This window comes from Chionomys nivalis, chromosome 1, assembly GCF_950005125.1.
Source record: "Chionomys nivalis chromosome 1, mChiNiv1.1, whole genome shotgun sequence".
In the NCBI taxonomy this organism is placed as follows: Eukaryota; Metazoa; Chordata; class Mammalia; order Rodentia; family Cricetidae; genus Chionomys; species Chionomys nivalis.
The window spans coordinates 187,793,769-187,937,947 of NC_080086.1; the positions used below are offsets into that span (position 1 = coordinate 187,793,769).

General features: G+C 36.6%; 1 protein-coding gene across 1 annotated transcript; it reads left to right on the forward strand.

Annotated features, from left to right (window-relative positions):
- The first annotated feature begins 1,744 nt into the window (after positions 1–1,744).
- Ppp1r3a (protein phosphatase 1 regulatory subunit 3A) lies at positions 1,745–60,393 on the forward strand. The gene is made up of 4 exons (XM_057790696.1): positions 1,745–2,537; positions 51,970–52,031; positions 52,121–52,245; positions 54,128–60,393. The coding sequence occupies exons 1-4, from the start codon at positions 1,753–1,755 to the stop codon at positions 56,462–56,464; spliced, it is 3,309 nt and encodes a 1,102-aa protein (XP_057646679.1). The 5' UTR covers positions 1,745–1,752; the 3' UTR covers positions 56,465–60,393.
- Positions 60,394–144,179: the final 83,786 nt, after the last annotated feature.

Consider the following 144,179-nt stretch of genomic DNA (forward strand, 5'->3'; position numbering starts at 1 on the left):
GAACAACAAGCAAACTACACACTGAGCCATGTATTCAGGTCTCTGGGTGTTTGTGTGTATGTTTGCCTCTTTGTCTTTTTTCTTTTTCATATAGCTAAGGCTGGCCTCTGAATAAGTATGTAACAAAGGATGGTCTTGAATTTTCATTTTTGGCTTTTGACTCCTAAATAAGAGTATTACATGTATGTTTCACCAAACATTGACTAGTTTCTTTGTGATTGACTGGTAAAAATAAAGATTTAGACATTATTGTTTCAAAAAAAAGTTAAGCAGAAAAATTTGGAAAATTTTATTAAGAGCTATAAGCACAATATGAACCCAAGGTCTTGACCTCTATAAGTCAATGGATGAATTACATTAGAATAAAATTACATGGCTACTTCCCATACTCAATTATTTTCATGCTTGTTTGGTGCTTTCCATTTATAAAATCTTGTTGCCAATTCCTTTCACTACCTAATGATGTACTTTATGTACCTTGAAAAATAGCTATTCCTAATCCCCCGATTTGCAGTAACATCTGTTTGCCAGTCTGAAAAGATTCCTATGTCCCATAATCACCCTAGCTATGTAGATGAGGAATAGCCCAAATAGTTTCATGTTATTATTTTCCTAGGTACCATCCATTTCCAACTTTGGAGAGTAAATTTTCAGTTACAGAATTGGTGCAATTAAAGTTATACAGTAAATTGCAATATTTACAAAGTTGTCATTTGAAAAACAGGATGCTATTTGCACCTTTTGACTTTGAAAATATGAGTTTCCTCTTTTACTTTATATTTTATATTTCAGTTGAGTTGAAATTACAGATATTTTTAAAATCCCATGTTCAACATTTCAAAAATGACTTCAGTCTCCATCACTATTGCTAAAACCACTAAAATTTCTTTTGAAACTTTCCAGGAATTAATTATACAGACAACTGTGCACATTTATTTTCCTTTTTCCTTTTATACTTAGCTGTTTAATTTTTGTATTGACTGTAAGGATTCTATCTTTGTAGAATTATTTATTTTTTTCCTGCATGACAGCCTTTCAATATTATTTGGAGATTTTTAAAAATAAACTTTTAGGTTATGAGCACACAGTGACATTGACTTGTGCACATGTTTCCATCATATTAATAAGATTTCTTGCTGGTGGATTTTTGTGTTAAGGCATATGAGTATTTTAAATTTTTTCTAGCTTATTTTTTCACTTATTTCTTTTGCACCTGTCTTTGACCCCTTGACAGTCAATATTTGACACTGTAAGTCTCAGAATATTCTAGTTATCAGTTTTAGCAAGTTATAGATCTCTCTAAGTTACAAATATTTATATATTCCCTGTCTAATATTTCCTGCTTCAAGAGTGGCTTGACTTCACAGTACATAGTCATTATTTCACTGCTTTTATTTCTCTTATACATTTAAAATTTCATAGCAACTAATTAAAGAAGCATTTTTGCCTTTATTTTTAATACTTTTAGTGACAAAAAGTATTTTTATGTGTCTGGAACTGTGCTCATTAAACAAATACGACTTGTAACATCAAGAGTTAAATCTGGAGGACACCAGCCAGAGCAGCATGGACGCTATCATATAAAAGGCCTTGGAGGCAGGCTAGCATAGTTTACAAGCCATTGGACCTATTTATAGAGCTGACTTCTTTTGCAATGTCAACTGTAATCTTACACTTATTTTAAGCCACAGTTTCTCAAATATCAGCCTCAACTAGCTGTACAGTTTTCTCTTATTGATATCAGACAGCCCAATGGAGCCCACTGAAGAACCTTGTCAGATTCGCAGAGATAAGTTTTTAGAAGTTCCTAATCTGTCAGAATCTGTGTGTGAAGATGAAGAAGTTAAAGGGACCTTCAAACCTAGCTACTCCCCTCAGCCAAGCAGACGAGGGTCGGGATCTTCTGAAGACACATACCTGGACACCCCAACTTCAGCGTCCAGGAGGGTTTCCTTTGCTGACAGTCTTGGATTCAGTCTTGTGTCCGTTAAAGAATTTGATTGCTGGGATTTACCAAGTTCAACTGATTTTGACTTAAGTAGGAACATCTTCCACACAGAAGAATATGTTTTGTCTCCACTGTTTGAACTGCCCTCATCTAAAGAAGAGCTTATGGAACAGCTTCAAGTCCAGAAAGCAGTGCTGGAGTCAACTGAATACCTTCCCGGGTCGACAAGTGTGAAGGGCATTATTCGAGTTCTGAACATTTCTTTTCAGAAGTTAGTATATGTGCGCATGTCCTTGGATGACTGGCAGTCGCATTATGACATTTTAGCAGAATATGTTCCTAATTCATGTGATGGTGAGACTGACCAGTTTTCTTTTAAGATTTCATTGGTTCCTCCGTATCAAAAAGATGGCAGTAAAGTTGAGTTTTGTATACGCTATGAAACTTCTGTTGGTACCTTTTGGTCAAATAATAATGGCACCAATTATGTACTGGTTTGTCAAAAGAAAAGGAAAGAGCCGGAGCCAGTAAAACCATTGGAAGAAGCTTCGAGTAGACAAATAAAAGGCTGCTTAAAGGTAAAATCAAGGTGAGGAGATGTTTTACATTCTGGAAAGTTTCTAAAATGTCATGATTTTGCATGTTACATAAAAATAACAAACAAAAATCTCTTGCTCATAAAAATTAATGTTAGATTTAGCAAGTCAATGCTGTTTAAATACTAGCATTGTAGTATTCTAAATTAAGGAAAATAAGTGGGTTGGTTGATGTGTAAACTATTTGCTTGATCTCAAATCTTGAATTATAGAGGATTTGTTTATGAAATTATTTTATTTAGAGTATATTTATTTCCAATGATTCTTAAATGCCCATCCTTCACTTTGAAACATATTTAACTAACATAAAATTGTATTTCAGTATGTACTGGGTGCTCAAAAAATAAAATGTGTATATTTTCTTTCCAAAGCTAGAATGATGATTTTAATGACTGAGTGGGTTATATAAAGATGTTTTGGACAATGTATACTAGGTTAAATCATGAGAGAAATAGATTTAATAATAAACTAACAAAAAGATAATTGTAGTGATGTATAAATTGCATATAACATTTTAAAATTATAGTAAGTGTAACATTATGGAACACAAATTAGAGCAATTTAGTAAAAGTAAATGGAGCAGAATAAAAAAATGACCCAGATAGAAACAAGGATATTCAGCTCTACAGATTTGAGTTTGGGGATATGACCCCTCATTAGTAACCCTGCTTCTCTGTTAATGTTGAAAAATAGAAGTAGCCCTCAGCTCACTCTGTAGTATAGCGCTGGCTAATTTCCATGACACTAGGTTAGCAGATAAAACATTCAGGAGCAGGGAGATCACTGTCTGTTCCTCACTGTATCCCAAAGGAAAAATCCCCGCTGCTCTGCTAGAAACAGGCAAATGTTTGATTATTCTCCAGGTGATTCATCATAACTATTCCCCAAACAAATAATTCCGTGACTTCACCAGGAATAGTTTAACATGACGAAGAGGGAACTCAGACTCCAAGAACTAAACAGAAACTTTTAAAAAGTTACTTCGAGAAGATATTAACAATTTTGTGTTTTAATGAATAAAGCATTAAGTAGTAACTACTAAAATTGTTGATCTATTGGATTAGTGAATTAAGCAATATAGGTTAAAGCAATTCAAATATATGAGAGAATGGAGTTTCAATTTTATGTTCAAGTAACTTGAAAGAATCTCACTCTACTGTGTGAACTTGGCCGACTTTCTCACTCCAAATGAGACTTTCTTAGTTTTTAATTTATATTATTGAAAGAGATAATATAATCATAAATTTTACATATGCTAAAATAAAAACCTGGTTGTTTGTAATAATACTCAGCCACATTATCTATACATAAAATGTATTTCAGTGAATTGGTACTACTTCTGCACAAAAACGTATACATTTTTAATTATTGAATACTTTTAAACATTCAGCCAGTCATTGGCTGAGCCTGTTAGAGCAAACAGAATTTAAGGAAGGTAAGAACATTTGGCAAAAGGAAGCAGTACTTAACTCAGTTTTTTTTTTCTCTGTGAGTTAAAAATGCAACTTCACAATGTCAAGTAGTACATTCTGAACTGAGTTCAGGTCTTCATGTGATAGACCATTTTTCATATGATACCAAGAGTAAACAAAGGGCAGCTGACAGACCTAGGCCCAATTATGCACTCTAGCCATGGTATCTTTGGGAGATATATATGTATATATCCCCACACACATTTCTATTCAGAATGGTGATCATCAGCTCATAGCAGACACCACTCAGTTTTTAATATTGCTTTGGAGAAAAAGGACTGAGAAAAACTAAACCACAAAATGGTCTAAAGGCCTGTAAAGTTTCCTAATGAGTTATGAAAATGGAAAAACCTCTTTCCTTCAAAACCACAAATACATTTTCTGTACTTCTATAACTTAAAAACGACCAGCATAATTCAAACCACATTTTGAAGAAAGCATTCGCCTCTGGAGGAGGCTTTCTGTGCTGAGTTTCAGTCCAACATGAATTTTTACACCTGATTTATATACCACTCAAGATGGAGTGTATAAAGGAAATCCTGACAGATCCTCAGAACAGCATGTGCCATAATAGAATATTTATACAGCTTTTCCATGATATAATTTATATGCGATGGGCTTTCAAATATTCCTAGAACTCACACAAAAAAACATTATCAAATTTCTAAATGAATAGTGCAGTTGAATTTAATTGGGATGAATTTGGTTAAGAAAGAAAAGGGTTGCCCCATTAGTATTATTTTATAAAATATACCCATGGTTAAAATAAACTTGTACTCATTTGATAAAAGATTATAGCTCCAAAATACTCTCCCTACACCCAAAATAGTTGTAAGATTGGAAAGGAATTTTGCAAAGCATTTTATTCTCTCTACTCTGTTTGATTTAGAGGACATTTCTTTTATGAGACAAAAATTGAATAGAAATATACATGAATTTGTGATTCTTATGTAGATTAAGAATAGTGTGTGAAATAACTCAGAGTTAAATGAAAATTAGGCTATCCTAGTGCACCGAGCAACAACTAATTTCAATTTCTTTTCATACCAAAGTTAATTTGCTATTGGTTTCCCTGAGACTGTATTTTCTGAAAGTGTCAATAATCCCTTCTAATAAGTACAGAAGAAACTGTAGGCACATATGCAGCAAGGCAAATTCTGTTATGCACATCACCCACACAGGAGTGATGTTTTCTAATAAGTATAGAACAAACTGCAGGCACACATGCAACAAGACAGGTTCTTATGCCCGTCACCCACACAGGTGTGATGCTCTCTTTGTGGAAACTTTTCTCAGGTTGGAGTTTGTAAATGTATTCTCTGGTGCGGGTTGTCTACTTTCGTTTGAGGCTTATTACTCCATGTGATTTGAAATATATAGAAAGAAAGAATATCAGAGTCACCAAAGACATGTGACTGCATGTGACCGACAGTATCTAATGTAAGTGAAGGACACACATCATACATCATGGGGTATTTATTAGGTGTTGCCACACAGGCAGCAATGCAGAAGATGCTAGTTAACAAACTAAGCAAATGTTTTAGTGAGAAATGCCATTGATGCAAGTCATATTCAATGTGCAGATCTAAATAAGCTAAAAAGAGAATGAATATACAGTACAGTAACTAAAAGATTGAAAATTAAGCATATCTAAGGTAAGTTCCAGATCTCCCATAGACTAGACATGTAGACTTGGGCAAGTAGGATTGATTTTCTCCTTGGTTTATTGTGAGTAGCAATGGTCTATTGGGGGATATTCTTTACGCTTCCATATATATATATATATATATATACATGCATATATATAATGGATATTATATATATGATTTTGATATAGTTTCCAGTTTTTTGGAATTTACTAGTAAATTATTAAAAGTCCTATTTAACTGCTTTAAACAGGCCAAGACTAGCTTCAGCTTTTGAAATTTGTAAAACACACACTAAGGCTCAGGCTGCCCCAAATTGCAGCCCTTTAATTTCATGGCTCCTAGATGTTCAGGTGGAGAGCATTCCTTTGCCTCTTGTAAGATTTTATTCTTTAGGAAAACTTAAAGTATCAATTTTCTTGAGATGTGTTTCACCTTATATTTTTGAGTGACTTAAAGCAGGACAAAAACTTAATAGTAACTGCTAAAATTCTATCATTTAATAGATGAAAATTAAAGGTTTATTTCTTTTTTGTTAAAACCATTTTGGGGTGAAGGCTGCCAAATATCACAGCATACATGTGAAAGTCAAAGAATTGCTTGTGGAGTCAGTTCTCTCCATCCTCCAGGTGAGTTCCAGGCATTGGACTCGGGTCATCCGATTCAGCAACACATTTTCTAAGTCATTTAGTCATCTCTCCAGCCCTGGAAAACCATTCTTGAAAGAGTAAAAGAGGCATTTGGAGCATTGAACAAACACACATTTTAATTAGAGAGAAAAAATTATGCGATAGATAGTTGTGTGGTTGGAGATGTCTTTTCTTTAAGAAGTCATGTTAGTCTAGTAGGGACATTATGATGTTTGGTTTGAAAACCAAATGCTATTGCACCCTTAACGGTTCCAAATGAATGCTGAATACATTCAAGTTAAGCATCCACAGCTCTAGAATTGTCACCATCAAAATCATCATCAAGTCTTCATCTGATAACTAACTTCCCGAGCCTTGACTGACATTGCTTTCCTTGACATCACGGATTTCCTTGTCCAGATTCCCAAAGAATTAAGTTACAGTACACTCAGGGCCAGTGTGTTAAGCTCGATGTTACTAAGCAGCAGTAACAAACTGGTAAATGAGGCAAAAACTTGGGGCTATGAAGATATGGAGAGATTCTGAGAGAAAATAGCTCATGGGCAGAGAGGAATGTGGGAGAGAAAAACCAGCAAAGTCAATCCCATATTCTGTGAGTATATAGTTGAAGCCATAGATTAACAAATAAATATTTCTGACTGGGGATTTTTAGACTTCAAGATTAGAGGAATGACCTTCCTGTAACTTGCTCTTCTCCCACACACCTGTCTAATGCGTGTTCCCCACTATACACAAGATGAACTCACCTGGCTTTTTATTTTATTAACTGAAATCAATTTATTATTCTAACTAAAGAAACCATTTTTATAGGAGATGAATGGCATTTACGACTTGGCCAGGTGAATGCAAATAAAAGTCCCATGTGGCTTTAATGCCAAGAAAAGAATGATTAGTCTTCCCTTTTCTTCATGCTTGAGGAATAGAACTAGGCACATGGAGGAAAGGGAAAGAAAGAAATTCTTTCTAAAGTGTGGTTTTAAAAATACAGAACGCTTGTCTTTCAGAACAATAAAATTGTGAAAATGAAGCCAAGAAAAGCAATAGAAAATGGGCATGAGCTAAAGCCACGGTGTATGTTCCAGTTACAGTCATTGCTCTGCGAGACTTCCTTAATTTACACATCCCACGTAGTCTGCGATCCTGGAAAGAGTCCAAAGCAGTGTAAATAGCTCCATGAGGCCTCTGGGACCTAATGGGTTCCGTACCTAGCTCATTTGGAATACACACTAATTGTGGAAGCTGGACCTGTTTAAGGGGAGGGACCTCTGGCAAGGCTACATGGAAACATAAACCACAGCTGCACAGGCCCCTCAAGAGGGTGCAGAGCGCTGCCAGCTGCTTGACAGTGAGAGGCCAATCTGCTGATTGTCCTTGGAGACCCACCAAAGCTCCATGGCTTCCTGGTGTTATAGAAGGCTGTGCCCTTATAAGCCTAGATTACTATTAGATGAGTGTGATTTTTTTTTTCTGCAAGAAGAAAGGAGAAGGAGGTCATCCTCCAGTGTTATTTAACCTCTACTAGAAGGAATCCCTGCTGCAACTGTATTTCAAACTGTTCTGAGTGTCTGGGTCCATCTTCTCTACTGGAGCTCATCTTCAACCTGTAACGTTAGAGAGAGCCCCAGCTACCCCATCATACCGTGGCACATCATGAAGTATAAGAAGGTAATTTTTCACTTTCTTTTAAATCTGTTCCTTTATTTTACCCCAACCACCAATAAGACTAATATTGGCAGAAGGACTTCAGAGCAAACTTCAGGTGGTTTGACTGTCCAGTCTTTTGTTGGACTTGAACAGATATGCTACAATTTGACCCTTCACGGTAGTCATGTTGCCTGCAGTGTATGTAAACATACACTCACACCCACCCACCTACTCACCCACCCACACCTGCACAAACCCATCTTCTCCCTCCGTTAATTATAGACATGTTTAATAAAGGTTCTAATATACTCACCAAGATCAGTTACACAGAGATCTCTGAGTTTGAATAAGATAATGCAAATGGATAATTTTAGAGTCCAGAATGCTGTTTGGTGCAAGGCAAATTTACATGGATAATTGTGGCAAAAGGTTAGGTCTGAAGCAGTCCTGTGTATTTGGCTTCTAAAAACAGTAAAGGACAATAGAAGTCAACTTCTAATCAACTTCCTCTCTAATTAGTTACTGTTTGAACTTCATGAAACCGTATCTTGCCTTTATTACTTTATTAAGATGTAAAAATGAGATTATAATACTATTTTCATAGCTGCAAATAGAAGCATATTAACTCACACACAACTCACCAAACCAAGTTACTGACAGTTGGAGATATTCCCAAATGTAATCTCAATGACTGGTGATAAATTCCAGTTTACCCTCTTGAATGTGGCCTAACTCTGTGCCTAGGGTTAATGGCGAAATACTTCCCCTCATTTTCATTCCTTTTGCCACCACCAAGGGAATATAAATAGTTTCTAACTTTGTCACATTCAATAAGCATTTGACACTAACCTGGAAACCTCAGATTATGCTTCTGTGGAAAAAATGACTTTTAGAATCAGCCACTTGTAGATCTATCTATCTATCTATCTATCTATCTATCTATCTATCTATCTATCTATATCTATCTATCTATCTATCTATCTATCTCTACATACACAGTTAATATATATACATACACAGTTAATATATACACACATAGTTAATATATCTCTATATATGCATACATAGTTAACATGTATACACACATAGTTAATATATCTATATCTACCTAAATACATAGTTAATATCTATATCTATCTACATACATAGTTAATATATATATGTGTGTGTGTATGTGTATAGGATGGGGATATTAATCTTTTGGGAAGTTGAAGTTTAGGTCATTTTAAAATGAGTTATAACAAAAAGATGCTCTTTAGAAAAAAAAACACTAGCTATACAACCTTGCTTTCTATTTATATGTATGACCAGAGGAGTAAATTTTAAATTAATATAATTCCTTTATTCATAGAAAATATATTATTCATCTTTGCATCTATGTTACCTCTGTGCTTAAAGGAACAAACATTTTTTTTTAGGCATAGAGTTCAAATCTGTCCAGGTTCTCTTCTGAATCCTTAATTAACATGTTCCTATCTGTGATTTGTTTTGAAGGGTTAATCATATATCTCTGTGTTTAAAGACCAAATGGAAGTTATGCAAAAAATTAATGATTTGGTGTAATATTCTGCACTATTTACTTACAAAGACCAAATGTGCGTTCAACACGTCTATCTTCAGAAGGTTTGATACTCTCTCTCTCCATGCTCCTGTGCATGTTCAGTGTTTGCTGTGAGTGGCATTCAGACTGCAACTACACACAAAATTCTAATACTATAAGAAAAAAATTGTTTTATGTTCAAGTGAAGAGCTGGAATCTTGTGGTGGCGCAAATGAATGTAGACAGATTATATAGATATATACAGCTTTAATAAGGAAATAAACTTACAGGACCACAGGTTCCCGCGGTGTACCGGAAAAGCGGAGCAAAAGAAAAAGGGCTGCTGGGCTCACACCCGGCAGATTTATCCGTAAACATTAGCCCGAGGCGAACACGCCCCCAATGGGTGGGGCTATGTCCCTACATCTCCCCCTTTTGTCTAAATAAGATAGAACCAAACCAAATACAACTATATACAATAATAACAAATAATAAATATAACAAACAATATTGAGAACAAAACTTTTGCTAAACATTCTATCTCAAGGAGTCTAAATAACATAGAGAGTAACTACAATTATATAATCTTTAACTCCGTCAAAGATCTGAGAAGGGAATAAATATTACTTAACAATCGAGAGATATCCAAAATGTGCAACAATTGACAGAGACAACTGACTACCTGGGCAATCACCCAAAGTCTCGTTTGCAATGTTGAGTCAACCAACTTTGGCTAAGGCCTAACATAACTGGCATACCATTATTAAAGGCAAGGAACTTTCTTAGGACTATCCTACCCTGTCTTGGCAAGATAAGACAATCCTGTTTCATCCACTTAGGGATATTCTGTATCTTTGTCAGAAGTTGAGGTATGGGCTTTTCTTAACCCAAAGGCCAGTTCTGCCAAGAAGACAAGCTCCCAGTGGAGTGTCTTTGGTGCTCAACGTTCTCTCGGGAGTAGAGTGGTGTTGCCAGGAGTAATTGTGTCTCTTTGGCATAGAAATTTTAGGTTAGATTAAAGGCCATTTTCTACAGCTCTTCGAAGAGGCTGAAGATCATACTATCTATACTAAATATAATCTCTATGTAACTAAAAGACCTGATAAACTTAAAAATAAATATGACAAACATATAATTCTCAATACCTATCTAACTTTGAAGACTAAAAGAATAAACAACTGTGCAATATATGAAGACAATGATCTTCAACTGTAAACAATGTCATAGTATCAGAGGTAGAAATGTACAATGTAATATGGTAGATGTATCAATACAATATGGACAAAGTTATAAGCATACTCATACAAAAATAGAGGTAGGAACACTCATATTCAATATTTAACATATCAATATACAAGAAACAGTACCAGTACAATTTTCTATAGACAGTAATTCACAAATACCAATCATCCCAAAAAACCAGTTACCCCCTTCTTCTTCCTCTTCTTCTTCTTCTTCTTTTTTTTTTTTTTCAAAAAAAAAATATCACCCGATCCCCTCAACCCTAAACCAACCATTAAAAGATGTCCCCAACCCTGAGGGCAAACTCTGTTGGGAGAGGGGATGCCGTCCTCTAAGATTGCTTCTAGCTGACATGGGGGCGACGTTCTTCTTAGGGGGTCCTGTGAAAGCAAATGATGGTAAAATTTCCAAATTAACCTTTGACCTAAGAAAATTGTAACTAGTCTCAGAGCGTTTTGAGAAGGTCCGACCAGAGTGTTGTCAAAAATGTGCACCATTCGAAATTGTCTCTTGTAGTTGGTACCAAAAAACAGGTCTAATATTAGCGCTTTAAAAAAAAATCATGACGTCATAAAAAACAGATGGAGTTGATGTTGTGGGGCCCCATCTTCATCCTGGAAACTTCAAAGATTACTGTAGGAAAATTTGTTGCTTGTTATGGGAAATTTAAACATTAACAACAAGGACATATACTGACATATAAAGAAAGACACAGATATGAGGAAAAACAAAGAAAGTTTAAGACATATATATATATATATATATATATATATATATATATATATATATATAAATTAATACTTACAGAACAAGTCCCTCCATCAGTAATTAAATATTAGGGGTACCTTAAATTCTTTGAAGATGGATATTTTCCTGTGGAGATAAGAAGAGAACCCTACCCCCAACCTATCTGTATTACTTACCATCAGTATGATTGCCATCCATGTGATTGAATTGTTATTTATCTTTCCCAACTGGCTTCTCTTCATCAAAACGAACCTTTATCAATTTTGTTGGAATCCACAATTTTTCCTCACCTGTGGAGACAAGAGCAAATCCCCTTCCCCAACGCAGCACATCTCCTGGCTTCCATTGTGAGGTCAACACATCCTTGAAATAAACTGGTTGATTTAGTTCAGTAGACTTTTCCATTATCCAATGTCTTTCTGCAGCCGATGTTCCCTTCTCATTAGCGTTGAGGAAATTCAAGGTTAACAAAGCATTATGTAACCTATTTCTGGGGGTGTTTTCCACCCCTTTCTGTTTGTTCAACATATCCTTTATAGTTCGATTTGATCTTTATATGACTGCTTGACCTGTAGGATTGTATGGTATACCTGTAACATGCTTGATATTGTAATAATCAAAAAACCGTTTCATTTTCCTAGAGACATAAGCAGGACCATTATCTGTCTTTATTTGTGTAGGTATACCCATGATAGCCATGACTTCTAATAAATGAGTGATAACTGAATCAGCTTTTTCTGAACTTAAAGCCGTTGCCCACTGAAAGCCTGAATACGTGTCAATGGTGTGATGAACATATTTTAATTTGCCAAATTCTGCAAAGTGGAACACATCCATCTGCCAGATTTCATTCCTTTGGGTGCCCTTTGGATTAGCCCCTGCAGGCAGTGGCGTTTGGTTATAGAAAGAGCAAGTAGGGCATTTCTTTACAATCTCCCTAGCTTGTTGCCATGTAATAGAAAACTCTTTCTTCAAACCTTTGCTATTAACATGATGTTTTTTATGAAATTCAGAGGCTTGTAGCACACTACCAATCAATAATTGATCAATTTCTGCATTACCTTGTGCTAGAGGACCTGGCAGACCCGTATGGGATCGGATGTGTGTTATGTACATAGGGCAAAGCCTGTTCCTAATCAAATCTTGCACCTGGATAAACAAAGAGGTTAGTTCTGTATCATCAGGTATAAATTCAGCAGTTTCAATATGTAAAATAACTCTTTCTGCATATTGTGAATCAGTAACTATATTAATAGGTTCTTTAAAATCCCTTAGCACCATAAGAATGGCATATAATTCTGCCTTCTGGACAGAATCATAAGGACTTTGTTCCACCTTACCCAAGTCTTCTGATTTGTAACCTGCCTTCCCTGATTTATTGGCATCAGTATAGAACGTACGGGCTCCAGTTATTGGAGTATCACGGACGATTCGAGGAAGGATCCAAGAAGTTCTCTTTATGAAGTTAAGCCTCTTGCTTTTTGGATAGTTGTTATTAATGTCTCCCAAGAAATTAGCACAAGCTCTTTGCCATGGTTCATTATCTTCCCATAATTTCTTTAGTTCATCAGCAGTGAAAGGCACTATAATTTCTGCTGGGTCTATGCCTGCTAGTTGACGAAGTCTCAACTTGCCTTTTATAATTAACTCAGAGACTTTTTCTACATAAGTTTTCAGTTTCTTACTTGGTTTATGTGGTAAAAAGATCCATTCCAAGATAATATCATCTCTCTGCATTAAAATTCCTGTAGGGGAAATTTTTGACGGTAGTATGACGAGAATACAATCGAGCTCTGGATTTACCCTATCCACATGTGCCTGTTGTAATTTTTCCTCAATCATCGTCAGTTCCTTTTCTGCTTCAGCTGTTAATTCTCTGGGACTGTTTAAATCTTTGTCACCATCCAAGGTTTTGTTCAAATGAATTATTAGATCAGGTGTTATCCCAATAGCTGGCCGTAGACTGGAAATGTCCCCTAATAGTCTTTGAAAGTCATTAAGAGTCCGTAGGCGATCTCTCCGAATTTGTGCCTTTTGTGTCTTAATTTTTTGTAAACCTATTTTATAACCTAAATAATTAACAGAATCTCCCTTCTGAATCTTTTCAGGAGCAATTTGCAATCCCCATTTTGGTAAAAGTATTTTTATTTCTTCAAACAGTCTGTTCAAGGTATCCATGTTTGAATCGGATAACAAAATGTCGTCCATGTAATGATATACTATCGATTTGGGAAATTTCTTGCGTATTATTTGCAATGGTTGATTCACAAAATATTGGCACAGGGAGGGGCTATTTAACATACCCTGGGGGAGGACGGCCCAGTGGTACCTCCTCGAAGGTTGAGAATTATTATAAGTAGGCACTGTGAAGGCAAATTTTTCTCTATCTTCTTTTTGTAAAGGTATAGTGAAAAAACAATCCTTTAAATCAATAACTATGAGAGGCCATCCTTTTGGCAATAAAGAGGGCAAAGGAATTCCAGATTGCAGAGGGCCCATAGGTTGAATAACCTTGTTGATAGCCCTGAGATCTGTCACCATTCTCCATTTACCTGATTTTTTCTTAACCACAAATACAGGAGAATTCCAAGGGCTGGTAGATTCTTCTATATGTCCAGCATCTAATTGCTCTTGTACCAACTGTTCTAAAGCCTGTAACTTTTCCTCAGCTAAAGGCCATTGCTTTGTCCATATTGGTTTCTCAGTCAACCATTTTAAAGGCAAGGCTGTTGGTATCTCTGAAGGGACATCAATTGCTTGTTCTTGTACAGCCCGAATGGCCGGTTTTCTCCGTTTGTAATATCTTTTAATATTATCCCCAGAAATATAGGCTCTAGAAGTAGCAGGAATGTTAATTTGGGTATTCCATTGTTGTAATAGGTCACGACCCCATAAATTCATTGCAATATTGGCTACATATGGCCGTAATTTTCCTATTTGTCCCTCTGGTCCTATACATTCAACCCATCTCGTGCTCTGCCTTACTCGAGATAGGGTTCCAATTCCCAGGAGCTGAACATTTACATTCTAAAGAGGCCAATATGGATGCCAAGATTCTGGGGTAATGATACTTACATCCGCACCTGTGTCCAGCAGGCCAGTAATAAAAATGCCATTTACACACACTCTCAGCTTTGGTCTTTGGTCATTTATAGAAGTTTGCCAAAACACACGGAACTCATCTTTCTGATCATTATTGCTTGTAACAGTAGGCATGGGGCTTTCTAATTGTCCTGATGAGTCACGTTCTCTGTAGTAACTGGAAATGACTGAACCATGTTTGCCATGGGGGCCTGTGAGGCCCCCCCTCTCACGTTTCCCGTCTGTATCAGGTTGCCTTGTCTATCTCTTGTAGACCTGCACTCATTCGTCCAGTGTCTGCCCTTTCCACATCTTCTACATAAACCTGAAGGCTGAGTCCTCCTATTTCTGTTATTTCTAGAAGATGCATTATTATTATTTCTGAAAATCCGTTGTCTACAATTCCTTTTCATATGACCCATTTTGCCACAATTAAAACATTTGGTATTCTGATGTCTCCTTTTACCATTGGAAATTGTTTCTTCTACCCATGCTTCAGTGCCATAGTCAAATGTATCAACATCTAGTGTATGCAAGACCCATTCTTCTAATGGCGCTGATCTGAGCTTTAAAGGTCCCAAAATCCTTTTGCATTCCACATTTGCATTTTCATAAGCCAAAGTCTCGATCATTATACGTCTTGCTTCTGGGTCAGATATCCCTATTTGTACAGCTTTAGTTATTCTTTGTAAAAAGTCACTAACGGGTTCTCTTTGACCCTGTTTAACTCTGACAAATGATTCCATCCTCTGTCCTGGGTCTTGCACCCTGTCCCAAGCCCTTAAGGCTGCTGTAGTACACACAGAGAGTATGTTTTCATCCAAATTAGCTTGTTCCTGAGGCTCAGAAAATAGCCCCTCTCCCAAAATTTGATCTATGGAAATCTCAATTCCCTTTGCTCTTTCTTGCTGTTCTAAAAGTCTAGCCTCTTGCCTGAATAAGCATTTCCATTTCAATTGCGTTCCACTCTCAAGGACAGCAGAGCTCAGTTGAAACCAGTCATTGGGCGTGACCTTATTCGTGGTAGCCCAAGATCTTAGCATCTCTTTAACAAAAGAGGCATTCATTCCAAAAGTCATTACAGCCTGTTTAATTTCTTTGAGATCATTCATACGGACAGGTTCCCATGTATCTTCCTTGATGACTCTAGGGTTTCTGGAACCAACTACTTTCTCAGTTGTTACAACTGGAAAGGCAGGTAGAACTGTAGGTAAAGCTTTGTGGGAATTGTCCCGGAGGGATTTACCCACAGATTTAGTTAAAATATGCCTTTCTACCTCCTGCTCTTCTTCCTCAGAATTTAGAAATTCCTCAATCTTTTCAATTCTATTCACCATTGCCTTCTTTAATGTCTGAATCTCCTGTCCAGAATTATGTTCTAAAGCCTTCATTGAGGATTCTAAAGTATGAAGTTTGTCCATTAGAGATAACGTCTCATCTTTGGACATAAGTTTTATAGCATATACCGTGCCTTCTTGTATAGATAATCTTTCTGTCAATCTGTCATAAGCTTTAGACAAAATCCGATTGTCACATTCAGCAGTTTTGATTCTCTCAGTTAATGTTTCTGTTCCTACTGAAAGGGACTGAAGCTTACGATCCAAATCAGCTGTTCCTTCTTCCATAGTAATAAATTTCTCCTTAATATCAGCCGTTAATATTTCAGTTCCTACTGAAAGGGACTGAAGCTTACGATCCAAATCAGCTGTTCCCTCTTCCATAGTAATGAATTTCTCCTTAACATCAGCCTGTACCTCTTCTAAATTTTTTTCAGTTTGTCGAGTTGTGTTAAACAAAGATCTGTTCTCTGCCTGGAGAACTTCAAACTGATTTTTGAGAAGATTGTTGTCATTCTCAATTGTTTTTAAGCGTTCAACCTCGTCTCGTAAAGACTTTATCATATTTCTATTATCAAACCATACAGTACCAAGGAAAACTACGAATCCCAGAAAGATCCATATCTGTGGGCTGACAGACACTTCTTGTAAAATCTCCCACATGGTACAACTGAAAAGGCTGTTAAAGTCTTGAATGGTAATGTTTTCAGACATTTTTCTTATTTATAAAAGAAAATTATGTACCTGTAATGAAGTTTTCCTGCCAGTGGTGGCTAAAGAAATGCACCTGAGTCCACGTGGTCTAAGCCAGAGCCGGTCTGAAACAATTAACTCAAAACAAAAATTATTGTACTGCCTGTTAAGGGAAGGGGTTGGTGGCTTTTACTTCAAAACCGCGGGTGCTTCACTTAAATCAGGCAGTGAGGGTTTGGAAGAAGCAGGGAGCTATTAACTGCTCTGTGGGGGGTCGCTGCTCTGCGACTGTAGTGGCCTGGAGTGGGGGAAGGGAAAGCGAGCAGGGAGCGCGCTGTAAATCGCCTTCCTGAGCTCAGGCAACTAGCCGGGAAAGGTGGAGCTTGCGCCCCCCCTGTGCCGGGTCGGGGGCAAAATAGCCCGACGTTGGGACGCCAAATGTGGTGGCGCAAATGAATGTAGACAGATTATATAGATATATACAGCTTTAATAAGGAAATAAACTTACAGGACCAAAGGTTCCCGCGGTGTACCGGAAAAGCGGAGCAAAAGAAAAAGCGCTGCTGGGCTCACGCCCGGCAGATTTATCCGTAAACATTAGCCTGAGGCGAACACGCCCCCAATGGGTGGGGCTATGTCCCTACAGAATCTTATTCTTTTTGAAGTTGTTATAGCAATAATTAAATCAAAATAGTTTACTCTCAAATTGATGTTTGTAAATTGTTAAATGATGAAAGACACAGACATCCATTTGCCCTCTAACAGCAACAGAATCCCAATACTACAGTGGAATTCTGACTTATTTCACATACTTCAACCACTATGAAACTTACTCATTTACTGTAGCCTAGGATGAAAACACCGGACTCCCATTCAAAGACTTCAGAAAATGTCTTTGCTGATTACAGTGCCATGTGGTTACATAGCGTTGCTCAGGGAAGAAGCTGACAGTGACAGAGCATACTGCTGCATCTGATCTTGGAGATTAAGATTTATAGTTTTATAAGGTATTGACACAACTTAGGTATTTAAAGTAACCAACAGAAAAATCATATCCAGGCACAACAGAAAAACTGCTACATTCTTTAGCAAGACAGAATAATTACTCTGTTTGGTGGAAATAAAGTTAGAATCATATTTTGTAATATTAATACAACACTGGACAAGATATTTACATTATTTTTTCCTCTTGTTTTGTCAAGGTGCTCAGACAGCATCTCATGCCTGGTTGACTAATGTTCTATCCCTAGCAGCATATCCAGTGTGAAAAACATGATTTATGAATGGTTTTCATTGAATCAAATTGTAGAAGAATATTTCAAATCCTACCCTTTACTTTCAGACAGAGTAATTCTGAAAGTTGCCAATTCTCTATGGTTTCTTCTTAATTCTTTTCTGGGAATAGAGGGTTATTCAGCAATATATCTGATAAGGAAGTTATGTGATTGTAATATGTCCATTCATAGCACTGTAGATTTTAGTCATTTAGTTTTCCCCAGATTTTAGTTGAATGAAATACTGGAGTCTCTAAGATTACAATTTTAATTTAAACAGGTATGTTTTTTATCATTGTTCTCCATTTTCCACATTAAGTGTCTCAATAATTTTAGATGTTTTTCTTTAGGTCTGGGCTAATAAATAGGTATATCGTTTGCAGTGGCTTAATTTAATGTCAGAGAAGAATGACCCCATTAACTAATTAACTGGGTAAGCTGTGAACGGCATTACCTTTACCAGGAACTGATGTTGCCAGGTCCAAAGATTCGGTGGCACTGAGTGAGTCAGTCTCAGCTGGCTAAAGAGGTACACAGTCCTTCAGTCTATCTCTGACTGTAGAGTTCTGTAGAGCAGATGGAATTTATAATGACTAAGTATATCCTTCTGTGGGTAAGTTAATATTTCATCTTCAAGCAGAAATATTTTGAATATATATAAAATTTCCTGACTCCACCAGTCCATGTGTTTACGTGCATGTGCGTGTACATGTGTTTGACCACATATACATAATGCCCCCTTCAAATTGCTAATGATTTGTCTAGAATTTATGCTGTCTGTATTATAACATCCTGTTCAAAGCAGATGTTGGTTAAATGGCAGACCATTATAATAATACAAAAATTTAAGATTATGTTTACAGGTCTTGTAAATATATTTCCACATGAATCTTGAGGCTACTTTTGACTTAGCAACATTCTAAGGTTTTTTTTTTTACTTCTCCTTACTTTCTATATGTTCTTTACCCTGGCCTATGGAGCAACTGCTCAGAGGATACAAAATACAATAGCTTTCTTTAACTAAAAGGCTTTGTATTGGGGATAATATATTATACAATTTGTCTTTAAAAATAAATAAAAATTAGTACGAACCTGTTCAGTTTATTATTTCTGAATCTGACTGCAAAAGCCCCTGTCAGAATCAGAATGCTTACTATTGGTCATTTGTCGACAGTCCCTATACAAATGATTTTACTTTTCAAAATTTCTCATGTATTTTATGGATTATTGAAAAAAAAAAAAAACAGTTACCACGCTGTTATGGACCACAAGCAGACAAAGGAACGGGAACAAATTTTTTTTAGGCTTACATAGCTAAATTACAAAAATACATTCATTCATTTAAACTTGTGAGCAGATTTCTATAGATATAGATGAAGGAACTGCAACTCGGGGTTTTCGATGTAATCCTTCGCATAGTTGGGGTTGCCGCCAGTTCTAATTGCTGAATTACTAATTATTCTCTCCTCTGAGGTGACCACTGTCTTAGTACCTAGCCAAACATGTATTAAGATTATTACATCTCAATTATGTAATAGGTTATCATTGTTCTAAAATATAAATATTTAGAAAGGTAGTCAGCATTTATGAATACAAAACAGTGACTCTGTTGTAGATTCAGGGATATCAGAGAGTGATGGTGCCATATCAGTTCATTCTGAGTTCAGCGTCATCTCCTGTTAAGACATCCCATTTCTCTTGGTAACACAGACATGTATGTATGTATGAGGCCTCTAGGTCTTCCATTTTTCTTTACTGTTTATATAACATAAACAACATAAAATGTCAATTTCATCCTGTAAAAACTAAGTACTTATTTAAATTGAATGAAAATTAAAAATAGGTTTCAATATATTTATTGTTTTACTATTTATATACAGTCTGCACGTAGATAATTTTTTTAGGCTTATAAGGTATAAATACATTAGCAAATTGAGGAACAAATTACCTTAAAAATAATATTTTTTTTGTGCCTTTGGAAGAATCACTCCATTGAATTACCCCAATTTTACTTTCCAGCAATATCATACTTATACTAGAGACTTATCCATTGGTCGGTCTTTAGGATCTAAAAAAATGAAAGAGAAGCAGAACAGCCCAAGACTGAACAAGGAAAGACCAAGGAAGATCCTGTGTGGCTGATGACTGGGAAATTCCTTCCTTCCTTCCTTCCTTCCTTCCTTCCTTCCTTCCTTCCTTCCTTCCTTCCTTCCTTCCTTCGTTCCTTTCTTCTTTCTAATGACATTGGTCCATGTTAGTGCTCTCCAGATGCCCATGTGGTCTTGAACTCACTAGGAATCTTAGTCTGTCCTTACATGAAATCAATAAAGTATGAAAATCAGAAATGATGAAAAGTGAGGTAATGTGGCAAGGTTTAAATGTTAAGTCTTATGAAAAGTAATCTGATATATTCCTTACATGATATTCACTATTGAAACATTAATTTTTAAACCTACTGTAGCTTCAGACATATAAATGTATATAAATATACATTTTTAGGTCTTTGTATCTCGAAATTACTTAAAATTATAGCCAAGGAGTCTAGTCAAAGTTATTATATGCAAAGGTTTTACTTTAATTTTCTTTTACTGTTTCTAAATTTTAAGTAATTAATTAATTAAGAAAACAGTCTTTTTTGTTGACATACCAATCTCAGTTCCCACTCCTTCCCATCCTCCTATTCTCTCTACCTCCCCCCACACCCACTCCTCAAAGAGGGTATGGCTTCCTGTGGGGAGCCAACAATTCTAGCACATCGCTTTGAGGCAGGACCAAGGCCCTCCCCCACTATATCTAGGCTGAGCAAGGTATCCCTCCAATCAGAATGGGCTCCAAAAAGCCAGTTCAAACTCTAGGGATAGAACCTGGTCCCACAGTCAGTGGCCCCACAGACTATCTCAGCCATACAACTGTCACCCACATTTAGAGAGCTTAGTTTGGTCCTATGCTGGTCCCCCTGCTGTCAGGCCAGAGTCCCTGAGCTCCCATTAGCTCAGGTAAGCAGTTTCAGTCGTTATCTCTATCACGGTCTTGACCCCTTTCTTGATATTTTCACTCCTCCCTCTCTTCTACTCGACTTGGGAGCTCAGACCAGTGCTCTGCTTTGGATCTCTGCATCTGATTCCATCAGTTACTGCACGAAGGTTCTATGGTGACAATTAAGGTAGTCATCAATTGAACAACAGGGCAAGGCCAGTTCAGGCACCCTCTCCACTATTGCTTAGAGTCTTAGCTGGGGTCATATTTCTGGATTCCTTGAAATTTCCATAGTGACACGTTTCTGCTTAGCCCCATAATGGCTCCTCTCAGTCAAGATATTGCTTTCCTTGCTCAACCTCTCTGTCCTTCCTTCATCTCAACCATCTCATTCCCTTAGGTTCTTATTCCCCACCCCTTTCTGCTCTCCCCATCCTCTTCCTCACTCCTTTCTCCCCTCATCCCCATACTCCCAGTTTTCTCAGGAGGTCTTGTCTATTTCCCCTTCTCAGGGAGATCCATGTTTGTTTCTCTTAAGGGTCTCCTTGTTACCTAGATTCTCTAGGATTGTAGACTGTGCTTTGTTAGCCTTTGCTTTATGTCTAATATCCAGTTATTACATACCATGTAATCCAGTGATTACACACCATGTTTGCCTTTCTGGGTTGGGTGCTTCATTCATAACGTTTTATTTTTTAATTTCATCCAATTGCATGCAAATTTCAAGATGTCATTATTTTTTACAACTGAGTAGTACTTCAATTTTTAAATATACAATATTTTCTTTATCCATTCTTTGGGGGTCATCTAGGTTGTTTCCACATTCTAGCTATTGCAAATCATACTGCTATGAACATAGTTCAGCACACGTCCTTATAGAATAATTGAGCGTCCTTTAGGTATATGCCCAAGAGTGATATTGCTGGGTCTTGAGGTAGAATGATTCCTAGTGTTCTTAGAGACTGTCACACTGGTTTCCAAGGGGTTGTACAAGTTTGTATTTCAGGAAGCAATGGAGGATTTTTCCCCTTACACTGCATCCTTTCCAGCATAAGCTAAATTGGTGTTTTTGACCTTAGCCATTCTGACAGGTATAAGATGGTATCACAGAGTCATTTTGATTTAGATTTCTCTGATGACTAAGGATGTTGAGCAATTCCTTAAGTGACTTTTGGCCATTTGAAATTCTTCTGTTGAGAACTGTCTGTTTAGATCTGTACCCCATTTTTAATTGGATTATTTTGTATTTTGATATTTAGTTTCTTGAGTTCTTTATATATTTTACAGATCAGGCCTCTGTCTGATGTGGGGTTTGAGAAGATCTTTTCCCATTCAGTAGGCTGCCGTTTTGTCTTATTGACTGTGTGCTTACAGAAGCCTCTTAGTTTCATAAGGTCCTATTTGTTTATTGTTGCTCTCTGTGACTATGCTACTGGTGTTATATTTAGAAAGTCATCTCCCCTGCCCACGCATTGAAGGCTAGTTTCCACTTTCTCTTCTATAATGGGCTCAGTGTGACTGGATTTATATTGAGGTCTTTGATCTATTTGGACTTGCGTTTCTTGCATTGGGATATATATGGATCTAATTGCATTCTTTACATGTTAACTGCGGGTTTCTCCCCTACCTGCAACAGCTTCACTTTTAAAATCTTTACCCAGGCCCAGCAAGGTGATTGAGCAGGTAAAGCACATGAGCTAAATCTCCTTAACCATATGAAGGTGGAAAGAGAGACTTGACCCCACAATTCATCATCTGATCTCCACATGTTTATGTCCCTAAATATATGTCACACACACAAACACGCACACTAATAACTTTCAGTAAAATATAGTTTAAGGAAATGAACTTTATACAGTGACAGTTTTCTAGTGTGCTACCAATTGCTCATTTTGCTCATATAAGATACTTCTAAAATTTCGATAAAAATATTAATATGTGATTCCATTTGTATTCTTAGTACTATTTTGTGAAATTAATGTTTTAAAGCTTTGTATATAATCTGATAAAATTGTATGACAATAAAAATTAGAAACACATATATTGAAGTTCACATGAACTCTAAATCATTGTCTTTTATGAGAAAAATAAATCTGACCTATCTATAACAGTATATCAATTCATTCTTATATTAACATATATGTATAAGTAACCTAAATAACTCTATTATAAAACCCCTGACTTCTTCATACTAAGTCTAAATATATTATTGAAGTAGATAATGTACATCATTCATGAATACATTTTATTTTATCAGAATAAAAGTTCCAGTGATATCAACTCATACCTGAGGGTCTGTGTCATGAGTTTTGTCATTTTTCTATTAACTTTCAACAGAAAATTTGAAGATGTTCCTACTGAAATTATTGTTAAGGTTAGAGTAAGTTTTTTTTTTCCTGAAGATTAGCTGCTAGCCAATCAACAAGTCATAATAAAGCCTATTTTTTTGTGATACATTATAGTGTCTGAAGAAAATAATATTTTGGAATTATCTTCAAAATTATGTTGACATTATTAGAAGAGCTATATTGTGCTTTTTATATCTATCCTCAAATACTGTAGAACTCCTTGACTACTCTTGATGATTTTGAACAAATTCATTTTATTCGTTTAGTTTTTGGCATGTAGATACACTATATTTATTAGAACCTGTTAGACATAAAAGCCATGTGATCTTATTCTCGTGTATGATGAAATATATTCAATGGACTGCAGTTTTTATTTACTCTTACTACATTGGTATATGGACCTGTTCTTCCTCAATTTAGAAATTTCTATTTATATAAGCTTAGGGACTTTATAGTTTATCTTCTTTATATCTCATCCATATATTGTAGTAAGCAGGTCCAGTTCCATTTTGCAAAGGAAGAAATTTTGCTCAGGAAATATATAAGATGAAAAGCTGAGTTTATATCTAGGGAGGGTCTGCATTTCCTCAGATTGGCTTCATATAATACAAAAAAAAAATCATAAAGAGTTTGTGGAGTCCTAATTTTACGCTTAACTACGATCTTCAAATATGTTTCTGTCTTCAAATATGTTTCTAAAAGGATACTATCTGGATGCAATAGAGTTTGACACTGATATGTCTTGTGCCACATTGAATGAGACATATGCTTACAGAAAAATGGGCATTTAGAGAAATAGGGTGGAGGGCTTTTAAAAAGAGTAGAAATGATTAATAAATTTAATAGCAAAAAAAGGCAAATTGTTGTCTTTATTAGCCAGTCAGATCACCCAAAAGAGAGAAATCATAGTAGTCAAATTTGAAAAACAGGTTGAAACCCATTAATTGGGGCATTTCAATATATCTTTTTTTGGTGAATATATGGAAATTGGTAGGGTTGCTTCTATAATAACTTGAAGATTGAGAAGTTTGGGATCTTGGTTAACACAAAATAAGGAAACAAAATACCAGTAAGAAAGCACCGACTTTGCTCCTTTGTGCACTGATAGACAGTTTTAATCAACATCAATTGCAAGAATACATTAATTGGAGGATCTTCATTCAGTTGACAACTACTTTCTGAGCACCTTCTCTGAGTATTGTCTTAAGCACTATAGACATATCAGTGAAAAGACACCAATTTTGTTCTCATGTAGCTCACATTTAATGGACAAGAAAGTGATATAAATAATAAACAAAAGATTAGTCATGTGATTTTCGAAGACAGATGCGTCAATGAAAAGGTGCCTCTCTTCCTCGAGGGAGCCTTCCACCACTGGCACAAGGCCACTGTGAGTCATACCTGACACTGAAGGCACGGGAAGGCCGCCCTGAAGAGTTTTAAGGTAAAGAGTGACAGAGGAGACGCTTCATTTTTTACAGTCTTCTGTTGGTGTCTGTTCGTATTTCTTGCAGTGACAATTCCTACCCAACAGTTTAGAAGGACAAAGGAGGAGGGCGGGAAAGACAGAGATGAATCCATTACTTGACTCCTTGTCTTTAACACCGAACTCTCTTTAAATCCTTTGGTTTAGGTCTTTTGATTTTCCTGAATGCCCTCCTTACTATTTCTCTTCACATGAAGATAGAGTTGCTACAGTTAGTGTGGTCAAAGAAGAGACTTCCCATCTAAGTTTACTTTTCAACGTTCTAAATCACTGTATATCATCTTGCTTTCAAAATGCTTTGTCTTCAATATATGCTATGATTTTTGTATACATTAGACAAGTTTATATAAATTGGCTTTTATGAAAAGAAAATATTTTCTACAAAATCAGAATAATGTGGATAGAAATCAAGCAAGCTACTGAGCAGAAATTCTGAAAGACAGCGAGTGGAATATTGTCAGATTCTTATACTGTATCAGAAAAACAAAGACAAGAATAAACATAGTTACTCATATTTTATGTGAAATATTTCCTTATACATGAGAAAATGCCCACAAATTAAATGATCAGCATTATCTGTGAACTTGCATTCAAGTCATTATACTGCATGTTCTGCCTTTTTAAACAATTGTCACCTCATCTCTATTACTTTCACTTCCAGACACTAATTGTTTCTTTTATGGGATCGAGGCTACTAGTGTCCTTGGCAATATGCTTTATGGTGTTTGCATTTAGAGTAATTGTTTGGCAGTTTGCCATTGAGCTCCACAAAGAGAAAACATTTTGCTGGACCAGATTCAAATCTTTGCAAACATGATCAATTTTACAACAATTAGTAATTGTCAATAAAAAATGATGACTGTCTTTTACAATTACATACGTATACAATGAGGAAACATGTGTATTGTTTTCTCACTGTATAAAAACACAAAATCAAAATATCAATTAGATCAGGTATAGGTGTGTAATTCTTTCTTGCTTGTTACTTTTTTATTTCTTTTTTTACACTTATTTATTTTATATCATAGCACAGTTTCCCCTCCCTCCTCCCCTTTCAGTCCCTCTCCCAAACCTCTACTCTGTTCTCCCCCCAAGTCCTCCTCTTCCTCTGCTACACTTCAGAAAAGGGCAGGCCTCCCATGGATATCAACAAAGCATGGCATATGAAGTCACAGTAAGACTAAGCACCTCCCCTTGTATTAAGACTGGGCAAGGCAACTGAGTATGAGGATAGGATCGCAATAGCTAGCAAAAGTGTCAGGTACATCCCCCGCTCCCACTGCTAGGAGTCCCACAAGAAGACCAAGCTGTATATCTGCCACATATCTCAGGGAGCCCTGTAGACTCCCTGGTTGTCAGTTTAGTCTCTGATGGAGGAGGATCATCTGTCTATGTATTACCTTCATTGGTTAATAAAAAAATTGCCTTGGCCCTTTAATAGGACAGAAAATTAGGCAGATGGAGTAAACAGAACAGGATGCTGGGTAGAAGGCAGTGAGGAAGACACCATGAGCTCTGGCCCAAGATGGACATAGGCTAGAATCTTTTTGGGTAAGCCACCACCTCGTGGTGCTACACACATTATTAGAAATGGGTTAATCAAGATGTGAGAGTTAGCCAATAAGAAGCTACAGATAGCAGGCCCAGCAGTGTTTAAATGAATACAGTTTCTGTGTAATTATTTCGGCTAAGGCTAGTTGGGAGCCGGGCTGCAGCCTGCGGCTCCATTCACTACAAGTCCCTGTGAGATCCTATGAGCCCAGGTTAGTTGACCTCTCTGGCTCCTACAATCCTTCCTCCCTCTGTTCAGCAGAATTCCTTGAGATCTGCCTAATGTTTGGCCATGGGTCTCCATCTGTTTCCATCAGTTGCTGGGTAAAGTTTCTTTGATGAGATTTGAGCTAGGCACCAATCTATGAGTATAGCAGAATATCGTTAGGCATCATTAAATATTGACATTTTTTCCTAGGTCTTTGGGCCTTCCAGCCTCTGGATTCTGGCACTCCAGGAAATATCAGAAGCAGATTTATTCTCATGGCTCTGTGCCATCCTTACTCCAGTGTATCCCATAAACAGTGCAGACTGTAGGTTGAAGTTTATGTGGCTGGGTTGGTATCCTAGTCCCTCTACTGGTCACAGGAGATGGTAAATTTATGCTATGTATTCCCCTCCTTCTAGGAGTTTTAATTAGAGTCATCCTTGTAGATTCAAGTTTCCCTCATACCACTTTCTATTCTGATCCTGAAGTGTATCCCCCTTTCCAACATTCTCTTTCAGTATTCCCCTCCCATCCTCCCACCTGATCCCTCATATTTCCATCCACACCCATCCCCAATCAACCCATAAAATTTATTTTATTTTCCCTTCCCAGGAAAATCTGAGTGTCCCTCATGGAGTCCATCCTGTTAACTAGTCTCTCTAGGTCTGTGATTCTTATGATATATTAAAATTAATGTTTTGTAGATATACTTATAGCAGAAATAGAATATATTGACAATTTGAATCAACCCTAGTGCACATGGTTATGTTTAACCTTCTCCTTCATGCCCACCCCTACAAAAAACCCTCAATAACAAAGGATTTTTTAATGTAGTGTTTAATATCATCCTAGTCACACCTTGATACCATAAAAGCTAGTATAGAGTACTGTTAACCAGTGCTTCTCAAAGCTAGCTAAACCTAGGGAAAAAAAAACATCAAGACACCCATACTTTTATTCTGCTGAAGACTCCGAGTTAATGGGTTTGGGACAAGTTCTAGACACAAAGAAATTTTTAAAGCTTTCCTCATGATTCTGGTATATGCAAGATTGAACAGAGTGTAAACAAAAGATAGAAATACTATTGAGTTCTAGTTTAAAAATACCCTAAATTTGTTATTAGTTGTAGTATCTGAAAATGAATAAGGCCGTTTAACCTTTGACAAATTAGAAATCCAAATGAAATGGAACTTTGGAAAAATGTCACATGAGCAATTTGTGTGCATGAGTAGTAGCAGCATTATGGATCGTGAGACTTAGAAATGCAGAGGACAAACTGTGTTTATCAAAGATGTTTGTCTGTGTGGCAGTTTGGAAAAAGAAAGTAGTTTCTTTTAGGGAAAAAGGAGCATTGCTTAACTTGATAAAGTGAATTTCTATTTAAAAATAAAAGGAAATTCTAGGGAGTGTTCTTTCTTTCTTTCTTTCTTTCTTTCTTTCTTTCTTTCTTTCTTTCTTTGCTTGTGGGCTTGTTTGTTTTAATACACTGAAGCATTAAAGAAGATTTGAATCAGTGAGATACCTTGACAAGAAGGAAAATGCTAGTCGAGTTTAGAGAACGAAATGTTAGGTAGATGCCATAAAGCATCTGAGTACTCAGAAAAATGTGAAGAAGGACGATTAAAAGAAATCCCACAGTAGCTCAGAATTGAGAATAATAGAGGGCTATTTATTTAGGGGTAGATTCACAAGTCAGTATCCTCTGCTGGAATGGAGAACAGCAACTGGATCCCAGAGGCGGAAAAGAGGCCAGACACAAGATTTATATGATTTACATTGGCATAAATAGTATAAGAGGCCACGCCTGAGTGGGCGGGTAACTGAAAGGCTATTGGCTGTATGATTTCCTACAGCAAAAGTGCAAAGTCACCAAGTATCAGCTATGTAAGTTCCAATTAGCTATGTCTTCAACTGACAAGAGTAGATCTGGAATTCTGCCTTTCTCTAGGTTTAGATATCCCCAACTACTTTGAACAATTTTATGTGAAAGGTGAGATCCTTGAGAGTAGGGCTTATAGGGGAAGTGGGATTAACCTGGGCTCTGCCCTTAAGATGTCATATACTGTATTGGTGTTTGTCTTAAGCTAGAAGAGGAGATCCATAAAGTCTTTCCTACCATCTTGTTCCTGGGCTTCCCCGGCATAGCCTACTGCCAGGCTGCCTCATCTGCAGAATCATAGTGACCTTCAGATTTCAGATGAAATGTTTCCTGTAGGAAACCCTTGCCTGGCTATCTTAGTTCCCCAGATGTGCTGCAATTCCATTGTTATTATTGCTGTTTGATCTGTTTCATGATTGCTACCTTAGTCATGCGTGTGTGTGTGTGTGTGTTTCTGTCTTCTGTCTGTCTGCCTGCCTGTGCAGCCATGTACGCATGGGAGGTCTGTGTGTTGTATAGGCACATGTGCATGTGTGGAGTCCCAAGGAGGGCCTCAGATGTCCTAACCTGTCATTCTCTGCCTTGATCCCATGATAGAGTTTTTCACTGAATCTAGAGCTAGTCAGGCCTCCAGGAAGCCCCTGAATCCTTTTGAGTTCACAGTGATAGAGTTGCTATGGTGTGCAGATAAAACCAGAATCTTTTGGTTTCTAAAGACTTGAACTCAGGTCATCAGGTTTGCACAGCAGGTGTTCTGATCTGCTGAGATCTCTCACCCAGCCCTGAAGGAGATTTTGAAGCACTATTGTCTGTTTGTCTTTCATTAGATTGTAAACTTCATGATGACATAGTAGCTTCCCTGTCTGCCTGGTGTTGTGGCTCAGTTTTAAGCACAAGCCAAATTTTCTTGTAACGAATACATGTTGAATTTTATCTAGCATTATTGTGAACTTACGGCAGGAGTATTGAGTTTTTTCAAAACCACTTGCAGAATTAATTACACTGATGACAGTAAATTGTGTACCGCAGTACTAGAAGTGTATAGTTCAGACCTTTGTCAACATAACTCTGTCTCAGGAAAACAAAGCTCTTTTATTAACACAATAATTTCAGTGTATGGTTCAAATTTCATTAGCATTCCAATCTAGTTTCCTGACCATCATATTGTTATTGTGATATTCCAAACTGAGTTCTTGAGCATCATATTGTAATTGTGATATTCCAGTCCCATTCTGCCTCAGCTTTCATTACTGTGATGAAAATTACCCTGTTCAGAGTGGTGACAAAATTTTGAGCTCAGTGACCTATCTTCACACTATGAACTTCTGACCTTCACTAAAGCCACGTGTTGTCAGTGATATGGATAATGTACCAGTGTTTGACCTGGGAGCTCCTTGATTCAGAGTTCTTCCCTTGAATCCACACATCTAGGTACATAAACTCTAAATCTGAACTTGAATACTCCAGTCTGAAACCTTAGCAGGACAAGCAATGTTAAAGTGTTTTCTGGCATTTAGCATTAAAATGAACGCCAGTCAGAATATAAAATATAATTTGCTGCTGGTGATAAATGTTCTAATAAATATTATTTATGTTAAAATAATATTACTTTCTACCTAAACAGCTTTAGTAAAATAAAACTGATATAAAATAGATTCAGGATAGAGAGAACCTAACCAAAAATTTTTATGACTGATTTTATGTTTCATGTTATATTTTATGATAGATTAATATAGATTTCTGTGGATACAGCATAAATGGTTAAGGCATTTATAAATAAAAAAAACTATGGATCTGTCTGTTTTTTCTAAAATTTAACAGAAAATTGTAACAAAGTATATTGCTTCTCTTACACACATTCATGAACCCACATTCTTTTCTAATTTAAAAGATTGTACTATATTTTAAATTAGACTAAAATTGTAAAGTAGCAAGAAAATGAATATGGGCAACATGTAAGGTCTCAGATGAAGAGTATGTAAAAGAACTCCGAAGGACAGCTCAATGCCTTTCCATGGCTTCCATAGACACTGTTATGATAGCACTGTTACTTGGTGCCCATGGTAGATGTCTATTAGTTCAAAGTCTGATCAACTTGTCTACTCTGACATTTTCCATACTGTTTGAATATCCCTAGTAACTGTATTATATTTGCATACATACAAAATGCCAAAAAAATAATATTATTTAGGGTTTGCTTGCTGTGCGCTGGACACCATGTGCTTTATATTGATTCCTTTGTCCGGGGCTGCACCTTAGTGTGGATCCTTACAATTATGTGAGTAGTTTGCATCTTCTTTCTTGCATACTTCCTTGAGCTATTGTCTGCTTTCTTGCTCTTACCATACTCCACTCTATTTCCCCAACCCGCTCCCACTACAAATTATGCAACGGCTGCTTACACTACACAATCCTGAAGCCCATGGCTGTTTAAGAATGCTTTCTTCAGTTTGCTCTGTTGTGAGCAAAAATCCAATTAGACACTGGAGAAAAATATGAAATCATATTTTATACTAAATTTTGACTGATTTAGTCAAAATGCTTCAAGTGGTTTGTACATTTTTAAACCCGGCTTAAATCAAAGAAGCGAGGAGTGAAGGGGAGGAGGTGTTTGAATATGAACTGGAGGGTTCCACTGGAGCACAGAATCGTTTGTGAGGAAATCTGTCACGGAAGATTGAAGGGGGAAACGCAGTTCACAGAAAGGGTGGGTGAGGGGATGGCAGAGAAAATGTGTAACACAAAATATGGACATTTGAGAGGTATGCCTCATTGCTTTGCATCGATGGTTTGCATATTAAGAAGTCAGGAGTCTTCACATTAATGAATCCCTAACTAGTTTCTGACACAATAGACTGATATGTCCCTGGAGGAGTCATTATGGTCTATCATGTCAATGTTCCGCATATTAATGACTCTCTAACAGGCTCATCAACAGGTAGCCTAAATAGGCTCCCATTGAGTTCTTTTTCATTTGCTTTTTAAATGTATCTTCTCTCCCTTTCCTTTTGTAATACTATTGTGAAGAATTGACAAAAAGGCCCATTAAGATAATTTTAATGTGTGACTTAAGTTCACAAAAGCATTAAATTTAGAAATAGTGCCTTAAGACCCTACCAGGGCTGCTAAAAAGTTTGCTAATGCCGTGAAATACAAACCAAGTTTGGGAAATGAGGCTGTCTTTGGATGTTAAGATGAACTGTCTAGGCTAATTCACTGGGTTCCTGGCTTTCTTGTTATATTAATTTCTGATGTTTAGTGCAAGTAGAAGAGCTACTTTGAAAGTATGATCGCAAAATGGAATTACTTAAATAGGGAACTGAATTCCAACAGACTTCATAACATACATTTCACTAAATGCTTATTTAAACTAAAACAGTGGTTGAAAATAGAAATAACTTTAAAATATATAGGAAATACTAGACACAGTTGATTTACTAAGAGGCTGAACATCCCATGCTCTGAAAGGATGACTTCATAACATTGAAATTCAACATTTAATTAAAAGAAAAACAACAATATTCCTAATACCTTAACATTTCTAAGTTGCTTGGGACACTTTATTTTCTGTTAATTCTAACGATTATATTAAGGATACTAGTTGATTCTTTAAAGCAAACACTGTGTCTATGTTGTACCATAAAAGGAATGAAGAATTGGGGCTGGAGAGATTGCTCAGAGGTTAAGAGTAGCAGCTCTTCTTCCAGAAAATCCTGGTTCAATTTGCAACATCATCATAACAGTTCATGAAAGTCCATAACTCCGGGATCGAAACCCTGCTCTAGCTTCTAAGGGCATCAGGAAAACAAATAGTCTGAGGGTGGTGTGTGGGGACACAGGCCAACATAAGGCATATTTCTTAAATGCCCCTACACATGACTTGTTGAGACAGGATCTCTTATACATTTGAGTCATACATATAGGCAAACTTACCTGCAGATGAAACACCCAAAGGAAATAAAAACAAAAACACCAAGCATTGTTCTTCTCGTACTTTTATTGAATAATGAACTATTTCACTTGTCTTCTTCTAGATAAGGGAGGCTTATTGCATTCTCGGGTGTGGGATGGCGAGTTGATGCTCTAGCCTCACACCTGCAGCCTCAGACTGAGATCTATTCTCTGTTCTCAACTTGACGACATCTGAGATAAACTAAAATCCAAGTGGTTGGGTATACCTGTGGGGTACTTTTTCTTAAGCCATTTGAATTTTAACAGACCCACTTTTAATCCAGATCTATGAAGGTGGGATGATACACCTTCTGTTGGCAGCCTATATAAAGGACATGGAAGGAAAAAGCTGTGTTTTTATCCAGCAAATACACTCTTTCACTGGCATTAGACTTATATCTTCAGGATTCCAGAATGCCAGCTGTGATATCCAGTCTAGTGGACTGAGCAATTACTGGATTCTTGGACTTTTCTTTGTTAAACAACCATTGAACTAACTGGACAACAGCCTGTAAGTCACTCTAATAAATCATATATGAATGACTGATTTATTAGAGTGATATATATATATATATATATATATATATATATATATATATGAATGACTGATTTATTAGAGTGGCTTACAGGCTGTTGTCCAGTTAGTTCAATAATGATACATCATATATACACACACACACACATATATATATACATATGCATAAATAGAGAGGATTTAATGAGCATGTATATAGGAGTGGAGGATAATCAACACCAGGTATTTTCCTTAAGTGCTTCTCCATCTTACTTTTTGAGGCAGGGTTTCTCATTTGCCTTGGATCTCACCAATTGAATAAGAGCTATCAATTTCCAGGACAGTTATGTCTCTGCTTCCTCAGGACTGAGAGATCAGGTACCCTTGAGCTGGATTTTGTATTGGAGTGTTAGAGATCTGAACTCATGTACCATGTGAGTACGTTGCCCACTGAGCAATTTTTTCAGTTCCTAAACCTTTGTATTTAAGAAATTAAATAGCTTACATGATGAGTGTGAACACTACAGACCTCACTGGGAAAACAGCATATTTACAGAACTTCATAAAAATGTGTATTGACATGGCTCACTCAGCAAGTTTAACTCTGTTAAAGTTAGTGTTTATATATCAAAATTTGACATAATTTTTAAAAAAAGTAATAGTTGAAATATACTAATTCAGAAAAAAAACAGCAACATTCTGAAAAATTTGAAAGGAATCTCTTAACAATCAGTCTGTGGAGATGTTGAAGATTGGGCAGTCAGACATTGGACACAGTGAGGATTTCAGTTGGACAGTCACGAGTCTCTTGACATCTATCTGCTGCATGTGTGTAATTACGTCTTTTAAGAATTTAGATAAAGTAAGGACCTTAGGGCAGTAAGTTTGAGACACTTTTTTCACAGATAACTTGCTGATATACATTCTTCAGTTGTTCTAGTATCCATCACCTAAAGACATTTACATTCCTCTCCATAAAATATAATTGGCAGGTAGTAGCAGAGAAGTCCCTTAAGCCAGGTTCATCTATAGTCTTCTTCTACTTAAAATTCATGAATTCTGCTTGTAATTACACCACATTCCCAAGCAACCTACAATGTTTTTTTGTCTACATCTCAACTTCCAAGATTCTATTTAATGATGTACTAGACCCTCATCAGTCAGTTCCTTGAAAAGTGCACATCACTTCCATCAGTGTGTGATGCTTGATTCCATGACAGAATAATAAAAGGTAAAATGTCTTTTCTGCTGTGGGGAGCAAATAGGGAAAAAAACAGCACCCACCACACTGACATGACCAAACAGATTCAAACCTGTAATTTTTCTTGGTAGAAAGGAATGAATCTCTGAAAAATAAAATAAAATACCTACCAAGGATTACCTCATGGAAGGGTGACTTTCAGTTGCTTCTTTCTTTGCTATTGAAACTATTCTCCATCAAAAAGATAAAGCATCAATGTTTTTAAATTGAAGAATCATGGTGAAACACAATATTGTAATATATAAAACATATTGATATAAGATATATTTTAGGCTCCAAAGCCACAGAGAAACCCTGTCTCGAAAAACCAAAAAAAAAAAAAAGATATATTTTAGAATACAGTGATTCAATATTCTCTAAATAAAAAATAACTTATTGGGCTCATGAAGCAGAATATCTTAATTTTATTTAAAGGGATTTAAATGGTTGGAAACCAAGAGCAACGACTCAGCAGGTAAGCTGTCTGCCAACAGTCCTGTCAACCTGAATTCAATGCCTAGAAACCACAACTAACTCATGTAGGTTGCCTTTGATGTCTCCGAAGGCACAGTACACACACACACACACACACACACACACACACACACACAAATTAATTAAAGTAATTTAAAGAATGAAAAGCAAGAAAATTCAGCCTGTTGAAAGGAATTAAGTGCTGTTTAGGCCAGCTAGGAATTAGGACAGTAATTCAACTTTCACAAAAATAACTATGACATTGTCTAACAGGTTGTTCTTACTTCTTCCAGTGCCTGAGCAGTTCATATAATTCATTTAACCAGATTGTGATTTTTTTCTTCTCCATGACTTTTGATTGTATACTAAAGTATGACTTTAGTTTCTGTTATCAGTATTCTCTAATACACTTGTTTACGTTGATTGATGGTAAATATAAGCAAACTTCCAATATGTATAAACTAATATGGGATACATTATTCCACTATACAAAGTAGAAAATAAAAAAACTATGTAGGTCATAATTCTGTGATCTGTAGTTTTGCTTGAACTGGTTATATTACAATTTTAAATTAATAGTTGCTTCTATTGTTTTATTTTTTATTTTTTTTTCAAGAGGATTTTTTTTTGACACTGATTTTTTTTTATTCTTTTTTACTTAAAATTTCCAATTGCTCCCCGTTTCCCATTTCCCTCCCCCTCCTCCCACATATTGCCCCCTCCCCCCGCTCACCTCCCCCTATCCCCACTCCACTTCTCCTCCCCCTAGTCCACTCCCCCTCCCTCTCGATACTGAAGAGCAGTCCAAATTCCCTGCTCTACATGAAGACCAAGGTCCTCCCACTTCTATCTAGGTCCAGGAAGGTGAGCATCCAAACAGGCTACGCTCCCACAAAGCCAGTTCATGTATTAGGATCGAAACCTAGTGCCATTGTCCTTGGCTTCTCATCAGCCTTCATTGTCCGCCTTGTTCAGAGAGTCCAGTTTCAACCCATGCTTATTCAGTCCCAGTCCAGCTGGCCTTGGAGAGCTCCCAATAGATCAGTTCCACTGTCACAGTGGGTGGGTGCACCCCTCGTGGTCCTGATTTCCTTGCTCATGTTCTCCCTCCTTCTGCTCCTCATTTGGACCTTAAGAGCTCAGACGGTTGATCCAAATTGGGTCTCTGTCTCTCTCTCGATCCATCGCCAGATGAAAGTTCCTGTGCCATTCTCCTTGGCCTCTCGTCAGCTCTCATTGTCCACCACATTAAGAGAGTCCGGTTTTATCCCATGTTTTTTTCAGTAGCAGTCCAGCTGGCCTTGGTGAGCTCCCAATAGATCGGCCCCCCTGTCTCAGTGGTTGGGTGCACCCCTCATGGTCCTGACTTCCTTGTTCATGTTCTCTCTCCTTCTGCTCCTCATTATAACCTTGGGAGCTCAGTCCGGTGCTCCAGTGTGGGTCTCTGTCTCTATCTCCATCCATCGCTAGATGAAGGTTCTATGGCGATATGCAAGATATTCATCAGTATGATTATAGGATAGGTTCATTTCAGGTTCCCTATCCTCAGGTGCCCCAATGAACTAACTGGGGACATTGCCCTGGGCTTCTGGTAGCCATTCCAGGTTCAAGTCTCTTGCCAACCCTTAGGTGGCTCCCTTAACTAAGGTATGAGTTTCCCTGCTCCCCCATCCAACCTTCCTTTACCCCCAATCACCCCGATTCCCCCAGTTCCCCTCATCCTCTCCTTCAATTTTTCTCTCCCCATCTCCCGTCATCCCCATCCCACCCCACCCCCCAAGATTCCAATTTTTTGCCCATCAATCTTGTCTATTTCCCATAGCTGGGAGGATATCTATATGTTTTTCCTTGGGTTTACCCTCTTGTTTAGCTTCTTTAGGATCACAAATTATAGACTCAGTGGCCCCTATCCATGGCTAGAAACCAATTATGAGTGAGTACATCCCATGTTCCTCTTTTTGGGTCTGGGTTACCTCACTCAGGATCGTATTTTCTATTTCCATCCATTTGCATGCAAAATTCGAGAAGTCATTGTTTTTTACCGCAGAGTAGTACTCTAATGTATATATATTCCACACTTTCTTCATCCATTCTTCTATTGAAGGGCATCTAGGTTGCTTCCAGGTTCTGGCTATTACAAATAATGCTGCTATGAACATAGTTGGACAAATGCTTTTGTCATATGATAGGGCATCTCTTGGGTATATTCCCAAGAGTGCTATTGCTGGGTCCAGGGGTAGGTTGATCCCAATTTTTCTGAGAAACCACCACACTGATTTCCAAAGTGGTTGCACAAGTTTGCAGTCCCACCAGCAATGGATGAGGATACCCCTTTCTCCACAACCTCTCCAGCAAAGGCTATCCTTGGTGTTTTTGATTTTAGCCATTCTGACAGGTGTAAGATGATATCTCAAAGTTGTTTTAATTTGCATTTCTCTGATCGCTAAGGAGGTTGAGCATGACCTTAAGTATCTTTTGGCCATTTTAACTTCTTCTGATGAGAATTCTCTGTTCAGTTCAGTGCCCCATTTTTTAATTGGGTTAATTATCCTTTTAAAGTCTAGTTTCTTGAGTTCTTTATATATTTTGGAGATCAGACCTTTGTCTGTAGCGGGGTTGGTGAAGATCTTCTCCCAGTCAGTAGGCTGCCTTTTTGTCTTAGTGACAGTGTCCTTTGCTTTACAGAAGCTTCTCAGTTTCAGGAGGTCCCATTTATTCAATGTTGCCCTTAATGTCTGTGCTGCTGGGGTTATACATAGGAAGCGATCTCCTGTGCCCATATGTTGTAGGGTACTTCCCATTTTCTCTTCTATCAGGTTCAGTGTGTTCAGATTGATATTGAGGTCTTTGATCCATTTGGACTTGTTTTTGTGCATGGTGATAGATATAGGTCTATTTTCATTCTTCTACAGGTTGACATCCAATTGTGCCAGCACCATTTGTTGAAGATGCTTTCTTTCTTCCATTGTATACTTTTAGCTCCTTTATCGAAAATTAGTTGTTCATAGGTTTGTGGGTTAAAATCCGGGTCTTCTATACGATTCCATTGGTCGACTGCTCTGTTTTTATGCCAGTACCACGCTGTTTTCATTACTGTAGCTCTGTAATAGAGTTTGAAGTCAGGGATGGTAATGCCTCCAGAAGTTCCTTTATTATATAAGATTGTTTTGGCTATCCTGGGTTTTTTGTTTCTCCATATAAAGTTGATTATTGTCCTTTCAAGATCTGTGAAGAATTTTGATGGGATTTTAATGGGGATTGCATTGAATCTATAAATTGCCCTTGGTAGAATTGCCATTTTTACTATGTTGATCCTCCCAATCCAGGAGCAAGGGAGATCCTTCCATTTTCTGGTATCCTCTTCAATTTCTTTCTTCAATGCCTTAAAGTTCTTGTTAAATAGATCTTTCACTTCCTTGGTTAGAGTTACCCCAAGATAGTTTATGCTTTTTGTGGCTATCGTGAAAGGTGATGATTCTCTTATTTCCCTCTCTGCTTCCATATCCTTTGTGTATAAGAGGGCGACTGATTTTTTGGAGTTGATCTTGTATCCTGCCACATTACTAAAGGAGTTTATCAGCTGTAGGAGTTCTTTGGTGGAGTTTTTGGGGTCGCTCATGTACACTATCATATCATCTGCAAATAATGCAAGTTTAACTTCTTCCTTTCCAATTTGAATCCCCTTTATCCCCTTATGTTGTCTTATTGCTATTGCTAAAACTTCGAGAACTATATTGAAGAGGTATGGAGAGAGTGGACAGCCTTGGCGTGTTCCTGATTTTAGTGGGATGGCTTTAAGTTTCTCTCCATTTAATTTGATATTAGCTGTCGGCTTGCTGTATATAGCTTTAATTAAATTTAGGTATGACCCTTGTATCCCTAATCTCTCCAAGACTTTTATCATAAAGGGATGTTGAATTTTGTCAAATGCTTTTTCAGCGTCTAATGAAACGATCATATGGTTTTTTTCTTTCAGTTTATTTATATGATGGATTACATTGATAGATTTGCGTATGTTAAACCAGCCCTGCATCTCTGGGATGAAGCCTACTTGATCATAATGGATAATTTTTCTAATGTGTTCTTGGATTCGGTTTGCCAGAATTTTGTTGAGGATTTTTGCATCGATGTTCATGAGTGAGATTGGCCTGTAATTTTCTTTCTTGGTTGGGTCTTTGTGTGGTTTTGGTATCAGAGTTACTGTAGCTTCATAAAAGGAATTTGGCAATGACTCTTCGGTTTCTATATTGTGAAATACCTTAAGGAGTATAGGTATTGGGTCTTCTTGGAAGTTCTGGTAGAATTCCGCATTGAAACCATCTGGTCCTGGACTTTTTTTTGGAAGGGAGGTTTTTGATAACTGCTTCTAATTCTTCACGACTAACAGGTCTATTTAGGTTGTTCACCTGGTCCTGGTTTAACTTTGGTATATGGTATTTATCTAAAAAAGTGTCCATTTCTTTTACATTTTCCAGTTTTGTGGCATACAGGCTTTTGTAGTAAGATCTAATGATTCTCTGAATTTCCTCTGTGTCTGTGGTTATGTCTCCCTTTTCATTTCTGATCTTATTAATTTGCAAATTCTCTCTCTGCCGTTTGATTAGTTTGGATAGGGGTTTATCAATCTTGTTGATTTTCTCCAGGAACCAGCTTTTTGATTTATTGATTCTTTCAATTGTTTTCTGTGTCTCTATTTTGTTGATTTCAGCCCTCAGTTTGATTATTTCCAGTCTTCTACCCCTTCTAGGTGAGTCTGCTTCTTTTTTTTCTAGAGTTTTCAGGTGGGCTGTTAAGTCTCCAATGTGTGCTTTCTCTGTTTTCTTTAAGTGGGCAGTTAGTGCTATAAACTTTCCTCTCAGGACTGCTTTCATAGTGTCCCATAGGTTTGAGTATGTTGTTTCTTTATTTTCATTGTCTTCAAGGAAGACTTTAATTTCTTTCTTTATTTCTTCCTTAATCCAGGTATGGTTCAGTAGTTGACTATTCAGTTTCCATGAGTTTGTAGGCTTTCTGGGGGTAGCATTGTTGCTGAATTCTAGTTTTAATCCATGGTGATCTGATAAGATACAGGTGGTTATTAATATTTTTTTGTAACTGTGAATGTTTGCTTTGTTACCGAGTATGTGGACGATTTTTGAGAAGGTTCCATGAGCTGCAGAGAAGAAGGTATATTCTTTCCTATTTGGGTGGAATATTCTATAGATGTCTGTTAAGTCCATTTGATTCATTACCTCCATTAATTCTCTTATTTCTCTGTTAGGTTTCTGTCTGATTGACCTGTCCATTGGTGAGAGAGGAGTATTAAAGTCTCCTACTATTAATGTGTGCGGTTTGATGGCTGCCTTGAGTTTTAACAATGTTTCTTTTACGTACGTGGGTGCTTTTATATTAGGGGCATAGGTATTCAGGATTGAGATTTCATCCTGATGAATTGTTCCTGTTATGAGTAGAAAATGTCCCTCTCCATCTCTTCTGATTGATTTAAGTTTGAAGTCAACTTTGTTAGAAATTAGTATGGCCACACCTGCTTGTTTCCTAGGTCCATTTACTTGATAAGCCTTATCCCAGCCCTTTACTCTGAGTAGGTGCCTGTCTTTGTGGTTGAGGTGTGTTTCTTGTAAACAGCAGAATGTTGGATCCTGTTTTCGTATCCAATCTCTTAGTCTGTGCCTTTTTATAGGTGAGTTGAGTCCATTGACATTAAGTGATATTAATGACCAGTGGTTTTTAACTCCGGTCATTTTTTTTTAGTAGTAGATTTTGTGTGTTTCCCTTCTTTGAGATGTGCTGGTAAAGGGTTTCTAGATGTCTGAGTTACTGTGGTCATTGTTGGACTCCTTGATTAGTGATTTTCCTTCTATTACTTTCTGTAAGGCTGGATTTGTGGCTACGGTGTTGTTTAAATTTGTTTTTATCCTGGAAAATTTTGTTTTCTCCATTTATAGTGAACGAAAGCTTGGCTGGGTATAGTAGTCTGGGCTTGCATCCATGGTCTCTTAGTTTCTGCAGTACATCTATCCAGGACCTTCTGGCTTTCATGGTTTCCATAGAGAAGTCAGGTGTAAGTCTGATAGGTTTACCTTTATAAGTAACTTGGCCTTTTTCCTTTGCTGCTCTTAGTATTCTTTCTTTATTCTGTATGCTTTGTGTTTTGATTAGTATATGGCGAGAGGATGTTTTTTTTTTGATCCAGCCTATTCGGTGTTCTGTATGCTTCTTGAACCTTCATAGGTATATCTTTCTTTAGGTTGGGAAAGTTTTCTTCTATAATTTTATTAAATATATTTTCTGGACCATTGATCTGCGCTTCTTCTCCTTCTTCTATTCCTATTATTCTTAGGTTTGGTCTTTTTATTGTGTCCCATATTTCCTGAATGTTTTGTGATGAGAATTTGTTGGCCTTGCTGTTTTCTTTGATCAGCGTGTTTATTTTCTCTATGGTATCTTCAGAATCTGAGATTCTTTCTTCTATCTCTTGTATTCTGTTGGTTATGCTTGCTTCTGTAGTCTCTATTCGTTTACCTAGATTTTCCCTGTCCAGCTGGCCTTCTGTTTGTGTTTTCTTCTTTGCCTCCATTTCAGTTTTTAAGTCTTGAACTGTTTCCATTATTTGTTTGATTGTTTTTCCTTGGTTTCCTAGGGTATCATTCACTGATTTACTCAATTCTTCAAACTTTCTGTTATACTTCTCATCCATTTCTATAAGGGCATTTTTTACATGCTGTTTAAGGGCATCAATCACTTTCATAAAGTCAATTTTATCTACTTCTTCATGATTAAGGTGTTCATGTCCTCCTGTTGTGAGGTCGCTGGGTTCTGGTGGTTTCATATAGTTTTTCAGATTGTTGGGTGAATTCTTGCATTGGCGCCTGCCCATCTCTTTCTCCGAATGCTCCCCTATGGATCTTCTTTTACCGGATCAGGTCTCCTTGCCTACTGATGTACTTTCCCAGTGATGGCACCCTGCAGTGATAGCTCTCCTGGTGCTCCAGTGATGTCTCTCCTGGTACCAATATCAGATCTCCATGCCCAAAGACGGCTCTCCTGGTACCCAGATTAGCTCTCCCACTGATGGCTCTCCTGGTGCCAAGATCAGATCTCCGTGCAGGTTGGGTAGTTCATAAACAAAGGCCTTACCTTGCTTGGTGCAGGCAGGCCAGTGAACCAAAGGAAGTCTCGCCTGCCTACTTGCCCTGAGGATTTGCCCCCAGCGCCAGACAGACTGAGCTGGATGGTGTTATGTGCCCAAAGAGGAAAGGGGCAGAAGGAAGAAGGGTTCTGGATGCAAACTGGGTGGGACAAGAAGAGAGAGGCAGTATGCAGGGTGTAGAGCCCCTGCAGGGAACCCAGGGAGTATAGGGTGGGGGATGAGGAACTTCAGAGTTCCCTGTCCAGGGCTGCTTCCGCTGCCGCCAGTCAGGTCACAAACTCACCCTGCTGATGTCTCTCCTGGTGCCTAGATCAGATCTCCATGCAGGTTGGGTAGTTTGTAAACAAAGGCCTTACCTTGCTTGATGCAGGCAGGCTGGAGAGACAAAGGAAGTCTCGTCTGCCTACTTGCCCTGAGGATTTGCCCCCAGCGCCAGACAGACTGAGCTGGATGATGTTATGTGCCCAAAGAGGAAAGGGGGCAGAAGGAAGAAGGGTTCTGGATGCAAACTGGTTGGGACAAGAAGAGAGAGGCGGTATGCAGGGTGTAGAGCCCCTGCAGGGAGTATTGTTTTATTTTTTAAAAATTACATGTGATATATTTTATCATATTACTGTCCTTCCCCAAATTCCTCCCAGAACCTCCTAACTTCATTATCTACCCAACTTCATGCTCTCTCTCTCTCTCCCCCATCTGTCTTAAAGCCAACAAAAGAAACAAATCAAAACAAGCAAATGAAAAGCCATAAGACCAAAAAATGTACAAAAAGTGCATCATGCTGGATGTTAGTCTGAAGACTTAACAAATAAAGAAGAATACAGAGCTAATTTTAACATTCTAATGTTTTACTCTAGACTAAGCGTTACTCTTCTGAGTGACTGTCAGTAGTGTAGAAGTGTGATTTGTGTTTTGAACTCTGGTGTTATCATCAGAAAACTGATCTTAATTCATCATTCCATCTTAAACGCCCTCTAAAACACCTTGCTCTCTATTCTCTTTAGACAGGTCTGTTTGCTATGAGACATTTATCACAGTTATCTCTTTGAACTAGTATCTCCTCTGTTCTAAGTTTTATACCTGATCAAGAAAAAAAAATGATGATATTATGATACCACAGGAAAACACAGTAGGATGGCTCGTGCACTATGAATGTTATCCCTCTTCAAGCACAGGCTTTGTTCTCTCTCCTTTTCCAATAACAAATGCATATAAAACACCTAAATTCTATAAAGCCTACTACTAGGGATACAGCTTAATAGAAAGAAATATTACCTGATTTTCTTAAAACCAAGTGAATTTTTATCATGTTTGTCCATATCTATGTAAGACTTATGTTGATGTATGTAGTTTTACAATGGGTTTAAAGATATGCTGAAAAAGGTTCATAAAGTTTTTTATTTAAAAGAACACTTATGAACTGTTTGTGGTGCAACCAGTACTAGCAGTCTAAGCACTTTGGGGGGCTGAGGCTGGAGGATCAAGGCTTTGTTTTTTCCTACATAGGAATATCATGTCTTGAAGGAAAAAAAATATTGGGGAAGACATACATAAAGGACATAAATGAAACCACAAGCTTTAAACGTAAGTGGTGATCTAGAGTAATGTAGAAATTACTTTTTAGCATAAAATGAGAAGTGATGAAGAGGGACTATTTTTGTGCACTTTGGAGCAGTGTTAAGGAGCAGCACATTCAACACCCACGGCTCTTTTAATAAATGGTTCTTTGCTTTTATAAACACTTTAATCCCTTTTGAATGATTATTTTTTGTTCCTGCCACTCACCCTGTTACCTCCAACACATCAGATTTTGATTTTGTTGAACAAGTCTTTGAGAAGGTTCTTGAATATGTTAAGGAATGTATATGACATTGTGGCATGTTATAGGAGTTTAGGAAAAACTAGATTATTAACGATCCTAAATCTGCCGTGTTTTGGCATTGATAAAAACAAACCATATGCCCAAGAATGGAAGAAGAGCTGCAGCCAAATCTCTAGAGTTATTAATTTGGTGGTGACTTCCTCAGACCGAGTTCTCAGTAGAGTATTAAAGGAAGGCGGAAACTTATACCCAGGCAGACCATTTTTGGAGAGTTTCATTTAAATAAAAGTTGCTTGTTTAGAATGTCTGGTAAGTTTTTTTAGAATATGGACTAGTGATAAAGAAAGATTATTTTTAAAGTTTAAGAGGGTATACTGCCATGGACTGCAAGTTTTGGTCCTACAAGAAGGTGATGAATTTATGAGAAAATGTACTAGAAAGTAAGAACAGAAAATTTCTAGTAAAAAGGGAACTGGGAGTCAACTGCTAAGCTATAAAATGAGATGAGCATGTGCATGCTCTCATTATTATTAGTAATAATATCAGTGATAATAACTATTAAAAGTCCTTGGGTTGGAAAGTGTATCAAATAATCACTCTGTAAGACACTTAGTGGTCTTGTGAAGGAAAGCTAAATATCTAGATGAATGTGTCTTGTTTGAAGTGACATGGTTAGCAATGACTAAGTACAAGTTTAGTAATGGATAAACACTTGGAATGGTAGCGTTAGTGCTTTTTCCAAATGTGTCAATTCTCTAAGAAGAATCCCTACTTGGAGACCAGGACAGTAGGATCTCTAATTTTGCCAACATTGTAGAATTGAAACTTCATTTCCCTATAAGAAAGTTAGATCATATTACCTTAGTATATGGTTCCTTTCAGATCTAAATCCTATATAAGTTAAATAAACCTTGTTAAGGGATAAAAAATAAACTTATCATGACTGTCTCCCATTTTATACCCCTGGCCAGAGACCACTAGTTAGAAAAAACAAACAAACAGAAAAGAAAACCAAAGAATATCTATGGAATTTATTTAGCCACATTCTGATTATACAGTGATGTTATTTTTAACTAAGTCTTTTTCTATTTTACCCCAGATACTGAGCTAACATCTGCTAGCTTAGACAGGCAGAGAAGGTATCTAACTGCTTCCTCTTTAATCATCCCAGAAAGAGAGCTTTCTCTTATACCTTCTCAAACAAAAGTTCCTCCAAGCAGTTATCCCTCTCTTCTACTTCCTGTGCATCTCTCTCTGTCCTCCTGACCTTCTCCCACTCTCTATGACTATTTCTTATCAACCGGTTGCTTGCTCTGCCTCTAGAGCTATGATTAATTATTAAAATGCTGTTTACAATATTCAAGCAGAAAGCTTTTGGTAAGGGTGTGTGCTAGGGCTGAGCAACACTACAGCTAGAAGCAGATTCCTCCACGAAACAATGCAACCTCTGGACTCAGTGTGAACAAGTATCCTGTAATGTAGTAACATAGAGTAACCCTTTTCAAAGTCTGGCTTAAACTAACTCCAGTTTCATCTTTGACTTTCTGCCTTTAAACCCAATCCAAACTCTCTGAAAGTCTTACTTCTCTTGGATGCATCCTCTTTTGAGCTATTTTTCTTTGACCACTCATTATGCTTTTAATTATTCTTCTGAATTCAGAAACTTCTTATTTCTTAGGAAACTTGAAATGAATCATTGAAAAATTTCCCTACTCTCCTGAATTACTATTTTAACTCTTTCCTCTCAAAGGCAGTAGCTTATGTAGCCCATTATTTATTATAATATTAACAACTCATTGCAACTACTATATTTTGTTGATTTATATATTCCTATCATTTCATTGCTTGCCTGGGATAAGAGTTTAAATATTACTAGTCTTTGATTTCTCAGTGTTTGTTATTGAAAATAACATATTGAAAATATCTGTAGAAGAATGAATGACCCCTCCAGATTAAATAATATGGTTGACTATATCAAATGTCTCAAAATTTACTAAAAATGAACTATTGCTCTGAAGTTTCTAGATTAGCTTCAAACAAATTTTAAAATTAAAAAAAATAAATTAAAACAATTACATTTAATCATGTGACCCTGGAATTCTAAACTTTGGAAGTGGTAATAATTTAATCCTTAGAAGATAAATAGATAAACATATGCTGTTCTTCTCTGAGTAAATTTTGTGTAAAGAAGAAGTGGTGTTATTAAAATGCTGGCAAGAGTTAGAAACTAAAAGGGAAAGTAGAAAGAGGGTTGGGCATTTATTCAACAACACCTCTTGTCATTAGACTGCATCAGGCAGCATGTCAATCACCAGGAATAAAAAAAATAAAAGGAAAAGAAAGAAAGAAAAATCTTTCGATTAAAAAGTTCTCTAGACACAAAAGGGATCTGAGAGTCACCAACAACAACTTTACTTATGTCATGGTCAGACTTACTTGGGTAACAGAGTCCTGCTGTGGGTGGGTCCTGCTGTCAATAACCAACAGAGTCTCCATCCATAAACCTGTTTAATTAAACTACTTATATGGATCTGGTCATATAAATATTATTTCAAATTTAAGAGTGGTGCTTTGTTTACACATATCCTATCATATATGGCTAAAAGAAAGCCATTATCACAAATGAGGATTGAACTGCTTAGACATTTTAAATAATGCATTAACTCTATGCAAAACAATGACAGATTTTGGTCATCACGTGTACTGATTCCTTCGTCATAAATTGCTTTACTTGTAGTCACTATAATCCTGAGAAGCTCAATTTCCTTTGGGTAAAACTATTTGATAGTCTTGTCTTTTTTGATAATTATGTGGAATCATGTTAGTTGTCTTTAGACTTTTAGGGAAAGAAATCTTTTAATCAATAATTTCAGCTTTTTTATTTGAATACATTTTAGGATACTCTGTAATCTATGAATGTGCATTTTTGTCCATTCAAAACTGACAGATGGGCACCAATGTCATTCAAGTATTACTGTAATTATCTCACACGGAACAGAGAGGAGACATGAGTGCACACCAAGGGTGTACTGGGCATACTGGTGCTGGAGTAGACAAATGCTAAATTTTTCAACTGATGTTAAATTGATTTTCAAAATGACTTTCACCAATTATTTTCCCACCAATAATGTGCAAGAAAGCCCGTGTTCCCACACCATCTTCCACTCTCTGGACTGATAAACTTTTACTTTATTGTGTTGAACAGGTATCAATGCTACAACCTTGTTTTAGCTTTCATTTCTGCTCCCTAGTAAAGCTGGCTGTCCCTTTATATGGATATACGTGCTCTGTTTTCTGTGTTCTTCCCCTTTGCTACCAATATAAGTAGCAATTTTATTGATTTGAAGCTGCATTTTTCTCTGTATGCAGATATAGATTATTGGTTATTGATTGCATTAATTTTATGTAATGCATATTCTCCCCAAGTTTAATCATTTTTTAACTCTAAAAAGTCCTTTCAAATTTAGTTTTGTTTATTCTATATGCATGAGTATTTTGTGTGTATATATGTCCCATCATCGCATGTGTGCCTGGTGCCCTCAGAGATCAGAAGATGCTGTTGGATACATTGGAACTGAAGTTTTTGGTTGTTGTGAGCTACAATGTGGCTGCTGAAAATTAAACCTGAGTGCTCTGAAAGAAAGACAAGTGTTCTTAACCAGCAAGTCACCCTTTGGCCCCTTTTGTCTTTCAGTGAATAAAGTATTAAAATTTAATACTGGGGCTGGACAGATAGCTTAACAATTAGGAGGACCTGTGGTTCTTGCAGAGAACCTAGGTCTGGTGCCTTGAAACCCTATAGTGACTCATCATTATCTCTAACTCCAGTTCCCAGGGACCAAATTTTTTTCCTGATTTCCAATGCCCTTGTGGACATGCTGTTCACAGACATACATGTAGCAATGCACAGATTAAAAATAAATAAGTCCTAAAAATTCTTTAAATTTTAATAGAAAAAAACTAAGGGTTTTTTTTCCTGTATGTTGTCTTTTTCCATTATTCAAAAGATACTTCCTACAGTATACACTCATATATATTTTCTCCTAGGAGTTTTGAAGAATTTGACATGCTAAGAATTTAGTCCACCTGGATTTGGCTCATGTTCTATTGTCAGCCTTTTCTCTAAGGATAGTCATTCCCCTGCCTTCATTTCTGAAGATCCTATGTTCCACCTATTTTCGGACATACGTGTGTCTTCTTCTCACTAAAGTTCAAGAACTACTTCTCAATTGAATTGAAACTCTTTTTTTTTTTTTTTTATTCTTTTTTAATTAAAATTTCCAATTGCTCCCCATTTCCCATTTCCCTCCCCTCCTCCCAAATATTGCCCTCCCCCCACTTCCCTCCCCCTATCCCCACTCCTCTTCTCCTCCCCCCACTCCATTCCCCCTCCCTCTCGTTACTGAAGAGCAGTCCAAATTCCCTGCCCTGCGGGAAGACCAAGGTCCTTCTATCTACGTCCAGAAAGGTGAGCGTCCAAACAGGCTAAGCTCCCACAAAGCCAGTTCATGTATTAGGATCGAAACCTAGTGCCATTGTCCTTGGCTTCTCATCAGTCTTCATTGACCGCCATGCTCAGAGAGTCCGGAATCAACCCATGCTTATTCAGTCCCAGACCAGCTGGCCTTGGTGGGCTCCCAATAAATCAGTTCCACTGTCACAGTGGGTGGGTGCATCCCTCGTGGTCCTGATTTTTTGCTCATGTTCTCCCTCCTTCTGCTCCTCATTTGGACCTTAAGAGCTCAGACCGTTGCTCCAAATTGAGACTCTGTCTCTACCTCGATCCATTGCCAGATGAAGGTTCTAAGGTGATATGCAAGATATTCATCAGTATAGGATAGGGTCATTTCAGGTTCCCTCTCCTTAGTTGCCCAAGGTACCAGCTGGGGACATATTCCTGGACACCTGCGAACCCCTCAAGAGTCAAGTCTCTTGCCAACCCTAAACGGGAGCAGCGAAGTATATATCCTATCTAATGAATTGAAACTCTTAAAGTTAGCTAACACAAGTCCCTTCTCCATATTTCCCACAGCTATACAGCTACCATCTTTCTGTACTTCTCTGTAGACTCACATGTCCAAACTTTATGAAAGATGCTCTTATAATCTTGACTATAATTTGTTGAATCTCTACATTAATTTTGAAGTGAATTTATACTTCATAATATTTTACGACTATCTATGAACATAGTATACATAACTTCTCTAATATTTTATGTTATTTTTAAATTTTTTAGGATTTTTTCACTTCTATAAGTTTTTCCTATATTTTTATGTATAATCTTTATGTTTCATGGGTATATATGTATATTGTGTGTATTCTTGAACATAAAATTTTCCTTTATATTCCTGAATTTCTATGTTTTGATAAGAATTAATCACAGTAAGGTTGTTTCATCTCTAATCACTTGTCTCTGAAATGAATTTTTAAAAATGAAGTTCCTATTTTTCCAAACAATCATTTTTTTGGTGTTCAACATCTTTATTCCCAACAATCTTTTTATTATTATTATTATTATTAAGTTTTTTAATTAAAAATTTCTGCCTCCTCCCCGCTTCCCTTTTCCCTCCCCCTCCCCCCACTCCCCATGCCCCACTCCCATTCGCCCTCCCTCTCCAGTCCAAAAAGCAGTCAGGGTTCCCTGCCCTGTGGGCAGTCCAAGGCCAAATAATTATTTTTAATGAAGCAACTAAAATTTATTAGAAAATTCAGGGATGGTATCTTAGTAAATAAAAAGTAAAACACTGCTTAATAGCAAATATTTTCTCTCCACAAATAAAATTCTAATAGTTCCTAATTCTAATTAGGGACAAAAAGAGAGTCAGGAATAGCTAAATATTATTTTAATAGTTTACACATTCTTTTAAAAAATATTTATTAGTTCTTTTAGAATTTGATATAATGTGTTTTGATCATATTTAGCCTCCTCCCCAATTACTACCAGAACCACTCCCACTTTTCTATTCACCCAAGTTCATACTTACTCTCTTCCTATCTGTCTGTCTGTCTATCTATCTATCTATCTATCTATCTATCTATCTATCTATCTATCTACCGTCTATCTATACATCTCTCTCTGTGTGTATGTGTGTGTGTGTGTGTGTGTGTGTGTATATATATATATATATATATATATATATATATATCCTAGAAAACTTGTGTCTCCAACGTTTTGTTGATTGACTACTCTTCAGATAGGCCCTTGCCAGGAGTGTGGTTGACTTTCCACAGAGTAAACAATTAAAGAGGACTGACCCTTCTTTTCCCAGCAGTTATCAAATGCCCATCTCCCACTTTATGCTGGGATTTTGTCTGGCATGAGTTTCCATAAATCTTGCTCATGTTATTATGATCCCTGCACACCTATATGTACAGCTGCCCTGCTGTGCTCATTAAACAGTGTTTTTGGCGCCACTAACCACTGATAACTTATTGCTATCCCCATAGATCAGTGTGTCTCTCAGTTATCATTGGAAAAGCTTCTTTGGGAGTTAGATGGCAATTAATACAGAGACCTATAACTTATATCAAAGTGTAAAAGTTACAAGAGCCTGCATGGCTTTTAGCCCTAAGAGGATGTTTATATCACCTCCATTACCCCTAGGCTCATAGAGAGTTGGTGGATGTGCCTCAGGTTTACATGGTCTTAAAAGAGATAGATATTATATATTCAGAAAAGAAAAACAGATTGGTTTGTAGGCAAATTTCACAAAAATAAAATTGTGGTATAGTTTCAGAACTTGTTAAACACTGTAACTTTCATATTAATTCTATATCAGTACTTCAAACTCTGAAGTCTAAGAATTTTTATGTACATAGAACATGACATTTTTTGTCATGTTTCCAGTAAAGTTAAAATAAAACAATAAAAATATATGCAAAACTAAGTTACCTTCTTACATAATTAGGATGAAAAAATTTACAAATTTCACATGATTTGTAGAAATAAAATTAGCCATGCTGTATTCGTATCAAAAGTTGCAGTGCAAGCAGACTGGACATTAGTTTATCCACAACTGACACTTTAAGGTTTCTTGTTGTTGTTGTTATTTTTGCTGTTATTTTATTTGTTTGTTTGGTTGTTATTGCAAAAAACTCACTGACAAAAGTTAGTATAAGGAAAATAGATTGGAGGTTGGACATGATGGTAGATGTCTTTAATCCCAGCACTTGGGAGGCAAGGTCAGCTCTCAGACATGAACTCTCTGTGAATTCTTGGCCAGCCTGGTCTACATAGAGCATTCTATGGCAGTTAGGGATACATGGAGATATTCAGTCAAGAAAGAAAGAAAGAAAGAAAAAAAGAAAGAAAGAAAGAAAGAAAGAAAGAAAGAAAGAAGGGAGGGAGGGAGGGAGGGAGGGAGGGAGGGAGGGAGGGAGGGAGGGAGGGAGGGAGGGAGGGAGGGAGGGAGGGAAAGAAATGAAGAAAGGAAGCAAGAAAGAAGGAGAAAGAGAAAGAAAGAAATTATTCAAGAAGACTGAAAAGACTTAGTGTGTAAGGTGCTTGGTCTGCAAGTCTGATGATCTGAGGTCAATCCCCAGAACCCATGTAAACATGAAAATCAACTTCAAAAAGTTGTTCTCTGTCAGCCACATTTGTGCCATTGCACATGTGAACCCACCATGAACATCAGATGTACTTAGTAATAATAACAATAAATGAATTATTTTAAAAATGGAAGAGTTTAAAGGACACATTTACTCTGAGTAGCTGTACATAAACTGTAATTTTCACTAATTATATTTTTTATACTGAGTATCACAGACAAATATAATTCTAATGACCTTATTAATCTATGCACTCACATTTAAAGGGAAAAGCACTTATCATTTTAAAACAGAATGCAGATTACACTAGAAAAAGCAATGTAATTTTAACAATTTTAAAGAAAAGTTATATGTTAAGGTATGCGCACTCTAAAGTCTCCATTTTAAAATTTACCAGTGACAATTCATGCATGAAATTTTTGAGCATAAATTTAGTTGCCTTTCAGGTTTTAGTGAGCTTATTTTATTTTTCTCTTCTAGATAGAGGGTTACAGTCATAAAAATAATATTGAAAGATAAAAAGGATATAAAAGATAAATTTTGAAATGTTAGAAAAGAATTTTATAACAACAATAGAAGATCAGTTAATAAACTGCTGTCATTAAACCAAAAGGGAAATACTCTCAACTTGAAAGATTAAAAAAATATAATGTGCAGTACACATTTGCTTATTGTTTCACTCTGGGTATGATTTAGTAAGCCCAACAAAATATTATTTAGAAATATTTCTTTGCATAGATTATTTAAGTTTTTCTAGAATAAGTATTTATTACTGTGTCCTTCTAAAAGATTTATTAAAAACTTAAGTTTTTAAGTTTTATTTAAAATTATATACAATAATATAAAATTATATATGGTTATATGAACATTATTTGTCTTACTGCTAATTTTCCATTATGTAGGACACTTCAAAACTTGTAATTTCAGAACAAATGTCTGTTTTTCTAAATTTTAGCAGTAAAGAAGAATCACTGCTAACATCCGAAGAAAATAAGCTTGAGAATTTGAAGTTCACAGGTAATATTTATTTAAAATTAAACAAAATCTGTTTTTGTTACAATCTTCCATGAAAATAATCTTAACAACCAAACGTATTAACTTTTTAGATGCCTACATCCCAACAATCATTTGTTCTCTTGAGGACAAGGATAGCTTGGGAGCCAGTCATCAAAATGTAGAAGATATCAACAGGGAGCATGATGAACATAGTGAAAAAGAAATAGACTTGATGGTAAGTGTTCTGGTTGCCACGGTATTAGAGGAGATGAATCTTTTTATGCTTCAAAGATGCTGCAATTCCTGCCTTCCAATGGCCTCAGCTAATATCATTTCCAAATGTGAAAGCCTAGCCTCTGTCCTAGCATCTCTAGCAAGCTAGACCAACAAGGCACTTTGATTTCAGCGTGTGGTAAATTAATGACATTCATTTCCCATCTCTTTGCCACTGGCTCTGAGTAATAGTTTGTGGGAATTAGAGGCAAGGGGCACTAGCCTGATGTGCACTTCTAATCTTTGTAACGAGTGTACTTAGCATAAACTCATCTGTAAAATAAGAGGACTGAAATAGGAAATGGTTAAGGCCCTATCCAATGGACAAGCCTTTAATTCTTACATTTATCAGTCTTTTGCTTTACTATTTCTGTCCAGGTAATAATCATATTTTGGTAAAACATTAAATTACCGAAGAAGAAGAAAATAACCAGAGCTTCACGATTTTAAAACTGGTAAAAAATTTTGTACTCTACAATTTAGTATAGTATTTGTTAGCACAAATTCCACACTTGGTGAACATCAAATCTGTTCTGAAATTTGGAGGAGCTGGTTTAGTTCACAGTCTCAATGCACAATGAGAGGTAGAAGTAAATGAGTCACATAGCACATTTTATCCTTATTGTATTCGGTTGGAGCTCACAGCATGAGGATACAAGGATTCATAATCATCGTAGATTAAAATGACATTTGCCTCTTCAAGTGTCAGTGCTGAAGCCCAAAAGAGCTAAAACTCTTTTCTTTCTCCACACGGTACACCTCCGCGCTAGGGACATGGCAACCCCACCACTAAAGTATGCAATTTACTGTGCTCTACTTTAAGGCCCTACAAAGTTGTCACCCCATTGTGAAAATTCTTACCAGCTGAAAGTTAACATCACCATTTTTTTTTTCAAACCACAGAATATAATGAAAGGCCCCTGGAAAATCACATACTTCACCAATACACCTCATTACCATGAGCTTCCTCAAATATAAAAGTTTGTTTAGAAGTTACTGAGAGTGTACGCCCAATAAATGAACAGGGAGCTGTAATTTAGATGCTAATTTGCTCCATGCTGATGTGACTGCATAAAACAATGAAGCTCCATAATAGATGGAAATACAACCAAATCTGTGGAACCCACAGGCATTGGCTTATAAGACAGCTGTGCAGTTGACAAGTAACATGAGCCTTATGTGAGAAGAAGGGGAAAACGTAAGATTTGCATATAATTATTGAGATCATGCAAATGTCAGTTATGAGGAGGAAAAAAAAAACACAGGCATCTCACTGTTAAATCCTGACAGTTGGCATCACTGAAGAGCTCAAATACATTTGAGTACCAGTTGGCAGAGGGTCATTAAAACAGAATTTGCAGAGACATTAGCTCCCTCACTTTTCTTTGAGTGACGTTTTGCTATTAATAGTTTGCAGAGGCTTTGCAGAAAACATATTAATAAGAGAAACTGTAATGGGGACACCTACAGCACATATAAATGTGGCAAGGGGCATCCAGGAAGCTGCTCTGTAATTGATCAGCATGGAGCTATCAATGTGTACATTCGAAGTGAGGAAAAACTGCAATGACAAGCAGGAATGGTTGAATAATACAATGTGATATTTGGAAGCTGAGAAGGAGAGTGATTAATTTGGGCCCCCTTCCCACTGATCTCATTCCCAAGTCATAGCTCCCAAAGATCTTGCCCCAAACATGCAACTTCCAGAGTTTGTGTGAAATCCACAAATGAATTGAACCAAGGAAATCTACCTGATAATTACTTGAGCTAATAAAATCTAGTTCACTTTTCACACATTTAAAAAGATTATATTGTCCTTATTTTTGTTGTTCTTTTTTCATAAGATAAACCAACGGCTGATATCTTCCCGGGATGAAAAGAAGACATTTTCAACAGACCCAATCAATTTCACATATAAAGCTGAGGGGTCCGAGGAGAAGCAAGGTTACCACAGAATTCATACTGACTTGTTTAGAAGGCCTTTGTCTCCAAGTTTACCAGAAGAAATCCCCTTAAAGAAAGATTTCTATCACAGCAAAAACTATTCCCCAGGAAATGAATATGGTCATACACCTTCAGAGGAGATGCCTTCACATGTGGGAGAAACTGGTCCAGCACTGGGAGATGCTAGCTCTGATGAATTAACACAACTGAACCTCTGCAGCAAGGAAATCCTTGATGATAATGCCAACCCAGCCCACGGGAGTGATAAAGTGCAAACAGTATATTTCTCCTGTGACCAGCTAATGGCAGGCAGTCTTCAGAAGAATGAAGCAGGAGTCAAGAAAACTGGAATAAAAGATTACAAATATTCAAGAAGTGATTTCTATTTGGAGGCATCCACAAATCTGGAAGAATCAAATGCATCTTCAAAAGATGATTACACCAAGGGCAATGTTGCAGTGGAGCAGAACACATGCTTAGGTGTTAATGAAAATCAAAGCACGAATTTTCAATCAATATTCCAGAAGCAAGAGAGACAAATGAGGCATCCCAAAATACACATTGAAGGGACTAAAGAGAATAACAAAGAATTAACCACTCTCCTAAGCAAAGGCACTATAACTACTCCCTGGGCAGTGACAGTAGATCCCTATCCTTCGACAAAGAGAAAAGTGAATTGGAGAGAAGCTGGCAACGGTACCAATTTGGAACCAAGAGCTTCTCATCTTGGTACACCAAGAGATGGAAATGTTCTGACGGATGATTATCTTTTTCAAGGTGAGAAGGGAAAATCAGATGCTAGTAGTTCGGAAGATCAGCATATGAATACACAGCATGAAAAAAAATGGAATGTTCTGGAAAGTCAGCCAGAAACAAGAGGGATTGAAACAAATATAACCAAGCAGATCAAAGAACAAGCAGAGTGTAAAGACGTGTGGGTAAAAAGAGACGACATGAGAGGCCTGAAAGCTCCCCCTGCAGAACAATTGTTTACCTGCCAAGAGACAGAGGGCTATGAACTGTCTTCTCCAGCTCATCATGGTATTACTGAGAAAGCAGAAGCACTTACAGCTTATATAATTAAGACAACATTAGAAAGTACTCCAGAAAGCATGTCTGCTAGAGGAAAGGCAATAATTGCTAAGCTACCTCAAGAGACAGCACGAAGTGACAGGCCCATCGAGGTAAAAGAAACAGCGTTTGATCCACATGAAGGCAGAGAGGATGATTCACATTATACCCTTTGTCATGGAGATACAGCAGGTGTAATCCGTGTCAATGATTTTGAAAAGGAATCCCATTCAGCTATTTGTAATGTATATGTAGATGAAATGGAGAAGGAGGCAACCACGTCACCACGCAATCCTAGGAAGACACTTGACAAGGAACAACGTGGAATTGGAATTGTAACATCTGCAGACGAACCTTCACAGGTCATTATAGGCAATCAAAAAGCTACATCAAACCTGGATTTACATTTGGGAGTGTTACCAACAGACAAAGCAATATTCCCGGAAAATAAAGGTCTTGGGCTGCTTCAAGAATCATCACGGAGAACAGACTTCGATGCTGTTCATTCTGCGTTTATTTCAGACAGTGTCAGCACTTCTCAGAGCAGCCCTCAAGTTTTCAAATGCCAGTCGAAAACTTCAGAACCCTTTTCGGAATGGCCAGTTTCTGAAGAGAAAGCAGTTACAAGCACAATACTCGAGTCCTTTCCTACCAAATCAGAATATATTTGCCATCCAGAAAGTGAGATCCCAGGCCATGTCACGTCTAAATCTGATGATGTTTCTAAAAGTTTGAAAATAATGGAATCAGGTAGAGGAAGAGAAAGACATGTGGGTCGGACTCTCCAACAAAAAGAAGGTAAAAGCTTGGAAAAATCCCAAGGTCCAATGATTTTAACCAGTGAACCTCTTGAGAATCTGGAGGAGGCAAGGTCTGACATTGAAGAAGTGATGTGTTTTGAAAAGTCACAAAACCATTCAGATGACAAAGGGTCAGAGAGCCCTGCCTCTGCTACTCTTTCTGACCAGAATGTCCAAGCTCAGGTTACAGAGTCTCTGCTCTCCGCATACATCAACTCTAAAATACCTTATTTCCTTTTGTTTCTGATATTTCTAGTGACTATCTACTACTATGACTTAATGATTGGCTTGGCATTCTACATTTTTTCCTTATACTGGTTATACTGGGAAGGGGGAAGGCAAAGAGAGTCAGTCAAAAAGAAGTGAGGTTGACACAATGACTCTTCTCCCTTGAATGATAAGCTATTCTCTTGAATGATAAGCTATTTAGTCCCAAACATTTGGGTTGGCGAGAGAGACTATTCATTGTTCAAAGAGTCAGCGCAGTTTTTCTCTTGAAGGAACATTTAAAAAGGAATGCGTATGAAGTTTGCTCCTTCGTATAAGTAATTATTCTATATAGGACCATTATGCTTGGATCATTAAACACCTATATGAATATGAGGTCTAAAGCACGTCAAGTTGAAATTAGGTACAGCTGTTGCTCCTTAGCAGGCAGTGAAGTCGCAATGCTTCATATCTCTTTGCTACTTAAAGTGCTATTTCTTGGAATCATTTCTTTCACAGTAAAACTTTGGACTTTTTTTCCCCTCAAAGCACTTTCTTTCCCCCTATGGTTTTTAAAAATAGATAAAACACAGACAATAGCAGAAATTTTTTTTCTTTTAGCCCTTAGAAGTAGCGATGAAATTTTCATTTAGCAGCATGTCATTTATCAGCACATATTTATAGATCAAATACTGAAATTTCTATTTTATACCTTCAAGAACATGCCCATGTGTGTTACAATATAAAACCTTAAGATGGAAACATGTATTCACTTTATACTTCATATGCATAGCCTTGTATCTCTTTACACCTACAATGGTAGGGTGTTTATGAAACAAATTTGATCAATACTTCTGTATCAAATTGAAAATTTTCATGAAACTCTACAAATTTTGTGGATAGCCCATTTTAAGCAACATTTTTCAATTGGAAGGACAGACTATAACAGAGTTAACAATTTTAGTTTTAAGTAGTGTCCAGACATGAAAACTAAAACCTGTAAGCGTCATGTTTGGACTATGTATCTATAGAGCAGAAGCTCTCAACCTGTAGGTCGTGACTTATTTGGGGCTTCAAAGCAGATACCCTGCATGTCAGATACTTACACTATGATTCATGACAGTAGCAAAGTAAGTTATGAAGTATCAACAAAATAATTTTATGGTTGGGGGTCACCACAACATGAGGAACTGTATTAAAGGTCGAAAGAAAAGGAAGATTGAGAATCACAGCTCTAGAGCATAAAGCCTCAAATGGCAATAATAAAATATATAATAGAATGGTTTGCTCTTTATGATAGTTCTTTTGCTTTTAACTTAGTTGTTAATTTTAAAATAATAAGGAGAAGAATTATACCTAGTGTACACAGACAGAACAAACACCTTGTCTTGGCTGATCCTCATTATGTGATCTTTAAGTTGTGAGCTGATGATTCAAAATTGAAAACAGGAAAAATAGGTATAGCTGGAATCATACTGGAAAATAAGTAAACATTAAGTATGGCAGTGGTCTGGACCACTGTAATTATGGGTAAGAGTGTGAAATAATAGAACTTTTTGATGATGATACTGCCAAGAAAAATATACAATTTATTTCAGCAATTTTTGGATGACTGTAATATACAAGGCACTGTGTGCTCTATTCTGTGATAGTCCCTTGATACAATTAGCATATATGGATTCCTTTATATAGCAAAATAATACATTTTTCACTTGCTTGGAGCATGAAAAATGTCACATAGAGTGAGCCTATTTAAATGGTCATCTTTTATGAGAATTTTTTCAAGGAATATTTAATTGAAAATGGTATTTTTACCTATAATGATAAACGTACATATCATTTAATCTTAGAAATATGCATTTATGAGAAAATAAAAATATTTTAAATGACTTTCATCTGATACTTAGCGATTTGCCTAATTTTCTTTATGTACACAATTATTTCTCAATCTTACAATTGCATGCTATTCTTAAGTCCTCTTGAAAATGACTGCCTTCCTTCAACTCTTTAGTTGATCAAATACAAACATCCTGAAGTAGAATGTAGGTCAAATATTTGATTTTTTCAGAAGCATATTTCCATTAAATACAAGTGGAATTTCTTTAAGCAGTCCTTAGAAATTATCTTTAAAATTGTTGCTATCATATTTTGTTGTCAGGACTAAGCTGGAGTTAAAGTTAGCATTCCTTCAGAGTCTCTTGACATAGAGTTTCTTAAGTCTAAGTTTTAAGAGTTTTAGTCAATATATCATTTCTCTTTAATGTAAAGAACACTATTATTTTATGAGCACAGGTGCCCCAACTGGAATTCTTCTCTGAAATGATCAATCCAACTTCTTTTATCAATTTTATTTGATATCTGATAACATTAACTCACAAACCATTCTCATGAATTTGTAATAAAACAGGAATAAGAGTCAAAAGATTTTAAATGCTGATTTGAACTGTTTCTTCAAACCTTATGTATGAGGAACTTGGAACAAAGTCACAAGAACATGTAAAGTGATTGTTGTATGGCGAGGTAAAGCTCAGCAGTCTCTTTTGGTCATTTCTCTATGCTGAGTAAGAAGAGTGGGTGGCAGGAAGAACTCGTGACCTCTGCTAAGAAGGGTTTGGTTATGGACCATGTTGGTAAATGCCATTTTTTAATGCATAACTGTGTGCTCCATGTCTCACCAACATTGACTTTAGGCATAATGAGGACATGGCAGAGTAATTAGCAGTGAGGAACTTTATCCCATTCTCATTTTGAATAAGAAATTTGGTGTAATCATTATTATTCTTTATCATGATGGACTTCTCACTCTTAGACATGAAGCCCTGAAAATTAATTGACAAGTCTAAGAAGTATAAGTAGTAACTGCAACTCTTCTTTAAGAAATCTGACTTCTCTGAGCTATCTGTTTCACAATAGAACCCTTAGCCATGATTAAGTGAATTCATAGATAATATTACTCTTCAGCATTGAGGAATGATAGACTAATAGAACAATATATATCTAAGAAGGTCTAATATGTCAATAGGAAAGTTTACCAAGGACTAGATGTTTATCTATATTTAAATATTTGTCAATATTTTGTCAAAACAGGAAATTCTTATACCTCATCTTATACCAGTATTCTGGTTAAATGGAAAAATTTTAAATGACTAGATGAAATAAAGGGAAATAAGTAAGATATTTTGTCTCTCTGCAATAGTATTCATGGAGAATTTTAAATGTTTTCTTTTGCAGAAATGAATTTTATTTCATGCTAAAAACCTTTTTTTATCAAGGTTCCTTTTGTATATGAATAAAATAAACACAAAATAAATAAAATAGGCCTCATAAAATTATAGGCGGTTGGTAGTGATCTCCTTTATGATAATAGGCTTTTTCTTTTACATGTCTACTGAGTACTTCTGGAAATTGATTTTACAATAGGACCTCCTTTTGGTGTTATCCTGTTTTAACCAGTTCCAGTGGAACTGAAGAAGATCCATTTTGACTCTACAAGATGTGAAATGACAGGCCATGTTTGCCAGGTACCTCTGGGGCTCTGTATCTCTGAAGAGAGCAGCTAAAAAGGCTACTAAGTTATTTCTGATTAACCATGGTTGCTTTTGTATTTTTTTTTTGGAAATTTTATAATAAAAATATTGTCAACACAATTTAATTTTCCTCATTTAAAACATATTTAGTCATGAATATGATGTTTCTATCACATACACCAAACTTTTAAAATTATAAATTAAATTTTAATGAAGCTACCAGCCTACCTTTGCACGCGCATGTATTTTACAATAAATTGTTCTGTTGTGGTTTGCTGAAACTTTATTAAACAAACAACTATTTAAAAAGTATAAGATTTTCATTTTATATCATTTTAACGTTTTCAAATTCATAAAAGGACATTGGTTTTTCGAAAGCGAGACAATGCATTGTGCAAAATTTTAATGAAAGCTTCCCCAAGTCTTTTTCTACTATATTCAATTCATGCAAATTGTTAGAAAATAAAGTAAGAGGACAACAAGGGTAAAAGGTTATGGAATCATTTTGATTTGGCTGTGGTGCCTCCAACATCTGACTTTACAATAGACTGTGATTCATAATTAAATTACTTCTCTTGGTTGAAATTGGTGCAGATTTTTTTATTTCACTGTTCTAATAACTCAGGTGTCCTTACTGTCCCCAAATCCCCTTGCTAACTGAACAAATCAAATTAGTTTTCTTAGCACTACGTATGTGTACCCTCTGCCTAGACTGCATGGCTATACTTCTCTCCTCTTCCTGTTTAGTGCTGCAAAATTTCTATGCATAATTCAAGTCCCATCCTTTCTGTCATATCTCCTTTCTTAGTTTATAAGATTTTTTAAAAATTTCTTTCTATGTTATCCTTGCCCTTGCTTGCACTTGTCATTTGGCTATCCCAACCGAACTACTATAAGTTTTGGAAACAAATAAAGATTTTCTCTTTCTTCCAGTTATCCTACATGGTCTAGTTTGCAGGAAGGCTGAGCCAGTACTGGTCACAATGATGAATCTTTCTCTTGTTCCCTGCTATATAATTAAAACTTCCTAAACTTCCTTAAATTGTAGGTGTGATGATTAGATACCTGGAGATAATGTCAGAAAGGCAAAGAGAATGTGGAGATGCAAGATTGAATGATGTGCTGGGTTTGGGGTATGGAAGAAGGAAAATGGCTTTTTCTTCACATTTCCCTTAACAATGTCATCTATTTTCCAGCAATCGGGAGGCAGAGGCAGGAGGATCTCTGTGAGTTCGAGACCAGCCTGGTCTACAAGAGCTAGTTCCAGGACAGGCTCCAAAACCACAGAGAAACCCTATCTCAAAAAACCAAAAAAAAAAAAAAAAAAAAAATTTCTTTCTCTGCTGGTGTGATGGTGCATGCCTTTAATCCCCTCACTCAGGAAGCAGAGGAAGACCCATTTCTGTAAGTTTGAGGCCAGGCTGGTCTACAGAGTGAGTTCCAGAACAGCCAGGACTGTTTCACAGAGAAAACCTGTCTTGAAAAAAACAAAAAGCAAACAAAAATTATTTTTTTCTTGTACATAAACCATCCCTGTCATTTTACTTCATGAAAACTAGCTTAATTATTCTGAATTTAGGGAAAATAATGCATTACTTACTTAACTGGCTAAGGTGGAAATTGAAAGAACACAGAATGTTGCCAGAGACAGTGGCCCATGGTTTGAAATCAGCTAACATCACAAGGTATAAAGTGCAAGAAACCCAATCTGCCCAGCTGCTGCCATGCCCTTTGAAAATGGCTGATCTCTCCACTCCACACCTGTTCTGCTTGTCAACCTTCAGGGTAAGTAAACAGAACTTGGAATAGAAAACAGTCTGTGTATTTTTAAGAGAAAAAGTGTTTTGCCTAACTAACATATAAGAGAGACTCTGAAAGCACACACAGATAAAACATACACCAATGCAGGAACCTACAAATATTTCATATGGTAATGTTTGTAATATCCAAAAGTTTATTTTTAATCAAGTAGATAAAATGGTATTATAAATACATATACATTCTAGAGGTTTAGGCCAAAGAAAAGCACTATGCCAGCAGGGAATTCAATAGCTTTTTATTTAACATTTCAAGTTCATCGGGAATTGGTCACTTAAGATTGGAGGAAAAACCAGACACACTCTACTCTGTTTTAGAATTCATTAATATCTTGTATTAATGGAATTGGTTTTGGATGGAAATCTATTTAAAATACAAAAGAAACACTCTATAAAGGACAATTTCAAACAGCAACATAGATTCCACTTAAGAATCATAAGAAGCTAGAATCTCTCTATGAAAATACTTAAATATATTGTAATGTTCTTTTAGAATTACATGCATGAGGTATGAACAATAGAGTTTATAGCAAGAAAAATAAATGAAAGCATTACACATTTCAATCACTTTATACACTCTAATATGATGTATTATTTTACTACACAACAGAAAATTCTCAATTAATAGACTCATTCTTGGAAATTATAGCTGGAAGCCACTAGTTCGTTCCCAGCCACCCAGACCCAAAATCATCACACAGAAACTATATTATTTCCAACACTGCTTGGTCTATTAGCTTAGATTTCTTATTAACTAAGTCTTATATCTTGAATTAACCCACTTCTATTATTTTGAATTTTACCATGAGGCTTGTGGTTTACCTGAAAGTTTCCTGGACACCTGGCTCCTTTGGCGACTACATGGCATCTCTCTGACTCCACCTACTCTCTCTCTGTTTAGATTTCCTGCCTAACTATATTCTGCCCTGCCATAGGCCCAAATCACATTCTTTATTAACCAATGGTACTAAAACATATTCACAGTATACAGAGGGGAATTCGACATCAGTGAATATAAATTTTCATCATTTCTTGAGTGAAATGGATCCTGAGTTCTAGGTAATGAAAGGACCCAAGATTAAGGTTCTTTATTTTTATCTCTCGTAGGCAGTAGTGGAAATATTCTAAATGTACCTCACAGTCTTTGGAAGTTGTGTAGGAAAATCAGAAATAAAGGTAAAAATGCAGGATTAGAAGTAACACCCAAAAAGACTGCTCAGTCCCTTTCATAACTTCTTCTTTTCAGCAATAGGTCATCTCTTTGACACCATAAGAAATCAAAGAAATCACAGACCTACTAAATGCCTTCTTACAATGAGCCTTAGCATACATACAATACATAGAATAACCAGGATGAGGAACAAATACTAATATCCATCTAAACATTTCAAAACAACATGGTTAGAATATCGAATTTTAAAATGAACCTAAAATAAAACAAATGAACACTAAATTCAAGTGCAAAACTCAAACAAATGAACTTGGAGAGTGGATGTGACTAACAAAGTGTCCCATGAGCATGAAGAGAAGATTCTAACAAAAACATTTATAACTTGACATCCCTGTCTTCAGGGTCAATAATTACCACTCGTCAGACCCTGGTCAGCCAGGAAAATACAGCAATATTTTTGTAGATTCAGTTAGGTAGAGGGCAATTGACCAGGGAAGAGAAACACAGTTTTTTAAAAGAAGTTGCTCTTCCAAGTATGTCAATATCATTTGTAAAGTGATAACAGACAATAATGATTGCATCTTGAAGCAACATATTCTATCCTATTTATAGGTCATAAGCCATCATCTTTCTATGATCCAAGACACCCAAAGTGGAATAAAATTGAAGAAACTTTTGAGAAGATTGTGTATGTAGATCATTGTGCTTGCTATACTAACCAACAAACTTATAGTGTTATATGTTGCTGGAAGCCTTGTTATGAATGTAATTCTTCCCATCACCATAACTAGGAACAAAAATTGAGACAATATAACTAGATCATATCACTAAGACATAACAATCAAAATTAAAAGATACTACCAAAGTAACAAAATAGATGGCAATATAAACAACATAAGATGCTTACTATGGTATGAAGAGAGAAAGATATTTGAGGGCCAAAGGAGTTTCATGACATGTCATATTGGCCTTTGAAGGATTATAGCTGTAACCGGGGTAAGACTGAAAGAAAGACTGAAAACGGGTTGTTTTTCCTACAAGTAAGCTTGATGATTGTTTGATAATCGTATACAAAAGCTATTATAGTTACCGAGGGCCAAAAAATATGTTGATATGTTAGTCAACAACCAGCATAGCTATCTAAGAGCTTTGCAGGCCTCCACTGCCTCAACAATTTATCCGTACAAGAGATAGAGAAGCAGTTTCCTAAAACTGTTTTCTCTTTTTTGATTTTAAAAGTAGCATTAGAATCACTCTCAGGTACTATAAAAATGATCTGTTCTTGGAGATACAATGACTATGGTATTGAAAAGTTGGGCACCATAAATTTTTTTAATTGTTTTAAAAATTCATTTACTTTTATATTTATGAGTGTTTTGCCTACATGTATGTCTATGCACCAAACAGGTGCCTGGTGTATATGGAGGACAGAGAAGGTCATCAGAGTCTTTGGTACTGTAGTTACATACAGTTATAAACTGTCATGTGGGTACTGGGAATAGAACCTGGGTATTCTGGCAAAGCAGTCAATGCTCTTAACTACTGAGGCATTTATCCCTCCACCTCTTTTATTATTGTTATTATTAGGCTCAAAGATAATCTGATAATAATCCTAGTATATCATTTTTGTTTCTTTGCTATTTCTGTCTATGAACATGCTGCACATTTATTACTATATTTATTCTCATGCTAAAGATTTTATTGCTATTTTGAAAGAGTAAAAACTTCCTCTTTTCTATTTATATGCATAATAAAGAATTTGTGACTATTTCATCCAATTTGATGCTCACTTCTAATTTTGTTACCTTGTAATATCAAGCTGAGTTATCTCTTTATTCCATGTAAATACAGTGAGCATTGTTTTAGGGAGGATGTTGTGTATACCTAAATTTCTTAACCTTTGGAAATTGACAGATGTTTTCTTTGGTGTTGCTTCATATTAAGTGTGGCACTTGATGATACTGCTTCATCTACTGGCTTCTTAGCAGGTAGTCTGTGTTATCCCATGGATGAACTTGTAACATTTTTCTCCTTAATGGGAATGACAGCCAAAATGATTATTAATTTTTTTCCTTCTTAACATTCCATAAAAAATGAAATGAAAGGATAAAATAATGTGAAGAACTACAGTGGTAAAAATACTTGCGAAGACTTTTCAGAAAACTTTCCTAAATTCTAAGACATGTTAAGTCATAATTGACTTCAAAGCCCCAGTAGGGTTAAAATGGCAATGGCAGGGCACAGAAACAATGCATTGGCACCACCTGCTACTAGGAATGTAGCATCAGGGCACCAACATTTTCTGAAAGGCTAAGACATTTACAGCTGGAGAAATAAGAAACATGTACAAGATCTTAATGCAGGATACACTCAAACTCCTAGTTGGAATTGCCGCTGACACAGCCATTTAACTCTGTTCCTCAGTCCTGGATGAACTATAGTTTTATTTTCTGTGTAAACTGATAATCCATGAAGAGAGAAAAGGGAAAAAAAAGCTTTTGAGGATAATAAAACTTGGAGAGTCATTGGAGACTCATCATTGCAATATTTTTTTAGAACACTCTACTGTGAGAAATAAGAACCAGCATAAACATCTATGTCTCTTAGCACACCCAGCATCTATTTTGCTCTCTGGTACCTTGCTATATATTCTAAAATGTTAGTAGAAAGCCAATATGCATTTGAAGAAATTCTTTGAAATAAAGGCAGAAACCTGAAGGTCCATTTGAAGCAAATGGAACGATTAAAAGAGACCAAGTCAGAAACAGAAAATAAATCCCAAACAATTGTTACTGGTACCCTCAAATAGCTGACAATAAACACTAAACACAGGAAACCTCCCTGTGAAGGGTGAGATGTTATAGAAAACAAATAATGATGAGCTTTGAAAAAAATTAATGGTTGAGAAAAAAAGGAAAAATGTCACAACGTTAGGATGAAGTGATAAGAGACTGAAAGAAAAAGGATAGAAAAATAAATCAGAGGATGAGCATCAGTTCAGAAGCCCAATATACAACCAAGACACAGCAACTGAAAGTGCAGTGATCAGAGATCGTTAGTCAGGAGAGGCGCGCTCGTGTTTGAAGGATGCGGATGGTTGTATTTGAAAACCTCATTGGCAATCCTAGCAGGATTATACATTGATACAGACGAATGCACAACATCATAAAATTCCAGAACTCTGGAAATGAGAAACTTATCCACAAAAGCTCCCAGAGAAAACCTTAAACCTGTAAGCATTTCTTCTTGGGAGCCAGACTGGGTTTCAATTCAAAATTTGTGATTTTCTCCAAATTTTCAATAATTCTTACTTGTAACCCTAAAATAATAATTCTCTATCATTTTCCCATCTAGAATTCCTTTCGGGTTTGCTTTGAGGTACTTCTATTTTCTCAATACTTCTACGTTAATATTTTCTGTTTTCTTATTTTCTGTTATATTTTTAATAATTTCATAAAATGCCTTTCTAATTTACTATTTTTCTCTTTTTTATTTCTAGTAGATATTTCTTTCAAAATCTCATGACTATATATGATATTTAAGAATACCGAATTTACTTTTTCATGGCTTAATAAAATTTTTTTTATAATAAGCTTTTTGTTGTTTTATGTCCTCAACCCAACAAACTCAGGATCTAGGAGTGTTATGAGTTTGAGGTTAACAGGCGAGATAGAGAACAAAGACAAGCTTGGGATACACAGTATACTTCTAGCTCAGAAAAAAATACATTAATACTAGCACAATAAATGCCTCATTACTGCTTCCAAAGTAAAAAGTTTCTCCTCTCCTTATCAATCTTAGGTCAGATACTGAAAGTCTTCATGTGAATGTCCCATGAAAATAATCTAACTTAGAACATTTTTTTTTTCTTCTAGTTCTGAACTTAGTTTCATATAATTGTTTGACATTTGGCTTCATCAACTCTTTTATATCAAAACTTTCTCTGAGGTTGTTTGTTTTTATCTTTTGTTTTCTCACTATTTCAATAGCTTGTTTGGGTTTGTTTTGTTTTTGCTGTTGTTTTGTTTGTCTTTGCCCAGCGTTTTCAGTACTCTGCTGTAGAACTAGATAAATTAACTAGGTCCGGATCATGTGAGTTATACGGGTAATAAAAATGCCATGAAGTATCAAAAGTAAAGTAAGTTTGCAATTTTCAGTAAGTATATGCACTGCCTGGTTGATCATTTTTTGTTCCAAAATTTAGCTATAGCTTTTTTCTTTGTCCTCAGGTTGTATACACGTTTGCTTTGAATCACATTACCATATGTTCCTTTCAATTGTTCCCTGTTTTCTGTATCATTTCTAGGATATGGCAGAGTGGGGGCTAATGGTGGAATAAAAAGTAAGCCACACCATAATAGGTAAAGTTGAAACAAAAGGGAAATGGGAGATACTTGGTATACCAGATGCTTCTGCTTTAACATATATATCTGAGATTATCCTTGGCCAGTGTATTCCAAGGAAAAGCCTATTTAAAATAACTAATTAATCAAGTCTGTTTTAACAAAAGCTAGTGATATTGGTTGTATTTTGTTCTTTTTGATGAACACTGTGCTGCATATCTTAAAATTAATTAGAATTTGCAGTGTAGAGAAGAAATTTCCCAACTGTATTTGATTGATATACTATTACATTATACTATATCTTTTTGTGAGATTTTTAAAATACATAAAATCGTATAATTTCCAAAATATTTGCTGTGTACATGAGAAGGAAATGACTTATTAGGAACATTTCTGAGCCATTCTATACAACAGCCTGTTATTCATTTTTTTAATTAATTAATTAATTTTTTATATATTAAAGATTTCTGCCTCCTCCCCGCCACCGCCTCCCATTTCCCTCCCCCTCCCCCAATCAAGTCCCCCTCCCTCATTAGCCAGAAGAGCAATCAGGGTTCCCTGCCCTGTGGGAAGTCCAAGGACCCCCCACCTCCATCCAGGTCTATTAAGGTGAGCATCCAAACTGCCTAGGCTCCCACCAAGCCAGTACGTGCAGTAGGATCAAAACCCAGTGCCATTGTTCTTGTGTTCTCAGTAGTCCTCATTGTCCGCTATGTTCAGTGAGTCCGGTTTTGTCCCATGCTTTTTCAGACCCAGGCCAGCTGGCCTTGGTGAGTTCCCAATAAAATATTCCTATTGTCTCAGTGTGTACATGCACCCCTCACGGTCCTGAGTTCCTTGCTCGTGCTCTCTCTCCTTCTGCTCCTGATTTGGACCTTGAGATTTCTGTCCAGTGCTCCAATGTGGGTCTCTGCCTCTGTCTCCTTTCATCACCTGATGAAGATTAATATTCAGGAGGATGCTTATATGTTTTTCTTTGGGTTCACCTTCTTATTTAGTTTCTCTAGGATCACGAATTATAGGCTCAATGTCCTTTATTTATGGCTAGAAACCAAATATGAGTGAGTACATCCCATGTTCCTCTTTTTGGGTCTGGCTTACCTCACTCAGGATAGTGTTTTCTATTTCCATCCATTTGCATGCAAAATTCAGGAAGTCATTGGTTTTTACTGCTGAGTAGTACTCTAATATGTATATATTCCATACTTTCTTCATCCATTCTTCCATTGAAGGGCATCTAAGTTGTTTCCAGGTTCTGGCTATTACAAACAATGCTGCTATGAACATAGTTGAGCATACACTTTTGTTGTATGATAGGGCATCTCTTGGGTATATTCCCAAGAGTGGTATTGCTGGGTCCAGGGGTAGGTTGATCCCGAATTTCCTGAGAAACCGCCATACTACTTTCCAAAGTCGTTGCACAGGTTTGCATTCCCACCAGCAATGGATGAGTGTACCCCTTTCTCTACAACCTCTCCAGCAAAGGCTATCATTGGTGTTTTTGATTTTAGCCATTCTGACAGGTGTAAGATGGTATCTTAAAGTTGTCTTGATTTGCATTTCCCTGATCGCTAAGGAGGTTGAGCATGACCTTAAGTGTCTTTTGGCCATTTGAACTTCTTCTGTTGAGAATTTTCTGTTTAGTTCAGTGCCCCATTTTATAATTGGGTTGATTAGCCTTTTACGGTCTAGTTTCTTGAGTTCTTTATATATTTTGGAGATCAGACCTTTGTCAGTTGCGGGGATGGTGAAGATCTTCTACCATTCAGTGTGTTGCCTTTTTGTCTTAGTGACAGTGTCCTTTGCTTTACAGAAGCTTCTCAGTCTCAGGAGGTCCCATTTATTCAATGAGGCCCTTAATGTCTGTGCTGCTGGGGTTATACATAGGAAGTGGTCTCCTGTGCCCATGTGTTGTAGCAGCCTGTTTTTTAAATACCAAGGATTCACAGAGCTTTGCCATCTATGTTCGTAAGACTTGTGAAAGCAGGCTAAGTTTGTTAAATTTTCCATATCTGTGTATTTGAAGTCAACACTATTATTTCACATAGCTCCCATAGTAGGAAGGAACAGGCCTGCACAGAATCATGTAATCCCACGGGGAGGCTTGATAGAGGATTCAAGGTTGAACTTCTTAACACTCCTCCTGCCATTGACTTATCCATTTTATATCCCACTTTCTTTTTTCTTCCTAATCATTGCCACTAAGAGTATTTACCATTGCCTGAGATGGTTTTAGGCACTTAAAAATAAAGTATATTACGAAATTTTGGGACAAAGCTAAAACCCATTAGTGCTTGCTATTATCACACTAAATTGGGAAACCTCTAAAGAATAAAACAATATCTAATAGTATATAGATTATATCCACCAAAGAAAAGGGTTAAAAAACTATCTTCATCTTAGAAATCATGTAGCTAATGACTGACTTAAGCTAATGTTACGTTTGGTTTCAAAGAACCAAGCAAAATATACATCAGTGCCAATATAGCTCCTTGCTGCCTCTCCCCTTTCATTTGTCTCTGTCTCAAACAAAAGTGTGGAATATAGTTGGCCTTACCAGGTCCAGATAACTGTTATAAAATCTTTTTGATCTTCTTCGGCTGCAATTCCTGGAACATACTGAGTTTTCATTATAGGAAAACAAATCATTATAGGTACCTCTTTAACAAATCTTTAATGTAACCTAGAATACTGAGTGTGGTTCCTCGCATACCAAAGCAATTCCTGTATAGGAACTACTAAGTGAAATTAGGATTTCACCGGCATGTTGAGTAAATCCTTTACCTTTGAAATGCTAACACTACCTAAGGACCTTGAGAGATCAGTGTCTGGTGCTGAGAAACTGTCCAATTATTTTAATTGTATTGCAATTGTCAGCAATAGACTACTGTATTATAGCTACTCCTCCGTAGCTATGTATAAAGTCTCCAAAGTACTAAAAATAATACGAATACAGCATGGAAGATCTTTCTCTTCCATGACCATTCAGCATCCTGGAATAAGTAGATACACAAACCAGACCAGAAACATAATGGGTTGAGAATAAAGATTTCATTCTAGATGGGGAGGTCAAGAAGTTTTGAGAGCACAATGAGGGAATGAGTTTTCAGTTTGTGGGATGTGGAGATTCTGAAGCTAGAGATAGCACACATTAAGGCAAGTGGTCCTCGAAATGTTCGGCTTATCTTTAGAGAACAGCGTGGCTTGTTTACACGGGGGTGATGGAAGATACTGGGAGTCAGGGAAGCAGTCCTAAGTTCAGCTCTTATGTAGCTTTCAGAAGTGTTCAAGTAAGCCAGTCCCAGATCAAAAGCATATTTGCAAACACCTTATGTGTAAAAAAGTTTGGAGTGGAGGCAGGGAGGGTGGGAGAAGTGAACAAGGTCTGCTGCCACTTTGTTTCCCCCTTTACATTCTGACAGCATGCTGGATGCCTGGTTTAAATTTATCATCTCCTATTATTTTTAATCCTCTGTTGCTTCATCTCAAAATAAGGAAGACAAACTGATAAATACATAGTCATCAGTTTAAGGAAGTCACAAATCATTCATGTGTTACTTTGTACTTAATATTTTACAAGTAATTTTTGTTGAACATCATGGCTTATGGGCATCTTGCAATAAATTCTGACTTTTATTTATTCCCTAATCAACCTAATTCAAATGGCACAGTGTACTATATCAAGAACAATTCATTTCTTTTCTTATTTGTATTATTTTAAAACAAGCTATAAGTTAATTAAAAGAAAGATGTTATGATGTATTTATCACTAGGAAAAATAAGAATATATAGGTTTCAATAATACTTAGATATTTAATTCATTAAGAATAGATTGAGGTTCTGTGCAGTGATAATAGCCATTTTCCAGAGAAGCACAGCTTATTCAGACCTAGGTTTTGGAACAAATCTGACATGGAAAAGTAAAATTCTGACTTCTTTTGTTTCCACTTCAGTAAGCTAAAAACCTAATTAGTTTTTTTTTGTGTGTGTGTGTGTAAGTTTTTCCCATTTCTTGAAAATTAGAACACTTACCTCTGACAGAGTAAAATGTATTTTATATTTTACTCAAAAGAAATATTCTAATTGTTAGTGTAGGAGACAGATGCACACATAGTTTTTTCAGACTATTAAAAGTCTCAATATATTTTTCACATAAAAAATTTTGGTTTTCAGTGAAATAGCCTTTGTATGAGACCTTTGATTGTGAAAGCTGATTCATATTTCAGTATGCTCTTTGGTCATGGCAAACATGCCCCTTGACCTTTGAAAGCTGAATGTATTGTTGAAACTTTCAGATACCGTGACAAACAACGTCATGTTGGTCTGAGAAGTAACTAGATGTGAATCTTAGAAATAATTATGGTTCTCCTTCTGAGAGTTCCGTTAAGAGCCACTTTCCAATGTCTGTCAAACATTTACAGTTCTAGTTCAAATATACATTTTTTTTTCAGAATTAACCCACTTTCATTTAAACTTCAAAATAGTGTTTGCCTTTCATAGGGGAAATACAAAAAAGTAATATAGAACCTTCAAAGGAATTAAAATTTAACTCTAAAAATTCCCTTTAATTTTTCAAAAACTTGATTAATTCAGTCTTAAAACACTGTAATGTTACAGAATATTCTTATAGGTATGGAATAACCTCATCAACAATTCAGGCTATTATGAAAGAAGAGATAGATCTTAAGAATAAATTCTGTCAGTTGGTTGTATTGTCATTTAGTGTGAAATTATTCAATGCTATTTCTTCTTTGGGCCTTTTTTCATTTTTCTTTTTCTATATACAACAAACATAACAATAATGAATTTCCTATTCTACTGCCTGGCATATATATATATATATATATATATATATATATATATATCTGCCTATGAAGGGCATATTCTCCTGAGACGATAGTTGCATGGATGCTTTTAAAGGGTAAAGTGTCTTCTTCCCCACTACCAGTGTGTGTGTGTGTGTGTGTGTTAGTTTGGATGCTCACCTTACTAGACCTGGATGGAGGTGGGTGGTCCTTGGACTTCCCACAGGGCAGGGAACCCTGATTGCTCTTAGGGCTGACAAGGGAGGGGGACTTGATTGGTGGAGGGGGAGGGAAATGGGAGGTGATGGCGGGGAGGAAGCAGAAATCTTTAATAAAGAAATAAAAAAATAAATTTAAAAAAAAGAAAAAGAAAAAGTATTGGCTTGTGTTCAGTTCAGTTTACTGCTCACCAATATATCTGAGCAATTAATTGTTCAAAGAGAAGAACCAAAGTCAATTGCATCATTTCCATAAAAAAATTTATTTTAAAATCAATGTTTGATACTTGAGCAAAGAGTATATGTATATAATTTAATTGGACATAAATATTGAACTAAATATAATAAACTAAATCAAATTTAATTGTCACATTTTTATTTCAGTATCTCACAGTAACAGTCTTTTTACTCCTCTAATATAAAAAATAATCACAATGGAATGAAGGCTACTATTTAAAATTTATTAGAAACCTAAAATATACATATTTTATTAACCAAGTTTACATAATGCACTTTTCTTCTGACAACCAGAGCAGCTCCATGGCATTCAAGAATGTATGCCTTAATTTTTTTTAAAACTTACTCACCTTCCTTTGTTTCAGTGTCATTTGATTCAACCCCACAGTTAATCCAAGAAAAAGTTTAAAATGAAATCTCTGTCAACTGTTTTCCTGTAGCAAACACAGTGACTCACCTTCCAAATAAAAGCATATCAACATGAAAGTTTCCCAAGGGTATATTCTGGGTCATAATCTTTATGTTAATGAATTCTTACTGAATAGTAAATTGAACGAATATATTACCTTATTCCTATAATACATTACCTGCCAACATGTAATTGCCCATCAAAAGGGAAAGAGATCGTCCTGTGACACCAGTGACCCCTGCAGGTAAATTTAGGGAAAGAAGTGCTCTGTAATAAGACAAAAGGTGCTATTGTCTGTTACTGTGTGGATAGAGCATATAAAGGCTTTAGTATTCATCAAGAGCTCCTCTACAATTTGCTGTAAATATTTTCTAATTACTAATAAAGACTCTGTACTCTGAAGAATACATAAGCAAATTCTTTGGGTTATTAGCTAATACTGAACACATTTACATCTTGCATATGTGCCATAGCTTCATGAGAACACTGTCCAGGTAAGGCCTTTCAAAAGATGTTGGAACTTACGTGATAAAGGAGGAAGAAGGGATAGTCAATTATCATATTGTCTATTGATCTATCTTACAATGAGGTTCAGTAATAGCTGGCTGGATACTTATGAGATGTAAACCATTCCACAGGCAACGAGTCTCAGGAACTCCCAGTGAGATAAGTATTATCTTCTGGATAACAGAAAAAGATGTCTAAGTGGTTCTGTAAGTGACAAAGCTAGTAGGCCTGTTCTAAAGTCCCTGTTGCTAAGCATTGTCCTACCTAAGGGCGAAGATCATATTTATAAAGATCACAAAAGAATGCATATACTTCAATTACCAATTCATTTATTTGGCATATATTGAAATCATAAGCAATTAGCCTTGGGATAAATTTTATAGAAAATTATTAAATTCATATTTTTGATAAACTACTTCAATCCTCTAACTTGATAGTACTAAAGCAGACTTCAGTTTAGTCAGTCTAAATATATGTAATTGAGTCATAGCCTGCAATACTTATATCAACATTGAAGTTTTCTAATAACTATGAGATGTATAAATAATTTTATACTTATGTATTTCTTCCTGATTTCTAAAATTGCTTCTTCAAAACTGTGAAAAAGTTATCTTTTGAAAATTTATTATTTTGAGCAGGAAAGGTGATTTCTTTAATCTTAGCACTCTAGGAGGCAAAAGCAGACGGGTGTCTGTGAGTTCTTGGTCTGCCTTATTTCGACAGGGAGTTCCATGCTGGCTAGGACTACACAGTGAAATCCTGTCTCAAATAAATAAATTAAAAGTTTTATTTAACAAGATTAAATCTTTTATTTAATTCCTAAGTTTACCATTGTCATTTGTGTTTCCAAGAAGTTCATAGAAAATTGGTGAACTGGACATAATTAGTCCTGTAATTTTTACAATATTGTATGACCTCTGAAATAGCTATAAATTAACTATGAATCTTAAATCTTAATATGGTCATAAAATTAATAATAATAATAAACCCAAAAATTGTAGTAAATACAGTATCTTGATATTTCTTTATTTTTGTTATTGAGTGATAAAAAGATTATTCCAAATGAAAACAATGTGAACAAAACTTTACAGTGAAGTATTGAATATCCATTCCTTTCTTTCCGACAAATATTTGATGGATATCTTATATGGACCGTGAAATAAGAGAAATGCCTGGTATAATCTTGTCATTGAAGTCAATAGTATGCATGCATGGAACTGATAGAGAGAAAACTAATAACTACTACTATGTCAGTTAGTAAGGTACTAAGGGTTTTAATACTCTTAAGAAAATAAACAAAGCAGGAAGGTAGCAAATAATGGGATATAAGGGGAAATTGTGGGTTAATCTTTTTTTTTTTCAATGTGAAGAAGTGTCTCCACCAAGGAAACTTCTGATCAGTTTAATAAAGAGCTAAACAGTCAATAGCTAGGCAGGAAATGATAGGTGGGAATTCTGAAGAGACAGGGACTCTGGGAGAAAGAAAGGCAGTGGAATTCGCCAGCCAGACACAGATGAAGTGGGATGCATGGTACTGAGGAGAGGTAGCAAGTCAAGTGGCATAGGGTAGATTAATATGAAGAGGGTAATTTAAGTAATTAATGCTAATTGGGAACAAGCCTCAGTTAAGATCAAGATTTCATAATTAATAATGTCTCCATGTCATTATTTGGGAGCTGATTATCCAAAAAAAGAAGGAGTGAATGAAAGAGAGGAAGGACGGGAGGGAGAGAAAGAGGGAGGGAGGGAGGAAGGGAGGGAGGGAGAGAGAGAGAGAGAGAGAGAGAGAGAGAGAGAGAGAGAGAGAGAGAGAGAGAAAGAAGAACGAAAAAAGAACAAAAGAAAGAAAGAAAGGGAAGAAAAAGAAAAGAAAAGAAAGAAAGAAGGAAGGAAAGAAAGAGAAAGAAAGAAAGAAAGAAAGAAAGAAAGAAAGAAAGAAGGAAAGAAGGAAAGAAGGAAAGAAAGAAAGAAAGATCCTGCTAAAGGAAGTGTCTGTTTTGCTTTGCTTGGGCTGCTATCCATGAGATTCTCAGACTGTCTAAACAGCAACTACTTATGCTCACAATTTTGGATGCTGAAATACCAGGATTAAAGCACTGGTAATTTAATGTTCATGCGCTCTCTTTTATTTCTCGGTTCTCTCTCTGCTGTGTGAGGATAAAGGAAAACAAGCTAATCTTAGAACCAGAGTTGTTCTAATCGTGACTTGAGGTTTGAGTAATTAGGAAGGAACCATGAAAGGATGAGGAAATGACATGCAAACCTAGAGGAAGGATGAGGAAAGCCTGTGCCTGTTGCCTGAACCTAGGGAAGAGAATTCCATCAAGGTGCTGTATAGGGTGGGCGGGGCTCGAACAAGGAACATGGGGGCTCTGAGACAGTATTAGAATCTCATTTTTCATATAATGGACTTCAGGTCTGAAGAGGTGGTGACTTCTCATCCTGTTGGGAAAGATTATATCACAGTGGGAGAGCATTAAAATAAGAAGAAAGGAGGATATTAAAATGTTAACTCTAGCTTTTAGAACAAAGTCAGTTGTTTCTCAAAGCTCCTGTTAAGTGAAACAAACCTGAGGGTATTAGCTTTAAAATATCCCTTCTTGTCTCTACCTCCAGGATGCTGGAATTACATGAGTGCACTACTATGCTTGGGGAAAAAAATGTATCTTTTTAACTGAAAGTGGCAAATATTAGAAAGAATATTGGAGAAATAAACTGTTGTAAAGACATACTGGCTTATCATTCCCTATTCTAAGGTAAATAAAATTCAAGTACAAAACAATTTCAAGTCGAATTGCCTATCATGCTAAAAGAAGTATGTAAGAAAGCTTTGGACAAACAGTCAGGTCATTGATTTGATAAGAAACATTCAAAGGTGAGTTTTCTGTAACTATTATTTGGAAGAAGTTGTAGAAGTTGGTGGCCTCACACGACTCTAACTACCTGGCTGACTTATCTTTATAAAGGATAGGATAATGTCTAATGGGAGGGTTTACAGCATTGGAAAACATTTTCAAGGCCTCAACGCAGCAAGTATTTGGTTTAGAGGCTGAATTACAAGCTTACATGAAGGTAATGGGAATCATGAAGTCATGCATTTGAGATAAGTATGCTAATAGATTAATAGTTAGCTACAAGACAATAATAAATAAATGCTGTTAGTTTGGGGAATTTATTGAGGCCATTGTTTTCAAAAATTCCAAAAATTGGAAAATATCATAGGGGAAAATTGTAAATTAGCTCAAAAAATTGAGTGGTTGAAATCAGAACCTAAGCATAAGCAATTTGCAAGGTAACTCATAGGGATGTGTTTTCCAACCTCGAGCTTGGAAATAGCTTATTAAAATGGGCAGATGCAATTGATATGAGCTGTAAGCTAGACTGTATTTTTCCTTCACAATGATAGGCTGAAGTCTTAATTTCTGTGCCTCTTATTATGCATGTGTTTGAAACAGAATGCTGGTGGGTGTAATGAATCCAGATGAGGGGATAATACTGTACTGGAGTGGGCCTTTAATATGTTTTGTCATAGAGAAAGAGGCTCTCATGGATATGACACGAATCGTACTATGAGACCAAGACTGGAGTGAGGTTTCTGTAAATCATGGAATGTCCCAGATTGCTAGCAAACACAGCAATCACCACACCTGATTCCAGATGGGGGAAATCTCCCTGCTGTACCTTAATCCCACACTTCTAGACCACAGGACTAAGACAACAAATTTGTGCTATTTTCAACTACCCAGTTTGTGGTTCTTTGTTGAAGCAGCTTCAAAATATTAATATGGGAGAATAAGGCACATGGTGACCCAATTTGCTCTGTTACCTTCAGTCTGCCATGTCTTATTCCTTCAAAACAAGAGAAGATGAAAAACACATGAAATGAGATGACAGTAACAGTATTTTACTGTTTACTTTTGGTTTAGCCTACAGGATGCTTTGGCAAAACAAAAACAGAGTGCAACAGAACAGTAAGCTAACACCCCTACCCAGCTGTTTCTTTTCTGGGTCATTTTAGAAACACTTAAGTGGTAGACAAATGCTTATTATTACCATACCTCCAGAGTCTACATAACCATAAAAAAACTTGGGGATATTCCATTGAACTTTTATATGTTTAGCAAAGGTGACATCTATGGCCCAATACCAGAAAATCTCCTTTGTTAGTGATAATTCATGAAACCAAGAATATAAAATGTTTTAAAAATTATTTTCTGGCCTCACACATAAAATCAAGCATACAGTACTGCAAATTAGGCAAATCTTGTTTTCAAACTGTAAACTGCATTTGATTTTTTGAATACATCCATATGCATGCCATTAAAATAGCTTATGTGTGTTCAAATTCCTATATTATAAAAATAGCACCCAACTGAAAACTGGATTTTTCGTGGATTCTCTCTCCTGTGACCATTATAGTCTTCCATCATATCATTCCTGAACAGCCCTATCCTCCTTCAATCTTAATCCATTTCCATAAACAAATTAAGGCAGAGTGCCAGTATGGGCCTTTACTCTCTATCCTTGCCTCTGTCAGAATCAATAAATAGTCATCCCAAAGTGGGGCAGGGGCAAGCCACTCATTAGTCCTGCTGCTCACTGTTGCCAAAGTATGGGTGGTGTGTTAGGGACCCTGTGAAATCCATGTTGTGAAAACTAAGCACACTCAAGCCAGAGCACTGAAGCCGTAGGATGGGTGGAGAGAGCAATTTGTGCTTGCTATGATTACATTCACCCACTTGAAGCATTTTCCAAATAATATCTTTTCTGTACACAAGTCTTAGGTTGTCTTTGTTTTCAGAGACCTACCCAAGTTTGGCATCTCCACATTGCTTAAACCTGTCTTTGAACACAAACAATACTCAGGAAATTTCAAATTTTAAATGACTTTTTTTTTTCTTAAAAGCACCTAAACTCAGAAAAGTGTCTTGTGATAATTGCTGACTTGTTTAGACTGAATGTGATGCGAGGCAAAGATCTCCTTCAGTAATTCATGTGAGGAATGTAGATATAAACACCATAGACATTAGAATATAATAGTGGGGATTAAAAGAAACTAGGTAAACAGGAATATTGAATGGATTTATATGCATTACCCTTTCACTCTCCCTGACAGTAACCTAGCAAGTGTGGTATCTTAGTCTTATTCTTGTTTTGTTGCCTCAAGTTGGGAGGATATTTTTGTTATTCCTAATAGATATACTAACTGTAAAAGAAATTATGTGGAAATCAGCATTAGTCTGAACCTGGCATCCTGTACTTTATTTTCCTGTGACTTGGCTAAAAGCCACGATAATGCCTATTTATTATTTCAAAACATCACTAAAACTTCCTATGTCACTCATTGCCATGCAAATTTTCTTCTAGAGAGCTTTGATTTAAGCAATGTGTGCGCCAGGAAGAAAACATTGTATAATTATTTACTCAAAAAACAAGAGAGAGGAGGGTGAAAAGAGCATATCCCATGAGATTTAAGACTGACAGACTAGCAGCAGAAAACCTTTTGTCTAGAGTGTAAGAAAAGGATCCCAAGAACTTAATACAATATACCTCTCAACTTGTCAAAACCAAAGAAGCTTTATATGTGGAAATGTTCAATTCTCTTTTCTTATACACAACTAGCTTAAAATTTCTTCCTACTTGGAAAGTAACCAAACTGAAAATAAAACCTGTAATCATGAACATAACATTGTACAGATTCAAGATTCCAATGTCATTAGCATATTCAGAGTACCATGAGCTACCTCGTAATTCCAAAAACATATCTTAGTGTATCAACTCATTGATCATATGAAACACAACAGGCTAGCAGTTCCAATTATTGAATACCTAAATTTTTTGGTAAAAAGAAAATAATAGCTATCAAGCACAATGATATATCCCTTGCTTTAAACTCTCTATTAGTCACATGTAAACTCCAAATTTAATAGTACTGTTTACATGAAACCAGCCAGGGCACCGTAGAGATTAACTCATTTGTACAAGATGAGATATCTGAAAAAATAACAACACAAGGAGTTACATCCTTAGGGTAGATATTTTCTCTACTGCGTCCAGGAATTCTTGATGACCCATTAATTCACTAGATCACCTCAAATAAAAATCATTTCCCAGTATAAAGAAATGGATGCAATTCACTTAACTTGGGGCTTAACATAATAAATTTAATAGCATTTGTTTTCTCTTTTTCTTTCTCTTCCTTCTTCTCTCCTTACCTTTCTCTATCCTTTCTTCCTCTTTGTCTCTTCCTACCTTTGTTTTCTGTGCTTCTCCTTCCATACATTTTGATAAGAAATGATTTGAATAGTCTAGGTATCAACATGCCAATAATTTCTGGGCAAAAAAGGGTTGCTGGTTCGAAACGTTAGTTATTAATCTCTGTACTAATTTTCATGTACTGTAAAAAGAATCTTCTTTGATGAGGGTTGAGAGATGCAATGGTCTGTGGGTATAATCTGATAAATCATTGGAATTCAGTTTAATACTTTCTCAATAGAAACAATCGTAACTGTAGGTGTTGTTCTAGACCTTTCTGGCCAGATTTTTGGCTTTAATGATGGTGTCAGGTGTGTATTCCAATGCTTAGAGTAGGACTTAAGTACAGTCTGGAGGTGGTTGATTACTCCCATACATTGTAGAACATTATAGAAGAGGAGGTGGAAAGATGGCAAGAACCATAGATGGTGTATGACTATAACTAGGCAATTGACTATAACTATAATTGCCCTAGTGAATTCATAGCAGTTGAGACAGTATACATAAGACATAAAATCTCAAGCCAGACAAAGTCCCACAATGGAGAGGGAGGAGTGGAATAAAGCCCCATCCTTAACTGAGGAGCTATTGGCAATTTATACCTGCTGGGACAGAGTCTTTATTTTGTTTGTTTCTTTGTTTGTTTGTAAACATGTAGTCCCTGGTCGGTTTACCACAATCCAGTGCAAGACTACACTTACCAGAGCATGTGTGTGAATAGCACCACCTGTACTTCATATTTTGTTATTTTTTAAGAGAACTTGAAATTAGATTTGTATGGAAATAAAGGATGGATCTGGAATGGTGGAGAGAAGGGGGATATGATCAATTTACATAGTATGAAATTTCAAAGATTTAATAATAGTGACCAAACATAAAATTTAACCCCCTTCCAAAAAATCTCTAAATACCTCATTTTGAAAGAGGTGGTACGTCTAAGCAAGCATTCTCTAAAGTGAACATACACAGGGCCAATAATTACATGGAAAACCTGCTCATTATTACTTACTAATCACTGAAGAAATGAAAATTCAAACACCAATCAGATAGTATTTCAACCCAGTAGAAAGCTACTACATAAAACACTGAGTGTAATAAGTACTGGTGATAACAGAGAGCGAAGGAAAGGATTGCAGTCTGTTAACACCATCTTTATGCTTCCTATATCCCAACCATCCCAATCCCCCGAGCTCCTCCCATCCTCCCCTTCTCATATTTCTCATCCCATTTCCCCTTTGCCCCATGCCACCTCACCCGCAAGTTCCCAGTTTTTGCCCTGCAATCTTGTCTACTTCCCCCTCTCCATGCGGATGACTATATGATTTTCTTTGGGTTCACTTTCTTATTTAACTTCTATAGGATCACACATTATATGCTTAATGTCTTTTATTTATGGCTAGAAACTGATTATGAGTGAGTACATCCCATGTTCCTCTTTTTGGGTCTGGGATACCTCACTCAGGATAGTGTTTTCTATTTCCATCCATTTGCACGCAAAATTCGAGAAGTCATTGTTTTTTACTGCTGAGTAGTACTCTAATATGTATATATTCCACACTTTCTTCATCCATTCCTCCATTGAAGGGCATCTAGGTTGTTTCCAGGTTTTGGCTATTACAAACAATGCTGCTATGAACATAGTTGAACAGATACTTTTGTCATTTGATGTGGCATCTCTTGGGTATATTCCCAATAGTGGTATTACTGGATCTTGGGGTAGGTTGATCCCAAATTTCCTGAGAAATCGCCACACTGATTGGGATGGTTGGGATATAGGAAGGATGGATACGGGAGCAGCGAAGTATATATCCTATCTAAGGGAGCCATCTTAGGGTTGGCAAGAGACTTGACTCTTGAGGGGTTCGCAGGTGTCCAGGAATATGTCCCCAGCTGGTACCTTGGGCAACTAAGGAGAGGGAACCTGAAATGACCCTATCCTATACTGATGAATATCTTGCATATCACCTTAGAACCTTCATCTGGCGACGGATCGAGGTAGAGACAGAGTCTCAATTTGGAGCAACGGTCTGAGCTCTTAAGGTCCAAATGAGGAGCAGAAGGAGGGAGAACATGAGCAAAAAATCAGGACCACGAGGGATGCACCCACCCACTGTGACAGTGGAACTGATTTATTGGGAGCCCACCAAGGCCAGCTGGTCTGGGACTGAATAAGCATGGGTTGATTCCGGACTCTCTGAGCATGGCGGTCAATGAAGACTGATGAGAAGCCAAGGACAATGGCACTAGGTTTCGATCCTAATACATGAACTGGCTTTGTGGGAGCTTAGCCTGTTTGGACGCTCACCTTTCTGGACGTAGATAGAAGGACCTTGGTCTTCCTGCAGGGCAGGGAATTTGGACTGCTCTTCAGTATCGAGAGGGAGGGGGAATGGAGTGGGGGTAGGAGAAGAGGAGTGGGGATAGGGGGAGGGAAGTGGGGGGAGCGGGCAATATTTGGGAGGAGGGGAGGGAAATGGGAAACGGGGAGCAGGTGGAAATTTTAATTAAAAAAGAATAAAAAAAAAACAAACAAAACAAAAAAAACACCATCTTTATGGAAAACAGCAGGGAGTTTCCCCCCAAGTTCAAAGTATAACTATTATGTGAGCCAGCAGCTACACTATTAGGTGTACCTCCAAGGTAAATAGAAAACGTATATTAAATTATCTGCAAATTCATGATTGTTGCAACATTGCTCAAGATAGACAAGAAATGAAAATAACCTATTGGTCAACTGATGGAAGGATTAAGAAAATATATGTGGTACGTGTGAACATTCTCTAGGCATGAAATGAAACAAATGCAATCCCATCATTTGCAACAAGGATGGAACTGGAAATCTCTGTGTTCAAAGTACTCTAAGCGCAAGTAAACAAAAACTGCATGGAATGGGATAAGTGGAATCTAAAAGTCGTGATTCCCATGGACACTGAGAGAGCAGTGTTGGCTACCAGAGGCTGGGAAAGCGGTTGGTAGAAGAGACTGGAAAGTTGATCAGTGAATATTAAGCTGAAGTTAACTAGGAGTAAGACTTTCTCCTATGTTCCACAATACAGTGACTATATTGCAATTGTATACTACCTTATTTCAGAATACTATAAGAAAGCATTTTGAATGTTTTCACCCTTGGATGTTGATTAGGTAGATGTGTTTAACCTGTTTTCACAATTTAATCATGTGTCAAAGTGACACATGGTAATTACCTCCTCACAAAGAACAAGTGTATGCTTGCGTATTTCTGTTTTAAAATACCCTGAACAATGAAATAAAACAGTAAGATAAAATGAAACCCTTTACCCAAAATCAAAGGACTCTTCAGGTCAGCGCTTGTATATTCTCCAAGCCTGTTTCCACCTACCTCTTTGCTCTCAGCTCACCAAAGTCAGTTGCAGTGACTTTCTAGTTACAGCTTCACTAGCTGACCTTGTTCCCGCCTTAGGCCTTTGCACATTATGTTCTCTCTGTCAGCAACACCCGAGCCTGGATTACTGGTATCTTCCTCATGTCCTTCACTGTCCAGCTCAGACGTCATCCTCAGAAAGGTCTTCAGTTTAAAATAGGCACTCCCCTTTCCACCAGCCCCTCCCTCCCGTAGTTTAACATTCCACTGCCTAGTCTTCCCAGCACTTATCCCTTTCTTTGTTTATCTCTTGTTGTCTGACTTTCCTCTGAAACTGTAAAACTTGCAAGCAGAGACCTCATCCCATTTGCTTTGATTCCTTGATTTCTAAACTAGGCAAAGCCTATGGTAGGAACCCAGGAATGCATTTTGCATGAAGAAATGAAGAAATGAATTGGAGCAGGAAGTAAGAAGAAATCCTTGTCGTCAGGTCAGGTCTGACCCAGTGGCAGGAGTGAGAGCAGGATCACCTATGATGTATGCACAGTAAGCTGAGTCAACACTCAGGGTTGTTGCTCCATCACATAGCAAAGCGCTTTACTCTTTCTACACCTGTTTACTCAGCTGTGGATGGTGTTAACTATTGTAGCGGTCCAAAGTGAAGACTCAGGTGAATGATGTGTGTGTGTGTGTGTGTGTGTGTGTGTGTGTGAAGCACACAGGTGGGATAGTAATGGACAGTATTCCAATCAGCATTGGGTAAAGTGAATGTTTGCACTCTTATAGTGTTAATATTATGCATGTGATAGCTGAGGAACTCCATAATTCAGTTTTCTTCTTCTTCTTAAGTATGCATTTTAAATACCATTGTGTAAAGGTAACAGACTTTAATGCATTTTACATATCAAACAAGATATTCATATAGGCTAGATTTTCAAATGCAGTTAAACAATAAACTGGACCATAAAGTATGAATTCTTTACCTAGCGATGAAGTACACATGAAGAGAAGAGACATAATGGTTGGTCATAAAATATGATTAACCTAGTTGAAACAAAAGGCCTTAGTACCTTACAAGTGGCGAACTCATTAGTAGGTTGTAGGGGTTCCACACGAGTGAGGAAATCATGTATAATGGCTGCTCATTACATACCCTATTTATTCCTAGGGTACCTCTCATGAAACTTGTTTTTTCAATCAAATTTCAGCAAGCAGAGGGAAAAAAGCATGCTATAAGAATATACCAACCATTTTTTAAAACACTATTACTGTAGAAATTTGTTCTGTATTAATCAAAAGAAACTTAAATCTTAATGATAGAGTCGGTTTGCTGTGACTTCCATGTATGAACAAGCCATTTAACATTGCTTTAAAATGAAGACTTTTATGAAGCAGAACCTTTTGATGGGCTATTTCTATGAGCATCATGCTGGCCTGTTACCTCTCTGCTTTTTATTATTACTATTACTACATTTTAGCTCTGCTTTTGCAATCATTCCTGTGACTTTGGGGAGTATAATTAACAATGCTGGGAGTCAGCTTCACGCTAGTGTTGTCGATCTCATAACTCAAAGGAAGATAATGCTTGTGGATGTTGGAAGCCCTTTGAAGCATCATGCCCAAGCCCTGAGCTATTATAGAGTACTTAATACAGTGCCCTTTTATTGTGAGTATTCAATAAACATTAGGTGACAGAAGAGAACTTCGGTTGCAATGGGCTCAGCCTTTTACACAGAGGAAATGAGGGTAGGAATTAGTTTTCCATCTTCCATTTATGATATTTTAAGTGTAATGTGATAATAACTGGAACTCCAAAAAATATTGTTTCACTGCAATAGTCCAAGGATTAAAAAATTTACAAATTCCAATTATTGTGATGAAAGAACACAAATGATTAGTATATTTTTTTACTTGAAAATCTTGTAGAACTTATACTTTTCTCAGTGGAAATTATGTTGCCAGCTTCAAATTTTATTGCAGCACTTCATGATACTATAACATCTGTTGAAAGTATTATAATCTGAATGTAATCTGGAACATATGCTTCTAGACACATTATATTGTTATCAGGGTACTCTTTATTGAAGCTTTTAATCTCAGTTTTTGGTCATTATTAAAATAATCACATAAATAAATTGAGAATTCAAAACTAAAATGTACAAGCAAGAGACTAATACACTTAAATGTTATTATTTCTGTATTCAGGATCATTATGCAGTCTCCCATGACCTGGAAGCTTTTTTCAAAAGCCCAGCATATGGAAACTTCCTTCTTACACAGTAGAACTTCCTGTCTTTACCTGCCATTATCTGGCAAATATCCCTGGGGCTGGAGGGCTGACTTTATCTAAAAGCTGTCTTTAAGCCAAATGCCCAATTTATTACTAGCTTCACTTGGCACAGAATCCTGCTAGAAGACTTGTGCTAGGAGCTCTGTTATAGTAAGCAACTGCCACACACTAAGCCTTGTGATAGGAGCATGCCACTTAATGCAAATCCAGGTTTGTCCCCAGGCTCCCCAATCTTCTATATTCTTTATACTCTGGAATAAAGTTGAGCTGATTCACCAAAGTCTATCTCCATCATGACCACAGCCCTCTGAACCCTATCCCTTGCTTCTGTTCTCTCCACCCTCATGGACCAATGCAGCCAATGATCCGGAGGGAGAAACAGAGCCATGACAGTATGTTTGACTTTATGTGGCTATTAGCCATAAGTCACTGATAACCAGACTATAATGCATAACCACAGAGGGTAGGTTTGGAATAAGGGACCATTAGTAGACATATCTCATTAGGAAAGGGAAGTAGTATAGTTATGGACTGATTGAGGGGTCTAGAATATGAAGATCAAATAGAGAAGGAAAGGAAAGGAAGGGAATGCAAGAGACTTGACTGGAGAGGAGCTCGCAGGTGTCCAGGGAGATGTCCCCAGCTAGTTCCTTGGGCAGCTGAGGATAGGGAACCTGAAATGGCCCTATCCTATAGCCATACTGATGAATATCTTGCATAACACCATAGACCCTTCATCTGGCGATGGATGGAGGTAGAGACAAAGACCCACACTGGAACACTGGACTGAGCTCCCAAGGTCCAAATGAGGAGCAGAAGGAGGGAGAACATGAGCCTCTTTATTTTGATTTTTACAGGGGGATTACAGTTAAGAGATTTGCATATGTCTCAGCAAAGATTTTGGACTTTCGACTTTTAAACATTGTTGAAACTGTGATAGACTATGGGGAGTTTTGAAGTTCTGCTGAATGTAGAACTTTGCATTATGATATGGCTATAAGTCTTTGGAGACCAGGAAGTGGAATGTGATGGTTTGAAAGAAAACAGCCCGCAAAGGTAGTAGCACTATTAGGAGATATGGCATTGCTGGAGGAAGTATGTCACTGTGAGATGGCTTTTCTTTTTCTCAAGATTCCCTCAGTGTGGCAGTCAGTTTACTTCTGTTGCCTCTGAGTCAAGATGTAGGAATCTCAGCTCTAGCACATTTGCCTGCATGCTGCCTGTTGATAGCAGACTGAACCTCTGAAACTGTAAGTGAGTGACATTAACTAAATATTTTATCCATAGGAGTTACTGTGGTCATGGAGTCTCTTCACAGCAATTAAAAAAACTCTAAGATAGTCCTATTCTATAAGATGGACCCCAGATATGGCCAATTATGCCTGTAACCCCAGCACTGGGGGCATGGAGACAGCAGATCCTGAGAGTTGATTGACCAACCAGCTTAGGCGAAGCAGTGAGATTCAAGTTTAGTCAGAAACTCTGTTCCAAAAATATAAGGGGTAGGAAGTTATAGAAGAAAACACCCAGTGTCTTACTCTGGCCAGTACATGCCTGTGCATGGACCAGCACATCTACACAAGTACAGAAACTGTAAAGACACACGTGTCATATGCATACTCTCTTATCAGACTTTCCTCGGAATGCCAGCCCTAAAAAATGAAATGGAGACTTCCTGTTCATTATGAAAACTTGGTATTTAGCTTAGGTATGTTCCCAAGTGACCTGTATAACTTAAATTAACCTGTTTCTGTTAATCTACATTCTGCCACGTGGCTCTTTACCACTCCTACATTCAACTTCCTCAGAGTCTTCCTGGTGTCTCCTCAGCACCTAGATTCAAACCCTGAGTTTCTCTTTTTGAAAGTCAAGCCTATTCTCTCCTGCCTAGCTATTGGTCATTCAGCTCTTTATTAAACTAATCAGGTGCCTTTGGCAGGTAAGGCAAAATATAAACATGTTTTCATGCAGTGTAAACAAATATCCCACAACAACCATATATATGCACAGGCATACATACACTTGCAATCATATACATACCAAAACAAGCAAGCCAACAAATAAAAAGTCCTGTCTCATTTCTTCCATTTCTCATGGCTTTACAGATCATCTCATCTTTATTTTATCCTTTATTTTCATAGCTATGATACTCTTTTTTCCAAACCACCATAGTTATGTCTCAGTAATAATAACTGTAAGAATAAACCACAATGCCCCTCATGTAACAAGGGGATCCAATTTCCAATAGTGTTTAATAGCTCCCATTTGATTCAGGATGAAACTGTAGTTTCTTATGAAGACATCAAGTCTTACAGGGCCTTTTTTCTGCTAACCCCAGTAGTCCACTTCCAACTATTTCATCCACCCATACTAATCACTGCAAACACTTTGTGATTTCCAAATTAGAGACCACCTTCAGCAACATTCTAAGTCCTGAGGGAACATTCTTTTTAGAGAATGCCATCTTATCAATTCATTAAAAAATACTCATATTATTAGTCAAAAATAATGTGCAACTGGAATGGTAAGAAAATCATTGAATGCTCGTCCACTGGGATCTATTCCTAGCTCCCATAGAGTAATTTACAATCATTTGTAACTCCAGTTCAAGGAGATATGATGACTTCTTCTGGCTTTAGCAGGCACCTGGTCCATGCACAGTACACAGACATAGCAGGATAAACACTCATATACAATAAGTAAGATGAACAATTTAAAAGCACAAAACTAGTAGTTGACCATTTGGTATAATGCTCTATTTTGTAGACTTGAATGAAATTCATTTATTCTGTGTTTCCTAGGTGGTCCCTACAGGCTAAGGTTCTAGGTTAACAAGTGAAATGCTTCATTGAACAAATATTAGATCCACTTTTGTGGAGTCAGCATTCAATGTTCAATTACATTTTAATATGATCTGTTACTGATTGATTAGAATTAAAACTTTTATCATTTACAACAACAAAACAAAGGAAAATCTTTTCAAATGAAGACTATGCTTATGTTTTCTGGCTGCAAAGACACAAATAGTCTTTGTGTTTTTCTAAATGGCTCAGGCAGATTTCTAGCTAGCTCTAATATCTTAAATTCACCCATTTCTATTAATGTGTGTATTACCACAAGGCTGTAACTTACCCGTAAGATTCTGGCATCTTTCTCTTTTGGCAGCTACTTGGCATCTACCTGATTCTGACATCTTTCTTCCTGCATACAGTTTAGTTTTCACACCTAACTGTATTCTGCTCTGCCATAGATGTAAGCAGCTTTTTAATTAACTAATGATAATAAACATATTCACAACATACATATTCTTAGTTAGCTAGCTAGCTCTTACATCTTAAATTAATCCAATTCTATTAATCTGTGTATCTCTATGAGCCTATGGTATACCAGTACCTTTCTAGCATCTTTCTCCTTCAGTAGGTACATGGTGTCTGATTGACTTTGCCTTCTTTCTACCTCCATTCAGTTCAGTTTTCTCACCTAGCTATATTCTGCTCTACCATAGGCCAAAGCAGTTTCTTTATTACCAACAGTAATAAAGCATATTGACAGCACACAGAGGGGAATTCCACATCAAACCTTCATAATTTTTAAATCTCAAAGAGTTTTTTTATTTTTATTTTATTTATTTATTTAAAGGCTTTGAATGCTCTTGAGTTTTGGGCATTTTACTTATAGCTTTGCTTGTTTGTTGAGTAAATCAGTTGCCTACTGTGACATTGGTCCCCACTGCATAGCTCCTGAAACTCAGGTGGACCCAGTGACCTGGCATTTGTACTTTCTGGTTGAATCCCAGGTCTTCAATAAGCATTCCTCTCTAAACTCACCAGCTCTGCTGTATCACAAATACATTACCAAGAACATGTTACACTGATTCTTTGCTCAAAATACATTCATCCCATTTATCTTAAGCCAGTATCTGAAGTCATTACTCTGGGTTTTTTGTTCCTTTGTTTTGTTTCATTTTAACAATATTTCATATGATATATGCCATTGTTGGCCATCTCATCTTCCTGCTCTCTCACCCCTAGACACATTAGCTTTCGTGTGAGGACCTTTGAACTTGCTGGTATCTCAGCTTGAACATTTTGCTTCACATGCTGAGACAACCTCATTGCCATGTTTTAATGTGTGAGGATCTACAGTCTGAAAGTCTCTCATAGCCACTCTCTTTTCCAGGCTTTCATGCTTTACCAAGCTAGCTATACCTTGATAGCGGGTCACTTATTTTCTTTGTTCATTGCTCATTCTAGTCACAACAAAGTAAACTCTACAAAAATCTTATCTCTCATGTTGACTTTTAAAACTGTAGTAAGTTTTAAACTAACTGAAACATAATAAATGTTCAAAACTATACTTTGAATGAATGAAACTTATGGCACTAGAGAAATCAGGTTTTGTTCTCCGGAGTCTTAGCCTCATTAATAAAAGAATTTAAGAATGGACTCAAAGGGAAATTCAAGGACTATTTATTGGAACTTAAAGGAACCCCTCAGGGCAGACAGGTTGTAAATCTTGTAAACCACCTGGAGGAAAAAGGAAGACCAGAGAGAGAAAAAGCCATGCCCTTAACATGAAAGTCAGCCATATGGATGACATGCAATCACGTAGCAGGCATGGAGCTTAGAGAAAATGGAAAAGAAGTCCAAACTGCCAGAGAAAGAATATTTGGTTCTGGTTAGCATCAAAAAGAAAAGAAAAAAAATCTAAAGGAAAAGAAAGAGGAAAGTTTACATTTTTCTGACTACATTATGGAGTGGAATTTCTGGAATGGAAAGTTTTATTATTTCATTAAGGAGCTAATTAGTTCTCCTATCTTTTTAGCCTGAGTTAAGATAAACCTGTCTTCTTAAGGGAGGGGGTGCTCCCTAGACCAGGTGAATCTTATTTTGCATTTACCAGATTATTTATTTCCCTATTAAATCTTTATACACATTTACAGAGACTTTTTTATTGAAAATATATTTCTTATACAAAATAGTTTGGTTAATTTTTACCTGAGACAATTCCTCCCAGATTCTTTCCACCTCCCTACCTACCAAAATTATGTTCTTTTTTTCTCCCTTTAGGAAACAAACAAAAGCAAGAAAGCAAACAGAAAACACACACACAAACAGAAAACAAAGCATTCAAGCAAAAACAAAACAAAACAAAACAAAAAACACAATAAAACAAAAACTACCGAAGTGAAGCAAAATAAAACAAAAATGACACTGAGTTCTTATTGCATCGGTCACCTGCTTCTAACCATGGTGCCTATCCTGAAATATAGTTAGAACATCTAGGGAAACCCCACCAAAGCAAAACAATTTTTCCTTTGCCAACAGGTATCAACTGAAGATAGTTTCTTGATTAGGTGTGGAAGCCTATGCCCACTTCTCTCTCTTAGTTCTAGGACCCTGTCTGACTAGAATCTATTCAGGCCTTGTAAGTGTAGCCCGAGTCTCTGTGAATTCATATGCATATCAGTCAAACTGCAGTACTCCAGACCTCTGTCATAATAGTCTTAAATTTCAACTTTTCTTTGATGGTTAGGTTAGTGGTGGTTCTGGAACAAGTCCTTCTTTTTTGTCTTCCTTCCTTCCTTCCTTCCTTCCTTCCTTCCTTCCTTCCTTCCTTCCTTCCTTCCTTCCTTCCTTCCTCCCTCCCTCCCTCCCTCCCTTCCTCCCTTCCTTCCTTCCTTCCTTTATCTCTCTTAATTTTTTTTTTTTAAATTCAGCCAGCATCTTTATTCTCTCCAAGCTATGGGGGTAGTGTTGGTTATCTCTTACAATGAAACTTTTTATGAAACAGAAGTACCAAGCATACTTATTTTAGAGAGGCGAAGACAATAAAGTTCTTCTCTGACCTTTCAACACATGGTAACATCATCAAGGATCCATTTCACAGAAGAGAACACTTTCTATAACTGTAAAGCTTGCAAGAATTATCATTAAAACATAAATTCAAGACATATCTGTGGTCAGCATGAGCCTGAAAATGTAGCTGTGATCTTTCCAAATTATCCAAGGACCCTCAGAAACAATTTTGAGGGGCTCTTCTAGTCCTCAATCAGTTGTCTTCCTGGTGAGTTGCTTGTTATTATGCAAAGCATGTGGGAAGAGCTCACTTTGAATTTACACTTCCTATTTTAAAAGACCAGTGTTAGCAGCCTGACCCAGATGGGGACTTCCTGTTAAATTACGCTGGCCTTTAATGTGTAAAGTTGTAGTTTAGAAATCCATCTATTTATTTATCTATCCTCTGGTGTATATATTTAAAATGTTCTAATTTTGATCCCCTCTACCTGTAAACTTGCCCAAGCCTCCACTTTGCTTTGAGGTAGGCCTGTCTGGAACAAATAAACTTAACAATTAGTAATTGGCAAACTGATGCTCAAACAAATTATCTGCATCTATAATATTCACTGATGGAATCAGACTTTAACATAAGGACATTTACTAACAGGAAAATCAATGTACTACTATTTACTTATGGCTTATTAAAAAACTGTCTTCTAAAATAAAAGTTCTATAATGTGTCTTCAGTAGTTGACGGTTGTTGTATAATGTTGAACTGAACAATATATAAATTATAATTCTATATTAATTACAATTATAGCTATATAATGCATTTGAAAACTTATTTGGGTAAATTATATATTAAAGAAACAACTTATGGCAATAGTAATTTTCTAATAGACCCTTTCTTCCCACAACTATACTATTTTATTTTATTAAATTTTAACAGAATAAACTACTTGGATAAGATCTCAAGCAGACCACAAAAGATAGCTATAGTCTGAACTAGTACATCACAGTTCATTATTTTACAAAATAAAATGTCAAACATGCATTGATTATGGAAATATGGACATATATTTTCATATATTTTAAAATCTAGTGTTGCACGTAGCAAATTGGAATTTATGTTGAAGTAGCAACAGCTGTGTGTGTGGCAGGGGTGCAAGTGGGCTAGTAGAACTTGATCTTCAGAGAGCAGAAACAATGTTAATGTATACTCTGCTCTGCCCTGGAATAGAAAGGTCAAGAATGCACAGCTGTTGAATGAAGTCCTGAGATGTCAACTCTGGATAGACTGGGTGAGTTTCCATTGTTGATACCAAACTCCACAATGCTAGGAAAGACTAGGGTGAGAAGTTTTCCCTTTCCGTGCAGTTTGGTAACACCCTTGACCCACACATTTAGCACATGGCCCATAAATGTGGGTTTATTTAAATACAGGACTCTTCTGGTCCTAGCTTCATTGGCAATTGCACGTGGTAACATTTCTATCCTGAGAGAAAGTAAAATCAGTGTCCTTTAAGGCAATGGAGGTTTTAATGAGGGTGAGTCATAACACTCAGAGAGGAAAACCCATTTATTTTTATTACACAACACTTTAAACCGGGACTGTTTTTAAAAGGCCAAATGACAGACAGGGGCCAAGATTAGATGCATCCTTAGTAGACAGCTGGCAGTTCCTGCCAGCTTGAAGATTTAGAGCCGTGAAGCTGGTAAGAAATAGCCAGTGATCCAGCAAAGCAGGAGGCACAGGAAAGAAAAAAACAAAAAAAAACAAAAAAAACCCCAAATTTCCCAAGAAAGTTAAGAAGCAAGGACTAAAAAAGGAAAGAAATAACAGAGAGAAGGAAAACAGGTCACAATAATTTCCCCCAGGAATAAAATGTATGACATGAGCTTTTGCATTAAAACAGATATTTCAGAATTAGAGGGAGGACGAAAGAAGCCAAACTGTGGGAACAATGTTGCCATTGTGTCAGGTAGGGCTCAGATTAAAAGTTACTGAGTCATTTTCCAAACCCACTAGCAAAATGGTCTATTATTTCTGGAAAACATACTTGCTTCTAGGAAAAAGGAATTAGACTCCCCCCCCCCATTTCCCATTCAATTACAGCAAGGAACTTCATAATGAATCAACTAAAGTGCAGAGAGTAGAAAACCCTTTTGCACTGTAGGGAAAATCAACTCCAGGACTTACCAAGTGACCGTTTCTCATTGGACACACGGCATCCTTGAAGCCAACTCACTGTTGACTCTTTCTAAAAGTCCTCAGCCTTTTTCTAGCTCAAAAATGATGACTCTATCTGTTTATCTTGTCATGTATGTCACAGATCTGCATGCATCTTTTTTTGTAGAACAAAATGTATCTTTTTTTTATTTTATTGATTATTATTTTTGTAAGTCTTCTTTTATTTATTTTTTTTATTGAGAAAATTTCTGCCTCCTCTCCACCTCCCATTTCCCTCCCCCTCCCCCCACTCCTCTCCCCCTCCCTCTCCAGTCCAAAGATCAGTCAGGGTTCTCCGCCCTGTGGGAAGTCCAAGGTCCTCCCCAGTCCATCCAGGTCTAGGAAGGTGAGCATTCAAACAGGCTAGGCTCCCACAAAGCCAGTACATGCAGTAGGATCAAAACTCAGTGCCATTGTCCTTGGCTTTTCATCAACCCTCATTGTCCACCATGTTCAGAGAGTCCAGTTTTATCCCATGCTTTTTCAGTCCCAGTCCAGCTGGCCTTGGTGAGCTCCCAATAGATCAGCCCCACTGTCTCAGTGGGTGGGTGCACCCCTTGCGATCCTGACTTCCTTGCTCATGTTCTCCCTCCTTCTGCTCCTCATTTGGACCTTGAGAGCTCAGTCCGGTGCTCCAATGTGAGTCTCTATCTCTATCTCCATCCATCGCCAGATGAAGGTTCTATGCTGATATGCAAAATATTCATCAGTATGGTTATAGAATAGGGCCATTTCAGGTTCCCTATCCTCAGCTGCCCAAGGAACTAGCTGGGGACATCTCCCTGGCATAACTGGATGTCAACCTGTAGAAGAATGAAAATAGATCCATGTCTATCACCATACACAAAACTCAAGTCCTGGATGTTCACCGTACTAGACCTGGGTGGAGGTGGGTGGTCCTTGGACTTCCCACAGGGCAGGGAACCCTGATTGCTCTTCTGGCTGACGAGGGAGGGGGAGTTGGTTGGGGGAGGGGGAGGGAAATGGGAGGTGGTGGTGGGGAGGAGGCAGAAATCTTTAATAAATAAATAAATTAATTAAAAAAACTCAATTCCAAATGTATTAAAGACCTCAATATCAATCTGAACACACTGAACCTGATAGAAGAGAGAGTGGGAAATACTCAGTGACCATTATGTCCAGAGACCTACCCATGCAGTTGATAGCTAGGTTACATGTTTCCTATAACATATTCACAGTCCTTTATAGACTAATAGGATCACCTTTGAAGTATTATTTGCTAGGTAAACAACTTTACCTGCATGTAAATACTGATATGTTAAGAGGGAAGAAGCATTTGACAAAGGGAGGTCTTCTTCTCAAAAGTAGAAGCATTCACATGTGGAATATTAGATTAAGATGTATTGCATTCATTTATGCTGTGGAATTTTTGTTTAATGATACAAAGATAGGTTGCATTCTTTTAGACTGCATTTGTTGAAGTCTGTAAAGCTGTGTTAGTTTGCCTGCATCAAACACCTGATTGGTCAAATAGTGAGCTGACTGGTCAATAGTTAAGAAGGAGAGAGAAATAGGTGTGGCTTTCAGGGAAAGAGAATAAATAGGAGGAGAAAAAAGAGAGAAGAGGGAGAAGCAAGAAAAGAGGAGAGGACGGACAGGAGCCAGTCACCCAGCCATATGGCCAGCCACAGAGTGAGTGAGAAGGATAGAAAGATATACAGAATAAAGAAAGGTAAAAAGCCCAGAGGCAAAATGTAGTTAAAGAGAAACAGGATAATTTATGTTTGGAAAGCTGGCTAGAAGCAAGTCAAGCTAAGGTTGGGTATTTTGAAGTAAAAATAAATCTCTGTGTATTTATTTGGGAATTGTGTGGCAGGTCAATAAAGATTAAAGAAAAAAACCCAGCTATATTCACTTTGTAACCTGATATATTTAAATTAGGCTCTTCTTGGGTGGAGATTAAGAAAACTGAGTCCTTGGTTAATCCCATGACTATTGGCTTCTCTTTCTTTTGGCTTTAATTATATTGCTAGATCTATGGATAAAAAGTGGTTCTGCCTTAGTGGTTCTTAGTGTATTCATTAGTAATGTTGTCAGAAAGACTTTTGGAATTTTCTCTAGGTTGACACAGACATTTGGTATCTAAAACCCAACCATTTCTCATGAAGAGAATACAATATGATGTGAACAAATTTTCATTGAAAAATGAGACTTATAAAAATGAGTAATAAATAGAATTAATAATTTTACATAAAGTTGTGTCATGAAAGTGCTGGCTAGTAGAGATGTTTATGATTTAACTGGCACATGTGATTCAAAACAGAACTTACTAGAAGACTCTAGCACAGAAGGAGAAGATGTGATCTCAATTCATCACATGTAACTACCTCTCTTCTCTTTGTCAATTAATCAAAGTAAATCCCTGAAGACAGAGACTTGTGAAAGATTCCAATCATGCTTAGTTAAAGCTTCGTGTGTTGGAGACTGTACAATATAGAGAAGTAGCTCATTTATTTACCTTGAGGTTTGGATTTTGTTTTATATGTTTAATAAAGTTGGTAGACTGCTATAATCTCTCTCAGATATGATGGAAGAAAACTTATGGACAAGTCTTGCCTAAAAGCTGCTTAATAAGCACAAGTTCTCTTTCCTGGCAAAAGTTTTGTATTGCAGATATACTACTTGATACAGAATGAATCATGTGCTTCCTTGATATTCTAGGGAAGAAATTCTTTCCCTTGAATAACATCAGTGTATGGCAAACACTACCCCCAGGAATCTGAGCTTTATCTCTTAACCTTTCCTGGTTTATAAAAAGCCTCCTTGGGCTGCCAAAATGAACTAGGCTATTTATCAGCTCTTAGGAAGTATGAGTTATCAGGTTAGTTTAAAAGCATAACTGTTACTTTTAAACTGTTACAGATAACACACATCCATTGAATTAGCAGCATCTCTGGATAAGAACAGAGCACCTGCCTTGACATGGGCACACGGCTAGGAGACTTAACAATACGTAACAGAAATAATGGAAAATTACTTTCCTAAAAAGTATTTTAGGAATCTCTTTGATTGTGTGTTATGTCTGCACACAAGGAGACAGAATACAAACATCCTTCATTTTCTGTATAACCCAACACCATTCATTACTAAGAAACTGAATAAAAACTGATTTGGAGATTTCTTGCTAAATAGCTGTAATATATGTTTTTATTAAATAAATCAAAAACTAAGACTTGTATATTTAACTTTAGAGACTATTTGTTTTGACATAATTATTAGCACCTATTTAAAAATCATGGCACTAATTACAAGTACATCCATTCTTATTAAACTGGATTTTAAAGGACTTTGCCTAAAATCCTCCTTTTTACAGTTCCTCAGTGAATGTCATCTCATCCATTTCATTGATCACCAGAGGATTAAAGTCTCACATTAGTCTGGGTCAGTATAGATTTATATTATAAACCACAGAAGTTGGTCCACAGGCCTGTCAGACAGGGCAAAAGAAATTAACACTTCAAAACACTACCAATTTAGGGACCCGGTTTTAGGGAGGATTAACCCATAGCAAGGATGTAAAACTAAATTAAACTCCAGTTAAGTACAAATATTTTCCTTCACATTCTGAGCCGTCTGATTCAGACTGCTCAGGGGACAGTGTTACCTTGCTTGGTGAACTGTATAATTATTTATAGATTTTTCTCAGCATTAATCTTATCCCTTAAATAACTTCACACAAACAGTCTGGGGAGCAACTTGTACAGAGATACCCTGCTGTATAAGATGGTCCCTCATGGTAGGTGGTAAGATGTCCTTTAGACTTCTCTTTATTGATAGCTTGGAAACAAAAGGTATGGCTTTTAAAATATAATTTTTAATACTACTACAGAGGTCTGTGATTACACACACCATGAGCAAGACCAAGGGATAAAGGACACTTAGTATTAAAAATGTAAGATCAAGGACCTAGTGTTTAATAATTGGATTTTATTTACACAAGTAATTGTAAATGCAGAGTACATGAAAACAGTCATCTCCTGATAAAACAGTAATGATAAATCAATAACAAGCATCAAGGAAACTAAAATGCTTAATTCCAAAAGTCACATCTTCTAGAAGCATGTTAGGGATGTAACTAATAATAGAATAAAAATTACATTTTTTTAGGTAAAATATTCATTCCACGGTGAATGGATCTGACTCCTATTCACTGACTAAAATCTGTAATTTCTTAAAAGTAGCAGATTGCATGTTTCTTAAAGAGAATAATTTTGCTTTTTATGAAGCATCTGGTTTCTTTAGGTCATTGAATTCTGCTTCTCCTTCTTAAGAATAGAGAAAAAAAAGTTTCAAAAAGATGCACTGGAAGAGATTTTTTTTATTGCTTTATAAATAATACCATTCAAAATTTCCACTTCCTCCCCTCCTCCCATTACCCTCCTCTCCCCCACTCATCCTCCCTCCTCCCCCTCCAGTCCTAAGAAAGGGCAGGGTACCCTGCCCTGTGGGAAGTCCAAGGCCCTCCCACACTGATGACCATCTTGAATATCACCATAGAACCTTCATCCAGCGACAGAAGGAGATAGAGACAGAGACCCACATCGAAGCACTGGACTGAGCTCCCTGAGTTCCAGTTGAAGAGCAGAAGGAGGGAGAATAGGAGCAAGGAAGTCAGGACCTCGTGGGCTTGGTCCACCCACTGAGACAGTGTGGCTGATCTAATGGAAGCTCACCAAAGCCAGTTGGACTGGGACTGAATGAGCATGTGATCAAATTGTTTTTTACTCAATATAGAAGTGAGTAGGGAAAAAAAAAAGGTGATCATGGTTTCATCTAAGGGAATCCCTTTTAGAGAGGACAGAACTCGGTAGAGACCTGATTGTGTTGCCCAATCCCTTTGAAAATCATAACGGGGCACTTTGGCAGTCTTAATAAAAGTACCCTGATAGCTGGCAGACATGAAAAGGCTAGGGGCATACTTAGCCTCTAAAGTGGTTACCACATAACTTTGAGGAACTCAATTTGGTCCCTAGAGAGCACATATTAAAAAAAAAATTCATGTGGTGTCATGTGCTTGTAATCCCAGAACTGGCAGGTCCCCAGGGCTATTTGGACAGGCAGCATAGCCTAATTAATGAGCCTCAGGTAAGTAAGGATCCTGTTCTTACAACACAGGATGCCATTCCTGGATGGTGCCAGAGGACCTCTGCTGTCTGCCCACCTGCACACACTGCACACACTGCAAACCCTGCACACACACACACACACACACACACACACACACACACACACACTGAGAGTCAGGCACCAGACTAACAGTTTATCAATTTGTTGTTAGAAATAGGACAGTTCCTTGTTTTTTTTGACACCCATGGGAAGCCTTGCCCCTTTTGAACAGAAACAGTGGAGGAGTGGTTACTGGGAGAGGGGGGAAGAGCAGAGATCGGGAATGGAACAGAAGAAGAGGGAGAAGAGGGATGTAAAATAAATCAAAAAAATAATTAATGAAAAAAAGAAAAAAGAAAGACATAGAGCAATTATATGGGTTTGAAAACTTTATTGGATTGATTAGGTCACTTTCTCTCTATAGTCAAGTTACATGTGAATTAAATTATAAACAGAAAGATCCCCTTTGAGATCAGAAGAGTTAAATGAATTAAATATGAGACAGATTCATTCAAAGATAGTTTCAAAGTGTCATGTCACAAATAAGTATATTATCAATGGGAGTGGGAGGCAGTGAAGCCCATCACTCTCCTAAGTTCTGCAGTGTTCTACCAGAGTGACAGGCTGACCACAGGGAACAGAGATACCTAGTAGCTGAATTCTATTGCTATTTATCTGTTTAACTCCCAACCGTTAAACCAGAATATAACCTTATTTGGAGGTGTCTTAGTTAGGATTTTTATTGGTGTGAAGAGATACCATGACCACAGCATCTCTTATAAGGAAAACAATTAATTCGGGGGGGGGGGGGGAGGGCTCAGTTACAGTTTCAGAGGTTCAGTCCATTATCATCGTGGCAGGGAGCATGGAGGCTTGCAGGCAGATGTGATGCTGGAGGAATCATAGAGAGTTTTAAATCTTGCAGACAATAGAAAGTTGAATGAGACACTGGGCAGTATCCTGAGCATAGGAAACCTCAAAGCCCACCCCAAGAATGTCACGCTTCCTCCAACAAGGACTTGCCCACTCCAACAAAGCCACACTTCCTAATAGTGCCACTCTCTATGAGATTTTGATGGTCAAGTACATTCAAACTACCACATGGGGTAAGCCTTAAAAAACTGAGTTATCTCCTTCAACTCAGTTAAAACAGTTTTATAAGAGTATACCCTAGTACAAAGGCTGATACTCTTATGAGAAGAAGAAATTTTGAGGCAGGTATAGAGGAAAAATAACATTGTAGCATAAATGCAGTCAGGTACAAGCCAAGGGAGGTCAAGAATGATGTTATCATCTACTTTTTTTTGTTCATGGGACACAGTATTTATATGATACTTGATGGATTACAAAACAAAGGGAAACTAAAGAGAAAGATTGAATAACTGATCATTTTTTCACATTAGTTCCTTCTGAAAATATCAGTGATTTCTTCCTAGAAAAAAAATCTTGTTTATTGTTAGACATTGTAAAGCAGTCAATTTATAGATTTTCAGAAACAGAATACAATTAGTATTTATTTTGTCTTTAACTAAAATATAATTACAATGTTTCCTCTTGGCTTTCCTCCCTCCAACCCCTTCCTAGTCCCCTTGCTCCATCTCAAATTCATGACCTCTTTTTCTTTGTTATTTTTGCAAACACACACACACACACACACACGTGTGTGTGTGTGTGTGTGTGTGTCTAAATGTGTGAATACAACCAGATGAGTCCATTAATACAGTTAGTATGTTTTTGATTTCAGAGATGACCAATGAAGTGCTTCAAATTCGGGAAGACTGATTCTCAGTATTTCTTAGTTTTTTTTTTTAAGTTCTTTGTTTAGGGGATGAGCTTCTTGAGCTGTCTTCTTACACTTTAGATTGATTACTGGTGTGGTCCTTGTTGAGAACTTGGTTAGGCAATCATACTGTTGAGGTATCATGGGTAAAACTTTCTGGTCATTTTTAGGAGACAAAGTGTTACAATATTCATTTCAGAATTGATTAGAAGTATCAAAATCCTTAATTAAACATTGAAGACATCTCTTAACCATCCTGTAGGAATAGTCACAAGAGAAGCAACCCTGGGTTATTAGCCTCTGTTCCTTAGGACTCATGTAAAATTTTATTTTATCCTTCTGTAGTTCATAGAGGTTTTGGTTATCTTTGTTCCTGAGGGTCAAAATGAAGGTTATATTTTCATCTGCTACCTTGGTCTCCACTCTTAGCCAGGTTATTCCACAATGAGTTTCATTTGTTCAAAACTCATTGTATGTTCATCGCCCATGAACATTTTCCTTGCCAAAATCATGAATTCTTTCACAATCTAACAGCAAATAAGGAAACAGATGTGACTATAGTGCTTGAGTATGATAATCAGGGTTTATTTGGAAAGGGAATTAGCTATTATTTCCTAGCTCAGAGGTTGCTTTGTTTTAGAAATGTGTGACAAAGTATTCTTTTTAGAAGATCAGCTTAATCCACAATTACATTATATTGAAAATGGTATCAATAATCAATATAAAAAATTTAGGCTTAGGGAACAAGCCAAACAGTAGGGTTAAGATGATGAAAAGAGGAGAGACACAGAATTTGGACAAGAAAATCAAAATGGCATACTTATTATAATTCACACAAGTACTGTGTATTGCTCTTGAATACTTAAGTGAAAATTGAGAATGGAGAATTTATATTTAAGAAATAAAACTTTGCTGTATTAGTTGCTTAATTGGTTGCTTCAAAAAATTGTCAAATGGTTCAAAAGTGTTACTTAAAATTCTACGAAATGGAGCCATTTTAGTGTTCTTAGGGTGTATTATTTATTTTAAATTTTAACATTTCCCCCTGTACTAAGCATAGCAGATTGAGGTAGCATAATTTGCCTGGCAGATCAGTCTCAGCATTCTCATGCTGCCCAGATGTACATGATTATAGTTTCTATTATATGAGCCATGGGGACATATGGCTTTTTCATCAGAAGTGATGAAAGAAATCATCTTTAGGAATGCTGAAAATATTGCTTGGGAAACAAGCGTCTTAGACTGGAAAAAATGTTATTTTGCTCGCTCTCTTTCTCTCAACTTGCCTATTCAGCAGTCTAAAAGAACTATGTGTATAAAGAGTGTTGAAAGATGGAGTACAGGTTGATAATAAGACCCAAACAAACCACTGCTTCTGATTTATGCTACAGAAACCAATACAAAAACAGAAAAAGAAATAACATAGTCAGAAAACTGATAAATTTTACTTTTGGAACATTAACAAATAATGATGAAGACACCATTAAAATGTAAAACCACTCATTTATTCATAAGTATTCTTCAATTTTCCTCTGAAGACTGTGAAGTTGTGGTTACATGTACATTTTGAATGAACAAGATTTAGACTTAAATTTCTTTTCTTCCTATTGAACATAAAATTATAACAACTAACATACTCCACAGCTGAGTTAAGCGTAGTGTAAACATTGGTCATGGGAGGAGTATCTACATCCTTAAAATACTTGATTATATTTGGGAGTATCTTAAAGTTTGTACTAAGAGGTCTGGTTGTCTACTCCTGTGATCCAGCACATGGGAGGCATAAGGAGTTTTGCTAGTTGGGGTCTAGCCTTGGAAACAGACAAATTCCAACTCTACAAACAAAATCAGCAAAATAAAAACAAAGTCCAATCTTTAAACACCAGAAAACAGAAAATTTTTCATGAAAACATTTACATAATTAAGGGACAAATTAAGAATATTTTAATCGAGGATTATTTAGCTTTTCCTCTTTAACTTTCATTTTTCTTTTATGGCTTTGTACATACGCTGAGAACACTTTTTTCTTAAAAGGAAAAATACAACTAAAACTTGCATCAATGTCATATCCAGTTAGCAAAATTATCTAGGATCAAGGAAATGATCTCCCTAGGAAAGTGTTTTCTTTGAGAACATTTTCAAAGACTGATATGACAGTTTTCTTCTAGGTTTGATTTAGTCTAACACATTAAATGGGAAAATTATCTTTATTTGAAAACATTCAAGAAATCTAAAGCTCTTTCTTTGAAGACAATGATTTTTCTATGAAGAAGACAATTATTAAATACAAGAAGAGTGTGGTGGAAAACAACACATTGGCCATTATAGTTATCTGAAACTATAAAGGTATCAAAAGGCCAGCGCAATATATTAAGATGTGCCATGAAATAAGCACTTGCTTCTGACTGATATTGTCTAGATGATACTTAATCTATGCCTTTAAATAGTGTCTCTTGGTTAAGAAACAAATGCTAGAAAATAAATAATGATGACTCGGAAATAGAAAAACAATGCACCCATGATCAAGCCCTATCAAAATGCATATTTGAGGTAACAAATAATAAAAATAATATTAAATAATAAAATCATTGACGATGGCAATATACTTTGTACTATTGTAGAATGTGTTTTCATAGATAATAATAAGAAACAGACTATAATTTAATAGTATTGAAATTACACTTAAGAATATTAGTTATCTAGGGTTCACATTGTGATTATCCCTAAGACTTTCAACTTTGGTGACAATTACTCCCTACCAATATGCTTATCTTCCTACTTTGAATGTGAAATATGTAGTTGTTTCCTCTTGAAATGCTAGGTGTATGGATGATGGGCATATGTATGTCCTCTGTGTGATAGCTAATAAGTGGAAAGATTGCTCTATTTCTCTCTAGCCATAATATTGGAACCAACTGATGACTATGGATCAACACATTCTCATCAAAATGACCATTTTTAGTATACAGCGTTTTTCTTTTACGTTTTCTTTAGAATAATTTAATGATTTGATATGAAGCAATACAAACTGTGGAAAATCTAGTAGGATATACTCTTCACATAAAAGTGGTTTACGTTTAGAAAGAATAGTAAAGAATTTGATAGCAACATTAAAGGAATAAATTAAAAAATACAATGATTTTCTCAGCAAAAGTCAAATAGAATTTTGGCAGCCCCCTTTTTTTCTGTTAAATCTGACATATAAAATCAGAAATATTTGCAAATTTCACTTTTTAAAACGTGCACCCAGTGCTTTAAAATGTATGTGTAATTGTTCTTTTCACCTCATTTTACTGAGTAGATAAAATATTATTATAGTAACAGTTTGAAAGGAACAATTTTCATAATTTGAATATGTGTAATGTAGACACTTTGTTGGCTTTTCTTGAAGAACACTCTGCAAGTTACATGACAGGACATCTTGTCATGCAAGATACATTTATTGATAAGTATAAATATGCACATGTATTTTCTCTTGAAATAAATAAGTCCATAATAGATGTATTTTGTTTGTTTTGTTATGTTGTTTGAGACAGGGTTTCTCTGTGTATCCCTGACTGTCCTGGAACTCACTCTATAATCCAGACTGGCCTTGCACTCTGAGATCGGCCTGCCTTTGATGTGGTGCCTTTCCTTTAAACATGTTCATAACAGTTCATGTGTGGGGGAGTGTGCATTTACATACATCTGCACCAGGAAAAACGGGTTTTGTAAATACTATGAATTCTTCAAACTTTCAGAGTTCAGAACTATGGGAAAGTAAATATCTATTTGTTGAATTACATCTTTAGGGGTACTAACTATGACAGCCATGCATGAGCATATACATTCACACATGTATGCCATGACATATGTGTTATGGTCAGAGGATAACTTTCAGTTTTAAGTTCTCTTCTACCATGTAAATTCTGAGGGTGATACTTGGGTTTTTAGGCTTGGATGCAGGCACCTTTACCTACTGAGCCATCCTTCTGGGACACACTTGAGCTTTTAACACTTTTAGGTATATGACATTTTGAGAAACATGATGATTATACTATTTTCAGAAATAACACTTATATGCATGTATTATTTACTCACAATATTTGGCATAGTTTTAAGGCTTCTTCAACTCCAGGCTATCATACTGCACATTCCTTGGTATACAGAAAATAAATTGAATTTTCCTAAAAGTTAGCACAGTATAGTTCAATAAATATCATTGGATAAAAACTGAACTAAATTCAAGTACTTACAAGACTACTTTTCTTTCATATATTTGTATTCCATGCAAGGCTCGGCACATTGCCCTGCCATAATAGTAATTTAATAAATATTTGTTGAATTGAATTGAATCCTGCTTTCTTTGTATCTCAGAGAAACATCAATTACAGTGATATAGGTAGAAAGGGCTAAATAAATATTTAGAATGACTCTTTCAACACTTCATCTTATTGTTTTAACATTCTACAGACTCAAATCCCCTAAATTAAGTATATTAGTGTTAATAGATACACTCTTTTAATCCTTTTTTTCCATGAAATGTTTAAATTTTAAAACACCAGGGTTATAAAGAAACAAAGTAGAACTCATTCTTCCTTTTATAAATGTCACTACATTCTATTTTGGGAATAATGTGAATAAGGGCTATGTCTAAGAATTCTAAAACAAAGCATTTCTACCAGGGAAGTGAAGGCATGAAGCACCCTTTGCTTCTGCAATCAACCCAAGTGTCTCACCACTTAAAACAGATTCTCTTCTGCTTGGGTAGCAATCCTGTTCTTCGCAGTTTTTTGGAATAATGAACAACCCTTTTCATAATGACAGAAGTGTGAGCCTTAAAAATAAAATAAATAATTAAAAAGGGGAAGGGAGAGCTGGCTGATTGGAACGACACCAAATTTTTATTTTCAATGGCATTTGTAGCTGCTGGAAATGACACAATTTGTGTCAGTCTGAGAACTCTAGGTAACCAAACACAAATTGTAATTGGCCAAATTATAGTAAAAAGAACCATTATTAGTTAATTTAATAAAAGATGTGGGGGCTTTTCAAGCATAGTGGTGAACTACAAAACAACGAACCATTAAATCAAGAGAACAGAAAATGAACAGGAATACATTGAGAATTTAAAAACCTTTCTCTTCGGTGAAAGCAAAAACAATGCAATAGACTGAAATATGAAAAGGAAAGGATTCAATTAGAAAGGAAAGGGAAAAAGAAAGGAATCCAAGTGGGATTCTCTAGGAAAGAGATGGATGTGCTGAGAGTTTAAATCACCGTCTAAAAATAGTCCTTTATTTTATAAATCCCTCAAATAATGGGTAGAGTACACGATGAACCTCCCTTGTCCCTGGTACATAGTTTCATGTCAGACATTTTTTAAGGCATTCTGCAATAGTAAGCACAAAATACTAGGTCTGGAAAATGACTTGGGTTTTTCTCTTTCAAAAAAAATAACCAAGAAAATTGATGAGACGATTATCTGGGACTGTTGCACAAATTGTCAGAAGGGCACGGGAGAGAGTAAAATTTCTTAGTAGACTATAAAATAATTCAGAAGAATTGTACGTTCTGCTTCATCAAATTTCCCAGTAGAGTAATAATTTGTAATTGCTACCACCGGCAGCATGCCTCCAAACATGCCACACTCACAATGTGTCAGACCCTGTGGTATGTGAATGTGGTGTTAGCCCAGGCTTTTGATTTCCAAAGACATAGAAGGGAGTCAGAGACAGAAAAATAGAGTGAGAGGGCCAGCAGTTTGCAAATAGTTATCAGGGTGTTGTTTTGTTGGGTTATTGATATTCATTTCCTCGGCATTGTGAAACACTTCAGTTGAAGTGGCAGCCTCTTAGAAGTGTATTGTTCCATACCTACCGCGGTTTTCCAGTTTCATTTATTCCAATGAAAAAGCATTTGGCAAATGTAACTTTTATAAGACTAGTCAGGATTATAGGATATTCATTTTTTACATGTAGGTACAAATTTTTAATGAAAAAAAGTCTTATAAAAATTCTTAGGCGTCTGTAACAGGGATAATTTGTACACATCAAGTTGTTAGAGTTGTTTTCCAACTGTCAATAATTCACCAGAGTGCGGAGGACCTGTCTGTGAAAAACAGGTATTAAAAATATTTAAAAATCTGGGCCCTCTTCATTTCCCCTCTCCTACTTTGATTTCTATTCTCTTTGAAAGGTAAGCATTCATATCTTCCTTTTCTCACAGAAAAAAATTCTTTGATTCCTTCTATCCAAAGACAATTTTGGGGATTTTGGAGAGTTGAAATACATTCCACACATTCTTCCATGAGGTCACCAATACTCCCTGGTAATGTCATCCAAACTCTTTCCTAGATTCTACACAACTCACAATTTTAAACAGTACCTTCTGTTTTACTTTTCTATTCTGTTTAGGTGCTCTATTGATTCATCCAATCCTGCTGATTCTATCAACTATGTCTCTCAAAGTTGCCTTTCTCTTTCCATCCACAGTGCATTCCAGTAGAGTGTCGTCACGTTACTTGTCTATGGTTGGTAAAGTACATTTCAAATGGTGTCTGTCATTTAAATCCAATTTGTATATGTTTCTGGACTTTATATCTTAAAAGGAAAATATGATCCTTTTGTTCTGTTCTGTGAAGATTTCTGATAGATACAACTTTGTATTTTCACTTTAGTTCTGGCTCTTGCCTATTTTTACAGTTTACTCTCTTCCTATGCATTACTCAAATTAACTAATTAGATATAGTTAAGTACCTAAAACAGGTTTAAACAGTTCTTATAAATAGCACTTAATATTCATTGCATATGTAAACCACAATAAACTATTGGAACCCTCTACATTGTTTTAAAATATATCATTTTGCAATTATATAATTTCAAGCCATTTTACAAAGGTCCTCATTTATAAATACCTAGATCTTTGCCCTAAGTCTATAGATAGAAAGCAAGTACAGTAAAATCTACACATACAAAGGATTATATTAAAGAGGGGTAACATGGAAATTTTGGAAACCAACTCTTATGGAGTGAGAATCCTTCTTCTTGGCTCTGGAGAGTGGCATTGTTTTGAAATACTAGACAGTAGGCAGGCCTACCATTCTTTAGGAGGAAGACATTATTTCTCTCTAAGTAGTTGTGAATAAACTGCTGTTTGCTTCATGTGGAGTCATTTGTTTTGACTTTCAAATCTGACCTCTACATGCACAGCCTTGAAGATTATCTGGAGGAAAGTGTACTCAACATACTTGTAAATATAAGACCCTTGGGTATTTATTTTATAAATATTGTGTTTCTAAGATACCTTGACCTCTAGAGTATAGGATACCATCAGGTTTTCTGATGGGTCAGAGCATCATATGCAAAATCCTTTCACCACAGTCCTACAGCCTACAAACCGCCATAACCTATGTCATGTACTTTAAGTCCTGTGTCTTTTCCCTTGAGAGTTTGTTTTGGCATTTTGCAAGTCTTGAAGAATCAACCCATGTATTTTGATACACAGATAAAATCTAGGTCAAAATCTGTCATCCTTGACAATCCTGAGAAGTTGAGTCATTAATCATTTCAGTTGGTATAAATTTCATGCTGTTTTGTAGTTAGATAATTTTCATCAAAAGTTGGTAATTACACTAAATGTAAATGATTAAGTAATTTTATCTTGGAAACTTTCTCCCAGAAAGCCTAGAGTGCTTTCATTTTGGAAAGAATCCTACATATGTCTGACTGGAAAATGATATACCGATAGAATGTCTTTTAATGTTGAGAAGGTGTATGGAACTACTTCTTAGATGAAAACTGCTGCATTTGGGAGAAAGGGTAGAGGTGATTGTGGGTCCCACATGATGACATAGACTAGGGGTATACAGAATCACTGGGCAAAATGTGTTAATGGTGATGACTATGGATCCTACATGATAATATAGACTAGGGGTGTACAGAATCTCTGGACAAAATGTATTAATGATGATTGCTATACTCCACTAAAGTTACTGATATTACTTGGAATCATAGGTTTTAGTGAAATTAGCAAATAAAACCTCTTGTGTTCATCACGAAAATTTTATGCACTATTAACAGTCTAAGGCTTTACCTGGGAATTAGCAAGATAGCCTAAAAGAGGCTATCAGATAAACATAGTCAATATGAAAGTACTTTGTTCCAGAGATCTTTACTACTCATGGCACAAACATCACTATATATTTTCTGGGTCTGTGAAACTTGGTTTTAAAGGAAGAAACAACCACAAATGCTGTGTGTTGTATTCTAGGCAGTGAAGTCTGGTAGTGGTGATACAACTCTTTTATAGTTGGCAGCTATAATTACTACCTAGAAGGAGACACTGTTTTGTCATACAATGAGCAAATCATGCTCTTTCCAGGGAGGAAGTGGTTACTTCTATATTAATGAGTTGTTTCTAGTAGAATAATCCTTAAAAAGATAATATGGAACAAATAACTCTGCTCAAAGTTATGCAGAAATATGAAGGATGACTCATCATGATTTCTCCCCTTGCTTTCCTTTCTGCTACGATGTAGTCTAGTACCCAGGATTCAGGATCTGAAACCTACCTATCCACGGATGAAGTCTTGAGCTCTGTACTTCTCTTGATCTTCTGGGGAGAGAAGAGACACTCAGCCGGATCTTTCCTGCCATGGTTGACTGTTCTCCATGTGAAACTTTGGGCAAAAACAAAACCTACTTGCATTGGTTGCATCATGTGTTTGTTCACAGTCACATAAACGTCATTGGTACTGGTGTGGGGTGGGTAGATTGATCTCACTCTCCTGGAGCCATCAGGACACTTAGATAATCTTTGAGAATTGCTATTCTATTGAAGCACAGGTCATCTCACAATTCAAAGCAAAATAAATCATGCTGCTCAGCATCAATCCTTACTCCCTTTCCATCTTTCCATCACCTTTAATTTAATTTTTATAAACTATATCAATTCCTTGACAAATTAGACTCTTAAAATGTAATTTCTGTTTCAATAGATAAAACCTATGTACCTTTAATTTATTAAGCATTATACTCAGTATGTTGATGTTGAAGGGATATGTGACCTCTGGACATTACAGTTTGAGGTCATCTATAAACAGGTTAGGCTACATCCATAGCCATCATGGGTTCCTGCAAAGAGTGAGCTGCTGGCTAGGCATTCCTGATTACAATATGATGGGAAATTTGAAACCCTTTTTCCAGACAATTTCAAAACAAAACAACAAAACAGAAGCCTGTGTTCATGGATGAAAATACTGTTAGGATTATGAATGAATTGAGGTTTCCACCTTGTACAGGATGTAGTAAATATATCATTTACAGCAAATTACATGAAGAGCGGAGTGTGACAACCCTGCTTCATATCCTGTACAGTTGATTATAATTTTACTAAGGAGTTAGAATTTCCATGCAGTCACTTTCTGATGCATTTTTCAGTCCCTTGCAAGCTTTGGTTAAATCCTATATACAACATGCATCCAAAGAAAGGTGAAAACTCTAGGGTTCCCTAAGAGTTAAAATAAACTTTAGAATCCCCATAGGAGAACATACTAACGGCTCACATTAAGTCATTTAACTGGGGAGGACTGAAAATTGTCTACTTTATAGTGAAAAATATAAGAAGCCTGTACCATTTAAAAATCTTGGAATCATGGTCACAAAGTGTATTCTTTATAAAATAAGGGATTTATAGCCAGTTCCTTCTCTCATCCTAAAATCATGTTTTATTGTTGTTTAAAGAATTTAAAAAAAAAAAAAAAAACCTAAGTATCATTACCTACGGGCCTTTTGACAAATCATCCGCAAGGAGACTGTGTTCATAGAGTAGAGCTTCAGAATAGCTGTTGTGTCAGCAGCCTGCATGAAGTTGTGCCATCCTTGTTAGACTTAGACAAAAAGGCATCAGGACACCGGCCCATGACTCCATAACAACATGACTGAGGCAGGAAGTTAAAGAATTTAAAGACAATCTGGGCTACCTAGTGAGTTCCATGCCATCCTTAGCTAGATGACCTGAGATGTTTTAAAGCCATCTGGTTAATGGAGAGAAATCATAGCATTTCTTGACAGTGAAATGAAGGTGTTGATACTTTCAACCATGAAGTCTTACTCTTTTCCAAAAAGCAAGGGTTGTGTATGGTAGGATCTATGCTCTATCCTTGAATGATACATTAAAGAAGACCTTGCTGCTTATTTTTAACTGCAGTAGCTGTAATGAGCCCTCATTTCCTAACTCCGTGTCAAGGATTGGTGATAACCATAGAAGGAGAACTTGAGTACAAATCTACCCCCAGACCAGCATTCACTTTTTCTTACAGGGAACCCCTGGGTTATCACAGGGTTTACTGAGTGCCATGGACAACAACTACCCGAGCGTATGTCTAAGTTTCACAGGTGATACCATCTGTCACTCTTCCCATGCAGCTTTTGCTTTCTCTGGCATTAATTCTTCTCTGTTTCCCGGGAGTCCTCTGGCAACAGAGCAGTAGTCAAGTCAAATTGGGAACCAGAGAATGATCCACTTCTTTGTGTATGCTCTCACCTGGCTTGCTGTAAAGCTCTTGTAGCAAAAAGAGGTGGTCCTGGCTTGTAAAAAAAAAAAAAAAAAAAAAAAAAAACACCCAGTGCAAATGAAGCACTTCTGTCATAGGGCTTCCTCAGTGAGGTCACGGCACAATAGGGCTTGCAGGGCCTGTGCCCTGTGTGGTATTTGCATTTGTTGCATTTGTTAGAACAGACCTTGCATGCCAGCAGCACAAATACTGCGCAGCTGCTGCTGTTTGCTCCCATGCTCACACTCTAAAGTACAGGAGTCCTGTGTTAATTGCCCGGTTACACCCTGACTGTTGATGTGTTTTCCACAGAGCTTCCCCTAAGTGCTCGGCTGTAAATAAACTGCTAATGACTCTGCTTATTCCAGCTACCCTTTTAAGGAGATCTGCAGCGTACACACAGATTAATGATTCCACTCTTTAGCTGTGTGTCTTGTGACTAGGTTTGCATAGAAGCAGTATCAATTAAGTAGCAATTATCTGCAAAGTGGAAAAAAGAGAGAAAATATAAATAAGTAATGAGGCTGATGCTAAAATTCTCTGAGAAAAACTGGTATTGATCTCTGAGGCAAGGGCACCGACTAGTGAACACTTTTTTTAGCTCGTCTTGCACCTGAAACTTAGGAAGTACCCACAAGAAGCAGAAAAAGATGGATCATGAAGTTTTCCTTTGTGAATTTTTGAAAACTCCATTTTAATGGCTTACCCAATTTGGAACACTAAATGATACAAAGAAAAAAAGAGCTATATCTAAATAGTTTTAAAGATTATGGAATCCAACTACAACAAAACTAATTCTGTACCTGTCTCTGTTATAAAAAACGACCTGACTAGACCATCCCAGACCTTATTTATGACATATCACAGAGTTTCAACTTATCGCCTTGGTTTTATCAGACAATGCTCTTTGTCAATACTTTATAAAATTAATCTGGAAAAATTAGTCTGCATTATCTGGCAAAAAAAAAAAAAGAAAAGAAAGAAAAAGAAAAGGCTCTGGTGTGCTTGAATATGCGAAGGTGTCCAAGTTGGTAGGATTTATAAATGGTTCATAAACCCTTTTTTGTGTGTATCTTATCTTGTCTTATAATAGCCAGGTAGATTTTTTTTTAGAACCAATCTTCTTCAAAGAAATACGCCTCAAGATAAAAATCCATTCAGGACAGTTGGACAACAAAGACTAGAAGCAGTGGCTCTGTTCTTGTCAATCAAGGCAATTTTAATTTCGTTCCCTTGCAACAGGCTGAGCTAACCAAGCCATGCACTTATCCCTTATTTTAGCTGTAGTGATCATATTTTCTGATCACTTAACTGATAACTTAGATTATATGCTTTATTAGATGGGGAAGAAACAGTTAGAAATGTGATGTGTACTGACTAAAACAAGAGTCAGTAACTATAAGAAAGATATTGGGAAAATGGAAGTTTATGAAGCCAAGAAGTGGATTTTGCTATAGTGGGTCATTCCAAAGTGACTCCTCTGGCTTCTGAGCTACTTCACTTGTGGTGGGAAGTCAGGCCATGCATAGCTTAGGCTGTCTCAGGTGCTGTCGGGGTAACTTGTGTACCTTTGGGTCTGTCGACACTGGTTTAGCCCCGATAGCCCTCAGCCTGCTTCAAACCAACCGACTCAAAAGGACGACTGAAGCAAGGCATTACTACCTGATGCAAAACCCCTCTCATGGGAAATCATGTCCGGGAATTTTCTGTTGGCTTGGGCGGGACTTCGACGAGAACTCCGCAGTTTGCAGCCCAGGTTTCCCAGTCCTGGCACCCCTTGCTCCTCAACTGCAAGTGTGGTCGAAAGGATCAACCCACTTCACTCACTCCTTGACTTTCCTGTGATCTCAGTTTCTCTGAAATATTCTGTAGTTTCAGGTTGATTTGCTTGCACTGATTTCTTGCCAATAAGGTCTTAATAAACAACTTCAGGTAATCATTCACTTATCTGAAATCAACTGAGCCAAACACATTCCTGAATTCAAAAACTGGTGCCTCTATCATTTACCACACACTAATCCATTTGGGCCATCACATAGGGACAATAAATGATAATCAAACACGTTCAGAAATAGGATACATCAAAATTGTGCTAACAAAAATATAGATTATTCTACCAGTAAATATTTTCAGAATTAGAATTGGTTCTAAGTGCATGACTAAATATGTTTTCATTGCAATGGGTTTCACTATTTTGTGGCTTTTACAATTGTGAGAGTGGTAGTAAAGAAATCTTCAACTGTTCACTACTAAAAGATTCTTGTATCTATGATTTGTAATCCGTTCCTTATATTATAGCCTATGATGTCTTTATCCAGTAGTTCATGAACTTCATCATCGATAATGGATTTCTATGTGGCAGTATTCAACTCTCAAATAATTCCTTACTTAAGAGGCTTAGGATATGACATGAGTCTGCATTTTCTACAAGCTCAGAAGATGTCACATTTACCTTTGATTCTGATGCACAAAATCTTAGGGTTTGGAATGTAAAGATATACATACTATGAGATGACTTGTCACTATGGTAGATCATTAATAGTCTTAGATCCAGGGTTAAGTATGGACTTTGAGGGTTTATTTTCTTGTTGCTGTTGTTATTTCTAAAAATTAAAACCAGGTAACAAACTTGTCTTGCTCCCAGTTTCTTATCTTGTCCGCTTTTACAGTTAGGTCGTAAAACCATTTGTCTCACAGTGATATTAACTTCACCAATAACTCTTCAGGGATGTTTATCCTGGACTGGCAGAAGGTAGCTTTTTGAGCTGAAATAGAGCTGAATAGCTTCCACTTATCTTTGAGTACCTGTCTCACTAGAATCTCAGAACCGAGTTTATAGAGTTGTGCAAGGAGCTGCAATTCCCATTACTGCAGAAGTTATAAGTAGAGAAACTATAGATAGACTCTAAAGGTAAGTGGATTCCCAACAGGTGTAGCAGAATAGCTAGCATGAAATAAATTTGTTAAATGTGCTCTCAACTCAGCAAGACTGGTTATCTTTGTTCTCTTGCAGGACCAATTTCCTTCAAAATGAGTAAAAACGTTGCATTTCTCTTTCCAAATGCATTGCTGATTTTTGTTAAAGCTGACTTTTCCTTTAAACTTTAAGACTTTAAGGGGATATGGCAAGAGAAGTAAAGGGGAAATGTGGAAAGTAGTTGTAGGTAACTATTTGGATGACGTACTTTTTCTTGAAAAAAATATTTTCTTTCCCTTGAGTCATAATTAAATTTCTCTGCTAAAGAAAACCTGCTTAAATGATAGCCTATCAAGGAAGGAACATACAAGAAAACCAAGTTCTTAAGCTTCCATTATTGAGAATTACATAAGTATCATGATTTTTGTAGATTCCTGTGATTAAATGAGGGCGTTTTGCATGTGTATAACAGGAGCTAAAAGTATATATCCCAGGAGCAAGAATATTAAGAAAAAACTTAGGGAAAACTCATAATTTATGTGTCAAAAATAAACAGGCATTATGATTAAAACACAAACTGTGTGTGGTTTAATTAGCAAGACATAAAATTATAGAAAAACAAAAATGAAAATGTCCTTAGACTAATATTTCATATCTACAGGGCTCTGTCTTCTTTTTCAGTGATTCTGGGCAAGGCAGTAGGAAAGCTGAGGAAGCACTGTAGCTGCTTGTGACATATGTGGTTAGGTATTTCCTGTAAAGCGCCCAAATGTGCCCACTTTATTTTTCTTGCCCCTGCCCTTGAATTCCTCTTCTCAGTTTACAACACATGGAGTTGAAAGCTGTATGAAACTCATGTGTTTTAGTTGTCCTACCACGGATATGCAACAGGATGTTAAAGCTGAACTATTTCTGACTCTGCCTTGGCAAAGGACCCAAGACAATATTTGCCAACTTTTCCATGCTCTAGAGTTAGACCACCTAGTCGGCTATGAAAAAAAAATTACAGGGCATAGAGAAAAAACCCCACAATTCTACTTTCCCTTTGCAGGTAACAACCTACAGCACTTCAACTGGGGCCAAAAGGCTATTCTAATTGTAAAGGAAGTTTGAGAATTACATGGCTTGCACATTTCAATCCCTGATGTGAAACTTTTTCCTTGTGACCGACTAGGTGTAAACAGAGATATTCTATATCATTATTACTACCTATGAGCAACTAAAAAAATGTCATGGGCTTTTCTATCCATCCCCTCTGATGAATGGATATAATAATTCTACATAATGACTTTGATTGGGTAGTGGGAGAAAAAATATCTCTTTAATATGATTGGGACATGAACAATGAAGGAAAAAAAGGAAAATAATATTTAAAGGTTTCTACTTTTACTCTCTTTTATAGTTTAAGTGGTTACAGTTTTTACAGTTTTTCATCCCACAGAAGACTTGCCTTTCCTACTCTACAAGATGCTGTATACTTATGTTTGTGATATTTCTTGAGATAATTTTCATTTGGTGTCATTCATGGTACTGGTTCTGTCTACCATCTGTATGCTTAAATATTTGGAATATGTTGTATATCACCCCTTAAAAGAGCTGTATTCTCCAAGTGATGATGCTAAAGTTACCTTTTCTTTCACCTGAAGTAGCTGACAAGTCTAGAAACAAAGCTAAGCACAGAAGAAAATAATACTTTGCAATAAGTATAACAGTCTTGACCACAGAACATAGGAAAGACTAAATATTTAAGAGGACTAGATAGGCAAAAGACAGTTTCAGGGAATCTATCCTGTCTACCACAGGAAAGCCAACAATACTAACATTAATAAGGGGGACAGAAACAAGCAAAAACAAATGAATAAATATCCATAAAATGAAAATTAGTGGGCATCATTCTATAACTCCTCTCTCATCTACTTTTCTTATTGTTGGGATAAAATACTCTGACAGCTTAAAAGTTGGGAGGTTTAAATGAGAGTGGTCCTCATGGGCTCATCTACTTATTTGCATGGTCACCAGTGAATGGAACTGTTTGAAAAGATTACAAGGATTAGGAGGTATGGCCTCAATGGAGAAAGTATGTTACTGGAGGTGGACTTTGAGGTTTTAAAATCCAACTAGGTTCTGTTTTTCTCTCTCTCTTTCTCTTGGCCTGCAGATAAAAATGTGTTTCTCAACTATTTCTACAGCAACATGCCAACCATGACTGTCACCATGTTCCCCATCATGATGATAATGAATTAAACCTTTGAAACTGTAAGTAGGCCCACAATTAAAGGCTTGCCTTTGTAAGAGTTTCCATGACCATGGTATCACTTCAGAGCAACAGAAGAGTGTCTAGGACTAGGACCAAAGGGTTTATTTGGGAGCTACAGTTTGAGAAGAAACTTTCATGGTTTCCAGCCAGGGCAGCTAGAATTTGAGGCAGTTGGTCACAGGGCATCAGAAAACAGAGAATGATAAAACATGCTAGCTCCACACTAGATCATGGGATCTTCAAGTAATGTATTCTACCTCTAGGTGAGGCCTATTGTTTTGAACTAAGCCACCCATTCACAATGAACTGTAAACAATAGTTTTCCTACAAAGGAAAACAAATGGAAGAGTGTGAAAAACACAAAGACTTGTACTCCCTTATGATAATGGGCAAGAGATTTAATTAAGTTCTTCTCATGTTTCACTTCCTCGACATTGTGAGTAAGCATAACTGGTGGTCATCTGATGTCTGCCTTCATCTTGATCTCTCTTTCTTTTATATCATGCATATTCCCCATTGGTTAAGATAACTGTTCACATCTGCTTGGAATGCTGTGCTGAATCAAGATGTATTTTCGCACAACTCTTCCTTATCTTTTCACTGACTTTCCCACTTTCCATTTTTTATCTAGCCTTTCTTCTGTGAAATACCCATGGAATACTGCCTTTTCCAGCTCAGGTCACTGCCATCATGAACCATAAAAGAGAGTAGATTCTGTAAAAACAGGAACAAAAGTACAGAAGCAAGTGAGTAGACAGACTTCAAGTTTATTCATCTGTTCTAGCAGGTTCTAAGAAATCTTAATACCCAATATTGACCATAAGTTTTCAATCCCTTTGCACAAAATAGACCACCAAAATGGCAGTACTGGTGACAATGTTCTTAATAGAGGTTTTCTAATGGCTAAATAGAAGGATTGCTTTTGTATAAAAATCATTCCGTAGGACCTTCATGAGTCTCCGTCTACTAGAACCTCCCTTTAAGTGCTCCGAAAGGTTAATTACTTTGGGGAAGGACCTCTAGTTCCCAGTTTATCCAACCAGCCTGTATCAGCTCAAAGACCTCACCCTGATGACTGTCATATAAAATGAACTTGCTTTCCTACCATTTTGCTTCTTTCTACCCCCCAGCCCCAGAAAGACAGGCTTGGCAGCTTAATCCAGTAAACCTGTCTTTTACCTATGAAGTGGTTCCATTTGGTGGTTTCACTGAACCCTTGCTTACACTTTATTTTTTGATATCCATTCTTTCTCATTCATTTATTTACTCTCACTGGTGTTTACTATGTCATATTTTAAACTGTAGTGGAGTTTTTCATTGGAACTCTCTGTCAACTCTGTTCTGCCAGCTGCTACCAAATAACCACACAAAGACTTATTATTAATTATATATACTCAAACAATAGCTTAGGCTTGTTACTAACTAGTTCTTACATCTTAAATTAAAACATATCTTTTGTCTATGCTCTGCTATGTGGTGGTACCTTTCCTCAACACAGCATCTTCATCTTGCTTTTCTATGTGTCTCTTGGCAACTCTCAAGATTCCTACCTTCTTCCTCCATTCTGTCTTTTTGTCTGCAATTCCACTTAACCACTACCTGTCCAGCTACTGGCCTGCCAGCTCTTTTATTAACCAATTAGAGTAATACATATTTACAGAGTAAAAAGATTGTGCCATAACAATCAACACTTAATATTTATTCTTTTTGTGCCTACTTTATTGGCTGTTGGTCAAGTCAAGGGGAACATTCTTATAAAAGGCTGTATTGCATAAGACATACATATACACACAGACACACAGACATAAATGCATGTATAATGGAATATTATTCAGTAATAAAGAATTCAGTAATAAATACAATCATTTCACTTGAAAAAAATGAAGGCATCTGGATACTGTCATGTTAAGTGAAATAAGCCTAAACCTAGCACAGAATCACACATTTCTTTTTCATATGTTGATGCCAAAAAAAATGATGATAGTCGAAATGAGTTTTTTCTCTGTATCTTTGGTGCCCATCCCGGAACTAGCTCTTGTAGACCAGGCTGGCCTCGATCTCCAGAGATCTGCCTGCCTCTGCCTCCCGAGTGCTGGGATTAAAGGCGTACGCCACCACCGCCTGGTTTAGTTGAAATGAGCTTTAGGGCAGCTCTTTCTTCTGCGTTTGATAATTGGCTACTCTGAAGCACACATAGTATCGGTTCATTGTCCTGGCAATGAAATAGGCAGAACAATGCAGTGTTTGGCTATACTGCTAATAATGGAGTTATTAACATCTCCTCTTAGGCAGAGAGAGGAGGCTCATGAAACCCTCCTCTGAGAGTTCAGTTACCTGGCCTATTCTCCTTCTGCAGCTACCCATCATTTCAGGGTGGACAGACTATTCAAAAGATTTGATTCACTGGATGTAGGAAATTCTTGACTGAAAACCTTATGTGGGAGTGAAACTTTCCAGTTGTGCAATTGTCTTTGTGCCACCACCTATAAATCACCTCCCCAAACAATCTTTCACCAAAACGGATAGACTAATAATGGTAAGAAATAAAAAATCGTACTTAAGCACACACAATCATTTAATATAAAAGCTGTTAATTCAGTCTTAACTATAGTGTAACCAAGACTTGTAGGGTGTCAATGAGCTAGCAACTGTTGGGTGAGTCTCTAAAAGAGACCAAGGGAAAAATGGCTGAAATCATTAAAACTAGAAGTCCCTTCTAGAAGAGGGACAGACTACAAAGGACAGAGAAAATCCAGACTTCTGAGAGATGAATGCCAAATACACTGGCATATACACTGGCTGCTGCTAGTGGGATGGGAGAAGACAGAAGAATGTGTGGTGATGAAGATAGTTTTGCAAATGTTTGAAATCTATATTCAGCTGCTTTTATGGGAAGCCATCATTGCCTCATCTATGAAACGTCACTGGTATGAGGACACCAAAAGAAATGGTAAAGAGACAAAGCAAGATAGGAGAGATCAAACCCACTGCTCTTCCTTCTTCTGTCACAATCCTTCTACTGTCCCTTTGTGGCCAGACACTAGTAGAATTGCTAGCATGAATAACAGAGTGCCAGCATTACAGCTTTATTCTAAAAATAAAGTAAACCTGAAATAACAACAAAACCAAAAATCTTCTTCAAGTAGTGAAGCAAAGATTTCAGTAAAGAGACAACAGGTTGAGAAGAAGAATAAAAGGACATAGGAAACTTTGGAGTCTTTTTCTATTTCCTTCCTTCCTTCTTTCCTTCCTTCTTTCTTTCTTTCCTTCCTTCCTTCCTTCCTTCCTTCCTTCCTTCCTTCCTTCCTTCTTTTTTCTTTTTTGAGAACTGCTCTTTTCTAGAGAAAAGAAACTTAATTTCAGTAGCAAGTAAGCACAGTAAAATTTGCCTTCAAGTATGAATTTCTAATGTATATAGAAGATTTTTTTCCTGACGAGTCAGCTGTTCTGAAAGTTATCTGAGAGACATTCTTCTGAAGCAAAGGGGTTTATCTCCTTACTGCTGCTGTCAATATAGAACATGAGGGACCTTGGTCTTCCCGCAGGGCAGGGAATTTGGACTGCTCTTCAGTAACGAGAGGGAGGGGGAATGGAGTGGGGGGAGGAGAAGAGGAGTGGGGATAGGGGGAGGGAAGTGGGGGGAGGGCAATATTTGGGAGGAGGGGAGGGAAATGGGAAATGGGGAGCAGGTGGAAATTTTAATTAAAAAAGAATAAAAATAAATAAATAAGTAAAAAAAAAAAAAAAAAAAAAAAAAAAAAAAAGAACATGAGGTAAGGGTTTGCTAAGAATTTTCTCAAATTCCTGTGGTTGTGCCTAGCAGCATGGGATCTCATCCTCAGGGTGGAGCGTGAAAGAACTGTACCACTCTGGCACACCCATAGCCACTGTAGGATGATGATATTCACCAGTTATCAGAACATTATATCAAAATGAATTTAGTGTTATTATTTTGTTGCTTGCTGTTGCTATGGTTATTTCCTTCTCTAGGCTGTGATGTATATAGATGGATTTATTTTATTCATCATTTTGATGGGAAGAGTAAATTCTAACAGAAAGACCACGATACTATAAAAAGTAAAATACCAAACAGGAAGTAAGAAAGATTAATTCTGCAGGAGACTTGCATGAGGTCTACTAAGAACAAGTAGAGCTCTTGTGAACTGCCAGAGAGTAACGGGAGTGACTCTGACTGGATTTCCCTGTGGTGACTGTCATGAGCTCTCAAGTCATTAAAACCTTGCGAAGTGATGTTTGCTGGATCTATGAGAGTGGAGTGGACAGAAAGTGGTGTGGGACATGGTCTGTATTCTGTCAATTATATTTTAAATAAATGCTGATTGGCCAGTAGCTAGACAGGAAGTATAGGCAGGACAACCAGACAGGAAGTAGAGGCGGGTCAATGAGAATAGGAGAATTCTGGGAAGAAAGAAGCCCATTCCTCTGCATTACTGTCCAGACACAGAAGAGGAAAGATATGACTACACTGCTGAAAAAGGTACTTAGCCATGTGGCTAAAACAGATAAGAATAATGGGCTAATGTAAATTATAAGAGCTAATATAAAAAGCCTGAGCTATGGGCCAATCAGTTTATAATTAATGTAGACTTCTATGTGATTTCTTTGGGACTTAATGACTGCAAAAACTGGGCAGAACAAGGACTGGGCAGGACAGAAAACCTCAGTCAACACAGAAAGCAGACTCTTCATCCAGCATCTTGGTGATGACCATGAAGGAGAAAGCAAGTACAATTTCCTCTTTCTTCCTTTAGAAGAGAACATCTTGAAGATGAGACAGCAATCATGGTCATGATGGTTCCAAACTTTAAGTAGCTCCTGTGAACTAACTCCTTGGCTAGACATTGATCATCAATTATCTTGTTTGGTTCTTAAAAGTAAAATTTGATTCTATTGCCATTACACAAATAAATTTAGAAAATTAAAGTGAATTGATTCCCTCATTAATAATGTTTTTTTGTTTTATTATTCATTTATTTCTGTCATAATCTTTAATATCTTGGTTCTTTTGTTTACTTTGGTTTTAGTTTAACTGAGTTTAATTTATGTAGTTTCCTAAGACAGAGCCTGAGGATATTGAGCTGTGAATTTATTTTTTTATAACCTGTGTACTTGATGTCATAAACACTTGAATGCCATAAAGTATGGATTTAATATAATCTCAAAAAATCTAGCAGCTGAGTTTTCACTCATTTTAGTTAAAAAGTCTAATAAGTTGACATCTTATTGCGAATAATTGCTTTCTGGCAATTGTTATCAGATGCCATACTTCCTACAACTTCAATCCTTTCAGCTTTCCTGAATTGTGTGTCATGATCTGCTTTCTGGACTGTCTTTGTTCTATGCATATATGAAAAGAGCTCGAATTGTGCAGATGTTGGGTAGAACATTCTATCAGTGTCAAATTAGTTGGAGGTATGGCTCAAGATGTTTACATTCATGATGAATGTCTACTACTTATTTCAGCAACTCCTGACTATGCTATTTAAATTTCTGTCCTCACTTGTGAATTTGCAAGCAACGCCATGTATCTCTATCATGTATTTTTTTTAGTGTATTTTGAACTTTAGATGCATCAATATTTAGGGTTCTTGTGCATTATTCATGGATTGTTATTTTATTATCACAAATTATTTTTCTTATCTTAACTACCCTTTTTGTTTGTTCATTTGTTTTTGTCCTGGAAATGTACCTTGAGGACTGTCAAGATGGCTCAATGAGTAAAAGCTGCTGTTGCATGAGTCTGATGATCTGAGTTTGGTCCTGGAATCCAGTACAAAAGAAGAGAATTGGCATCTCATACTCGTTCTTCGATCTTCAAATTTGTATCATGGCCCATGTGTGCCCACACTTATGCACACACACATAACCACAAAGATGGATATACACAGAGATATAAAAATCATGATACATTTGATGTCTACCTTGACGCTCATACAACTGTTTTGATCTTTTATAATCATTGTAGGTAATAGGAGCCACACTTATTTATAATCTATTTTGTCATCTATTTCTAGCTTATTCCTTATAGGCAGAAATTGTTTTGATTTTTAATTGAGGTGATTAAGATATTTTTCTTTATCTGATTATTGATAAGTTCAAGTAAGTCTCTCATCTTCTATACATTTTAGTTTTCTACTTTTTCCATCTCCTTTTCCTACTGCTTTATTTGTTTGCTTATTCTTGTTTTATTTTTGTTTTCCTTTAAATTAACTGGAAATTTTTATTTTTTTTTAAATTGAAAATGTATTTTCCACACATCCTGATTACAGTTTATCTTTTCTCTACCACTCTCATCTCCTCTCCACGTCCCCTTCCATCAGGATCCACCCACATTCTGTGTCTCATTCTAAAACAAACAAGCTTACAAATAATAATATAATATAGCAAAGATAAAACAAAAATAACACATTGGAATAAGGCAGAGTAAACAAACAGAAGGGAAGAAATCCAAGAGAAGGCTTAAAAAACATATACAGACCTAGAGAACCACTGGTTCACACACTCAGGAATCCCATAAAAAAACAGAAAACTTAAAGCCATAATATGTACACAAAGGACCTACAGGGTAAACACACATGCATACACACCCCTGACACTGCATTAGGAGAAATGAACCTGAAAAGATGTCAATGAGTTTTGTTTCCTGATGTCCAGCTAGTGTTAGGCATGTAGCCTATCCTTAAGAGTAGTTTGTTTCCACATTGAGACTCCCTTGGAGGAACCTGAGTTTTCATCTTCAAGTATTTATCAACTGAAGATTTCTTCTGGGTTAGTGATGGGAGTATGTTCCCACTTCTTTCAACTCTGGGACCCCATCTAGTGTGAACCCATGCAGGCTCTGTGCCTTCATATGTGAGTTCATCATGTAGATTTAGAGACCTCCAGCACTCTGATTCTTTATACTATTTCAGCCTCCTCTTCTGCAGAGTTCCGTGATCTCTGAGGGCAGTGAATTTTATGGAGAAATCTCATTTATGATTGAGTGTTCCAAGGTCTCTCATTCTCTTCCTAATGTCTAGCTCTGGGATTCTGTATTTGCTCCCATCTGCTGCAGGAAGAAGCTTCCAGATTGATGGCTGAGAAGGGACTGATCTATCTATGTATATCTATCTATCAATCATCTATCTATCTATCTGTTATTAGGAGTCACTTTATTGGTACATTTTTTTTTCTTGAATAATAGTATTTGGTTTTACCTTACATATCTGAACTCTCTAATCCATGGTTCTTGGTCACCCAAGCAGCTTTGGGTATTGGTTACGTTTTGTGGATAGGGCCTCAAGTCAAATCAGTTATTACTTTGTTCTTCTATATTCTTTATGCCATTCTTTGCCCTAGCATATCTTGTAGACAGGACAACACTGTAGATCTAAAGTTTGTTGCTGTTTTGGTGTTTATGTTTCTCAATTGGTAGTGTCCCAAATACCTTTTGAGTACTAGACATTTTAGCACTTAGGGTTGAAGACTCTATGTAGGCACAAGTTCGACTTCTCCATTTTCAATGTGTTCTGTAGGTGTTGTCTTCAGCAATGGGGCCTTGCTGTCTCTTTGTGGAGACCAACCTTTATAGTCTTGGCAATGGCTTGGGTTGTCTGTGGATACCCATGGGACCCCTTTGGCTAATAACTCAATTATATGTAACTGAATTCCAATACTGGAAACTTCATTTGGTGAAAAGAGATGGCCAACTGGGGCTGTCTTCTCCATTATTTGGCAATTTCATTTAGATTGCCCTTACATATGTGTTTATTTTAGGAAGTTTCTGTTAGGTTTCTCTTCTAATTCTAAAATGACCCATAATTTTAACTGTTTTCCCTAATTTTATTTGTCATCCCCATCTCCCCTCACTCTCTCCTCTTGATCCTTTCAATCCAGCTACCCCATTAATCTGAAAAAAAAATATATATATATGTATATATGTAATATCCTGTTTCCCTTTCCTATAGAGATCTATCTGTCTGCTCTAGAGCCTTACTTTACACTTAGGTTGTGTAGTTCTACAGAATGACTTTACAGCTAATACCCACACATAGTTGATACACACCATATTGACTTTTTGGGGTCTGGGTTACCTCACTCAGGATGATTATTTTTGTACATCCATCCATTTACGTGCAGATATTATGATTTCATTTTTTAATGACTAAATAATATTCCATTGTGTAAATCTGTCACTTTTTATCTAATTATCTTTTGATAAAAAATGGGGGTGTTTACAATTTCTGGTTATTGTTAATGGAGCAAGGATGAACATGATTGAAAAAGTGTCTCTGGGTATATGCCCAAGAGCAGTATAACTTGATCTTGAGGTAGATCAATTCCCATCTTCCGGAGGATCTGCCACACTGATTTTCATAGTGGTTATTTGATTGTGCACCCCCACCAGCAATGGGTGAGTGTTTCCCTTACTCCACATATGACCAACATGAACAGTCATTTGTTTTATTGATCTTGGACAGACTGAGAGGTATAAGATGGACTCTCAAGTAGCATTTCTCTGATGGCTAACAATGATGAATAGCCATTTGAATTTTCTCTTTGAAAATTCTGTTTAGATCTGTTCTCCATCTTTAAATTGAGGTTTCTGTTTTCTTGAAGTTTACATATATAGTTTTGAGTTCTTTATATATTTTGGACATTACTTCAGTGTCAGATATGTAGTTGGTAAGCACTGTTGCCATTCTGTAGGCTGCTGCTTTGTCCGAATAATGATCTCCTTTGCCTTACAGAAGACTTTTTAGTTTTGTGAGATCCCATTTAAAAATTGTTTATCTTAGTACCTGTGTTAATATTGTTCTATTCAGAAAGTCTTTACTTGTGCCAATGAGTTCAAGCTGTTCCTCGGTTTCTCCTCTTTCAGGTTCTTTGTATCTGCTTTTATGTTGCAGTCTTTTTACTTGAGTTTTGTGAAGGGTAATAACTATACAACTATTTGCATTGATCTACACACAGACATCCAGTTTGAAGAGTACCATTTGTTGAAGATGCTGTCTGTTCTCTCATGTATATTTATGGCTTCTTCATCAAAAATCAGGTGGCCATATGTGTGTGGATTTATGTCTGGATCTTCAGTTCAATTCCAATTCCAATAATCAATGTGTATGTGTGGTTTTTTTTTTTTTTTTGTGTGTGTGTGTGCCAGTACTATGCTATCTTTATTACTACAGCTCTGTATTTCAATTTGAAGTAAGGGATGACAATACCTCTAGCAGTTCTTTCACTATTCAGGGTTTTAAAAAACCTGTTCTGGGTTTTTGTCTTTTTTCATATGAAGATGAATATTAGTTTTAAGCATGTGTTTCACTGTTGATACCAACCCAGATCATGGCTGCAACACAGTCACAGTCACGGACACGGCCTCAGACTGCAGCCTAGGCCCAGTTGTAACCACAGTCACAGGTTGCTGCACAGGGTACTCAGAACTGCAAGGCTGCCCCCCGCCCCAGAACCCAGGTTTCTGCACTGTTTTCAATGGTAACAGGAACCACAGACATCAACACAGTCCCAGGCTGCACCTGAAGCCAGGAAGTCTCAATGTCTCCAGGTGGCAGAGATATCCACCACATCTATATGTCCCTGGTGGCATCGTGACCCTCTGGTACCAACATGGTCTCCAGTGTCCACTGGGACCCTAGAACAGAAAGACTGTCCTCTCCCTTGGTAGCAGACCTGGCTCCCTATATTTGGGAGGGCCCTCCAGCTCCTCACCTTAGGCCTGCATGAGTTGGCTCCACTCCTCACCTAAAAGACGTGGTCCCAGTGACACGGACAAACTAATTCAGCTGCCAAATGGACACATGCCAATATTTGCCCCATCTATAATCTGATGTAGTGATTGAAGGAACTGATGTTGCAAAACTATAGCTGTAGGATCTTCATGATTTGAGGCAACAGCAGAATATCAGGAATGCCCTTGAGGGTCTAATAATTGATGGTGTACCAAAGCCAGAGGCCTTGAACCAATCCAACAACTCATTACACAAGGAACATTAGCAAGTAACACTGTTTGGACAACAGGGTATACTGCATGATACACAGCAGCTCCCAGTGCTAAGATGAATGTAAGAGCAAGAGAGGAGTGAAGTGTTTTTCTTTTTCTTTTATTTTTTAAATCGTTTATTTTTAATCTGTGTTTATTACTTTCTAACTTTTCTTTGGGGGGCAACAAGAGCAAGGGACAGATATGGATGAACTGGGAGATGAGCAGAATTGGGGTACATGATGTGAAATTTCCAAAGAATCAACTAAAAAAATCTAAACACTGAAAAAAATGTTCCATTTTGGTTAATGTATTAATAATTATGCTTATGAAATTCAGTGTGACTTTTCAATATACTTATAGAAAAATGTACTGATAAAATCTACCTTCCATTCAGTTGTGAACTGCATATTTAGCTTCATATCAATATACATTTCCCTACTTTTTCCATTTTCACAGTAGAGAATATATTATCAAGATTGATATTCAAACAGGGCGTATAAATAATAAGGAAATTGAACACATTAACATACCTTTCTTACATTGCTCAAGATATAATTTATATCAAAGATGAAATCAGGCATTGTAATTCAAAGTTAAATAGAATTCCATGTCTAATCTTGAAGATTCTAATATCTATAAGAAGGTAGGCATTCAAATAATATACATTTATTGAACACTTCTAGAACTCAGTTATGACTCGTCACACTAAGAACTTTTAATCAGAGAAAGTAACAGGAGTAGTAGTGACCATATAAAAATGTCTCACAATGAAGGCTGCTTTGCATAGATCAGCATTTGACATTTTTCTTATTTATTTATTGTTTGTGGGCGTGCAATGATTATAATGAGTATTTTCTCATATACATGAATACTTTACTGAAATGTGAATGCCCATTGTCTCACAGTATTGATTTGATAGTATGGCAGGCTCTACCTCATTAAATTAGAGCCATTTTTACTAATGGGTAACCCTTAAAACAAAACAGTAGATCACCAGGCAAAGGATTGAAGCCATGGTTAGGGAAAGGAACATCATTTTAAAGCCCGAGGGGAATAGGATGAGAATTGTAATTGTCAAGTACACATTTTCATAAAGGAGATAGAAGGAGCAGATAGATGGTGAGAATAGTTAAGAAAATATTATGTATTCGAGTGGTGTAAAGAGAAGGGATTGGATTCCAGGGACAGTTAAAGGATGCAGAGATTACTGTTGTTAAGTAGCAAGGGAAAGGGTCAGATTTGAGAAATTCCCAGCTCCTGGGTTGGATGGGTGTGTGCGTCACTTAAAAAAGTGAGGGGGTTAGAGAGAAAGATAAAAATTTCAGCTTGGGATATGGTCATTTTGAATTACTTTTTCAACCTTAAATGTGCTCAAGCCCCCAAACACACATATATTCAAATCTGGGGCTCAGAAAAGAAAGTTGGACATAAAAGAGCAATAAAAGAGTGTAGATACTGTCAAATGCTTGGTAGTACATGGAATCGTGGGAAGCCATCTGCTTAAGCAGAAGCAGAGAGACTGAACAGAATGAGAACAGATGGCAAAGGGGTGGCGATAGCAAAATCAATGGGAGTAGAAAAGAATCGTGGACAAGAGAAAAGTGAAAAACCAAGAGATGGGTGGTGTTTTATGAAAGCAAAAAGATGACACTTGTCTCAGACAGACCACAGTTAAATGATTGTGGGCATGAAATATACAACCAAATGAAAGAGAAATACCTATCGTGATAGTAAAAATGTCAAGGAAATGCATTTTTTATCTCTCATAAGAGATATTTGTTTTAGTTCAATTCTCATTACTTTGACTTCATTGATGATGGGGTAATTTTTTGATACTTCTATTTTTCTAGACAAGTTATTAGATGTTTGTTTTATATTTAAATAAGTATTTCCTTTTTTAAGTTCATGTAAAATGTTCTGGAAAGATAAGCAACAATGCATTCAGACACCATAGTGCAGGATGTTGTCAAAATATATTACTAAAAAAAATTACTAAAATTATTAAAGAATTATTTCGTTCATAAAATAAGGGGCTGTATTATTTTAAATAGTGTTGGTAACAGTTTGGTCATTTAAGTTTTGAGCATCTGCTTTAAGGTTGCTTTAACATAGCCTTGTAGAATGAAAAAAATGTTTCAAGAACGGACACTCTTAGTTCAAAATGCTCCAAATCCACACTTTAAAAAGATGCATGTCAAATGACTTTAAAAAATTAAACCTCATAATTCTCTTAGTACAATTTAATAATGTAACAGCAACAATAAAATAATGCTGTGTATTTTTTGTTGACCAGGAAACAACATGCATTTTAAATTTAGAATCTGACAGGGCACAGTTGCATGTCTGAGGCAAGATTAATGTTTGCCCTGTCAGAACTGACCTGATGCTATAACTATTTTAAGCACTAGAAATAAAGGAGCGTGAAGGTTGCCAAATACTAGGTGCCATCTAGTGGTCATTGACAGTTAAAACAAACATTGAGAAGATTTCAAGGGTTTTGCTTCTTTCGTAGACACAAAACTGAATGCACAAATGAACATACAGATATACTTGCATGTGTATATTGACATTGTAGTAATTATATTTATCATATTCTGAATGAAACAATATATTTACTGCTATCTTTAAAATATTTACGTTTATATCCACATAAATAGAAAATATGCTCCATGATCATTGCTGGCTGGGTTAAAATGTTAGTTAGGTTGATATTGCAAGTTCGGACCAAGACATTTTCTTTCTTGATTTTACAGTAAGGAATGTTTATGCATCTGTACTTCCTCAATTAAAATGGACTCTGGAAAAATACATTTATTTTCGGTGGGCTTAAATTTATATTCTACTTTTCTTTTCTAAATTACTGAGGATTTAGAGAATCCTTCCAACATAGTTAACTAGAAGAATTTGAAAAACATTAATAACTGCTATAGTTAGTCATATTTAATGTAGAAAACATATAACTTTTGGTTTGTATAGATGATAAAGTTTTCTGAGAATCCTCAGCACTGTGGAATTCTTAAACAGGACAAATTTAGATCTATTGAGAAACTTAAAATTTTTCAAATTTATAGTAAGAAATTCTGATTCCTAAAACTTGTTGAAAGGTACAGCTTAATAAGTTATAGGTTTTCTGATATATTTTTAATAAGCTTACTAATTTTGTGATATATTCGATACCGATACTGTAATAGTAACAAAAGTATATAAAGAAAAAGCAAATGAAATGACAATTTATTGTGTTAAATGAAAGTAAAAAAGGGGTCCTCAGTATCAGGACCCTTGGCATTCACATACACTTTTGCACCATTATGACACATTGCAACTTTGTTACTTTAGCAATAGTTCATTAGTCATTTCTCTTGAGGAGTCATACTCTATTTAGAAGCTTGTACATCACTTATGTGATAAAGTAAAAACTCCATACAGTTTCTCTAATGTAGTCCAGAAGGATATTGTGTGCTTATGGCAGAACAGGTGAACACAAACAAAATGAAATATCTAGGATTTATCATTCAGAACTGACTTACATAATATGCATGGCTGACAGTCACATTGCCAGTCAACAAGAAATTATGGACTATACACTATACAAATGAAAACAGGGATATATTTGTGACAATATATGCAATGTTGCCACCTTTAAAAGCATTATATGTTAGTAATACCTTCACAACAGACCAAAAGATTGACAAATAAAAGTCATCTAAAATAAACAACTAGAATATGAAGTAAAGCCATGGTAGGGTAGATAATGAGTGACTCTCTACAAAATAGACAATTAAAGGAGTCTTTAATAACTTTTTTGACAATTTGAAAATATTGAAAAAGCTGCTATGCAGACACCTCCAAAGTTACTTACTAGTGGCATTCAGACAATAGCTGACCCCATGCTGCTGTCATGAGATAACACCTGTCTCCAAATTCTAAAAGTCAAATGCTAAGGAAAGTATTGTCCCATCAGTATAACCCAGAGCCTCCATACATAAACGTTGGAAGAGATGTGTGTAACTAGGTCTGGAAACATTAACTTAGTAAAAGATGTAACAAACTTGTTTTATTGTTTTACCAAGTGCTACAATGAATCTTACTTTCCGGATGGGTCTCGTGTCTCCTAAGAACTTCTGAACAGGATTTTTGAGCTTTCTAGTGACATTGAATTGCTCAAGTCACATTCATTCTCTTGTTTTGTGTCTCCAAGCTATAAGCTTGGATGAAAAACAGAGGCAACTTGTTTGCTGCACTTGTCCTGATTCTAATTTTAACTTTATAATATTGAGGTCAGCGAGCCATGGTTATGGAGAAAGAGCACAAATCTTTCACCCTGGATGAACATGTGACTGAAGTGCTCAGTTGGCAAGTTGCTTTCCCAGAGAGCCACTGGACAGCCCTGGAGGCGAAATGCTCTACCCTGGCCTTCTTCCAGGGCATGGCCAGAAGTCTCACACCTGTGACAAATCAGTCTTGTCCAGATCGTCTCCAGTTACAGAATATAACTTTAACTCTGGAGGCATCCATCATAGCATCTTGTTGCTAAAATCTTGGTAAGGTAATTTAAGGTCAGTTTTCTCTAACTGCATTCATTTAATCAAGAGAAGTAGCTGAATCCTTGTCATATCAAACACTAGGGATAAATGTGAAAAAGGCAGTTGTTGAATTTAGAGCACAGTAGAGTTAAAATTTAAATAGTAAACATTCAAAAATTAAGAGAACAGTGGTGGGTTCATCTTATGGTGGACCATGTGTTATGCATAAATCTGCCTAACTATGATGAGAGTATACTATGCCCCCCTGCAACATTCTTAATCCTTATGGGAATTCTGTATAGCTTAGGTAACAAAATACAGAATAAATAGTATAGTTTTAAGTTTGACCTGGTAACACTGCATCTCTTTTGCAAGCTTGAAGACACAAAGGACTGATAAATGAAAAAATAGATTGTTGGATTCAGGCAAAAATTTCAGCATGCCACAAGGTTATTGGTAGCTAGTTATTTGAAACACAATAATGTATGTAAATCTCTCTTTAGGTACTATAAAATCATCTATGGGATTTCTATTTTTGTTGTAAAAATCATTTCTTTACTGAAGAGGCTAAACATTTACTAAATATACTCTTTGAAATTATACAATTGTACTTTCATTCTTGCCTGTTGTAAAAGTGAAATATGACAGGCATGCTAAAACTCTGTTCTTTCAGTACCTTACTGAATGTCATTCTATAAACAGAAAGTAATATTATTATTACAGATGTCCACATGTCTCAGTTATATTTGTATAATCCTCATCATATTTTTAGCACAATTGACTCTCTAGTAGCATGAGATTTCATGGTGGGGATAACATTCTAGCAGAAGAGATGCTAAGAAAAGATTTGACTGCAACGAATATCAGCTTTGTTCAATTATCTTTTAAAATTTTATGACAAAGATAATCATGTGCAGATGAGACTATAAATGTTGTTTTTTTGATTTTTTTTTTGGTAAGGCGTGTACATTTTTGTTCTCATCATTAATAGGTAAATATCACAACATTTCAATGTAACAGTAAAGCTGTTAAGAGAACATAGGGAAAGTGGAAAGTACATCCTTGGAATTGAAAAGGAAATACAATGCTGTAGGACAATGCTATTGTACATTGTAAAGATTTGTCACTTGTATTGGTTTAATAAAACACTGATTGACCAGAGGCCAGGCAGGAAAGTGTGGGTGGGGCAACCAGTGTTGGAGAATTCTGGGAAGAGGAAAGGCATAGAGTCAGTCAACAGCCAGATGCAGAGGAAGCAAGATAAAAATGCCTTACTCAGAAAAGGCACTATGTCACATGACTAAACATACATTGAATTATGGGTTAATTTAATTTATGAAAACTAGTTAGTAATAAGTTGAGCAATAGCCCAACAGTTCATAATTAATATAAGCCCACGTGTGTTTATTTGGAACTAAACAGCTTTGGGACAGGCATGACAGAAGCTCCCATCTACAAATGGCATCCAATATGGGGCTTGAACCCATGACCCTGAGATGAAGAGTCTCATGCTCTACCAACAGAGCTAGACAGGCTATTTTATTTTTCTGATCTTCAGCTTGAACCCTTATATCTGTCTCTGGGTTTTTATTATTCTTGCTATAATATTATGGAACTGTCTGCTATAAAAATATACTTTAATCTATTAGAAATATAACTACTAAAAAGTTAATGATAATAATTATATGGGAAATATACTATAGAGGTTTTATAGGTTCCCCTAGAAAACGCTGACTAATGCAGGAAGCTACATAGGCATTGATAGGCTTGGAAGCCACTGAAGATGGACACTATTTTCAGAACATAATTAGCTTTGGACCCCACCTCTCATTTACCATATGAAAGTATGGAAAGACAAAGATAGGGTATTTGTTTATTTTCTTTAATACTCTTAATGGAAAATTTCTCATGGATGGAATCTGAGATCTGTCTGGTTCTAGGTTGAGTTGTGATACTCTTATCTGTCCACAGTATTAGAACATTGCATACTATTGTTGTCCACTCCATAAAGAGTTAATCCAAGCAGGCCTGCCAGTTACCTAGCCAGATTACCCTTCAGGAAAGTTGATTCACAAGAAGATGTGCTAAGGAGATGCGAAGAATAATTACTCCTTAGCTAGAGAATGTGGTTATATATCCCAGAAACTCCTCCCAGTTTCTGAAAGTATTTACTGCTAAATCAGTCTGTTTTTATCAGTTCTAACTTGAAAGTGCAATTTCTCTTTGTCACCTTTTTCTATCTTCTTTAGATGCTGTCTAAATTTCTAAAGATGTTTTCCCTAGCATTCTCACTCTTTTCTATGAAGATGTCACTTTTCCTTCTAAAGTATGTTCCATCATTGCTAGCAGCTACTGTTGATCTCAACACAAATGGCATGATTTTTCTCTTTTCCATTTCTCTTCTTTCAACATTTGTTGTGGTGTACAGATTGTCTGCCTTGTTATTTTTCTTTCAAATGGAAATAAAGTAGTTCCATGGTTCCTTATGAGTCCATTTTTAAATTTGTCCATCAATAAGACAAAAATTCTAAAAGAGAATCCTGATTCCCCAGTAGCATGTGTCTTGCTCAATTCTTTAACACACAAAGAAATGGGCCATGGTATCATGAGATGCACTAAGCCTCCAGTAACTCTTCCATCAGTTCATTTTTGTCAGATATTTTGACATCACCGGGAGAAAAAGTAAATTTTATGGTAACTCAGGTTGAGACCTGTTTGGTATAATAATAATAGCTACAGAGAAGAAAGAAAGCAAAATGTGGGTTTGCTCAGGAGGCCACTTGGAGCATATTGATCTCTGCATTGGTTCTATCAGTTACTGGACAGATATCTCTGATGACAATGAGGGTAATCACCAATCTGATTACAGCAAATGGCCACTTCAGGCACCTGTAGGGCTCCTACCAATGAGATTAGAACCTTTCCCTTGTGCTTAGCTGACTTTTGGCAATTTGTTCCTAATGTTGGATTACCTCAACCGGCCTTGACACAAGGGGAGGAGCTCGGTCCTGCCTCAACTTGATGTGCCATGCTTTGTTCAAACCCATGAGAGTGGAGACAGAGTGGGAGCATTGGGGGGGAAGGGAGGGGAAACTGTGTCGGTATATAAAATAAATGAAACAAATTCTATCTAACTAAAATAAATAAACATTCAAAAAGTATATTGTTTAGAAGTGCCAATTATGACAAGAAGCTCAGCTCTTACTCAATGAAATTACATCCTTGGGTTCTTTGTTCTTCTTAGAAATCTCACTATGATACACTGTGATACACTAAAAGGCCTCTATGACTGACCCAACCAACAAATATAATCAGACAACAAAATACATTGTTAAAACATTTCAGAAAGCGTGCAGTAGTGGCACACACCTTTAATCTCAGCACTTGGGAGGCAGAGACCGGTGGATCTCTGTGAGTTTGAGCCAGTTTAGTCTATGAAGTGAGTTCCAGGACAGCCAGATCCTTTACAAAGAAAATCCCTGTCTCGAACCCCCCCAAATAAGAAAAGCATAGTATTCTGCTGAATAAAGATGCCCAAAGTAACAAACACAGGTGGTCATAAATAGCAATCAGAAATTAGAAAGCAGGTAATTAATTGTCATAAGAATAAAAAATGCATTAAAATACAATATAGCAATATTTCCATATTTCTAAGAACAAATTTGTTTTATAATATAGTCAAAATATTAGTCAAGTATCTGAGAAGAAAGACAATTTCTGATGTTTAGGATCACAACTATACATTTGCAGATGTTTTTATTAGAGATATACAACATATAAATACTTGCAAAACAAGAAAACATTGAGAACAGAAGCTTTGAGAAGTGGTTAAGTGGTTAAAAGTACATACATCTCTTGCAGAGGACCTAGGTTCGGTTCCCACACTTACATCAGGCATCTCATAAGAGCTGTAAGTATAGTCCCTGGGTCTCTTAGGTCCTCTTCTGGACTCCATGGGCACTAGCACACAAGTGGTGCATATACTTGGGGCTAAAAGCAAATACATAATCTTTAAAAGTAAAAGAATAATTCAGCAAGAAAAAGGAAAACCCAGGATGTAGGAGTAATTGATTTAACATAAGAAGTTAGCAAAGGAAAACTCTGGGATTAAAGTCTTAATTTTAGGCTTATGGAGAAATCGATGCAAGCTTTCTAATGTTTGCACGTCATTGATTGTTAAAGTTAATGGAAATTTCTTCAGATAATTAGAGAAATGAACAAATAAATATTATTTGTAATAAGAAACTGTATTTACTCCTCGGCTCAGCTCAACTTTAAATGACACACACACCACGCTTGGATGTTGGTGCTTACCTTTAATTCCAGCATTCAGGAGGCAGAGACAGGTGGATCTTTGTTAGTTCAAGGCCAATCTGGTATACAAAGTGAGTATCAGCACAGCCAGGGCTGTTACTCAGAGAAACCCTGTCTCAAAAACAAACAACAAGACCAACAACAAAATACTCAGACTTAATTTGAACACAAGTATTTAAGCAAACATACAGAAAACAAAAGGGAAAGTGGATGAAAATGGGTGTATATAGTGGTTTGAGGCAGGTGGGCAAGTGACTAATCAACCCCATATAAATGTTTGGTACTGTAAACTCATTTGAAGCAGAGTGAGGGGAATTCCAGGGAGGAGGAATTAATCTGGGGCTGATTGGTGGAGGAAAGGTCCTAGCATTTAGGGACCTTTTTAGTAGCATAGTAGGGAAAGCTATCTTTAGTTATCAGAAGACTGTGGTCATCTACTACAACAGCAGAAGACCAAGGGGTGCCTGTTAATTGGATGCTCCTGAGATGTGGTTTTCTCTGAGAACTGTTTGCTCAGCTCCAGCCACTTCCAGTAAACTGAAACTAAGGACTGATCCCTGGAAGGCACTATTAGAAGCTTGTCATGGCTCTGATCTATATGAGGGCTTCTAGGAGAGCCTGCCAAGCTCTAGTTTGGCCCGTCCCCTGCCTTTTCACTGCTATCAGTTAATGTTTTTAACACCAACACTGATGCCACTCCTCAGAGTGCAGGGGAGCGTGGGTGTTGATCCAAGAGGTACAGAGAAGGTGCTCTTAATATAATCTTACAAAAGGACCCTGACAAAGCAGACACTACAGTGAACAGTAGATCTGAGGAACAACATTGGAATTAATAAATCATTCTTGTTTATTGAATACATGACTGTTAGTCTTTTATTGGGACTTCCTCTTCGACACTAACAGCAGATGCAGGGAAGCCCTCCTTGTTTTTTTTTTTTTTTGTTTTTGTTTTTGTTTTTGTTTTCCCTGTACTATGTCTAAGAGAAGAAAATGGAGCAAGAGTCTTCATTACATTTTCTGTATTCAAAGATACCTCAACATGCTGCAACTTTACACATCTCTGAGCTACAAATAGAGGACGAGGCTAAGTATTATTGTGTTATCTTGGAAAATAGCATTTCTCACAGTGATACAGGAAAAGGGAGAAGTAAGCATAAATTATCTGTTCTTATAAGAAGTTCTGTTAGAGGACATACAGAGGCTGCATGGAAGGAAGCTGACAGGTACATAGAACAATGTCTGGGATAACATCAGCTATGACCAGAGCACAGGCCCATGGTAGTGGTGTGGACTATGGCAGAACAGGACAGAACCTGCAAAGGCACCTGCAACAGCTTCCATGTCCAGGCATTGATGGCAAGCATGTGCCAGCATTCAGAAGAGTGGCTATTTGTTGGGAGCTGTGCAGCCCAGTTTTGGACCAATATATGAGTATTTGTCTAATGTGTCTGCAGATGAGGCAAAAGCCCATGGAGACAGTCTCACTCAGCAAGGACCCACGGACTTGGAGACAGCACAGAATACTGCTGGGACTGCACACCTTGCATGCTCTCTTCTTTCTGGTGATACTGGAAATTCCCTTCATAGTTTTAACGTTATTTTATCAACCATGTTGGACAGATATGATCATTCTTGGAAACCCCAGTTTTCCTTATCTTCTCATAAAATTCTTTGGGAACTCATGATTCTTGGGTGTCTTGCCTGTAGATTCCAGCTGTTACTGCAGAACCTGGGAGCTGTTCTGATTCTGCGCTGACAGAATTTGAAGCAGATCACCCCTATTTTTGTAAATATGTTTTGAATGGGATTGTTATTCTTCAAAATGTGTGTCTATGTCAATCAACTTTTAGTTTTATAAAGGCAGGATCTAACTGGCTTGATGTTTCACTAAGCAAGCAAAATGATAAGTGTTGTTTTTGATTTAAAGATGTTTTGATGTAAAAGTGGGGAAAAATCCCATTTGACATATTCGTTTTTGGTTAAGATGGACATTGGAGAATGGGAAAAGCTTTTTTGTTAGCATGGAAAAACATACTTGTTTTTGATGTATAAATAAAGATGGTTGGATCTATTTAGGGCCAGTCACTTGTGTGAAAAATTGGTATTATTGTGAATTAGCCCATTTTATTACTAAAACAAAATACCTGAAGCTTAGTAACTGAAACAAGCAGGGATACTTATTCAACAGTTCTCCAAGTTCCAGAGCAAGACATAGTGCAAGCTCTCCTCTACTGAAGGTGTCAAATCGGAACTAAACATATAGGAGAGGAACATGGCACTGGTGGACAGAGCAATAGAGGGGTCTCCTGCAAGCTTTTATACAACTACCTACAGGGTAATTAAGCCAAGTTCTCTTTAGAATCACCCAAATCCTCTCAAGTGGGTTTATGGACTTAGTCCTGTACTCTAGACATACCAACGTCCTAACGGCTTTACAAGCTCTCACATGAACACATTGAGGACCAAGCCTTGATCCTCGGGAGGGCAAAGGATGAACTATGTCGAAACCGTAGAAAACTGCTAAGATCAAATCTAAGTATACTAAACAAATTTAAATATTTACTTAGGAATACTCAACCTCATTTCAGAAGAAATAGTTAAGATGTTTGTAAAATTCTGCCATTGAATAGTGGTAGTGATGAAACAATTGAGTAAGAAAATAAAAGTTTATAAGTACAAACAGTTTAATTTTGTAGATACATTGTTGAACTCTGTACACACTTCAAAAATAAAATGTATAGAACTATATTTTAAAATTATAATTATTGATGCAAATTTTTCCATTTTTAATTACTTCAATCACAAATCAAACATTATTTGTTGACATTATTTCCATCTTAGGAATCACACATATTTAAAATATGCCAAGGAGCATCTTGCCTGGCCAGTGATGAGATTGTAAGTTCACTATATTCATGTGGCTAGGATGCTTTTTCTTTTCCTGGGAAGGTTCTGCAAATTAGAAAGGAGCTATTCTTACATTTAACTTCACATGAAAATGGGAACTTTACCACAAGTCTTATCGACTAACTTCTGATGTTTTTATCTATACCTATGATTATAGGAGGGATAACAAAGACCCAAGTGTGAGAAGAAAGAAATGCTTGACACTTCCTCCCTCAGATTCCTAACGGCTCTTCACAATCTACACTTTGAAGATCTTATATACTCTTGATCTCTAAGTGTTGACTCAGCAAATGTGGATGAAGTCCTCCACCAGTAGTCAGTGCTTCCTCAGTCACTTTAAAGTGTGCTTCAGGTAGCTTATATTCAATAAATAAATTTGTATTTTTTTTACATTCTTCATATTGGTATATAATTATCCACAATAGGTCCTTTGATTTGCTTTTTAGTTTCTCCAGAATTTGCTGTAATGTGTCTAGCTGCATTTCTCATTTTACCCATTTGAGATAAACATTTGCACTCACAGAGACTGTGACAGCATTTGCAACACCTGCACCGGCTCAAACCAGACCAAACTCCAGCACTGGGAAGAGGAAATGCACACAAAACCCTACCCCTGACAAAGAAGCTGTTTGAAATCGTTGATTTATCTTCTTAATTAATCTAGCTAAAATCTGACAAATTCTCACAATATACAATGCACCATGATTGAATCAATAAAAAATAGACCAATACCAATGAAAGATTAAAGTAGTAACTAAAAACTTGCCAACAAAGAAAAGCCCAGTATAAGATGTTTTTAAAAAATACTCAAAGAAAAACTGATGCAAATTCTCCTTAAAGTCTTTGAATAAGTGACAGACATGACTTCTAAATTTATTTTGTGAAATCACTATCATGGTTAGCACAGCTAGATTAAATCGTCACAAAGGAAAGCTATGGACTGACAACCTTGATGGACATGGATGCAAAGCCCTCAATGAAATCCTTATAAACTGAATCACACATGAGAAAGACAGTATATCATAACAAGATGACATTTGACCCTGCAATGCAAATTTGTCTTATCCCAGGCAAATCAACCCAGATGTTCCTTATTTGAAAAATGGAGGACAGAAACCACATAACTATTTAAATAAATGAATAAATATGTCTAATAAGTTCAGCAACCTTTCATGATAAAAATTTTGAAAAATTGCTATCAAGATAAACATGCCCTGTGTGAAAAATACCGTTGATGACAACCAACAGACAAAACACTGTCATTCGATCAATTTTTAGTATAAGGCAAGGATGCCTGCATTCATCATTTCTTTTCAATATATTCCTCAAAATGCTAAGTTAGGCAGGAAGGAGTTAATTTTTCTAGTAAGCAGTTCTCTCTCTCTCTCTCTCTCTCTCTCTCTCTCTCTCTGTGTGTGTGTCTCATGCACGCACACACTCATGCACCCACGTACACACCCCCACACATACACAAACCTGAGTAAGAACTAATAGGTGAATTCAGTAAATTCAGAGGATTCAAAATCCATACATCAATCTGGGTAACATTATTTTTAATAAAAATAAAGAGTTAACTGAAAACATTGAAAAAGAAATTTAAAAGCATCTTATTTACAGTAACATAAAAACAATAAATTTTGTCTGGGCAGTTGTGGCACTTGCCTTTAATAGTAGCACTCTGGAGGCAGAGGCAGGCTGATCTCTGTGAATTCCACGATAGCCTGGTCTACAGAGAGAGTTCCAAATTAGTGCTGTTACACAGAGAAACCCTGTCTTGAAAAACAACCAAACCAAACCAAAACAAAACAAAAATAATAAGTTTCTTAGGCATTTTAAACAAAAAAAAAATCATTGAAGTTCTGTGTTCAGAGAATTAAAAGACTGATGGAAGTAGTTGAAAAAGACATAAATCAATGACATGGTATCGGGTGCACATGAATTAGAAAAATCAATATTGTTTAAACACTTATATTAACCCAATGTGATGCACTAATTAATTAAAATAATTCAAAATTTCAGTAACATATTTTGCTTTGGTCTATTGATAAATCTTGTTCTTTGCAAATTTAAACATGTGTATAATACACTCTAGTCTTTCTTCCACCGTCTGTTATTTCCCTTTTATTGTTTTTCCTCATAAATCTCTTTCTCATATTCACAACTTTTTTTCATTTGTTTTATGTCCCACAGAATTTAGCTAGAGTCATATGTGTGACTATGGGCTTAGAACTATTTTTTTTTTTTTTTTTTTTTTTTTTTTGGTTTTTCGAGACAAGGTTTCTCTGTCGTTTTGGAGCCTGTCCTGGAACTAGCTCTTGTAGACCAGGCTGGTCTAGAACTCACAGAGATCCGCCTGCCTCTGCCTCCCGAGTGCTGGGATTAAAGGCGTGCGCCACCACCGCCCGGCTTGGGTTTAGAACTATTAATTGTAGGTTTTTCGTTTTTGTTTTGTCTTACTTTCTGAGAAGAAAAATTCTAAAATTCATATGTAACCATAAAAGAAACTGAGTTGCTAAAGCATCTTGAGATAAAACAAGTTAGAGGCATCAACTTTCTGCTCCAAACCACATTCAAAAGATATTATAAAGCAATGTAATGCTGGCATTAACAAAATTAGCACAAAGACAAGTGAAACTGATCAGAGATTCCAGAAGTAAACTATGGCATACATAATTATTTTCCACCAGACACAACAGAAACAGATAATCTCTTTAATAAATTATACTAGGAAGACTTGGCATGCAAATCAAAAGGAATTATATTGAAATATATATTTATATCAAACTAGGGAAAAAGCGCTGTCATGAGATGCATCTCTTCTCTGTATACAGTGAAGAGGAATAGACAACTTGTAAAAACATCTTCTTTCCCATACTCATTGTGATATAATAGTACCGAGATTAAAATCATCCCAAGTGTTTGCCATGGATGAATCAATAAAGCAAATAAAATGTTAAACCATGAATTTAACAAGGTGTGGTGGCACATGACTTTAATCTAACACTTGTGAGACAGGACCTGTGGGTATATACAAGTTTCAAGCCAACTTAGCCTACATAAAGAGATAATGTCTCTAAGATGAATGAATGAATGAATGAATGAATGAGTGAATGTTTATGAGTAAAATCAAATGTTACCTAGGCTTTAAAAATGACATCCTCCAACCTTAAGTATGGTAAGGAAAAGAAGTCAGAAATAGGAATTCTGCAAGATTTACAGAGTCTAATGTAATTCAAATGCTTAGAATCATAAAGTTTATTATAATGAGGTTGGGTGGAAATTAGAAAGCTGCAAATGAAAGAATATAATATTGCAGTTTTGCATGATGAATCTAAAAACTCAAGGCACAGCATGTGGCCATAAATAATAAAATCTCGTGTATACCTCAAATGAGATTAAAGAGTAGATATTAGTTGCTTTTACCATAAAACGCACCTACTTGATGAGAAATATCAATTTGTTATACCGTAGCAAACATTTTGTCTTGCATATATTCCAAAATATATTCAGCATACAATATTCCCCTAATGTACAGTTTTGTTTCCTATACTTTTCATTATTTATGACTAACTTCATTTATGTAATATTAGATAGAAAATTACAGAAACACAAAAGTTCATGTTCTACTCTGCATATGTGACTTCCTTGTCTGATGCCTCATGATTGTGGCATCCAGCAGCTTGAAGTCTGCAGTGCAACTCAAGCTTTATTTCTCATCTTATGAAATGTCCTCTCTTAACTCTTGCAATCTCCAGGCCTTCACACAGGGGCTCCTCTGCCACTGTGCTTCCTGGTTTCAGCAGCCCTGTAAAACCACAGAATGAGAATCCATGAACCCCTTTCTCTTGCATCCTTCATTCCTCTAAAGTCAGTACCACCTGGAAAACACTGGCCAGGTTCCACTCTCAGCTTACATTGGACCCTGGTCTGCTAGAAGCAATCACAACAGTTTTTTTTTTAATTTAATTTTTTATTTTAGAGTTGCTTTCTAGGAGCAGAAAATGCTTCTTTGTTCCTTTGCAGAGTAAGCCTCTTTTTAATGGTGGGAAGCAGCACTTTAAAATTATAATCCTTTTTTTAGAACATGTGTTGATTGCAATATTAAGCTGCCCAGTGTTCCTAAATTTTGTATTTTTTTGCTTTGCTTGCTCTTTTTCATTGTAGACCTGCCTAAACATTATCAATAATAAAAATTCTAGAGACTCAAATTATGTAAACTTGAAAATTTCTCTGAAGAAATTAATGTGTTACTTATTTTTTTTTCCTTTTTTTTTTCAGTTTTCTCTGTGCAACAGTCCTAGCTGTCCTGAAACTAGCTCTGTAGATCAGGCTGACGTCAGACTCACAGAGATCCACCTGTCTCCCAAAGGCGATCACCACCACTCCCCAGCTAACTTATAAATACAGTCTTGGGCAATTTCTCAGGACTTGCAGAACGAAGCCAGATTCTTCGCTAAATTATCACAGGAATGGGCTCTAGCCTAGATGCTAATACTGTAGACCTCAGCAGCCTCTTGAGTTGTACCTCTGTAGTCCACCTTGCTTTCAATACTGCTTTCTTCCAGGCTCCTAGTGGAGTAGCCGTTTAAGCTCTGCTTACACCATTCCACTCTCTTTCTAGCCCATGGTTCCAAAGTCTTCCAGTCATTCAAAAACAGGGCTACATTCTTCTACCTGTCATAATTTAGAAATGTGCCACAAAGAGAAGTCACACAAAGCAACAAGCTCACATGGGAAGTTTATTGGAAGAGAAGAGAGAAAGGGCAGAGAAAGGGGGGTGGAGGGAATAAAGGGAAGCAGAAAAGAGGCAGAGACAGGTCCCTGGGGACAAGAACAGAGGAAGAGAAAGAGAGAGAGGATGGAGAAAGAGAAAAAGAAAGAGATGGGAAGTGAGCAGGTCCACCTTTTGAGGTGTTCTTAGTGCCTTCAACTGAGGGCATATCCTGTCAGGACCCCAAGGACAGGCTAGTACAAATGCCTGAATACTAATAATACCTACGGCTTATTTCACTGTTGTTGCTACAAAAGACAGTGAGCATAACAATTTTTAAAAGCAGTATCACCCCCAAGGGATAGGATTACCACAATGAAGAAGCAGAGCAGCAAGCAGCAGGAATGGAGGCACGAGCAAGAATCTGAGAGTTCACACCTTCAAATGCCAGTCAGTAGGAAGCAGAGATGGATGGCTGGATGTGGCATAAGGCTTTAAATTCTCAAAGCCTCCCTATAACAAGGCCACACGTCTTAAACTTACCCAAATTGAAACAGCAAATGAGAACCAATTGTTAAAATATCAGGGAATATGTGGGACCTTTGTCATTCAGGTAATGCATAAGCTAGTAGGTGGTGGCTAGCACCATTAATCCCATGCTCCTATGCAGAGAAGAAAGAGCTAAGTCATTAAAAAGAGCCTACAGTTTTTGGAAGGATAAAATAAGACACAGATCTACTTAGAAAGATTAAGAAATATTCCTACTACTTGGAGGAAGAGACAATAAGTGTGGATGGTGGAAGGAGAATATGATCTAATTACTGTATATGCATCTATAAAAGTATCATGTTAAATAGCTTGTTTAGTAAAATTATTATATTCCAATAAATTCATTTTTAAAAACTATTATTTAAAAAGAACTTGGAAATTATTTAATGAGTTAGTATGTTGTATTGAGGTTAACGTACCCAAAAACTTGGTATTAAAAATGGCTCAGTCTTGTTAATAGGTTCAAAACACTCACCTTAGAAGTATGTTTTAACAAGACATTTTGTAAGTTCTCTGAAGAATATAAAAATGTTTAATGCATAGCTTAATGTTGTCTCTTGGAACCCAGAAAGAACAAATGTGGGGTTTTGTTTCCTAGAGTGTTACATTATTCAGTAATTTCACAGTGTGTATGATTGGATTTTGAAACAATCTGGCATTAATTTACTGTAACTTCTGATCTTGTTGGTAGGCCTCCAATGTGACTCCTGATTCCCCAGTGGTGTCTCCAACTGTAACACCTGCAAAACTCTCTTGGTACAGTACAGTACACGCTCAAGGGCCTGAAGATTGAACACACAAGAGACCTGGGTCATCGGAAAGGAGATCAAATAAATGCCATTTATTCAAACTTAGGAAAAACCTTAAATACCTAGGCATTGCACAAGGGATACCCCCCAGGCAGGTGGGAAATTACCACACCCAAGGTGGAGTCAACAATGCCCTATAACTAATCACCAGGTGGGGTAGAGGGAACACAGGAACAAACAGGAAACGCTGGCTGTCCAGAAACTGTCCTCAGAATGAATTCCAGGAGCAAGGGTAGACCCATGAGCCCTACAATTTACCATTTATTTGCATTTCTGTTAATTAAGAGACAACTGAATGACTGTAGTCTAGTTGCCCATATCTTGAAAGCTGACTTATTCCATAATGATAGCATGATATCCCACTTCAATGTAGTAGCATACTGTCTTAAACACTGAAGTAGTTTCTGTCTGGCAACTAGCATTACATACTGGAAAAGAGCTCACTGTGAGTGCAAGCATCTCATCCACGGAAGGAGCCTGTGCACATCTTTACATTAAGAGTTTATGGAAGAAT

Bases quoted from the DNA above. Each gene is read 5' to 3' on its own strand.
- Ppp1r3a (XM_057790696.1), top strand. From the start codon at position 1,753: ATGGAGCCCACTGAAGAACCTTGTCAGATTCGCAGAGATAAGTTTTTA. The intron at 2,538-51,969 runs GTGAGGAGATGT...TCTAAATTTTAG, and splicing joins TGCTTAAAGGTAAAATCAAG to CAGTAAAGAAGAATCACTGC. The intron at 52,032-52,120 runs GTAATATTTATT...TTAACTTTTTAG, and splicing joins TGAGAATTTGAAGTTCACAG to ATGCCTACATCCCAACAATC.